This window comes from Cavia porcellus, unplaced genomic scaffold, assembly GCF_034190915.1.
Source record: "Cavia porcellus strain 051 isolate PalLab524CR breed Dunkin Hartley unplaced genomic scaffold, mCavPor4.1 scaffold_25, whole genome shotgun sequence".
NCBI lineage: Eukaryota > Metazoa > Chordata > Mammalia > Rodentia > Caviidae > Cavia > Cavia porcellus.
The window spans coordinates 27,094,219-27,236,032 of record NW_026947508.1 but is presented as its reverse complement, the minus strand read 5'-3'; the positions used below and the strand labels follow the sequence as shown (position 1 = coordinate 27,236,032).

General features: G+C 43.2%; 2 protein-coding genes across 6 annotated transcripts; both read left to right on the top strand.

Moving 5' to 3' along the window:
* Positions 1-39,968: 39,968 nt before the first annotated feature.
* Dlgap3 (DLG associated protein 3) lies at positions 39,969-99,892 on the top strand. 3 transcript variants are annotated; one of them, XM_063236040.1, is made up of 12 exons: positions 39,969-40,112; positions 61,022-61,104; positions 62,553-63,710; positions 67,519-67,724; positions 68,053-68,125; positions 81,542-81,755; positions 82,024-82,337; positions 82,696-82,781; positions 96,428-96,912; positions 97,830-97,921; positions 98,235-98,378; positions 99,033-99,892. In XM_063236040.1, the coding sequence occupies exons 3-12, from the start codon at positions 62,604-62,606 to the stop codon at positions 99,249-99,251; spliced, it is 2,940 nt and encodes a 979-aa protein (XP_063092110.1). In that variant the 5' UTR covers positions 39,969-40,112; positions 61,022-61,104; positions 62,553-62,603; the 3' UTR covers positions 99,252-99,892. The 3 variants fall into 3 exon arrangements, with proteins under 3 accessions (XP_063092110.1, XP_003471523.1, XP_063092111.1); XM_003471475.5 differs by lacking the exon at positions 39,969-40,112 and adding an exon at positions 43,573-43,977; XM_063236041.1 differs by lacking the exons at positions 39,969-40,112; positions 61,022-61,104; positions 62,553-63,710; positions 67,519-67,724; positions 68,053-68,125 and adding an exon at positions 70,336-70,491.
* A 3,939-nt stretch (positions 99,893-103,831) lies between these two features.
* Positions 103,832-107,695, top strand: Smim12 (small integral membrane protein 12). Of its 3 annotated transcripts, none has more exons than XM_063236042.1 (2): positions 103,832-103,996; positions 106,768-107,695. In XM_063236042.1, exon 2 carries the CDS (start codon positions 106,773-106,775, stop codon positions 107,049-107,051), a length of 279 nt encoding a protein of 92 aa, XP_063092112.1. In that variant the 5' UTR covers positions 103,832-103,996; positions 106,768-106,772; the 3' UTR covers positions 107,052-107,695. The 3 variants fall into 3 exon arrangements, with proteins under 3 accessions (XP_063092112.1, XP_005004275.1, XP_005004274.1); XM_005004218.4 differs by lacking the exon at positions 103,832-103,996 and adding an exon at positions 104,003-104,211; XM_005004217.4 differs by lacking the exon at positions 103,832-103,996 and adding an exon at positions 104,006-104,252.
* Positions 107,696-141,814: the final 34,119 nt, after the last annotated feature.

The following is a 141,814-nucleotide window of genomic DNA, read 5'->3' as shown; positions in this document are numbered from 1 at the left end:
CTACCAATGCAGACATGAATGTGCATTTATGAGGCTGCATCAGCCCTGATTTCTTCTTCATAGCTCTTTGCACAATTGTAATCAAGTCATTAATTGGGCAATACAGATTTTTTTGTCTCTTGCCAGAAGGCATTTACAATGATGCACAAAAAAAGTGTCATTCTTGTAGTTCCATAAAAGTTGAACATTGGCAACTCTACTTTCATTTAATTCAACTTAATAAATTCCATGGTTTTCCTTGCTCACTGCAATAACTCCTGTACATGCTAGTGTAAGAGCTCAGAGTATCAAATGCAGGAATGAAATATGAATATCATTCATTTTAGACTGTAACATACTCAGACACCCTGGTCTCTAGTAAAATTTCCTCAAGTATTTATGGGATTTTCCAAGCTTGTGTTACTTCAGTGCATTCCTGACCCAGCCATGCTGATTGCTTTTTTCCACTGTTCCTGGCGATTTGTGACTCTGTCATCACCTCTGCTGTGCCAAGACTCTTGTGCCAAGACTCAGTGGTAACCAAGCTGGAGATCCATGCTGCTATTAGCGGGACTGCAGCTGGCTGGATTCGCTGTCTTCAGCTTCAGTTGATCTGAGACTTTCACAGGGTGCAAAACTGTGCTCATGGCTGTGGCTACCAGTGCTTTTCCCTCTCTTGTGCTTGGACAACTAAGCATTCCAATTCTAGTGAGGAAGGGAACTACTGTCTCATTCCCATGTTACTGGGGGCCCCACAGCAAGATTGCTTGAGTCTCAAGATACTGGAGCTTAGAGGATGTTAGCATTAAGCTGATGTTGTTGAGTCTATGGTGAAGAAGGGTTCATCACTCAGCCACTATGTCTTCGCGCCTACCTTCAGGCCCACTCGCTGAGTTTGTCTTTAGTGATGAATTTGGTAAATTTTTGTTTCCTTGTTGATAAATGACTTACCTTTGGTTTCTTTTTCCTTCTTTAAATATTTGTACATGTTTTAAAAGTAATACATTTTCATGAAAATAAATGTAAAATAAAAAGTGAAGCACCCCCCCCCCCCAGCAACCACTGTTCACAGGTTCCTGTGTATGTCCAGGTGTTTTCTATTCCAGTATAAATTCATGGAGGGTCAATTTTTGTCAAAAGTCTGCAGGTGGGGTAGTTAGAAAAGGCTCTTCCAGCTGGGGATTTAGCTCAGCCACATAAGTGCATGCCTTGCAAGTGCGTGGTCGTGAGTTTGATCCTCGGTACCAAAAAAAAAAAAAAAAAAAAAGAAAAGAAAAGGCTCCTCCACAATTTGCTTTCCTTTTTGCATTTATCTTGCACACCTTTCCACACCAGTACATATAGTTCTACCTCATTCATTTTATAAAATAAAAGATCTATTTTGCTCAATTGACCTTCTGTTGAAAGACATTTGTTTCCATTATTTTACTGTTATAAACTATACTGCAATGAATGTTCGCGTTCACAAACCTTTGCATACTTGTAAATATTACCCCCCCCCCCTTGAGACACCTGTTTTTGAGACAAAGTTTCACTGTGAAGTTCAGGCCGGACTTGAGCTCACTTTGTAGCCCAGGGTGGTGTTGAACTCGCAATGATACTCCTGCCTCAGTTTCCCAAGTGCTGGGGTTACAGGTGTGCGCCAACACACCCAGCCATACTTGTAAATATGTAAAATAAATTCCTAGCAAAGGAATTTTTGTCTTAAAGCATATGGGTGTGTATTTAAATAGTTTAATATTAACCAAATTGCTTCCAGAAAATACTGTGCAAGTTACAAACTTATCAACAGCATGTAATGTTTTATCATGTTTCATTGGCACTGGGTTTTATCACCTGCCTTCTTTTATTTTATTTTACTTTTATTTTGAGCAATTCTCACTAAAGTTTCCAGGCTGGGATTACAAATATGTGCCACCATGAGCTCATGCCTGCTTTCCTGCTTTCTTGAATCTGTATTCCTATTGGTGCTTGTTCATAGGTTAACTATTATTATAACACAGTGGTTATGTGAACACAGTGAATCTATGGCATGCATGCCTCAGTGGGCACTCAGGGCCCTCTCTATAGGCATGCAAGCCAAGTAACTGTGGTGTTTTTTCTAGACTTAAAACCTCAGTACTGAGGCTTAATTGCAGTGTTGACATTTTGTGATAAATAACTGGGTTTTGGGTTGCAGTTTGGGGACTCTGTCTCTAAAAGATTCACTGTCACTGCTATCCCAAATAACTGAGATAATCACTTAGAAAGGGAAACATATTTTGCCTCACAGCTTGTGATTGATTGGCTCTGTTGCTTTTGTGGCTGTGGCTAGGCAGCACATCATGATAGGAACACAGGGTACGAGGAAACCACTCACTTCGTGACCAGGAAGCAAAAGAGAGGAGGGTATAAAGGTCCTATACTCCTCTTGAAGGACATGTGACCTAAATATATTCCACTAGGCCCCACCTCATAAAGATTTCATTGTCTCTTGTGTTAGCTTTTCACTATTATAAAAATCCCTGAGATGATCGACTTGAAAAGGCAAAGGGTTAATTTAGCTTACAGTTTGGGGTTTGAAGTCCATGCATAGGTGGACTTACTGCTTTTGGACCTGTGGCAAAGCAGCATATAATGGCAGGAAATGTGTAGAAGCAAAGCCTTTTGCCTTATGACCAGGTTAAAAGGGAGAGAAGAGACAGGGAGGAAGAAAGAGATACTGACAGATAGACATGGAGTCCTACAATCCCTTTCTAGGCATGCCCTCAGTGATCTAAAACCTTTCTCTAAGCCCTGTGGTTAAAGTATTCACCAACTCTCAGTAGTACCAAGCTGGAGACTGAGCAGTTAGTACATGGGCCTTTGGGAGACATTTCAAATCCAAAGCACACCACCTCCAAATACCATCACAATGAGGATCAAGCCTTTGACACATGGGCATTTGAGGGACATTTAAGATCCAAACTAAACTGGGTGGTATACATGTGTAATCACATTCCTCTGGGAGGCTGAGGCAGGAGAATTAGAAGTCCAAGCTCATCCTGGGAAATTTAATGATTTAGTTGGACTCTATATCAAAATAAAAACAATAAAAAGGCTGGGGATGTAGTTCAGTGTGAAGGCCTGGGGCTCTTTCTCTAGTACCACAGCAGAAGCCGGGGTGGGAGGAAATGAGAGCCCTGAAGCACACCAGTAGACCTACAATTGTTGTTAGTTCTCTATCTTTCCTTGGAAATCAAGCTAACTTGTCCCATGCAGTGCTGACAAGTATCTCAGCCCAAGGCCAGGAGACAGCCCAGGCTCTCAACATCATTAATTCATTTGTTCTGGTGGAATGAATTGTTCAACCCTAGGGGCCATGTAAGGCTGGGTCTTTGAGAAATGACCTGACGTCTGCACCACGGCCTGCTGAATCTCCTGAGACTGCATCTGATTCTGTCCAAATAAAAAATGATTCCCTATGGCCTCATCCATCCCTGCGGTCTTGTACTATCATGCTTTTGATGTTACTTTTCCCCAATAAAATAGTCAGTTTCCTTTGGGAAATGTCCAACTTTGTCTTCCGTGTGTGACCTGGGGAAAAAGAACTTGAGAATCAATTACCGCTGGGAGGTCAGACAGGACGGAATGAGAGACTCTGTCTTCTAAAGTTACTGTGTGTGGGCCTCCTCTCCTCCCTCTGGGTCAGCTCAGGAAAGGAAGCACCTGGGAGGAATATGCAGAGGCAAAGAACGAGGGATGGGAGAGAGAGAGTAGACCACTTTGTACTATCATTCCTTGAGTTCTCTGTCCCCCTACCTTCAAGAATTTGTCCTAAGACCCTCTAGTCGAGAGAGAAGGAGAAGGGAACCAACATTGATCTTTGACTTGATGCTGGATGTCTCTTCTCTCCAGAAACCAGAGGAAAATCATCTGCAACGTGTTTTTAGTATGACCCAGACTCTTTGGCCCTTTTACAGAGCCAGGAACGCCCAATCCTTGGCCCTAACCCACCCAGATGGCATTCTGTGGCTGGGAGGCACAGGCATGGTACAGGGTAGCAGTATGAAAAAAGTGAAACTTCCTTCCTCTATGTGACCCTGCTCTCTCCCTCACCCGTCACAGTCCAAGTTCTTGGACTTGGCCAAGGCTGACCCAGGTCTTTGGCTCCACACATGTCGTCTAGCCCAGGCCCCACGAGCTCCCGTGGCCTCCATGGAAGAAGCCCGTTAGACTCCAGCTCGATTCTTCTCCCGATTATGGGGGTTCTCCCTGTGAGACTCTCCTAGCAGCTAATTCTTTTTTTTTTTTTTTTTTTTTTTTTTTGTCTTTTTCCTTTTTATCGCTACCGGGGATAGAACTCACGACCGCCTGCTTGCAAGGCAGGTGCTTATGCCGCTGAGCTAAATCCTCAGCCTCCTAGCAGCTAATTCTTGGCCCTGACATCTGTCTCCCTGTTTTCTGGCCCCAGAAAGGGAATCGTATTTCCCTCTCTGGGTCCTGCAGGCTAGTGGTTTCAGCTGTCCTTTCCTGATCCTGAAGCCACTTCCTTGGATTATATTCCAGCTTTGGGGACTGTGGACTCCTTTCCAGAAAAATTATTTCTAGGACTGTCCCTAGACTGCCCTTTCTGACATTGGCGTGGTACCTGCCAACTTCCTACCCCTAATAGGAGCTAGTGTCATTAAATCAGGCTTCCTTACTCCCAGGTCTCAGCAGCAGCTGTGTTCTGAAATGCTTGAGCTACTGGGTTCATGTTGGTCCTAGCATTTGTGGGGTCTTCAGCAAAAGTTCAAATGGAGGCCCATATGCTAATGTCTAGATATTTAAAAGTTATAAATTAAACTAACCCATTGTAAATAAAATACATTGCAACTTGCTGCATTAATAAGTATCTTTATAATGACTGTTGTATTGTTTTAATATGTATAAAGCTATGGCTTGTGGAGTGAAAGTCAGCAAATTATTAAAGATGACTAAAAAACATAAAAGATGACTGAATTCAATTTTACATATTATGTTTAAGTATCATATTTAGATTATGTGAGATAAATTTATCACAAAAATAAAATGTTTTAATTTCATCATATATGTTATGCATGTGATTTTAAAAAAACATTTATTTAAGCATATTTGTATTCATATATTTTTAAGTTCTTTTGTCAAAATTTCCAATAAGCTATTATATAAAAAACAGCAAATGATTTTGCTTTATTTAAATCTCTTTAATCAAGATTATACTTCAATCTGCAATAGTAAAAAAAACTTGCTATGGAAAATAGTTTTGAAATTATTTGCTTGTGAATTTTATTCATTGTCATGCAAACATTTCCTCTTGTTCTAATTGCCTTATATTTTATTGAAATCTGACATAGGTTGGATATTTCAGGTGCAGGTTTTCTTTTTCAATTTAGTAAAACTTTTTTTTTTTGTTTTTTTTGAGACAGGGTCTCCCTACAGAGTCCAAACTAGCCTTGAACTCACTATGTAGCCCAGATGAGCCTCTCCCTCAAGGTAGTCCTCCTGCCTCAGTCTCCTGAATGCTGGGATTATAGGCTTGTACCACCACACCCAGCTTAGTAAAACCATTTGTTAATACTTATAAAAAGTATTTCAAATGTTTTAAGATTTTTTAATTTAAAAATGAAACAGTTAAACTAAATCAGCTGTTTGTATAAGTTTTTATTAACATTTTAATAGCAAGCGATAATGCAAATCAAGTAACTGTTAATAATACATATGCAAAATTAATGTTTTTCCCAAAGATCATGATTTGTTTATTTGATTTTTTAATGTTTTCATTTAACTTTTCTAGTGTATCTCAGTTTTTAAATAGGTTCAATTTAATTGATTTAATGGAATCTCGTTGAGATTTCTATATGTTTATCAGTGGTTCTGAAGCCAAACTGGATGCATTTCATCAATATGTTCTATCCAGAAAATATTATGTATGCCCTTTAAGTTACTCCAAATACTGTCATGTGAATTGGCACAGTTGAAGCCATGTGTCTGTTGCCAAAAGGACTACTTTTGAAGTGATGGCCAAAATTCTGGTTTATATATCTTTCTTCATTAATCATATTAGCACTGTGTTTGCAGATCTGCCCTTGGCAGTCTTTTAAGTCATTGCTGACCATAGAAAACTGTTTTTTCAGTTCTTTACTCAGGTCAAACTCATGCTGTGAGATTCTGATTTGTATAGGACATAACACCCTAACACTGTGCTCTGGTTGCAATAACTAGAAAAAGTTAAAAACATAAAAATCGTATTTTTAAGATACTGGAGAGCTGTGGAAGCAACAATGACCAGAAGAATGAGTCGAGCTGACAGTTCCTGCATATATTTTCTCCCAGGCACATTTGCCTCCCCATTCGGTATGTGAACTGAGTATTTACTTTGATCCATGAAGGGGAAAGGAACCAGACAATTTTTTGACAGTTAAATAGGGGCTGCTGTAGAAAGATCTCCAAAAACTGCGAGATTTCACCATAGGACATTTCATGTGTCCTAAGACTGGATGTGGAAGTCTAAGAAGCTTGAACTAAGAGTTGCAAAAAGCAAAATGAAATTCCCCATAACTCTGAGATGCCTGGGGTCCTAAGAATGCCTAGAAAAGTGAGTACTGATGCAAAAGCATAGCTGGTATTCTCTGCAAATTATTTGCTGGTTGGAAGCTGTGAGGGTAAAGAGGAAATAGGAAAAGGACTGACGTGTCAGAACATGCAAAGAGCAGAACTGAATCTGCTGCCAACCTTACAAATTGGGAAGACAGAGAACTAGTAGACTTTCAATCCAAAGCCCAGGAAGACTCAGCCTGGAAGCAGAGATTGAGTGGCAATGGGATGAATCATACTAGACCTGTAACCCAGCTGTGTTTTGGCTCCTTGCTGGTTAGATTGAGGTGATCAGTCCCTCATCCCACCTACTTAACAGAAGAAAGGTAAAACTTTCTCTGGCAGGAAGTACTCATACAGAATCTCTACAGGTCTTCTGCTTACAGGTGTCCATGAGTGTTTTTATTACTTCTGCAAGATCTTTGATTATATACCAGAGGTCAATCCTTCCAAATTAGTTCCTAGCCCAATAGTTACTAGGCACCCAAGAGGCAGGAAAATGTGACTGATAAGCAAGAGAACAGATAGACAATAAAATAAAGAACATAAATGCTCTAGATATTGGATAATAAGACAAGGACTTTAAAAAACTAGAATTAATTATAATGACTAATGTAAATAAGGACTAATGAATAAAAGTGGAGAATTGGAATAATAAAAAGGATTAAAGTGACTTGAAAACTATAGAGAACATAACATTGGCAGCATGTGCTTCTTTTACAGTAGAACAACAGCTAAAAAGCAGATTTCACCACTGTATAATTTCAACTAATTCAAAACCTACATGTTAAGTGCAACAGAATACTTAACCTCTTTCTGGAAGTAAACGAATCAATAAACAAGAGTAATTTATGCTATTTGGTAAATTTTCACCAGCAATATCAGGGCGGAAGGAATCACAGATGTTTTAACATTGAAGGAAACAAAATAAGAATAGACTGCAGTTGGCAGGATGTTGGGAGGATGAATGGTCAAGTGATGTTCTCAGCTGTAGACTGCCAGGAACTCTGTCCCTGGGTATTAGAGGAAATCAGAGAATGGAGGAGTTTACCCTTGAAAATTCAAAAGACAGTAGCAGTTTCATGGGAGAAAAGGTAGGTCACAGGAGGAAATTGTCTTTGTAAAAATGTCAGCTGAGAAAAAATTATATATCAATATGGCTTGAAAATGCAAAGCCTAATATCCAGTTAGTTCTTATTATTTTGCTCAGAATGTCAAGTTTTGCTTGGAAATTAAGCCATGACAAAAGCCTGGAATACAGATGGGGAAAAGCATAGGGTATGGAGTTAGAAAGACCTGGTATAAAATTCCAGCTCCACCATGCTTCAAGACAGACCCTTAGTAAAGTGTCACCTCTCTGTTTGCCCAGTTTTTATTTTCAGGCTATAAAGAGGGCATGAGCATCCCTAATGCATTTCATATACTGCTTGGATATATTCGAGGGTCACTGGGTAGCAGAGATAATCCTTATAGCTGGGGAAATGACTCACATTTGAAGATGAAATGCTTATTATTTTGAAGATTTTTATTTTCAACTGCACCTTCTTTGAGCAGATTTGCTTCTGAAGTGCTCTAGGAATAAAAAGCAGTATGATGGGATATTAAATATGGCATCTAAACACTGGTCACATGCTCAGGACAGACACTGAAATTATACTTCTACTTTTGAATATTGAAATGCAAATCTGGATATGTAAAAATGTATTTACATTTATGTATTTTATTCCCAAGTAAAACAGAGAAGATGGACTTTAACAATAAGCAGGAACTAATTAGCAACCCAAATGTCAGACAGAAGTGGAGACGTTTGCATTTTTGTCCTATAATTTATCTTCTGCATTGTGCATTTTAACGAAAACATGAGGCTGTGCTGAAACAAACATCTTCCTCTGGCCAATTCAGGGGAATGGCCACTCCGCAAAGGCTGCTGTCACAAGAGGAGAGCAGCTCGAACAAACCGAGCGGGGCGGCAGCTTCTCACCCTTCTAAAATGCTCACAGATTTCCATGGCAAATGTAACACGGAATGTTTTAAAATTTTTTTTATTCGAGACAAGGTCTCTCTATGTAGTTCAGGCTGGCCTTAAACTTGCTATGTAGCCCAGGAAGACCTCAAACTCATGGCGACCCTCGTGCTTCAGCCTCCCAGTGCTGGGATTACAGGTATGCACCACTATGCCAGGCTATTAAGTGTGCTTTAAAAGATGGGTCTTTTCTGGTACTACCTCCCAACGACTGTGACTGGCAGGGGCTGCTCAAAGTTGATCCTTCCAAATTAGTTCCTAGCCCATTTTTGTCTAAAATCTGCAGGTATCACTATTTGCCAAGAATACAAAAATTAAAATTGAGTTTCTTTTCTTTTAAAAAATACAAGCAAAGGTATATTCTAGGATGAAAAAAAAAGCAGAATCTGAGATTAGAAATTCATTAGATGGCTCAACAGCTGACTGAACATAGATTACAAAAATAATAAACTTGAAGTCAGGTTGTTAGAAAATTAACAATATAAAGAAAATAAAGAATACATCAAAAAATAAGATGTGAGACAATTATATTGCCCATGTGTTTATAGACATATCAGAAGAACAGAGAAAATGGGGTGACAGGAACATATACTCGAAACTAAATTCCATAAACCTTCATATTAACTCCATGACCTGACCCGACCCCTTCCTTACAGACATGCATAGGTAGAATGTCTGTTTTTCTTGCTGCCCAACAGAAGGATCTTGCAGCACTATTTACATAGCAGTGCTCGAGACGGAACCCAGGAGTGCTCTACCACTGAGCTTTATGACTTTTATTTTGTTTTGTAACAGGCCCTACTATGTAGCACAGGCTGGCCTCAAAATTCAGGGTCTTCTGCCTCAGATTTTTTTTCTTTCTTTCTTTTTTTTTTTTTGAGATAGGGTCTAACTAGGTAGACTGGTCTTGAACTCACTATATAGCCCAGGCTGGCCTCAAAGTCACAGTGATCCTCCTGCCTCAGCCTCCTGAGTGCTGGGATTATAGGAGTACTCTACCATGCCCAGCTCTATCAAAAGCTGGCAAGTTTTATTGATTCTTTTTTTTACTAGTATTTGTTTACTATTTTTTTTTTGATGTGTGCTCTTCATTATTTTCCTTGACTTTGGGTTTCATATGCTTTTTTTCCCTTAAGATGGGTTCTTAGATGACTTTATTCTTTTCTAATATAAGCATTGAAAAGCATACATTCCTTGGTAGATTCCTATACTTGGATGCCTTGTGCTTGCTGATAGCGTTTGTGTGGCTTTCTGTGTCTTGGATGGCCACAGCCTTTGGGCTTGAATGAACCTCACTCTCTCCTGTTTGAGGCAGGGGAGTTGAGCCCAAGTCTTGGCCATATAAAGTGGTAGCAGTTGGAATGACCTGCTGGAATGATGCTGCTGAAGGATTTGTGGCTTGTTATGCTTCGCAAGATGCAGAGCACATGGAGCCTCAAGTAAAGCAAGTTTTTCAGTTTAACAAAATCTGCCTCCTCCAGTGGCTAATACAGAGGTGGGTTTGAACTCAAACTGTCAGGGGCTCAGCGTTAATACTAGGGCTACTACCAACCGTGGAAAAACAAGGGCATCTATCAATGGATTATGTGCTTACCCAGACAAAGGAGTATCTCCTTTTACAGCAGTCAAAATCAGTGGAGCTAACAGTTTACTAGAAGACCAAGCTAAAAATTGAAGTGAATATATGACAGATTTTCAGTTCATATTACTTCATATGTGAGTACAAACTTTTTGTAATAAAATGTCCCAGAGGTAAAAAACAAACAAACAAATGAAAAACCTTCTTCTAGCACTAATTTAGCCACCTGCCTATAAATACTGATACATTGTTACACTTCAGTTCAAAACTTTTTCTAATTTATCTTGGGATATTTTCTTCGATTATTTAGAATTACATTGTTCAATTCCTAGATGTTTGAGGTGTTTCTATGTATCGCTTTGCTGTTTTAATCTGTATTTTAGGTTTTTTTATGGTCAGAGAACATATTTTGTATGATTTAAATCCTATTAAATTTATTGAGATGATTTTATGGTTCAGGGCAGGGCTTACCTTGGTAAACATTCTCTGTGCACTCAAAAGAATGCCCTTTTCCTCCTGTGCTGGAGGAGTGTTTTGTAAATGTCAAGTAGGTCATATTGATTAACAATGTTCAAGTCTTCTATCAATTATTGAGGGAAAATACTGATTTCTATAAATATAATTGAAGTTATATGTCTATTTTTCTTTATTTCCTCTCCGTGTTTGCTTTTTATCTCTTTTATTAGATGCATTAGACTTACTCTGTTCTCTTTTTAAATTGACTTTTTGCTTTATGAAATATAGTCTTTATCCTTGGTAATCATCTTTGTTCTGAGGTCTACTTTGTCAGAAAATAATGTAGACATTTCATTTTATTTTGATTAATGTTTATATGCTGTATCTTTTCATCCTTTTACCTGTAATCTATTTGTAACTTTTTAAAGTAAAAGCCTCTTGTTTGAAGTGTTTTGACTATTTATACTTAACGTAATTATTGCATTTTCTCCTTCCTTCCTTCCTTCCTTCCTTCCTTCCTTCCTTCCTTCCTTTCTTCCTCCCCTTTCTTTCTGTGACAGGAGTCTCACAATGTTACTCAGGCGTTGAACTTGCAACTCTCCTGCCTCAGCCTATTAAATTTCTGCAGTACTAGAGACTGAATCTAGGACTTTGTGTATACTTGGAAGTGCTATACTACATCCACAGCTCTCAGTTCTTTTTTTTTTTCCAGACAGGGTCTTGCTATGCAGTTCAGGTTGGCCTTGAATTCACTAGTAGCCCAGGCAGGCAATCCACCTGCCTCAGCCTCAGAAATGCTGATATTATAAGCATGCTACCTTCTTGGCTCTTACATGCTTGGTTTTAAAGTTATCATCTTTCTGTTTCTTTCCTATTTCTCTCATCTTTGTCTTACCCTCTTTTCTGATTTTCTTCTGGATTAATTAGTTTTAAAATTATTAATCTGTGCTATCTTAATAGCTGTATTGTTTTATTTAGAGGTTAACCTAGGATTTATAATATAAAATTTAACCTATCTCTGGTTACTTCCAAGTAATATTATTCTATTTCACATCTTGTGTAAGACCTTCACAACATATTTCCATGTCTTCTATCCCATCTTTATACCACAGTTGTTATGTGTTTTATTTCTACATGTGTTTAAACTTCCAAAACATCATTTGTCTTTTGCTTTAAACACCAATTATGTTTTTTAATTGTGGCAAAACATACTATTCAACCTTCTAATGATTTCCAAGTGTAAGATACAAATACATCAACTGTGAGCCCACTGTTATACAGTAGGGTCCTAGAACTCCCTCATTCTGGATGAATGAAACTGCTCCTACTGCTGCTCCTCACTTCCGCTCAGCAATTGTTATTTTTTTCTGAGACAGAGTATTGCCATGTGGTTCAAACTGGTCTTGAACTCGCTTTGTAACCCAGGCTGGCTTTGCACTTGCAGCAATCCTCCTGTCTCAGCCTCCCCCTTGCTGGGATTACAGGTGTGCACCACCACGTCTGGCTCATCAATTATGTTTTAAAGATTTTTTTTTTGTCTTTTTCCTTTTTATCGGTACCAGGGATCGAACTCACAACTGCCTGCTTGCAAGGCAGGCGCTTATGCCGCTGAGCTAAATCCCCGGCCCCAAGATATTTTAAATGAACAAAACTTTTCACAAATACTGTCTCTAGTACTTTTAATTTCCTTGTCTAGATCCATATTTCCATCAAGGACCATTTGCTTCTACCTTAAGAATTTCCTGTAATGTTTCTTTAAGTGCAAATTTAGTAACTATGGATTTCACTAAGTAACTAAATCACCCAGGCAGGGTTTAAATTTGCAATCCTCCTGCCTCAGCCTTTCAAATTAATGGTATTATAGGCATATACCACCATCCCTGGCTAAACTTTTAACGTTTTTTTTTAAAGTTTTTTTGTCTTTTTGAGACAAGGTCTCACTATGCAGTTCAGGTTGACCTTGAGATCACTTTGTAGCCCAGGCTGGTCTCAAACTCATAATGGTCTTCTTGCCTCAGCCTCCTGAATGCTGAGATTATAGGTATGTGCCACCATGTCCAGTAAAACTCTTTAATTTTTATAAAAGTGTATAACGGTTCACTAGAAGAATAGATTTAATAATAATTATATATTTATATGTGCTTATATAAAGGATTTATGAGGTAGGCTTACAATAGCAGCCTGTCAATCATCCATAGACACACCAAGAGTTTTACTAATCTGTTAGGTGGTTCTTAGTCAAGTCAACATACCACAATTAATGCTTATGAGCAGTTTTATTGAAGTATAACTTACATATCACAAAAGTATGCATGCTACCTATTAATTGCTAAAAAAAATTGACCTACCTAGCCCTCAACTTTCCTGGCAGTTCTAATGCCATAATTCCAATGGAGAATTAGAAATAATCCCTTGTGTGGTTTCACAGACACCTCCAACTCAATTTGTTCAATTCATTTTTCCTCTTGGTTTTCTTATTTTGGTAACTGGCACCACAATCCACTGTCATCCAACCTAACCTTGGAATGATCTCAGGTGATTCCTTTATTCTCTGAGTTCTGTTTATTTAGGCATATGTGTGAGTGCCCATAATGTTCTGTTTCTTGAGTAGAGTTGGCTATAGGAATGTTCTTAGTTTGTGACATAGTCATTAATTATAACAATAATTATTGTAATATAATATAAGCACTATATAAGCCGTACATATGTATATATAATGCAATTGCAATTTAATAAAATTATTTAAATTTTAAAATTAATTAAAAATTTAATTTGGGCCAGGGATTTAGCTCAGTGATACAAGCACTTGCCTGGCAAGTGCAAGGTCATAAGTTCGATCTCGGTACCAAAGACAAATGAATAAATATAAAAATTTAATTTACTTTAAGAAAGAAAAGTTACCTTTAAACCTACTTCTGGAACAGCTTTTAGGTTGTATATGTGTATGTAACAGAATGCCACGTTTGGGCCTGAACGAGGGTTCAGATTTTTCTGAGAGAATCTACCTCTCTTGGTATTCATTTGCATGTATAGTTTACACAAGGCCCAAAGAACCCCTAAAGAGAAGTCCTGAACTCTTTTCAGACACAGAAAAATATTACTGATAGACTGTTGGTGACCTCAATAAAATCTAATGTCAGGGAAGAAGGCCAGAAGTTACCAAGAAAGAACCCTCTACGAATGGAAGAAGGAGTTGGACATGCGGATCACCTGGAGCAATAGATCCCAAGTAATGGAAAGGATGCTAGTTCCAGGTGCACACCAGAGGGCCGTACTGACACTAATTCTAACCTGGTCCTCTGGTGGCAGGGTTGTACTCTAAGAGACATGGATTATGAGCTTGAGTTGGGAGAGTTAGATCACAGATCTCTAGAACATCTTGGGACTCATCCAACATTGCTATGGCTCCTCTTTCTCTTCCACTGAGCATTCATCAGGAGAGTCCCTTAATTACTTTCACAGAGTAAAGGCATGGATGTTCTGCCATAAATGCAATGCAGTCTCCAAGTTTCATGGCCTTCAGGCTGTAGCAAATTCCAGCTCTACCAGTGTGTAGCCCAACTGAGTTCCTGCTTCACTGATTTCTAGTGGTAGTGGTGATGATAACATCAGCAGAAATGGAATTTCAGCAGGAGTATGACTCTTGTGGAATCATTGGGGCCTGAGGTTATGGAGCCCCTGCGTGGATGTCCATGGCAATCAGAAAAAGAACAATATAACTAACAGCTCATACAATTTTACCCTTGGACCTCTCCAACTGAGCATAACAGAAAAAAGCATTCTTTCCATTTCACACGCAATAACTTTGATCTCAGGCATCAAGCCAAAGCAGTAGCATTCAAGTCCACTAACAATGGCACATGGCAATGATGGGAGTTAACTGCCAGTGTGGAGTAGCCCTTCTATGAATGAATGTGTCCAGAGCCTGCGGATTTCTGACTTGGCCAATCTTGACCTAAGCCCCACCCATATTTCACTTGGTTGCAAAAATTCTGGGTTTTAAGCTATGAACATTTAGTAGTATTAGTGGGTGACAATTATATTCATCATCTGGCAGAGTTTGAAATAAATCATGACATTTTATAAATATTTCTGACATTGAAGGTCTACAATTCAAGAAGTAATGAAGAACAAAGAAAATGGTAAATATATGAGAAAATATAAATAAATATTAGCATGTAAAATAGTAGTAATAAGCTCTCAGGTTTTGAAAGATAGTACTAAGACCGATGACAATTACATATTTGTATCTATATATTCATATCTGTATCTAGCTCCATTGTTGTGTTATGAAGTAAATTTCCAGTTTATCCATTTTTTTTTTTTTTGGTCTTTTTCATTTTTATCGGTACCAGGTATCGAACTCACGACCTCCTGCTTGCAAGGCAGGTGCTTATGCCGCTGAGCTAAATCCCCAGCCCCAGTTTATCCATTTTTTTGATGCTGAAGATTGAACCCAGGGCCTTGCACATTCACCATTCCACGGGCCATATGTCATAGCCCCCTGGCTACTTTTAAATGCTTCTTTTTATCTTTGATTTTTCAGTTTTAATATATTGTAGGTGTGGCTTTGTAATTTTTGTGGTGGAAATGTGTCATGCCCCTGTATCTTGATATCTCCATCTAGTCTGGAAAATCATCAACCATTATCTTTTCACATTTTGCCTCTGCTCCATTCTCTCCCTCTGATTATGAGCTTTTGATTAGATGTACATTAGTCCATCTTATGGTACCCTTTGTATTTCCTAACCATTTCCTTGCAGCTTTTTGTTTTATTTTGTATTTCATTTTCCCCAGAACTTTATTATGAAAATGTCTAAAGATACAGTACTACTTAAAAATTTTATGATAAACTCTCATATACCTATCATCCAAACTCTATTATTATTCTTTCTTATTACATATGTGTTCATATAGTCAGTCCTCTCTCCACTCACAGGTGTTAGTTTTGTTGTTTGTGCAGTGCTGGAGATCAAACCTAGCAAGCACTGTACCATCCAGGCATATGCCCATTCCACAACTATGAGCTGTTTCTGCTTACAGCTTTACCTCTGTATGATGTTTTCTGAGTTTTTTTTCAGTCCTATCTTCCTGTTCAATGATTCTATTAGCACTTGCCTTTGATTGGCTTTTAACCCATTTATTGAGTTTCTAATTTCAGTTTTCATTTCTAGAAATAATTTTTAGTTTCTTTTCCTTTTCTTTGTCTTTTTTTTTCTTTTTGCCATTCTTGAAAAATTCTCATATTTCAAGTTTATTCTTTGTTTTTTTGGTGGTGCTGGGGATTGAACCCAGGACTTTTACAGTGAGATGCAATCCTACTCCTTTTTATTTTGAGATATAGTATTGCTAAATCCCCAGGCAGGACTCAAATTTGCAATCTTCTTGTCTTAACCACCCAAGATGCTGGGATTACAGATGCATAAACCCAAGCTTCAAACTTTCCTTTTTAAAAAAAATGGAGCTGAGATACACAGAGATGGATAAATCATAATCTTTGGTTGATGGTTCACTATCATCACTAGACATGGGCTCCTTGTTTTCTGTGTGAATATGTGTGTATTCCTAAAAGAACATAATGAGTACCCATATAGTAATCTCATCACCCAATATGAGATTCACAGGAGCTATCCATTGACTTTCTTTTTTTTTTTTTTTTTTTTGTCTTTTTCATTTTTATCAGTACCAGGGATCGAACTCACGACCACCTGCTAGCAAGGCAGGTGCTTATGCTGCTGAACTAAATCCCCAACCCCTATCCTTTGACTTTTTCTGCCCTATCCTAGAACTCTGCTTTCTTCTTTCTAAATTTGTTATCATTCATTTTCTTTTTATAGTTTTATCAAATATATATGTGACCTAAATATATCATCCAGTTTCTAACTTTTTTTTTGTACTAGGGATCAAACTCATGACCTCAAACTTTCCAGGTAGGCAGTTACGCTGCTGAGCTACATCCCTAGCCCCTAGTTTCTAACTTTTTGAAAAGATATTATGGTGTATGTAATATTGTGAGATTTTTAAAAACTCAATGTTAAATGTAAGATTTATGCAAATTTTTGCATTCTCTCTATAATATTCTATTATGTACTATTTTATGATTATTTTATCTGTTCTCTTTGTGGCACCTTGGTCATTTCTAGTTTTTTTCCAACTGCAAATAGTCTTACTATAAATATTTTTATACCTGTTCACTAACAAATATGAGCAGGTATTTCTGTTGGGTACATAATCAAGGGTGGAATGCTGGGTGTAGTACACATAGGATTACAGTTAATCAATACACCAGCTACAGGATAGCATCCTATTTGACTGGTTAGGCATCCACTCTGATTAACCAGCACCATGCAGTTTGATTGGTTGTATTTTGAGTATAGCGATCCCTTAGTACTTTTTGTTAATTGGTTCCATGAGGCAGAAGAAGTACTAAAAGTGATGAGTAACAACAAATTCCTTTAGCAAGAAAGAGTAACTAGTCACCTGGCAGCCAACAATGACAAGTTCTAGATATCTCCATGTTGCATGTTGAGTAACAAATGGTGAGCACCAGGACAAAACTTACTGTTGAAATGCACCAGACACCAAATATGACATTTCAACTACCAAGGCATGTCTGTATTAGTCTATAAATGCCAAACTTTACAAGCTAATGTCATTTTGAAAATACTTGTTCTACTTTATATCTCCACCAGAAATGTGGAAGGGATTCTGTTGATTCACATTCTGTCAAACACATGGGATTGTCAGATTTGTAAACATTTTTGCCAATTTAATGGGTTTAATTTTGTATCTCATTCTGGTCTTAATTTGCATTTTTCTGGTTCCTAATAACTTTGAACATGTTTTCTCGTGGGTATTACCCATCTGTGTTTCCTGTAAGAATTTCCTGCTCTTGTACCTTGTTCATATATCATGTGATTTTCTACCTGATCGTTTTAGAAAATTGATTTTAAGAAGTGTGGATCCAGAAATAAACACTCCTTCATGCCAATTCTTGGTCAGTTATATATGTTACAAATACCCCCTCATTTATATGTTTTTATTCTTTTTACATTTTTGTGAATAATAATTCATGACTGTAATATAGTCAGTATACCCATCTTTCCTCGATAGTGCAATTTTTGGTGCTTCTTGTTTAAGAAAACCTCCGAAGGATATTTAACCAAGTATGGTGGTGTGCACTTGTAATTTCAAATATTTGTAGGCTGAGGCCTCCTCAAGCCCAGGATTTTTTTTTTATTTAAGAGGAAAAAGAGAAAAACACAAAACAAAACAAAGCAGTGTAAGGTTACACATAATACAGAACTACAAAAAAAAATAACAGTAAGAAATCACCTGTTAATAGATTACATATTATCATCTTGGAAATAGTTGCTCAAATCACAGTATCAAAGAATACAAAGTAGACATTCAAACAGAGAGACTGCAAACAGCTGTGTTCAATGATCCAAAAACATTAATATAGTCAGCTATTTAACACCCCTAAACATTTTTTTTTTGAGGTCAGTCTGAGTAATGTAAGGATAACTCATTTCTTTGGTAGGAAAAAAAATGATACTTATATTTCCATGATAGATAATTTTATGTATCAACTTCACCAGGCCTCTGGTGAAAAATGTGGTTCAATGTTATTTCTGGATGTGTCTATCAGGATGTTTTTGGATGAGATTAATGTTTGGGTTGTAGATTGAGTAAGACATGGCTTTTTCAGTTGTGTGGGTCTCGTACAGCCCATTGGAGGCTGGATTGAATAAAAGAGCTAAATAAGAAAGTATTCTTTCTCTGCCTGACCACTTTTGAGCTGGGACAATGGTCTTCTCCTGGTTTGGAATCCAGATGTAAATGATACTATTACCTCCCGTGGGTCTCCAGTTTGTCTATTACAGATTGTATGGATTCTCTGTTTTCATAATTGTAGGAGAAAATTACCTATCTATCTGTCTATCTATCTATCTATATCTATCTATCTCTACACATGCACACACAATTGATTTTCTCTGAAAAAACCCACACTAATGTAACTTCTACTAAGAACTTTGCATTTGGCATTTAATTCATTGACCCAACTCAACTGGAACTGAATTGTATATTGTGTGAAGTAGGGATCCAATTAAGTTACATTTCCAAATGGATAAACATTTTTCCTCCTCTTCTACTAATTTGCGATGCCCTCTCTGTCATACATCCAAGTTTCATATTTAAATGTTTTGAGCTTTGAAGTCACTGTATTGACCATTTTGTCTCTAGGAGCCAACATAGATCACATGATCTTGCCACTATATCTTCCTCATAAATTCTGGATGTGATAGGGCAAGTGACATCTCTTCAGTCTTTTTCAAAAGAGTTTAGAATAATTAATGAGGTCTTCTAGTACCTAGTTTGAAGCTTTTAATACCATTTCAAATTAAAAACAACCTGGATCCTTGGAAAAAATGATTATTTTCAGGTGTAGTGCAGAGAATGTGCAAAATAAGTTCAAATATTTTCTTACATTAGAAAGGATGAAAATTACCAAGTATTTCTGGGCTGTTGAATGATCCAGCAGCTGTTTGAAGAGGCTCCCTTTGGCCCCAAAATGGGGAAAATAGAGCATAAGTAAAATTGAAGCCAAGCATTAAGGATGTTTTTGTTCATTACTGTGAGTTTGGCAATCAGCGAGATGGCTTTGGGGCAGCTCCCCCTCTAGCCTGTCCATTGTGTAATATGTCAGGAACTGCATTTGGGAAAACTAATAGGTGACAAAAATAGCCTAAGGAAAAACTGAATTTTGTTCTTGAAATTTTCAGGACTGTCATGCATTTTATGACTAGATGATTAAGGTCAGATGTGCATATACTGGCCCACCCTCTGTGAAAGACACCCACCAGTATGCAGCTACCCATTACCTGCTGTGAGAAGGCACCAACCAGTCTGGGAATACCCATCAGCCTCTCTGCATGGTGGATTTTGTGACAAGAGCCCACCATCTTCTTGCCATGCCAGCTTCTTCAGTACAGTGGCCTTCTTCACTTGTATTTGGGTGTGATTGTGCTGTCCTGTGGTGAGCAGCTGAACTTGGGTCTGGTAACAGAGTAATAGCTTCCATGTATTAAAATATAATCCCTGTACTTGGGAAGGGTGAGACAGGATAATCACTGTGATTCTGAGGCCAGCCTGGACTACACGGTGAATTCAAGGCCAGCCTGAACTACATAGTGAGAATCTGTCTCAAAAAACTACCCCAAACCCCAAAACCAAATATGTTTATTATGATACTAAAAATAGCCCTTATTAACACCTTTTGGAAATGTTATGGAATAAAATTTTTGTTTTATTTTGTTTTTTGAGTTAAAAAAAAAAACTTAACTTGTTGGTCTTGGGTTCCATGCCTGTAATCTCAGTATTTGGGGGACTGTGTCAGAATATTGAGCCAGAATATTGAGCCTGAACAAGTCTGTCTCAAGAAAGGAAGAAGGATGGAAGAATGAAAGAAAGAGAAAAAGAAAGAGGAAGAAAGAAAGAGAGAGAGAGAAAAGGAGAACGATAGATCTCTGGGAGTGTAGTGTGTAGTGGGAGGTCACCACTGAGTTCAGTTCCCAGGACTGGAGGAAAATGACACATGAAGTACATCTTAAATGTTTAGGTTTTCTTTTTCCTTTGAAATGGGGTCTCACTGTGTTGCCCAGGCTTGTTGTCAGGGATTGTGTCATTTTAGGCTCTTGGTCACCCAAAGAGTTGGGCAGGACACACAGAAAGAGAAGTGAAAGTACAGATTTATTAGCAAAGATTAGTGCACTCCTCATGGTGGGAGCAGGTCAGTGAGAAGAATTCACAGCCCCAAAGAGGCCAGATCTCAGAATCTATATCTATATCTATACCTATATCTATATCTATATCTATATCTATATCTATATCTATATCTATATCTACATCTATATCTTTTTTTACAAGGAGGGTGTAGCTCCAGGGATCCACTCCAATCAGAGGCAAATCTCTTTTCTGTTGGAGGGAATAGTTTTTGCTCTTATCTGGAGCTTCATGGAGGTATCATGGTCCCCAAAGCCCATGGGGAGGGGTCACAACCACAACTCAAATTAGGTTACAATTAATTATAATTAATTTGGGGCTGTTTTTGGATGTTGTAGAGATTTTGTGGTCCACATGTTCCCAGGTATGGCCTATTTGCTTTTTTTTTATGTTTTAGAAAGCTGTATTGGGCCACCCTAGAAGCCTATAGTGCATGTGCACCCCATACCTGCCCATCTTTACCATGTATGGTCTAGTTGTTAGAATTTAGAATTGGAGAGCTAACTTCCTCTTTTATCGTCTGGCCCTCAGGCCACCCCCTCAAGGAACTTCTCTGTACCTCCTGCCTCAGGCTGGCCTGAAATTCTTGGGGTCAGCAATCCTCTTACTTTAACCTCCTAAGCAGGGACTATGGACATGTTGTGCTGTGCCTGGTTTATAGGTATTAATATGTACAATCTAAAGTACAATATTAATGTATCAATTGATGAACAATTTACTTTTTTATGTATCTATGTAACAAAAGAAGATATAAACTATGTTTCAAATTTAATGAGGTAGGAGAGTAGGAAATGGCAGGCTGGCTGGAAAAGAGGATATAATCAGTCAAATTAAAAGAGCTGAAATAGGAAGGCTCAAAACAAGACGCAACCTGATGTGAAACAGGCTGAGCAACAGGATGTGACTTTATCAGTCACAGCCAGGATGCATGGGCAGAGCAACTTCTGACAGGATCTGGGAGTATAAAAATGACAGTAGCCACTGACTTTGCTCCCCTGCAATCTTTCTATTCTGCTGTCTTGTCTCTGCACTGGCCCATCCTCTTATGGAACATATCTCTTCTTGCTCTTCTCTTTTCTTCAGTCTTTCCTTTTCTTCCTTTACTTTAAATAAAAATTAGGAAACTGAGCATAGTGGCACATGCTTATAATCCTCCCAGCACTTGGAAGGCTGATGCAAGAGGATCAAAGCCAAACTCAGCTACATATGAATTCAAGACCAGCCTGAACTTCATAGTAAGACGTTACTTCCAGAAAAAAAAACCAAAAAACATTGTGTTTACCTTTTCATTGGTTGTCCCAGCCAATTCTTTGGGCAGCACAGAAAGAACCTGAAACTACCAGATATCACACTGTCTGGCAGCATTAATGTTTGTGTTAATCATCTGGTGAATTTGTTAAACTGCAGATCCTGATTCACTAGGTTTATGATGGGACTTCAGATCCTGCATTTCTAACAAGCTTCAAGTGACACTAATCCTGGCAGTCTGAGGACCACACTTTGTGGGGGGGCCACAGTATAGAATTCCATGTGGTAGCATGTAACAGTAGTTTGTTTTTTCCTTGCTTCATGATTTTTCCATTATATATATATTTCATAATTTATTTACTTATTTTCCTCCTTGATGGACATTTTTGTTATCTCCAGTTTGGCACTTGTTATGGTTTATATCTAGATGTCCCCCCATACCCAACGCCTCATGGGTTCACAGGAGTGCTTTTGGGAGATGATTGGATTATGGAGATTGATACTCATCAGTGGATTAGTCCACTAGGAGCATGACCTGGAAGGGTATAGCTTCCTCTCTCTGCCATTGATATTTTGTGCTCTTGTCATGGTTTATGTCTGTGTTCCCCAGGCCTCATGAGTTTGCATTGTGTATTTGTGATGGTTCATTGTCTAATGCTTGGATTTATAGTGTCAGTGCTCCACCCACATAGGAGTGGAGCCAGGATGTGATGTAATGGCAGGAAGAAGGTGTGTTTTGCTCTTTGCTGGTTCCTGTTTGCTGTTTGCAGCCGCCATGAAAGGTGGCCCAACCATGCCTGCTTGCCTTGGAGCCAACTGAGTGTGGACTGAAACCTCCAAAAACTGTAAGAAATAAACCTTTCCTTTCCCAAGTTGGGCATCAGGTATTTTGTCTCAGCGATGAGCATAAAGTAACTAAGACAGCTCTGTTTCTGGTTGCCATGTCATGAGCTGTTTTTCCTCTGCCATGCTCTTCTCTCATGCTGCCAGCTGACTATCAACTGAAAATTCTACAACTTTGAGCCCAAAGAAACCTTTCTTACTTACAGTTGTGTTAGATACAGTGTCTCAGCAAGAGAGAAGTAACTAAGACAGGGATATTGTGAAATAAGTTGCAATGGACACTGTTGTAGATGCCTTTTGATGGACATATGCATATGCTCTGGGGGAGCATATAGTGAAGAGTTGAACTGCTGAGTCATAGGGTAAGCATGCTGCCCGTCTACCAAAGTGGTTGTCCTGTGACCCTCTTATCAGCAGTGTATCCGAGTTCTAGTTGCATTTCTTTTCTTTTTAATCAACACTTGGTATCACTGATTTTGTTTTCATTGTTGTGTTCTGTTGGATGTGTGGTAGTATCATGCCAAGGTTTTTAATTTAATTTCCTTCATGAGTAAAAATGTTGGACTGGGGATATAGCTCAGCAACATAAGTGCCTGCCTGGCAAGCACAAAGTCCAGAGTTTGTTTCTGCTACCAAAAAACCCACAAACTTTCATGTAATAATGTTGAATGTATTTTTATATTGGCTAAATGGTAATCCTTTTTTGAGAAAACTTATTCAGGGCTATTTGACTATCACAATATTGATTTGTAGATATGACATATAATAATATAAGTTCTTCATTGGCTATGTAATTGCAAATATTTTCTCTCACCCTGTGGTTTTTCATATTCTTAATAATGTCTTTTTATGAATATAATTCTTTAAACAAAATATTATTTGTTAGTTTTTCTTTTACTTTTCATTTTTAATAACACATGCTTGCAGTTCATAATTGTTATTACATTTATCATGGGGAGTTGGTATGTATACATAATACATCTTAATTATTTTTATGTCCCTTTCTCTTCCTCAATATTTTCTTAGATGATTAGCACTATTTGGATTCTGCTTAAGAAATATTGGTTCAATCTAATGCATAAAGGTATTCTATATTTGGGGGGGAAGCTTTAATATTTCACCTTTCACAGTTAGGTCTATGATGTATTTTTAATTGCTTTTTTGTGCTTAAGGTTTTTTTCTTCTACTTTTTAAGGTTGATGTTCATTTTCTTCCTCTGACTCATTGTTTTTAAAATCAAAACCAAAGAGGAATGAATGCTTTTTCCTACTTTTTCTGTATAAGCTGTACATTAAGATAATTGAGGAAGGAAGTTGCTTTTTTTCGATTTTTATTAGTACATGTTTGCATTCCATTCTTCACAGGAAGCTGGTGCATGTTCGTAACGTATCTTAATTCATTTTTCATCCCCTTCTCTTTCCCTCACTCTCTCTCCTTATCTTTAACTTTTGGTGTCTTTCCTGTTGCAAAAGAAATTTATCTTTAGGGAAATGTTCCAGTCAATAACTGAATAGGGAATTATATAGTTTATATACCAACATTTGATTTATAAAAGAGACATTATAAAAAGGGAGACAACCAAATATACCTACTAATAATACCTCCACCATACATGGAGACTTCTTGCCCCCAAAATTGAAGCAGCATCTGATTAAACCTCTAGAACTAAATGCCAATTTACAGAAAATATGGGTGACAGAGAAATATGGCAACACCACAGGCAGGATTCAAACGGTGGAAAATTCTCAAGATAACAAATCTTGTTTCTTCAACAAATAAACTTGCTATTTAAAAAAAATGAGACAGGGAATATATAGGTTAAATAAAACCTTAAGTGACATCAATTGATTACAGTGTGTGAGAATTAGGCAAACATTACTAAGTATTCAAGTACATGTTTGATGAAATTAAGAAATTATTGTTTAATTTATTTAGAGGAAATAATAGTGTGATTATGTTTAACAAAAGTTCATATTATATATATGGATATATAATAAAATATTTATTAAAATATGCCTAGGGCTTGCTTCAAAATAATACAGAGAAAAAAAGTAGAAGATACAGATTAAATTATCCATGAGTTTATAATCATTGAATTACATGAAGATACTATGTTATCTATTTTGTATGTTTGAAATTTTTTAGCTGGGGTACAAGGCTATAATCCTAGCATTTGGGAAGCTGAGGCAGAAGGATCACAGTGAGTTCAAGGCTAGCCTGGGCTATGACATAAAATTCAAGGTCCGCCTGAACAACATAGGGAGATCTTGTCTCAAAAAATTTTTTTCATGGTAAAATTATTTTTAAATGTCTTAGTCATTCTTGGCTCCTTACTTTTCCATATTAGTTTTAGAATCATGTACTTAGAATTACATACTATTTTTATTGAAATTATGTTGGATCCAGGAATCAATGTGGGAAGAATTAATATTATTTTAAAATTACAGTTTGTGTAATCAATGTGAAATACTTCTTCATTTATTAAATCTTTTTAAATGACTTTCAGGCCAGGTATAGTGGTGCACACCTGTAATCCCAGAACTTGAAATTTGAGGCAGGAGGATCACTGTGTGTTTGAGACCAGCTTTGGCTATAAAGTGAGCTCAATGCTCAAGGCCAGCCTCAATTCCATAGCAAAACCCTGTCTTGGAAAGACAAAAAATTTTTAAATGACTTGCAGTATTTATAATTTTATGCATATTTTATTATATTTATTATTATTATATGTTAGATAGCTAACATATCTATTACTCTATTATAAGTGATATACCTTAAAAATTACATACATTTGACAGAAACATTTAGTAAGTTAGAAATAAAATGGACATCCACTACATGATCAAGAGGAGTCTCTAAAAAGTCTAAGAGTCGGGCTGGGGGTTTAGCTCAGTGGCATAAGCACCTGCCTTGCAAGCAGGCGGTCGTGAGTTCGATCCCCGGTACCGATAAAAATGAAAAAGACAAAAAAAAAAAAAAAAAAAAAAGTCTAAGAGTCTTCTTTAGTCATGCTAAAGAAGAACATCAGAAGCATTAAAGCTATGAATATGACAAATATACACATCATCACCACTTGGATTAATCATTGTGCTATAGAATACAGCCAGCACAGTAATACAAGAAAAATAAGCCGAAGGCAGTAAGATTATTTTTATAAATATCCTAAACAGAGTTATATTCTGTGTTTTATGATTTTAATAGTTGAGTTCTTGATGGGTGTGTTTCTGCTATATGTTGCTTTGCCTGGTTGTGTCAGAGTTCTCTAGAGAAACAATCAATATGTAGATATAGATATAGGTATAGATATAGATGTAGATAAAGATATAGATATATAGGAGGGGATTTTATTATGGGAAGTGACTTACACAATTATGGGTGCCAAGAAGTCCCATAAGGTCTGAAGGCTGAAAAATACGGAAAGCTGGAAATGTAATTCAGGCCATATTCAAAGGCCTGAGAATCAGGGAAGCCATTGACTTCACCTGCAGAAGGCTGAAGGCTTGGAAAGTAGCCTCCCCAGCATCTAAGGGCAGTAGAAGACAACATCTCAGCAGAATAAGAAGAGGAAATTGACCTTCCTTGGTCTTTTTTTTTCTTACTGGGCTATCCATGGATTAGATGGCACACACAGACAATGGTGAGGGTTAATATATATTAATCAGCTATCTGGATAACCCTTAACCCAGACAAGTTGAAAACCATAACATTATTCATGGTGCACCGTTTCTGTGGTTGTTTACTGACATTTGGCTGTGAATTTTGTATTTTCTTTGGACCTTCATCTGTAGACATAATTTGAGCCAGTGATGAAAGTGAGTTAAAATTTTACATTTCATCTCACCAGGGACCTGGGTGGAGCACTGTCTTTCTGGGACCATTTTATACTTAATTCTTGGTTTGAGTCTTTTCTAGCTCACTTAGGTACCAGTGAATTTAACTGGATATGGTGTGACTTCTAAATTGTTGGATGCTTTGGAAGTGATTCTTTCTCCTGACACTAATAGCTATTGCCAAGTTTAAAGCAAGCAATTCTCTTGCAGTTTCCTGGATGTAGAGTTGGGCTGATTTTTTTCTATTTTCTTGTATAGTAAGAGTACAGCCCTTGGATTATAAGTTTATGCAGAGAAGTATTTGACCATCTTGGCCAGACTGTAAGTTTTATCTTTATTCTGTAATGCCCAAAGATATCGTGAAAACTGAAATTAAATTTCATCTGTTAGCAAATATCCCTGTGTCAAATATTTATTACTGTGACATTGTAGTATAACATACCATCCCAAAACTTGGTGGCTTGTATTAATAAGCACTTCTTATTGCTCAAGATTCCACAAAGTGGTTTGATGGTTCTTTGCACTCAGCCAGGCTCATTTACCTATTTGTTTGCAATTAGCTGTGGCCAGGTAAATATCTCTTCTGATCTTGGCTGGGCTCTCACACATGTTTGGAGATAGCTGGGTTAGCTAGAATAGTTAGGTGACATGGCTGTCTTTTACTTTGTCATTTATTCCCCAGTGGGTTACCTTAGACTTGGTCTCATAGCAGAAACAGGGGACCAGGGGAAGAGTAGGAATAGGCAAATCTCTTTGGGCCTTGGGTTACAATGGGCATATCATGATATCTAGGCATCATGACATCATGATGTATTAGTCAAAACAAGTGACAAGTCTGCCTACGTTTAGGAGAAAGGAAAATTGAGTTTGTCTCTTGATCAGAGTTACAAAATCATATTGCATAGGACATGGGATCAGGGTGCAAGAAGGTTTTGTCTTTTCTGTCAAAGGCCAAAGCAACTACATTTTGGATTTAAATGACTTGGCCATCTACTCACTACCCATTCCTCTCTATTAATATCCTGAGTGTTGAGAAATGGTGACCATGTACTTTTTCCCAGAACACAGCTGATTCCCAAGATAAGAACCAAGGACTTTCCATTCCAAATGGCACATCCTCTCTCTAATTTACCCACCACCACCACCTGAGTTAGCTTGCTGCAATAGATAGTAAGTCTTTGAATTCAGCCAATGAATATAAAGTGTAGTTGCTTCTCCTGCATTAGTGATAAAAGGGGCAACCTTCCTTTGTCCTGCATACCTGCCATCATTGTTGGGGGTGTTCTTTCATCTATTTGCAAAAGTAAAACTTTGCCCGGTCAAGATTTCTTGATGTCTGAATGCTTTATTATCTGCACTGACAAACTGAGTCTAGAGGGTCACTTCCAACAAGGATGAGGAGGTGAACTGAGAGTTTTTACTCTAAAATCAGGAACAAGACAAGGTTGTCCACTGTCACTACTCCTGTTCAATATAGTGCTGGGAACATTGTCCAAAGGAATTAGATAAGAGAAAGAAATAAAAGGAATAATGATAGGAAAGAAAGAAGTTTAAAAGGAACTACAAAGGTTATTCACAAAAATAATTAAGGAAAACTTCCCAAACATAGGAAAAGGAAATGATATTCCGATATATGAGGCATACAGAACTCCAGCCACCTACAACCAAAACAGAGCTATACCCAGGCATATAATAAAGATCCCAGAAATTCAATATGAGAACAGAATATTAAAAGCTGTTAGAGAGGAGAACATGGCGGACATATAGCAGCAGCTACGGAGGCTCTCTGAAACACCCAGCTTAGAATTCAGGAATGGTGCTGAGTAAGGAATCATAAGCAAGAGGAGATATGCCCCGGGGACCCAAGAACGAACTGGGCTGAGAGAAACCAACTGGGAATGCCATCCTGGTGCTATAACAGGAACAGATAAAGCCTCAGCGTGGAAGCTGGAGCCCGCACCATTGGAAGCCGCGATTTGGGTTTCCCCACTGCCGCAGCTGCATCTGCATCGGCTCAGCAGGGAGAGAGACGCGCGGAAGCTCTGAGAACGGGAATCGGTGAACAGCGTTGAGAGCGGGACGGGCGGGGGGCCATGCATCCACCTCCAGTGAGTGAGGAAAAACTGGGACTCTTCCACGGTCTAGGAGACTCCAACAGAGGACATTCTGGGGCTGGGCAGACTTGCGGGAACAGGGCGCTGCAGTGACTTCAGTCACTTTCAAGCGGGATTGGTGAGCAGTGCCTCGCCCACGTGACGCTGCTGGCTGAGACCCAGTAGGCTAGCACAGCCCAGGTCCCAGCTCCTGAAGGTGACCTGGAGGGGCGGGCCCCGCATAGGCTGCCTGGTCTGCAACTTCCTGGTGCGCTGCGGTGGGTGCGAACACCTAGCCGGCGCAATTCAATCAGACTGTGGCTGACAGGGAAGGAAGCTGGGCCTCCTATATACGCTTGCATATATAAGGAACAAAGAATATGGGAAGAGGCAGCAACAAGAAAGGGTCTTCGGCCCCCAATCCTGAGAAAGAGGCAACAGCAGACACAGCACCAATAGACAAAACGCTATCTCGAGAGCCTTATAGAAAAGTTCAGGAATGAAGTTATCAATGACCTGAAGCTAGACATAAGCAGAATAGTTAGAGAAATGCTAAGCACCACCCAAGAAAAAAACAGATGGTGGAATGGAAGAACAGAAAAAGAGGGGAGAATTGTTTGATGGAGAAAATAGAGAAAGCATAGAATATGTGAAGCAGGTTCAAAGAGATTACCAGGAAACTAAAAAGTCTATCAAAAACTGGCATAACAGCTTGAAAGAAACTAAGGACAGATTATCTGAACTGGAGGGCAGATTTGTAATATGGGAGCGTGAAATGAAAAACTTCTTAAAAATAACAAAGAAACAAACAGCAATAATACAAAGACTAGAAGATGATAAAAGGGTCTATAACTTAAGAATTAAGAACATAAAAGAAAAAGTAGGGACACAAACAAATGAACTACAAAAGCTACTCACAGAAATAATCCAGGAGTTGGGGCTGGGGATTTAGCTCAGTGGCATAAGTACCTGCCTTGCAAGTAGGAGGTCGTGAGTTCGATCCCGGGTACCGATAAAAAAAAAAAAAAAAAAAAAAAAGCAGAAATAATCCAGGATAATTTTCCTAATTTAGCAAAAGGTAAAGATACTCAGATGTATGAGGCACACAGGACCCCAGCTACTTACAACTGAAACAGAACTACATCCAGGCATATAATAATCAAAATTCCAGAAATCCAATATTAATCCAACAGAATATTAAAAGCCATCAGAGACAAGAAACAGATCACTTACAAGGGAACACCCATCAGAATTACAGCAGACTTCTCAGCACAAACCATCAAATCACGAAGAGCGTGGGGGGAAATAATTCAAGCTTTGAAAGATAATAATCTCCAGCCAAGATTGATATATCCTGCACAACTATCCCTGGAAATTGATGGAAAAACAAGGTGCTTCCAGGATAAAGAGGAACTGGGGGAATATGCAACCACCAATTCAACTCTACAGAGAATACTGTAAGATATTCTAAAAAAGGAAAATACGAAGAATCCAGAAGTAGCGGCAGAGAGGCCACAATGAATGGAGCAGAAAACAAAATGAAGAAGACAAATTGACAACTAATGACAGAAAAAGAGCTCAACAGAAAAGAGGCAGAGAAGATTGGATGATAGGAACAGCTATTTTGGAGAAAATGACGTCTTAAGAGGTAATACTGATTTAGTATCATCTTGTTATGAAGTCTCATCATGCTTTTGTTCTTCTGTCTCCATTGGTCTAAACAGGTGGTATCTTATTGGATTTTATTATATATGATAGTATAAGCAAAACCTTTTATAGACAAGGAGATTATACAGAAACCATTGTTCATTTTCTGTTAGTTGATTCTAAATACCCTGTAATACTATCATTCTCTTAAATGGTTTTACATTGTTTTGATATATTTGATGCTACAGTATATGAAGTTATACTCAAAGATTTCAAGGAAAGAGACAATATGGTAACTACTTTTATGTCGGGATAATCTGGTGGTGAAACACTATTTTGCTTAAATGGTTATGTTTTGATCTGTGCTGATTTGCTGTTATGCCCTCTTTTATCTCAATCTCCATTTTATTATTTACTTTTTTTATCCTTTTAATTAAGGGAAAAATAAATTAAAAAATAGCAGGATATATTATAGTAACCCACTTTGACTTTCCATTATCTTGATTTAAAGCCCTGTATTGCTCTCACCATCTTGTTTTGACTGATGTTCCTCTATTCTGTTTTGCTTGATAGTACCAGGTTCAAAAGTTTAGGCAACAGCTGTGAAGATAGTGGGATTCATTATGATGCCCATTCTGGTTGAATATTATCTACTTTTGAAGACCTATAATGTCTCCAATGTTTTGGTTTTGTCGGTTTTGTTCTTTACTGTTTTGTTCAATTTTATTATAACTAATGATATAGGCAATTCTATTGGAGATAGTGGGAGGCATTATGGTAACCATTGTTGATCACCTAGTATTATGCTTTTACATTATCTATTACGTCCACCCTTTTGATTTGACTGACTGTTGTGTTATGTCACATTTGGTTCTACTCTCTTCCAAAAAAGTAGTAAGAACTGTGGGAACAACAAAACCCAAAATGTATAATTGTCATTGTACAAAAGAAAAGAAAAGAAAGTGCTCTAAATGATATAACTGCATGTATATTTAAGTGTATAAGATAGATAATGATATTACTGAGTTTTGTTGGATCACTGAACAGAACTGTTTACAGTCTCACTGTTGGAATGTCCACTTTATAAGCTTTAATTTTGTAACTTGAACAATTATTTCTAAGATGACAAAATGTAATCCATTAACTAGTGATTTCCTACTGTTTATTTTTTTCTGTAAATCTGTATAACTTGTACCCTTTCTCTGCTTTTTTTTCCTTTTTCTCCTTAAATAAAATTTTTAAAAAAGCTGTTAGAGACAAGAAACAGATAACCTATAGAGAAAGGCCCATCAGAATAATGGCAGACTTCTGAACACAAAGCATCAAGTCAAGAAGAGCCTGGAGTGACATATTCCAAGCCCTAAAAGAAAATAATCTCTATCCCAGATTGATATACCCTGACAAACTTTCTCTAGAAATTAATGGAAAAACAAGATGCTTCCAAGACAAAGAGGAACTTGAGAAATTCGCAACCACCAATCCAACTCTACAGAGAATACTGCAGGGCATTCTATATAGAGAGAAAAGTACTAGGATTCCGGGAACAGTGGCAGAGAGATCTCAAAGAATGGAGCAGAAAACAGAATGAAGAAGATAAGCAGACAATTGATGGCAAAAAAAGGGCATAACAGAAATGAGGCAGAGAAGATTTTATTCAAAACTGATATGATTGATAGTATCAAGTCTGAGAGTATAGGCAACTACACTGAAGATGACAAGACTCTATGATACACATTCTGGTTTGATAATTGCCAGTTTTTGAAGTTCTAGACTATATACAAAGTTGTGTTTTTATTAATACTGTTATGTACTGATATATTGAATTATACTATGTCTGATGATATAGCCAATTCTATTGAAGATAACAAGAGACAACATAGGAACCATGGTAGAACTCTTTGTACAACAGTCTTATATGTTTATTTCATTTGATGTATTTATAGCAATATGTTTTATTTTGTCTTGCTTTGTTTTGTTTCTCCCTCTAATATAGACAAGATAGAAATACATGTTAAGACTCATGCATGTGTAGAATCTATAAACATTTTATGAGAACTGATCTTATGACACATGATGAAATGAACAGATTTTTTGAAGAAAAAGAGATACTAAAATACCCAGTGCTGATCCTGGAGTGTCATAATGTGAAACCCAGCAATAGTATTATTCTTTGTTCAGAGTGATATTAGCCTGCTTGGGTTTGTTCAATCTCAACATAATTGAAGATAGGGATAACTGCATGTATGTTTAAGTGTATAGGATTGAAGTTTTTGTTGGATAGTTTAACAGAACTGTTTGCAATCTCACTGTTTAAATTCCCACTTTACATGTTCCATTGTTGCATCTTGAAAAACTATTTGTAAAATGACAATATGTAAATATCAACTAGTGATTTCTTACTGTTTATTTTTTTCTGAACGTATGTATTATTTCTACCTATTTTCTGTTTTGTTTAGTCTTTCTTTAAATAAAATTTAAAAAGAAGTTTAACTATACACATTTTTGAATGACATGATACCTACATAGAAGACCTTCAAAAGTCCACCACAAGACCTTTAGATTTATTTTTGGGGGGAGGGGGTTTGTCCATGTAGGATGATGATGATGGTTGTCATTTTATCACAGATGGATTTTATCAGATTGAGATAAAGACTATCTATTCCAATTTTCTGTAGGCTTTTTCTCCATCTACTGAGATGATCATGTGGGTTTTGTTCTTGGCTCTGTGAATATGTTGTCTTACATCTATTGATTTGACTTTCAGTCTATGAATTTCTCTTCAAGTTAATGTGTTTCTTATATGCCACATATTGATGGATCTTGTCTCTTGATTCACTCTGCCTGTGTCTCTTTTTATTAGTGAATTGAGGCCATCTACATCAATGGTTTTGGCAAACATAATGGTTCATCTCTGCCATGCTCTTTTCCTGCCACTGGCTCCGTACTTTCCTACACCATTCAATTATCTGCACTGCTCAGTGATCCCACTGTACTGCTCTCCTGGAACCTTGGTCATTTTTATCTCTCTCTCTAATACCGTTCAGTACTCTTTGTAGTGTTGGTTTGGTGGTCATGAATTCCTTCAGTTGTTCTTTTTCATAGAAGTATCTTATTTCTCTATTAGTTTTGAAATATAGTTTTGCAGGGTATGTCAACCTGCGTTGGAAGTTGTCTTCTTTCAGGACTTGAGATACTTCACTCCAAGGTTTTCTTGAGTTGATGGTTTTTGTTGAGAAGTCTGTCGTGATTCTGATGTGTTTTCCTTTTTGAATGAACTGTTTCTTTTCTCTAACAGCCTTTAATATTCTGTTCTTTTGCTACATTTCTGGGATGCTGATTATTATATGTCAGAGTATAGATTTATTTTGGTTATGGCTAGTTGGCATTCTAAATGCCTCATTTATCTGTATGTCAGATCCTTTTCCCATACTTGGGAAATTCTCTACTATAACTTCTGTAAATAATCTATGTCATTTGTGGTGACTCCTGCTTTTTCACTGACATCTATCACTCTTAAATTATTTTTGTGTTGTCTTGCAGTGATTGAATTATTATTTCCTGGTTCCCCGTTATTTTAAAGAGATCTTTCAATGTCTGAAAGTCTATCTTCAGTTTCTTTCAAGCAGTTTTGCCAGATTTTTTTTGTCTTTTTCCTTTTTATCGGTACCGGGGATCGAACTCACGACTGCCTGCTTTCAAGGCAAGCGCTTGTGCCACTGAGCTAAACCCCCAGCCCCAGTTTTGCCAGATTTTAATGGACTTTTTAATTTCCTGGATATGTCATTGAGTCTGTTTCATGCATTCAGTTCTTTTCTATATTTCTCACTCAAAGTTTCCCTCATTCTCCTATGCATCACTTTTTAAAAAATCTGTCTTCTAACAAAAAAAAAACTATCTTCTTTAGATATGCTCAGCAACCCTCATATTATGCTTGTCATTTCTTCTTTTACCTGAGATATATTTCTGATCTTATTTTTCTTTTACGGCCTCATAAATTAGTTTCTTTACTTCAGTTGCTATCATCCCAGAAATTTGAGGTGTGTGGCTTCCACTTTCTTCCTTGTCTATGTCTTCTGGCCTTGTTCTATTTGGGCTGCAGGTCAGAGCTTCCCATTTGCTCCTTTGTTTGGCATTTTCCTGGGTTCCTCCAGATGAGCAGGTTGTGGGGCCTCAGGCACTTCTCACATTTATTACCCAGCCGCAGTGTAGGGTGATGGACCAGACACCTGCATTTCTCCTAACCCAGCTTCCCAGGGAGGTGGTAGGGTGTGGGTGGCCTTCCCCAGACAGTCATGGCTTCTCCAAGGTGTCGCTGGCTGGTTCTCTCAGCCCATGCTGGCTACAAGTTCCTGAAGGTGATGGTGGCTGGCAGGCTTGTAGGGATGGGACTGGCTGCTTTTTTCCTGGCCCGCACTGGCTACCTGTCGGAGAGTCTTGATGGTGGCCTGTGTGTGCATGGAGACTGGGTTGGCTGCTTCTCACAGCTTGTTCTGGCCACCTGTGGGAGAATCCCAGTGGCAGCCTGCCTGAATATAGGGGCTGCGCTGGCTTCTTCCCTTATCGCTTTCTAGAATGTTGTTGAGAACATTTTGGAGTGCTGGTTCCATGGTCATGAATTTTTTCAAGTGTTCTTTATCAAGCAAGTATCTTATTTCTCCATCAATTTTGAAAGATAGTGTTGCAGGGTATATCAATCTGGGTTGAAGGTTATGTGTTTTTTTTTAGGGCTTGAAATATTTCACTCCAAGCTCTCTTTGACTTAAGCGTTTGTGTTGAGACATCTGCTGTAATTCTGATGGGCTTTCTTTTACAAGAGATTTGGTTCTTTTCTCTAACAGCTTTTAATATTCTGTTGTGTTCAATTTTTGAAATTGAATTACATGTCTTGGGGTAGTTTTCTTTTTCTTTTTTTATCATGGCCAGTTGGAGTTTTAGATGTCTCATTTATCTCTATGTTGATTGTTTTTCCATGCTTGGAAAGTTTTCTGCCATTACTTCTGTGAATAGCTTTTTTATGTCATTTGCAGTGTGTCATGCTTTTTCATTGACTCCTATCGATCTTCTTTGCAATGTCTAGTACTTGTTGGACTGACTTTTCATGGTCCCTTGCTATTTTTTAATACATCTTTCTTTTCATAATTGCTAGTGAAATTCTGTCTTCCAGATCTGATATTCTGTCCTCACATTGATTCATTATGTTGCATATACTGTCAATCTCTTAATCTCTTGGATATCTGATTGAATCTGTTTCATGGGTCCATTTCTTTCCTATTTTGGGCATTCATGGTTTCCATCATTTTCCTAAGCTCCTCCTTTTCTTTATCTGTATCTTCTCTAGACTTACTAATCATGCCCTTCATTATATTCATCATCTCTGAAATTATCTGAAAAATTATTTCAGCTTGATTTTTCCCCTAGAGCCTCATTCATTTGCTTTATTGCTTCGGAATGTCCAGGTGGATGGCTTTTGAATTGTTTCATCTCATTGCTCCCTGGGTTTGTCTTTGGTGAGCTGGAAGTCTGGGGTTGCATCTTGCTTCTGTGTCTTCTTGTTTTCTAATTTTTAAAAGTTTAATACCTGGGTAGATGTTAATAAATTGTTTATGGTAGATATCTTTATTGTGACATCATTGAAAATCATTAGGATATGACTATTTCTCAGAGGTGTCTTCCACGTGGTTTTTGACTTTTGAGTATGTTGCAAGATCCCACCTCTTCAATATTTTGGGGATGAGAACTTGCTGCCTATTTGGCATATCTTTTGTTACTTTGGCACTGGCTTGTTGTTCATGACCTTAAGGAAATCTCAGTATTGGCAAACAAGGAAGAATTACTAACTAGAACAATTATGTCACCGGGGCTAAAGTAGCACAATCAGTAGTAACAATAACATCAAATACACACAAGAAAATACAAACTGTGGCAATTATTAATTTTCCACCTTTAACCATATGAACAGGAGTTGTAGTTATATAATCAATCTAAAACAAACCAGAAAATTGTGAATAGTAAATATCCCCTCAACATGGCAATTTTACCCTCAGCAGAGAAAATTTTAAAGGGGTTAGGGGATAAAACAGAAATAGAAGAAGAGAAGGTGATTATAAGCACGGTTGGAGGACAAAGGAAGATTATGTAGGCTTTGAGAAGCGGTAGAGGTGACAGGTGGGGAAGAAGGAAGAAACAGAAACAAGAACAGAACAAAATAAATTTTAAAACTAGAAACAATGTTTTCACTCATAGAAAAACAAGGACAATCAAGAAAAAATAGAAAAATTAAAATAATTAAAAAGAAAAGAAAACAAGCAAAGGAGGAAAAAAGGGCTGTGGCCCTGCTGGCTGGGGAGCCCAGGAAGGAGGCCTCCACCACCATGAGACAGTGGTGCACAGGCTGGGAGAGAAGGAACCGCTCTTCCTTAAGCATCCTGCTGATTTAGAGGGACACAGGCTGAGATGACAACAACTGAAGTAAAGAAACAACCTAACGCTTGTATTGGTTGATTGACTTTGTAGGTCTAAAGCTGGTAGTCTGAACAAGTATTCAGAGGATAACAGTGTGCAATGTAGTAACTATTATGGATTTCCTACTGTCTTATCAAGGCTTTGTTTTGTTTCATTTTATTGTTTTTTATTCCCTTTAAGATAAAAAACCCCAAAACTGTATAATGATACAGTTAAAATGTGTGAATTGTATGGCATATGACTTATATCACAATAAAGTTGAAAAAAAAATGTCCACTTCAGTGTATGTCTCTGCTGTCACCGGTTGATAGAAGGGGCAGACAGAGCCAACATCCATTTTGATTGATCAGAACAAACTAGCAGTAGAATTATGGTGGTGGTGGATAATCCCAGCAAATCTGAGCCCGTAGTTCCACTGAAGTTTAGGCTGCTTCTGGTTTCTGGCTATAAGGCTGGGACCCAAACTCCTTCAGCCACAACACTATGAGTGACTCCTGCTGGCTGGAACTTGGTTGTACTTCACCCTGACAATTGGGGCCTCTAGGTGGAGCCAACCTGCAGCTGCTCTGAGTTCTGACTTCTGTTGGCCCCTTCCCCAAAAGTCTGCTGACCAATCGTCCTTTCCTGGACACATCTGGTGTTTGAACTCAAATTGCTCATCAGCCACTGCAGTCTGCAGTAACCACTGCTCTGTTCCAATGGTATGTTTCTCCACGGAGGCCTTGGAGGGAGGTGATAAGTGCTGCTTTCACCTGGAGCTGTCCCACACTGCAAGCCAGGACTCAGGGAGAAAGGGGCACTTGCCACCTTCCTCCTCTGCGTGTGGTCCCCTTTCTTTGCTCTTCCTGTGGACTTAAATTCTTGCTTCAGATTCTTGCTGGGTTCTTTGGACCTACTTTATTCTGCCTTTTTCCTCACATCGCTCTATTGCAATGTCTGGACTCCAAATATTAGAAAGGCTGTTTCTCTGATGCTCACCATTCTGCCATCTTCCTGGAAGTTTCTCTGCCTTCACTTATATTTGGACTGGAGAGATTTTTAATTTTTTTTTTTTTACCAGCATATTAATACATTTAAGTTTTTTTTTTTTTTAAAAAAAAACCTTATCTATCATTTTCAGTAATTTATCACATTTTCAGTGGAAAGATCAACCAAGCACCTAGTCTGAAATAGTACTTGACTGACAACTTTGATGAGTCTGTCTTTGCACATATGTGACTACCTGAATTTCTCTCTCAATCTTTGAGACTCTTTTCATAATGTCTCTCTTCACTCAGGTAGAGCTGGCTCTTGCCTCCGGACTCCCAATTTAGTCTGTGTTCACCTCCATTAAAGTGTGGAATTCCTAACAGAGCAAGTATTATAATTTAGAATGCAGGACTTCTGCTCAAAGATTAAAAACTTTAAGAAAATGACCGCAGAACATTAACACAAAGTAAGGTTCTTCTGAATGTGGCTCTATGTAGAACTGCATAGGACAAATTCCCACAAGGTTGACATGGATGATAATTATTGGCTCACTTCCTCATTGACTTTATTAACCACTGGATGGGCATTCTCTCTAAGGTAAGCCCATTTGATTAATCATTAATATCTGGAGGCTAGTAAGGTGTCCAGTAAAATCAGTAAGTGGTTGTTGAATGAACAAATGAAAGTACAACTTTTAAGATACAATTTTTTGACGACAGTTTTAAGAAAAAAGTAGAAAAAATACTGAAATGTCCTCATTCTTTGTAATATGCTTTCCAGTTTCAGTATGGTTTACAAAGTACACATCTTAAAACTGACGAAGCGTGATGGTGCCTTTTAGCATCCGACATGATGCCTGGAAAGTGAAATGTTTCTTTCAATTCTAAGGAGTGTTCCTGGGACCAACTTTCTGTCTTATTTTCTCTGACATCTGTTCTTGGCTGAATGAACCCTGGACTGAGAATTGTCTGCAACCTCAGCACATGATGGAAGGACAATGCGCTGGTCTTTTAGGCAGGAGGATGGCTGACCAGTCTGCTAAAACCTCCACTAGATTTCTCAGTTCCGTTGGTAGAAGGGCTCTCCAAGTCCTTCACGTCATTTATGTAATGTGGCATCTTTAGAAACATCTCTCTAGGGAAAGGGAGACGGTTTGGCCCCCAGCTCTTTTGGGACTGGGGCTCCTTTCTGTGCCTGTTTGCCCACTGATAAAGGAAAGAGAGTCAGTGGCCCCAAAAGGATATGGAGAGAAAGGAGTTGTTAGGGAGCACTGAGTCAGAACAACTCCAAGATCTGTCCTCAGAGCAGTGAACAGTGCTCCACGCCTCTCAAACCCACACCCACACCTCGCCACCTCGAGTTCTCAATAGCACACGAGCTGGAGCAATGAACAGAGCGTTAAGGATGCACACTACCCGGCACCCCAACTTTTAGCGCCTGAAGCGGCGTGCCCTCACCCGCGCCCTGGACAGTCCGGGTCTCAGCCAGCCCCTCCCCCACAGCTTCGGCCCCTCCCCCTGCGGCTTCCCCCTCGCGTCCCCTCCCCCCCATTACAGCATCGCTGTGGGCGCCAAGACGGATTCAAGCCAGGGACTGCTGCAGTCAGTTCTCCGCCTCTCGCGGCTCCTGCAGCCTGTGCCCTGGCTCTGCAGCCTCGGCTGCGCTCCGGACAGTCCCCTTTCCCTCCCCCACCCCGCCCCCGCCATGGCACAGCCCCTGGCGCGGGGCCCAGAGGTGGGCGGGCACAGTGGGCGCGGGTGGGGGCCCCCGCAAAGACGGCAGGTAGAGCGGAGTTCTCCTGGCACACGGGGACGCCGCCGCTGTGCGGACGGTGGGTGGGAGACGCCTGTCCGAGCCTCTGAAGCTGGGCTAGGCGCCCCACCCGGGCAGGGGTGGGGCAGAAAGGGGGGCCCTGGCTCCCGGCACGAGCCGAGGTCGGGGTGCAGACCCAGAACACCGAAGGAGCGTCTCCCCAGGGAACGTGACATTCAGGCTGTGACTGTGCCTCGGTGGGGCGTCAGCCCTTGTCCGCGAGGCTGTGTGGCCGCGTCCCCATCCGCCCGTGCCCGGGCAAAGGTGCCCGCGTTCAGGTCGACGCTACGCCGTGACACGCTGTGTCCCGCGTCCCGGGTGCGGGGCGCGCACCGCCCGGCGGCCCCGGCGAGGAGACCCCGTTCGCGCCCCTAAGCCGGCCTCCCCGGCGCCGTCGCTAGCGAGGCGGGCGCTCCTTGGGGACCCCGCGGCCGCCCGCCCGCCTGCCCGCCCGCCCGCGACCTGGGCCTCGGGTCCCGCGCGGGGGCGGGAGCGCCGTCCTCCCTCCCGGCTGGGCCCGGCGGCCGCCCTGCGCGGGGGCGGGGCGGGGGCGGGGGCGGAGCGCGCGGGCGGGATCCCCCCGCCTCCCTTCCTGGTCCCCGGGAAATCCAGCCTCCGTGGCTTGGCCGCCTCCCGCGCCCGCTGCCGCTCGGCGCTCGCTCGGGGCTCCTCCGCCGGCGCGGCCCCTCCGCCGGGGGCTCCGCAGTGCCGGTCCCGGCCCCGCGCCGCCCGCCGCCCGCCTCCGCCGCCGCAGCGCCCCCTGCCCGGGCTGCCGGCACCATGTAACCCGGCCGGAGCCCGAGCCGGGCCAGGTAAGCGGCCGCCGGGGGTGGGGACCGGGCCGCGCTCGCCGCGCCTTCCGCAGCGCCCCCAGCCCCTGCCCGCCGGCCGCCCGCCCGGCGCCGCCCACACCCGGGCTCGGGCGCAGCGGCCGCGGCCCTCGAGGGGGAGGGGCGGGCCTCCGCCGCCGCCGGGGCCCCCGCCCGGCCTGGAGGCCCGCCTGCCGACCCGACCCGACTGGAGGTGCGGGCGGAGCGGGACCACGCGGACCGCCGGCCAGGGCCGCGGGAGGCCGGCCCGCCCGCCCCCGCCCAGCCCGTGCCGGCTGGAGGCTTCGGTCTGGCAGGGAGTAGCCGGCTGGTTGTGGGGAGAAGTCGTGATGTTGGGGAGACCCAGAGAGAACTTTCCTTTGTCGGTGTGTGTGTGTGTATCACGGTGTGTCTCTGATGAGTGAGTGTGTCACCGTGTGGGTTTGTGGGTGATTGTGTGTGCCGCTGAGTGTGTGTCACTGTGGTGGGTGAGTGCGCTTGCCGTGATTGTGGAGTGTTACTGTACATGTATCTGCTGTGCACATGTGTGTGAGCTCACTGTGTGTGGCGTATGTTTCTGCGAGTGTGTATGAATGGATGTGTGTGTGCCTCTGTGACTGTGTCTCTGCGAGTAGGTCCAGGTTTCTGTGCCCAGTGTGACTGAATGTGTGTGTTGGCCGTGTGAGAACGATCTGAGCAGGATTCACTCTAAATCACCCACAATTGGGTTCCATCCCCCCAATTCCTGATGGGACTTGGGACAGAGAGATCAGACTTTTCAGAGGTCAGCTCATCCCCTCTCCCCAGGGATTCCTTAGAGGACTCAGACCAGAGCTTCCTATTACTTCCTATCTTCGTGTCCACCTTCACCCTCTGTGAGACTGCTGGTTAAGTCCTTCTTGCAGGCTGGACCCCTGCTGCTGGGGAACCTGCAGTGAGAGGGAAACTTACGCCTCCGTGTGCTGTTTCTCCTTCCTGAGACCTGGGAGCTCGTGTCAGGTCGGTAATGCTTCATTGAGGGCCGGTTAGAACCAGGCGCTGAGGAGGTCTGGTGGAAGTGTCTGCCCTCTTGTTAGTCATCAGAGCAGGTGGCTCTCCGAGTCCAAGCCCCAGATTTCCAAGTTGTGGGCCTTCGGTTCAGCCCATGTCTCAAGGTGGGTCTGTACTAGGAAGTAACAAGAACACAACAGTACTCCTATGTCAGTCCAGGACTTTTGAAAATGCTTCCCTCTCAACTCATTTCTCCAACAGTCTTGAGAAACAGGCAGGGCAGTTATCAGGTTAACCCATATGAAACTGCCAATATTGAACCTTTTTTTTTTCCCTACAAGAGCAGCCATTTCAGCATGGTTCAACCTAATATGATGGCAATTTACATATAAGGCTGTTGAGGTTTGAGCGATGAATTGCATTTCATATAATCACACATTACTAGTCAGTGTTACAGAAAGACTCAACCCAGGGCTACTGGTGACCCACGGAACTGGGCTTGGCCAAGGTTAGCTAGTAGTACTCTGTGGTGTGCTCTCTCTGACACTAGGGCACTGCCCTCTGTCTCTGCCCAGCATTCCCTGAATTCTGGGGCCACTTTCTGCACCCAGCTGCCAGTGCCTAAGGGGGGGGGGAGAAAAGGGAGGGGAGAGAGAGGCTTCGTGAGTTGCCAGTGAATCAGGGTCTAAAAAGGGAGCTGGGAGGGCTAGGGTGGCAGGTGTTTCTAAAAGGAATACAAACATAGGATGAACAGCCTCAGATACAGCCCCCCCGCCCCCGCCCCACTGATCTGACAGGCAGTGCCCACTGCATTTGTGCCAGGAGGCTCATGTCAAAGGAGTGAGCTTGTATGTAGCTATAAAATGATGACAGGAGAGGAACCTTAAAAGTGACTTGGTGCAACCTCTTAACTACAAATTGGAGACTGAAGCCTAAAGAGAAGGAGGAGACCTGCCGAAGGTCACGCGAGAAACTTGTGGGTTCCTAAGGTAGTCTTAGCCTAGGAACTCTCCAGCTCTCCATGTTGCTTTCTATTCCTGAATTCCCTGCCCCGCTCAGAACTGAGCATGAAGGAGTTAGGGAGAAGAAATGAAAAGTCCGTGTACCTAAGGCTGTAATTCCTTCAAACCTGAGACTTTCTTCGATGAGGGGAAGTGACAGGTATTTCTGGGGCTGGGGGTTCTAGCCGTACCCACCACACAGGTGGGCCACAGGTTTGTCTAACTTCCACTGGTGAGAGGCTGAAGCTGCCCAACTCCCAGACTATCTTCTGTGTCAGTGCCTGCTTTCAGAGGTTGCTTGGCACCTAACATGTCAGCCAGCTGATGTTGGAGCTTGAGCTCCAGTTTCTGGTTCATTTTGCCTCTAGCTGGGCTGAAAATCCCGTACCTTTTGGGGTTTATGATGAGTAGAGAAACTTCTGAGGCTTGTCTGGTTTAGGCAGGGTTTATAATTACCCCAAGCCCTTTTTGATTCAATCTTTCAGGAGTTTAGAGAAAATGATAAACATGATTGTCCCTATTTTACAGGTGAATAGACTTGAAAGTCAGGAGAGGGTCTTCTGTTTGGTTGGTTTTTTTAAGGTTGTTGGAATGAAGGAGTGAAGGGAGCAAATGACAGCAGAAGCTTCTGTCTAGAGTGGCTTCTAAAGACCCTTCTGGTGTCTTAGCATCCCACATTCAGAAAACCTTCCCAGATTTTGATTTCATTCCCACTTGGTGGAATCTAAGCTTTGTCTCCCTGTGGGGTGGTGGAAGAACAGCTGTGTACCCTCACTATGCAAGCAGCATGTCTCAATTCCCTCTTTATCCACCCCCCTCCAGTCTGAAGGCTGCTGGCTCAGCGGGCCTCCTGCCGTCTGGGGAGTCTGGGTTTGAGCCGGGGTGAGGTGGTGGCACCATCGTTATGGTAACGAGCTGCCAGCTCATCATTGCTAATAACTTGTCAGGCCCCTGGGCTCACTGCAGCATCCCTTCTCACCAGCCCTTCTTCCCATGTCACAGACAGAAAAAGTGAGGCTGTGAGGGAGGGACTGAGAGGGAAGGAGTCCGGGAGGTGGATGGTCTTCTCCCTGGAGCCTCTCCTGGAGAGCAAGGGAAGAGGATGGAGATTGCTTACACATATGGTTACATAGGTTTGTGTTGATTGTGTGATTATATGATTACACCTAGAACACGCTCATGTAAATTTGTACGTGTTCACACTAACTGACATGTTCATATGCTTTTATACAGCAACCCACAAGCATGCATACTTCCAAACATCAGAACATGCTTTTGCATGAATACTGCCTCTACCATCTGCGCATAAGGCACCCAAGAAAAATCTGGGTTTGTGGGGGTGTCCAGGTATGTGGGTGGGGATCTGATCTTTTTCTGATGCAGCTTCAAAGTGTCTTGTTAACAAAGGGACAGAATGGTCCCAGAGTTCCTTCTTCTTCCTTTCAGTCAAGAGCTTAGAGTGGGAGTGGCCTGTGGAGGGTGTGAGGGTCCCATGCTTGCAGCTTCCAAAGGCCTCTCTGCCTCTGTGCCCTTTGAGCTCAGGTAGCCCCTGCCTCCTTCACTCTGTTCTCTCATCCTCTCCTCTTCCTGTGTGTAAATATTAAAGAGCTGAGCCTGCAGGGCTGATGTAGACATGGGGAGAGAATGAAATTAAAAAGGATTCCCTCGCCCCCATCCCGACACCCCCGCCCTGCAGTCCCCCTGCTCCTGCCTCCTCCCCTCTCCCCTCCCCTCACTCAGTGCTTCCACATGTCTCTCCTCCCCCCAGTCCAGATGGGAGCTGGCTCCTTCAGAAAGGGGGCTCTGAACGGGGTGTGGGGAGTCACCTCTCTCTGCCTCCCCCCAGCACATCTGCCTACAGGGCTGGGAGCCCCCACGTGAGTATTTCTTTTATTTCGGGGCTGGTGGTTAAGGAGGAGAGTGTTTTAAAAAACCAGCTGTGAGTGGCGTTGAGAGGCTCAAGGCTGAAAGGAAGTGGGTGGGGTCGTATCTGTTGGCTCCCTCAGTGAAGCTCTGAGTCTGGGTTTCTTTTTTTGTTGGGACATACAGGGAAGGGAGGGGGGGTCTCAAGTGCCCCCCATGGATGGGAGTGAATGGTGGAAAAGTATGGGAAGAGGGGGCTTCTGTTCTAAAGAGGATGTGTGGTGAGGTAAGCCTGCTGCTTCCTGGCATCCTGGGTTTCTAGCCACTGGGCCAGTGTGGCTGGGAGCTGTCCTGAGTGCTGACCAGTACGCGGAGTTTGCTCCTTGGAGCTGTCCCGAGTGCTGAACGGGGCTGTATTCTGGATGATGATGAAAAGGCAACTGGGCAGTGTTTAGGGCTCACTAGGAAAATTCTCCCAGATGACCCACTTTCTAGAAGCGTAGTCACTGTGAGTTTAGGCCTTACAGTTACTGGTGGTATTTGTAAAGGGTTGTCCCCTTCCCTTGTTTCAACTCATCCTCTTTCCAAAACTGTCCTACTGTTAGTCTGGGGGTAGGAATGGTTGATGAAATTATGGCCGTGAGTTCTCTTCTACTGGGGTCATTTTTAGTGCCATACCAGCCTTCATATTACTGGGTCCTATAAGTTCAGCCTCATGGTGGTCCTGGGTTGCTAGAGCTTGGGTCTTGGTGGTTAGGGAGTGGATACAGATTAGGAGTTCAGGACAATCTAATTGTTTGGTGTCTCTGCTTACCATACTTTGATATTCAGGACAGGGACACCAAATTATTCTGCAAGCCTGTCTTGTGCTGTGAGAAGCGTTTAGGAGAGACTTGTTGGGGATGAAGATTTCTAAGCAAAGGATTCAGGGAGTGGGTGGAGTTGTTCAGTGCCATGGAGAAGAGAAGGAGGAGGCTACTGGAGACAGGGCAGTAGGAAAGGAGGAAGATCTGGGGGAGTTGAAATTACAAAGTAAGGAATGAGGTCTGGTTTCAGCCCTTAGTTGCCCTGGATATCGCTTCCCCATTAACCTATCTGTGGTTTATGTCATCTCAACTGTATGGGTTCTTATGTTCTGTCTTTGTAACCATGAGGGGAATAGAGCAGGGAGTTATTTCCAGGCCCCTTCCTTGTCATCCCAGGAGGATGAGAACCAAATGTCAGGACATGCAGATGAGAGTGTGGGGGAACAACAGCAGGAGAGGTTGATAGAAGCTCACCTCTCATCCCCAAGAGCACAATCAAATATTCAAATGGGATCCTTCTTAAGGACAGAGGAAGGATTTCCACATGATGCTGGGCAGAAGTGGGGTGTGGCAAGGAGTTCAAGACAAGGGGGTGATATCTAGAGACCTCAGATTGAACCAATTCCTCCCTTTTCAGATAAGACTTCTAGTTAATAAGGAGCCCTTCACCCATCATGTTTTTGATGTAACTCATCAAAATGCTTCCTCCTTTTTCTAGCTGCTTGAGAGGAGCTGAGTTTTCCTATGCTGTGGGTGCCGGGAGGTGGTGGGTGTGGGTGTGGGTGCCTGTTTGGGGAGGGGAAGTGTTTGTGCTCCACTCAGCTCCCTTGGTTACATAACAGCTTTGATAAGACTTTACTTTTGAGCTACTGCTACTGCCTGAAGCAGTCACCCCTCCACCCCCACATAGAATGCTAGATGTCCACCCCCTTTTTCCTGGCCCCTTAGAGAGTCCTGCTATTCATGATCTAGTGTTCCAGCAGCTGCTTCCCTGCCAGGAGGTGTCTGCAGCTTGCTTCGCTGTTCCCTGACCAGCTACTGTTTTTTTTTTTTTTTTAATACTTGCTTCTTTTATTGTTTTGGGCCCAGGTCAGCCTCTTTACATTTTTGACCTCCTGGTTTACCCTCTCCCTGAGCAGGGACCTCAAGCTGCATGAAATGGTTCACTGGAGATCGTGAAGCTATCCTCTAAGGAAGTGGAGGGGTATCTCCTGAGGTTTTAGAACTGGAGCTAGTTTTCTGAATGCTCTTCCTTTGCTTCAGTATCTGTTTTGGAGTTTGAGAGTGGTGGTAGATATCCTGAAGTACTGGGAAAGAAGAATCTGCCTTGGTATTTCCTCCTTTAGTTCCCTTTTTAGGATTAAAGGGCTATATGTGGAGGGACTACCTTTTAGATGGGAAAAGATGCACCAGCTTTATTATTATTCCCACTCAAGTTGTCAGAGCAAATACTGGTTTCTTTTGGTGTGGGACAAAGCAATTTTGGCACTCTTTTTTAAAGTGACTTTCTTTTTTTTAGAGAGTGAGAATGAGATGTGTCCAGGAGTGGGATATGTTCTATTGATAACAGAAACAGCTTTCCAAATGGAGACTTGTAAGTTTGCAAATGGAAACTGTTTTCTGGAAAGAACCACAGGCATCAGAGTGGATCAAATTCAAGATAGTTAGAAAACATCTTTTGGACTGCTCCAAGTTCATTGTTATCTCTCTTCAGTTACTGCCCCCCAAAATAAAAAAGAACAAAAAGACATATTCCGATTTATGTATGTGTAAGAGATTTGCAAGTGGAAACTTGTGATGTTCCTTCCTTGGAGAGATTATGGACTTCTGGTTTTGTGAACAGAGTAGAAGCCACTAAATATTTCTGTGAGTGTCTGACTACATATGTGGGCATTTATATGTGTGAGTATTCTGCATGTATGTGTATAAACACACTTACATGTGTAAGTGTGGGCACATATATACATGTATTGATGTATGATTTTGTGTGCATCCATGTTTATGTATGATTATGAAGGTGATCAAACCACACTGTGTGTGTAGTTCATGTGGTGCACTCTCCTACTGATCAGTATATGTAGGTGTAAGCATGAACATGACCATTCATGTGGGCCCACATATAGTACACATACATGGATTACCAACTTGTATCCGTATGTACATAAATTGAGTCATGCACGAGAATAAATTGTGTACATGTCTTATGAGAGAAATAAACAGGTGACAGATTAAGACAGAGAATTTCTTATTTCCTTTTTTTTTTTTGATGGTAGTGGCACTGGGGATTGAAGAGGGACAACTTTGAGCATTAGTGTTAATCCAAAAGTTAGTTTCCAGCTAGGTTGAACTTGATCTACTCTGATGCCCATGACTTTTCTCCAAAAAGCAGCTTCCCTGAGATCTTTCAAATTCTCATGTTCTTGGGGGAGCCAACTTATTACCAGTCCTATGAAGGAAGTTTGCAGAGGAGAAACGTATTTAGACTTAGAGGATAACTGAGTAAGGAATGTAGGCCCAGTGCTCTTGAGATGCTGTGGTATTCAAGGGCATACGGGAGAAAGAACATGGAAAGAGAAACACTGATATTACTACAGAAGTTTTAAGAATCAAGAACAAGCCTGACTTAAGGGAGGGAAGGGACAAAGAATACCATTTTAGAAAGGCCCGAGTGATCCATAAGTCTCACGCATATATTAGATATGAGGCCATACATGTGTACATATATATGGGTGCATTACTTGTCATTAATGCAGTTCACATATACCAACATAGGTGTACTTTATAACATGCACATATGTAAACAAATGTACAGGAGTCTATGTAGCAACATGGGAATTTGTCAACATGTACATACATTAATGCATATGTACATGTGGACAGAATATACAGAAATATGTGGGCATATGTGAATACTAATCTGATTGCAACTCATGGCCATATACCTGTGTCCCTCACTCAGCTTGGTTAACAACAGCTTACAAACAGTCCCTTCCCTACACATGTGCCTCACTCGTTGTACTCATTCGTTCAGCAGTGTTTATCATATCCTGGCGCTATCCCATAGGCTACACTAGACACCAGGCGTGGTTCTGGACCTCAAGTAACTTACACCTGGAGATGAGGGTCCAAGACCTGGGGACACATAAGGAGGGTGTGAAGGCACATAAATGTCCATAAGATAATGGAGACCTAAAGGGGGTGAAGTTGTTCTAGAGTGGGAAAGGGCAAGTTTGGTAAAGGAGCCATAGAAGGGGAGACCTTCAAGCTAAGGCTTAAAAGTGGTGCAGGTGTTTGTTAGGTGGGCAACTGGAGGAAAGGAGCTGTGTGTCCCACGTGCTCTCCCTACTTCTTCCCCTGGGACCTTCCTACATGCACTCTTCCTCCGGAAGCAGCAAGAGTGAGATGAGGTTGTGCCTTTTCAGTAGCCTTCCATCTCGCTCAGAGTAAAATCCAAAGCACTTAAGAACATGAGCCTGAGCAGTGAGTGCTGGGTGTAAATCAGTCACCAGCTAACTCCCAGATCCTGTGCAGGCTTCCTTTCTGTTCCATAAAGGTGTTGTGCATGCTTCCACCTTGAGGCTGTTTAGCATTTGCTTTTCCTTTCAGCTGCAAATACTCTTCCCCCAGGTTTCCACGTAGCTCACTCCCTGTCTTTATTCAAGAGTCTTTTTTTGGAGAGGCCTCGACAGCAGTCCAATTTAAATAGCCATTTGCCATTCTACCCCCTCACCCCTGTGTGTGTGTGTGTGTGTGTGTGTGTGTGTGTGTGTGGGTGGTATGTATATACCAGAGACTGAACTCATGATCTTGCATTTGCCGCACAGGTGCTTGTGCCTCTGAGCTAAATCCCTGGCCCTGTATATATTTTAAGTCTCAGCACTTGCCATTACATTGTCTCATACGTTGGTTTATCATCCCATTTTCCCCACTAGAATATAAATGTCAGATAATGGGAGCTTCATATGCCTCTGTCATTGCTGTATCTACTGTGTCCAGAACTGGATCTGGCTTGCAGTAGACTCTCCATGTGTATATGTTGAATGAACACATTATCTTAAATGGGTCATATTGGCAGAACAAGATACGAGGCAAGGAGACCAGTGAGAAACTGTTGTGATAGCTTCGATGAGAAATTAGAAGAAGGGTGACTTGATGTAGAACATTGGCAGAGGAGTTGGAGAAAAGGAGATGCAAAGTGCAGATGTGTGCATGTGCATACACACGTGTGCACCTGTGTATTTCAGTCAGCTGTGGATGTTGTCTTAGTAGGGGAAGACTAAGGAGGAAAGTTCCAGTGTCTATATCTGTATATGTATATGTGATCACAAACACCCCATAATAAACTGGACATCCTCCAGCAAACCCTGGCTGTCATTCTCCTTCTCTTTGGATGTTGTCACCACCATCCCACATATACCCACCTCTGCCAGCCAGGCTGCAGTGGGCTCCTAAGCCAGGTCTCTCTGGTTCCATACCCTCAGGGATGCAGAGTTCCTGCCTTAGGGGAACAGGGCTAAGGAGTAAGCAAGATCCTGAACAACAGCGGCCCCTTAGGAAGTGAGCGTCCCAGACAGAGTTAGAGACACACAGAGAGGCCTCACCAGGAGGACTCTCAAACTCAGAGCCAGATTCTCAAGGCATGCCCTAGACTTCCTGAAGCTAGATGTAGTGTCCTCCCTGTTCCACTCGGGGTTCTCTCTCGGTGGGGTGAGTCCCTTAACCAGGGATGACTTTGGAAGTCATCCCCCTGGCCCACCTCCGCAGGTTCTTAGCGAAGTCAGGGCCAGTTTCTAAGGACAGTCTGGGGGTTGATGGCAGGGGCGGAGTTTCTCTTCAGGTCTCAGCTTTGGTTATTTTCCTCTCTCCCTAGAGACTATGAGGCAATTGAGCTTGTGTTGCAGAATGAGGAACTAAGCTTAGACTTCGTGCAGGACCAATTGGCTGCCTGCATAAGGGGAATAAAGCAGAGTTTGTGGGCAAAGCTAGAAGCCGGGCTGTTGAGAAAAAAAAAAAAAAAAAAAAAAAAAAAAAAAAAAAAAAAGAAGTGGGAGTGGTGAGATTTCCCTGTCAGCCTGCATACGGCTCCCTGACCTCCTCCAGACCTCCAGACCTGGGGCTGGGTATCTTCCACCCAGAGAGCCCAGAGCTAGTGCCCTTCCCAGATTCTGGGGTGTAGAAGCCCTTCTGTGGCTTTCCTCTATTGCTGGGGACAGGGGCTGGGGTGCCACAACTGCTCCTCTCCCACCTGGGCTGTGAGCTTGGGGGTTGGGCCGAAACAGCCGCCAGAGCCGCCCACCTGCCCGCGGTGTCATGGCAACGACTCTGCCCACGTGGACGGAGAGGAAAGGGAGGAGAAGAAGGAGAGGAAGCATCTCCACCGGCAGGATGGGAGGGGGCTTTACTGGGTCCTTAGTTGCGGCCTGCATCTTCTAGCTTGACCTTAGCTGTAGTGCCCTTCGCTTCAGACCTTCAGGGCAGGGTGGGGCTGGCATTTCATCCCTGGTATCAGAGTGTGTGTGTCCTTGGTTGTCCTGAGTAAAGATGACCTTGGCCTCCTGCACTGTGGAGCCCTGGCTAGGGTCCTGGGAGACATGGGGCCTTGGCATGTGCAGCCTTCTTCCTCTCTCCCCACACTGCAAGTCGGGGATGTGCCTGGGGCTGAGGGGATGAGAGCCCGACCTACTTCTCCATTTTCTCACTATCTTTCAAAAGGAAAATGACCCACTTTTCAGCCAATCGGACTGGGGCCTGTTCCCAGGCTGATTCCCTGAGCCCCCCTGCCCAGGCCTCTGCCCATCCTCAGCCTCTTTGCCACGTGCTGCGTCCCCTTGCTAAGGGAAGCAGGTGCACCAGTGTGGCCGTGTCCTTCCTTGCCATTTGCACCGGCTCAGGGGGTAGTCGGTTCTGGGTGGAGCAGGGGTGCGCCAAGGTCTGACTGTCCCTTCAGCAGGTGTTTGGGGCAGATGTCATGGACTGCCTCAGTCCTGGGCACTTAGAGTGTCCTCTGTGCCAGCCCCTTACACTACCAGGATGCGTCTCCCATCCCTTGGAGTTACAGGAAGGTATCCGGGGTGGCAGGAGAACTGTGCCCCTCCTCTTACCTTGTTTTAGTGGACTGGCGGTGGCTTGTCTTCCCAAGCTGGTCCGTGAGGAAAAGGAAAATTATGTCTGGCTGCATGCTTCTCAGAGTTCCTCTGAGAGACCCCTTCTAGAGGATTTTGTCTAAGCGTCTCTTCCCAAGCCCCTCCCCACCTTGGATATTGGTCTGGGCCTCAGAGCCCCTTCCCTCCCTCAGCTATATTGGCCAGGGCTGGCTTGGGGGGGTGATTAGGGATTTAATTATTTAGTTTCTCCAGCTCAGTAGATTAATTCCATCCATCACAGGCAGGCCGAGCCTTCATCCCCCTCTCTGGGCTGCCTGGCCAACCCCAGAGGGAGCAAACAGCATCACTCACCTGGGCCCAGTATTGGATCTGGGAACAATGGATAAAGTTCTTGTTGGGGGAGGATTTGGTGCATGACACTGAGCAGATGTGGGTGCCTCAGAGCTGTGAAATAAACACATATACTCATACGTGGATAAGTGTGTGGGCGTACCTGTTAGGTTTGCATCCATGCAGCTTCTGTGCATATAAACATTCATGTCTTTTGGATGAAAATGCAAATATGTATGAACCTTTGCAGGAACAAGTGTGTGTGTATCTGTGTACCTTATGCATGAAGATGAATGCTGTGTAAGATACGTGGATGACTGCATGGCTGTACAATTTACCTCCAGATGAACACATGGTAAATTATGAATGAGCAGTCCTGGGGACATGTATGGCCATGTGTGAGGGAGGGGTGGCAGGATGGAACTTTTCTGAGGCTGAGTGCTGAGTCAGATCCACTGGGGTGTCTACCTGCTGGCCTCATCAGACCCATTTGATCAGAGATGTGCTACTTGATGTGTTCTAGTCTACCTAGGCTTGATCTCCTGGTAGTTGAGAGTGTCAGACCCGTATTCAAATCCTTGTTCTATCACTTATGTGGAAGAACCCAACTGGATACTTCTATTGACATTCTAAGTCTCAGTTTCCTAATCTGAAAAATGGGACTAATGATGGTACCTATAGGACAGCTGTGAGGATGACACAAGGAGATACTTCAAAAGCATTTAACACAGTGCATGTGGAGTTGTGGGCATTCAAAGAGCTGAATCTTAGATTTCAGAGTTGGAAGGTATCAGGGATTGTCCATTCTGTGTTTGAATCCCAGTTCTGTTTGCACACCTCCTGAGTTGGACATTTTAGTTCTGCAGCAAAACCACATCACTTTGGCCCAGCTCTGCCTGCTATGAAATTCTGGCCTAGTTGCAGGGAGTCATTTCTCCCCTCCTTTCCCATTTCTCCCCTTCTCCTTATGTGTTGGGTGTGGGGTACTAGTTCTTGATGGCTCATTTGTTGACCCTGAACTCATTGAGCATTTACTGTATGCTATTTCTGTCCAAACAGTGGTAGATCATGTAAATGCTGGCTTTCTAGGAGCTCACAGCCAGCAGACAGTTACTTACCTGCTGTGTCCTGGGATTGATGAGGAGGGCACTCTTAGGGAAGGCTTCATGGAAGACAGTACACAACAGGTTTGGGGTTCACAGGGCAGACCTTCTATACAGAGGGGCATTATAGTCTGTGCGGCCTTTTCTTTCTGCACACTCTTCCTCAGGGTCCTGGGCTCTGTACTCTCTCTGCTCCTTCTAGGCCCAGAAATTCAGAGAGGAGAGCTGTGGCTTAGACTTCCCTGCGGCTGGATCAGGGTCAACATCAGGCAGAGCAGAGGGGTAAGCAATGCTACCGCATGAGCCTGCAGTCAGCCACAAAGGGGCTGTAAGGTGGCCTATGGGGTCCAGTGCTCTGCTTTCCTTCCCTGTGAAAGAGGCCCAGAAATAGGGGAAGGGCCCTCGTACCAGAAGTCCCTATCCCCCGCTCACAGAAACATACAGAACAATGTGCTAATCCTGCAGGCAGCTTTAAGCTCTGAACTCCACAGACCAGATTCTTAGGCTGGAAGTAGGAAAGGCCATGGGCCTGACCTGAATGAACAGCTCCTTTCCAATGGATTCCTGTCATAGATTGAGTCTCTCACTTGTTATTCCCAGGCCCTGGCAGGCTCAGGTCTGGTGGTTCCTGGAAGCTAGGGCAGCACTAGCCCATAGCACATACAGATGAAAGAGGGTACCAGGATGCTAAAATCAGGAGAAGCCAGTATATGGAAACAAATGTCCCAACTATCTGGGATAGATCACCTTTGTTACTCATTGTCATAACCGGAGGAGGTAGTTATCATCCTGTTTTACAGATGAGAAAATTGAGGCTCAGATAGAAAAACACAAGTTGTTCTTGGTGATGGAGATAGCATTGTTTCTCTGGTACCGAGCTATGACGTTGCTGGATTTTCCCTCCCATATGCCTGGAGTTGGAAGAGAGACTACCAGTCCTGGCTACAGAAGCTCCTTTAGGCCCCTGGGAATCAGGGGCCTTTAATTTTCTCAGATGCCACCATCTTTGGCTGCCAGGGCTGCTCAGCTGTCTTTTGCATGCTTAAGATGTGGGAGGTTTTCAAAAGGATCCCAGGCAAACAAATTCCTAGATGCATGAAACCAGTGAGTTTTCAAAGTACCATTTTCTAATTCAGACTCATCAGGGATGGCCACAGCCTCCACCCAAAGCTGTTTGAGAAACCCTATCTAAGGCCCTGTGTCTAGTTCTCATGCATTAAAATGGTTTCTCTCTCATTATCAATAACTAATCCTCAACACTATGTGGATATTTTGTGTGCATTACCTTAATCCTCATGACATCACATCAAGAAAGGGACTATTCTTAACCCTATTTAAATATGGGGAAACTGAACTGGAGAGAGATAAAGGGACTTCCGTAAGGTCCATGTTTAATAACTCAGGCCCGGGATGTGCACCCAAACAGTTTGGTTCAGGACCCAGGGCCCATGGTCTCTTACCCGTCTGGCCATTCACTCTAACTAAAGTCAGGCCAGGACCTCATAGGAATCCTGGCCAGGATCTCATAGGAATCCTGGCCAGAATCTCATAGGAATCCTGTTCCTGGGATTACTTCCTGTTATGAGGGTCCTGGAGACTTTCAGGAAGGGGACCGTGGATGTAACTGGGCAGCACAGCCTGGGAATTGGTTCAGTTGGCAGAGATGGATGACATAGCTAAAAATGGATTGGAAACAGTTGGTCATGAGAAATGGGACCAATCAGGATGAATTGTGTCTCAAGCCCTTTTGGAAGATGTGGAAAAGGAAGTTCATCCTTTGTTTCTGGGGCCTCTCAGCAGCATAGTCCCAGCTGAAGGAGGATCTGGGGCCCAGCAATTTTGAGTAAAGAGACCTCCTGGGACTGGGCCGTTGACCCCATGCCTCGCTCCCACAGCTCAGCCTGGGGTTCCTCCTCATAGCCTCATTTTTTCCCTGCAGTCTTGGGAGAACCCTTTCTTTACTTCTTATTCTTCCCCTCTACCTTCCTTGTGCAGAATGACACATCTAGGGGAGAACCTAGGCAAACAAGATAGCAAGGCTGGGTTTGGAGTCAGGATTTCCAATATCAATCCTCTAGAGCTCTCCAAAGCCTTTTGAGGGAAAGGCTATTGTGCACAGAAGAGTGGGTGAGGCAGGAAAGAAAGATGTTCATTTATGCAAGAGATATTTTCTGAGCACCTGTTAGTGTGTTCTCCTAAATGCTCAGAATACTGCTACAGCATGAGCAGGTATAGTCCCTGCCCTTCCTGGAGCTGACATGCTACCATGGGAAGATACACTAAAATGTGTAATGGATGAAGAAAACAATTTCAAGGAGCAGTAAGTGCTATTAGAGCAATGAAACAAGGTGATGTAGAGAAAACCTGGGAGATGAAGCTTGACTTTAGTTAGAGTGAATGGCCAGGGAAGGCCTTCTGCGCCCCAGAAGATGAGATAGAGGAAGCCATGGGAATATCTGGGGCAGAGTGTTCCAGTAGAGAGAACATCAAGTGCAAAGCCCCCTGAGGTGGGATTTTCAAAGAGATTATAGGTATTGTGGGTTATTCACAGGCTGAGCACTGTCCAGTGGGTCAGGACGTGCGTTTAGACTCAGATCTGCCTAAATACCTTGACTGTTTTGGAACAATAAACCCATTTGCTGTAAAATTCCTGTCCTAAGAACAGCTGTTTAAATAAGGTAATGAAGGTGAATAAATAAGATCACCCTCTTCCCTTCCATTCTGTTCTCCTTTTGTCCTCCATTTTCTGGGGCAGTGTATAGGAGAAAGAGAATTTTTCTTGAAGTCCTGAGGGCTAACACTGGGCACAAGGCATGCTATGACTTCAGCCACGGGACTGGGTTGAGGGAAGCCAGGGAACAGGGGACCAGCTCAGCTACAGAAATGCTGCCAGAGGCATCTGAGTACATTGTTCAAGGGCAGGAGACATGAAGCGTTGGAGCAGGACTGTAGATGAATGATAGGGAATGTGAGCGGCAGGTGGGAGGCTCTGTGTTAGGACTCCCAGGGACTAGCCCATAAAGCTCCTGCTACCCAACCTGCGGTCAGGTGAGGATATATAGGAGGCTAGCCAGTGAAACTGAGATGAAGTCCTAGCTGTATTGGTTGGGTCATCACGGAAAGAGAGTAGATAGACAAACCTGAAGCTTGGGTGTCCTTGGGTACCTGCAGTTCCTCCCTGGACATGGAGGAATCCAGCCTTATAGCAGCAAACAATGCTGAATCTCACTTGCCATAACTTCTGATATACTGCAACTGGTCTGGGGGTGACTTTATGAACTCCATATGAGGAGACTGGAGGAGGCTGACACCCAGCAATGGAGTACCCTTCTGCTGCTGTCCGGACCACCCTGTCCAGGATACAGCTGTCCCAGAAGCTTCTTGAGGAAAGAGTAAATCATCTAATGTTCGATTTTTGAAATCTTCATCTTTGAGCTGGGCATGGTGGTACATGCCTATAATCTCAGCTCTTGGGAGACTGGGGCAGGATAATTGTTGGGAGTTCAAGACTAGCCTGGGTTATAAAGTAAGCTCAAGGCCAGTCTGAATTGCATAGCGAGACCCTGTCTCAAGAAAAGACCAAAACAAAACAAAACAAAAACAAAAAAGCAAGAAAGCAATCTTCATCTTTGTCCATGGCATTACAGTTTGTGTCAACTTCTGAAACACTGGTCTTCGGCAAGCACATCTGGATCTCTGGGTCGCCAGATGTGGACAGTCTTAAGAGTGACTTGTCTTTTCCCCCAGCAGAGTATCATTAACCTTAAATGGGTTGTCTCAGAGAGAGTAGGTGACCTACTTAAGGTCACACTGTAAACCAATGAAGGAGGTAATAAAACACCAAATAATGATAGCTACTTTTATTATTTACCATGTGCTAGTAAAGTGCTAAGGGGTTTATATACTTTGCTTTATTAACCATCACATCATTAGTACCTTTATGATGGGTTTCATATTATCCCCACTTTGCAGATGAGAGAATAAGAGAGGTGAATCACCTGGCTAAGTACACACAACTAATAAGTGAGTGGAAAGGGATTTGAACTAAGAGAGTCTGATGGCAGAGTCCACACCAATAACTGCTTTGATGCTGGGAGTTCGTGAGTCACTGAGGTCTCAAGAAAGGAAAATCAACTGATTTGGTTGGGCAGGGCCCTGGGGTAGAAGAAGAGAAAACATTCTCTTTCCTCTGCAGACCTTTTCCTTCTTCCATTTTCCATTCTTTTTCTGGAAGGTAATTGCTTGGGTGACAACCTCCTGGCGAATTACACAGCTGGTTTCCCAGTGAGATTTGTAACAACAGCCCCACCAGCCTGGCAGCCCCTAGCAAGTTCCGGTTTAAGAAACTAATTGCTGGATTGTGTAGTTGGTGCTAAATTGGATAATTTCTTGGTGACGGCATCTGTGCCACTTCTTCTATTCCCAGATAGATTTAAGATATATCAGAGAAGAATTTGTCACTCATGGCACGCTCCCAGCCAGCCACAGGCAGTTGCAGAAGTGGCTGCTCTCTTGGCCCAGAGCATCACCATTTGGGCATCTCTCTATGTCCTGGGATAGTGGAGAGATGACTTGATGCTGTAAAATGGGGAAGAGGACTGTAGCACCCAGCATTGTCATGGGGCTTCAGGGAGTTTCCTTTATTCTGTGCTTTCCTAACCTTGGAGTTGGTATACACTCATGTTTACTGCCCAAACAAAAAGGCCAAACTATGCTCTGGCTAGTTATGGAGTATGTGGTACAAATGAGGTCTTTTTATTTATTTGCTTTAAAACAACAGGTTTACTTTTATTACTGTGTTTCTTTAGAATGAAATTTAAGAATTTGACTCCTGAAGGCTAACAACACAGCCAGAACAGAAGCTAAGGCTTGGGAGTCACTGGGTTTGGTTTTTTCCTTTGCCAGTAGCTCTCAGTGTGATCTTGTGGAAGTTGGTTAGCCTGTGGAAGCCTCAGTTTCTTTTAATTGGGAGCAGGGATAGTGGAATACTTGGAACTTGGAATAGTTTTGGGAATTAAGTAAAATATCATAAGTGAAAGGATTTAGTTTTTTTGTAGACTCATCTTCATTCAACAAACACCTGCTACATGCCAAGCATTGTGTTAGGAGCTGGGGAGAATGTAGTGAATAAAATGGATTAAATTCCCGAGTAGAACTTACATTCTAGTGGGAGAGACAGGCAATCTCCTAATCACAGGAACTTAAAATGGTAACAATGTAAGAGCCAGATCCATGGTGCCTTGAGAGCAAACAGCAGGGAGATCTGACCTAGTCAGAGAGGCCAGAGAAAGCTTCCCTGAGGAAGCAACAACTGGGCTGAGATCTAAAAGGTATGCAGGAGTTAGCAAGGCAGAGGTGGGCGAGAAAAGCTTTCTGGACAGGGGAAATAGGCTCCATGATGTGAAGGACCAGGGAACTGAACAAAGCTTGGCTTGGCTGAAGCCGAGAGAGCGAGGGGAGCGTGTGGCGAGAGGAGGTTGGAAAAGGAGGAAGGGCTAGATTCTGCAGGCTGGTTGGATGCTTTATCCAAAGGATACCAGTAAGCCAAGGAAACATTTTAAGTAGAGAAGAGACATGACCAAATTCACGTTTCCAGATGATCATTTGGATGGAAGCAGGGTAGGAGCTGAAGCAGGAAGACCACTCAGGAGACTTGCAGACGCATAGGCAGACGGTGGTGTTCAGAGGTGTAGCTGGATTGGTTAGCAGTGCTTTCTGCTGCAAATACAGAAAACCTGGCCAACAGCAATTTAAAATAGAGAGTGTATTCCTTATCACAGATAAACCTGGAGAAAGGCAACTGCTTGTTTTGGTTCTGTGACTTGATGGTGGCAGGACTAACATCTCTACACTTCTCAAGGCCTTTCTCTCATGGTGGCCAAATAACTATCCTAGCTCTGACCATCAAGATTTCATTCCAACCCAAAAGAAGAGGAGGGAGGATGGCACCAGCGAGCCCCACCCGTTTTGTCACAAAGACAGAATCTTTCCCAGAAGACCGCATAATATTTTCATGCATATTTCATTCACCAAAACTGAATCATGTGACTCCTAGTTATAAGGAAGAAGGGAAGCTGGATATGATGGGGCATGCCTGTAATCCCAGCATTTGGGAGGCTGAGGCAAGAGGATCACCAAGAGTTCAAGGTCAGCATGGGCTGACCTCAGCATACTGAGACCCTGACTATAAATAAATAAAAGCTGGGAAAGGGACAAAGGAGGCCAAAAAATGAGTTTTAGGGAGTCAGCCAACAGTGACTGGTGGGTATGGAAAGAAGTGGCACGTCTATTTTTAGGAAGCAAAATCCATAGGAGTTGATGATAGATTGAATTATGAGTCCCTTTCTCATTTGTTTTTCCTTCTCATTGATTATGTTAAGAAATGGGAACAGAGGGTGGAGGAACATGATCACAAATCATGATATATAGGAAGAAACCGGTAATTAATTTTTAAATCATTTCTTTGGGAAATCCACAAAATGTATAGACCCTTACTCCAATAATTTGGATTTAATAATATTGTTTATTATTTGAACTTATAGAAAGTTTGAAAATCTAAAGTAAAGACTTCATGTGAGAAATTACAGAATTTTTAAAGGTGATTTCATATATGTTGTGCATTTGATATTCCTTAAAGGGCTGGATATGGGTGGGCAAATGTCATTGGACTTGATGAAGATGTCATTAGATTTCTCTGGTCTTGGGGCTGTGCTTTTTCCAGTAGACTCTGTTGCCCTACAGGACATGGAGAGGGGAGTCACAAGGGTCTGTTTGGCAAGGAAGAATTACGAGGGCCCATCTCTGAGGCTAGAACCAGGGGAGTATGGATTGATATTATAGAGACTGAGGTTTGATAAGATCTTGATGACAACTCAGTGGATTGGTGGCAGCACCTTTGTGAAGCTGAGATCATTCACCAGTGGCAAGTGCAATGTGCAGCTTGATAGAACCACAAACATAGAAACAGAATGGCATGTGACTCTGCTGAAGTGGCCTTTGGTGCTATGAGTCCCAGCCACTAGTCCCTGCCTAGATCAGGAAGAGGAGCATGCCATAGATGAAGGAGTAGACTGTCAAAACTGCTGTCTGAGGCAGGGAGATTCTTCCAAGCATTTTTCCAAGCTTGCAAAAGCTTAATCAGAAGTCTCTTCTGCTATCCTAGAAAAGGGCAGTGGAGTAGAAGAACTGTCATGGAGCTAGGCAGTTGACAGCTGTGAGGTCACCCAGTCTCCAGTCCAGTGCCTAGTGTGGGCTGGCAGTTGAACATGTGTTACCTTCTCTTTTATGGAAGATTCCTAGGAGATTCCACAATTTTCTTCATTGTCTCACACCCCTCAGACTCAGGAAGTTCTTCCTGATGTCTGACTGTTTCTTTTCCACTACTATTAATCATGCTCCCAAAGCTAGCGCTTCTTCCTGACAACCCTGTGTCTAATAATGGGATCATTAGTCTTCCAGTCACGGCTGTTGAAAATTTCAGAGTCGTCTTCCTTTTTGACTCTCTCTGCCCTTCCCTATTTTTGCTAAATCCTAATTGTCTTCTGGAACTTTCCCAGCCCACCTCTCAGAACTGCTTATTTGCATACCTCTTTTGCTTTGTGCCTGCTAATTCCTCCAATGGGAATGGACCTCTCTCATGTCTTTGTCTGCAGAACACAGTCATTTTTTACTACTAATGAAATACCTTCTTCTCTGGGAAGTCTGCCTTGATTTCTCTCCCCTGAATCTGGTTTGCCCTCATTGAAACTAGCCTAATACTTTGGTGCTTTTCTCCAACACAGTTATTTACTTAACTACCCAGTGAACGGTTTTTTGTTTTTGTCTTTTGTCTTTTTGAGACTGGGTCTCACTATGCAGTTCAGGCTGGCCTTGAACTCACTTCATAGCCCAGGCTGACCTTGAACATCCAACGATCCTCCTGCCTGAGCCTACTGAATGCTGGGATTACAGGCATGCACCACCATGCAGGGCCCCAGTGAATATTTATTAAAGATCCAGGCAGCCACTGGCCAAAGCCTTGGAATAGGTGCTGGAGATCTAGAGATAAATAAGACTTGGTTTCTACTGTGCAGAATGTTTTACTCCATATTGTAGTTGGGGGGAGACTGAAACAATTTCAGTGAAATATGATAGATGCTTTCATGGGGGTACCCAGGATGTTATAAAAGCCCAATAGAGAGGCATAACCCAGAATAAGAGTACAGAAAGTCCTGAAGGGAAGGTGAGGCTTAATATGAGTGTTAGCAAGGGGAAAAATTTGAGGGTAGATGAGCAGTTTCTAGGAAGGAACAGCTTGTGCAAAAATACAAGGACCTCAAATAACTGTCAAGTGAGAGGTTATTTTCCTGTTAGACTATAGACCCTTTGAGGACAGGGGCCACCCTTAAATTACCTCATGCTAGCTGCTCAACAAATGTTTGTGGAATGCAACCACATTTAAGGACGATGAAAATGCTGTGGCTCAGCACAACGGACAGATCACGCAGACACCTGCAGTTGGAGGTTGTCCAACCTGTGATCTCATTTGCATATATTTGCATAATGAAACCAACTTCATTTCCCCCGGGGACCTGAAAGCTCTGCATCATGGGGGATCAAATCAGTCTTGGTGTGGGGGACTGGGGAAGAAAATTGTCAGGGCCAGAGACCAGTCCTGAGGGTTCTAGGAAAATGTTTTCCTCTTGCTGACCACTTCCTTTTTTTGTTTCCTGCCAGGAGCCAGTGGTCCTGAGCCTTCTGAAGTTAGGATTCTACCTGGTGGTGGGGATCCTGACATCAAGGATGGGACATCCCAGATGGTGAGTGGTAGGAAAGCCTAGGAAATGACGATTCGGTTCAGGTTCTCAAATCTGAGTAACGGGTTGAAACTAGATTCAGAGTGACTCACCCACTTATTGGCTTTGTGACCCCACCATTTTGAACTCCATTTTCTCATGGTAAGTGTGGATAATACCTACACTACAGGATTTCAGTGGGAGTAGGTATGTTAGGTATGCACAGAACCTGGTGTATAGCAAATGCATGGGAAAGAGTAGGAGACAAGCTATGAGCAGGGTCTGGAAGAAGCTTCACATGGGGTAGGTGTGGAGAGGCCATACGAGAAGGAAGGGAGACTGAGTCTCAGAGGTTCTGCTGTCTGGACTCTTTGAGGCCGTCAGCCCTTCTCCTATTCAGCAGATGGCCCAGGAGCTGGTCTGAGATGAGAGAGGGCTCCGTCTGCCAGCTCCGCTGTCCCTGTCCTTCCTGCTGTCACCCCCTCCTGCTGTAGCTCCTGTCCTGGCAGCTCCTGGAACAGTGATTGGAGGCAGCTCTTGCTGAGAGCTGACCTCTCTGTCCTGTAGCCTTGGCAAGCCTGGGATGGGGGCAGGGGCACTGGTTCCAGAGCTGCTTCTCCATCGTCTTGCTGTTTACCGGCCCACTGTTCCTGGGAGGAGGAACTCCTGGTTTCCAGGCCCAGTTTGGGACTCAGATGTTGCCTTGTATTGTATGACCAATAGTCCTCCTCTGTGGCTTTTCTTACTCCATGATTCCACTCCAGTGGGAAGGGGCTGTAAAAGGGGGTATAAAAGCAAAAGGGAAATTTCATTGGGGGGGGAATATCTGGAACCCAGAAAAGGAAAGAAAAGGAGATAATTCAGATTTTCCTTCTTATCTCTGTCCTGAAGGGAGAGAGAAAGAGCATGCAGCCGGATGGAAAGAACAGGGTGTAGAAAGAATGAGAAAATGTTTTCTGCAGAATGGTGCTGGTTATCTAGATTTGGGCCCAGGCTTTTCTTCAGTCACAGTGTGGGGAGTGGTGACCCTGAGGCTTGGCACCAGCAGCAGAGGGGAGGTGTTGGGACAGAGGTATGGCTGTGGATCAGTTGGCCTAAACCTAGCTTGTTAAAAGCTAGTTCACCTAATGAATAGTTTCTTTGAATATTTTGGGTCTGTTTGGGTCTCCTTTTGTTTTTTATAATCAAAGGATATTTAAAAACCCATTTCACCGAGAGCATTTCCTCTTCTGAATAAGTATTTATCAAATTTGCAGCATTTGACGAATGATGAGATTATCCCCTGCCTTGGCGCCTTTGTCTATTATGACTGTTTTAAGGACTTTTTAGCCCATTTGTGGAAAGATAGTACAATTAATCACAATAAATTGATGTGCATTTAAAGGCATACAAGAATGCCCATTGAAAGATGATTTTAGGTGAAGTGGCCTATTGCTCAGCCCAAATCCCTTTTTTTTTTCCTGTTTTCCTAGGAGGTTCCTGGGGCCTGGCCCCCAACACTATGAAGAGCCTTTGCTGAGGCCATGAGGGGTTACCATGGCGACCGAGGCAGCCATCCCCGCCCAGCCCGCTTTGCTGACCAACAGCATATGGACGTGGGCCCAGCTGCCAGGGCCCCATACCTGCTGGGCTCCAGGGAGGCCTTCTCCACCGAGCCCCGCTTCTGTGCCCCAAGAGCTGGCCTGGGACACCTTTCTCCGGAAGGGCCCCTGAGCCTGAGTGAGGGGCCGTCTGTAGGCCCTGAGGGAGGACCAGGGACGGCTGGGGCTGGGGGGGGTAGCAGCACCTTCCCCAGGATGTACCCTGGCCAGGGCCCCTTTGACACCTGTGAAGACTGTGTGGGCCACCCACCGGGTAAAGGAGCCCCTCGCCTGCCTCCCACACTTTTGGATCAGTTTGAAAAACAGTTGCCCATTCAACAAGATGGCTTCCACACATTACCTTACCAGCGAGGTCCAGCGGGGGGTGGGCCCGGGCCAGGGCCGGGGTCCGGCGCTGCCTCTGAGGCCCGCAGTGAAAGCCCCAGCCGCATCCGGCATCTGGTTCACTCTGTGCAGAAGCTCTTTGCCAAGTCCCACTCTCTGGAGGCGCCTGGGAAGCGGGACTATAATGGGCCTAAAGCTGAGGGAAGAGGTGGCTCTGGGAGTGACAGCTACCCTGGTCCAGGCTCTGGAGGACCTCACACCTCCCACCACCACCATCACCACCACCATCACCACCACCACCAGTCCCGGCACAGCAAGAGGAGCAAGAGCAAGGACCGCAAGGGGGATGGGCGGCACCAGACCAAGGCCACAGGCTGGTGGAGCTCAGATGACAATTTGGACAGTGATAGCGGTTTCCTGGCGGGTGGGCGCCCCCCTGGGGAGCCTGGTGGTCCCTTCTGCCTGGAGGCTCCAGATGGTTCCTACCGGGACTTGAGCTTCAAGGGGCGTTCAGGAGGATCGGAAGGTCGCTGCCTTGCCTGTACTGGCATGTCCATGTCGCTGGATGGACAGTCGGTCAAGCGAAGTGCCTGGCATACCATGATGGTCAGTCAGGGCCGGGATGGATACCCAGGGGCTGGGCCAAGCAAGGGGCTCCTGGGCCCGGAGGCCAAGGCTAAAGCCAGGACTTATCATTATCTGCAGGTGAGACTTTCTTGGGGGATGGGGAGGGGTGGACAGGGTCTTCAACCCTTGCTAAGCTTGTCATCCAGAAGACAGTGGAAAGGGTTGAATGGCAGCCAGCTGTTCCTGTGATGGAGGGCTTGTTCTGTCTTACTGTGTCACTCTGAATCCCTTTGAGGCCTCAGTTTCCCTATTTGCACAACAAAGGGACCCCTCTATTCTAACAATGTACATCCATTCCAGGAAGACTTCTCCATGACCTACTGTTTTGGACAAACTGTGCTGACCTCCATCTTAATGAGGCTGAAGGCAGAATGAGGTTGAGGGAGGCAGTGGACAGCATAGGGTTGCTCTTGGGACATTGCTGGCCTTGAGTGTGGAGGTCGGCAATCAGAAAGCAAATCTGCCCCGAAGCATTCTCCAGACCTCTTTTCTGCTCAAATCTGGGTGGTTGTGTTGTTTGAATATAAAGGTCAGATTCCAGAATATTCCTCTTCTGGGCTGCCTGTGGTAGTACATCCATGAGGCTGTGGAGGAGCCTTGGGAGCTTGCCTCATGGGTCTTTCTAGGCTGGGGACATGCTGAAGTCTTGAGCCCTGCAACAGCTCCAGGAAGGGCTTCCTGGGAGAGGATGGTGCCAGGATAGCTGATGTGTGCTCTTTCCATCCTGTCATACCATTGATGTGGCCTCTGCTGGTGAGGTGAGGAACTCTTACTCCTCTTTTGGAGCCTTTTGCCCAGCCTCATCCAGCCCATACTGTTTCCTTGAGCTCTCCTATAATTTTAAGAGGAAAAGCCCATACAAATACCAGAGATCCAACAGGTTTAGGGTTATATTCCAAACTTGCATTTTGTGAGAGCTCACAGTTTAAAGGGAACAAACAAGGAAGGAGGCGGAATACAAGGTAATAGAAGAGAACCATTAGGACACATCACAGAGGAAGCCCCTCACCCACCTACTGGTGGTGTCCAGGGGTAGCTTGGAACAGCTTTTAGGAGACATGGATCCTGAGCTGAATCTCGGGGGAGGAATTGGAGTTAGTTTAGTGCAGATTAAAGATGTCCTAAGAAGAGACTACAGCATATTCAAGTGAACCTGTATTTGTCTTTTGGGTGTCATTGTTCTTCCAATAAGTCATTCACATGTTAAGGCTCTTCTGGAGGAATCATGAAAGTCCAAGGTAGCACAAAGGGCCTTAGTGAAAGCAGGAAGGACTTCTGGGAGTCAGGACTTGTGCACTGGCTTTGGACTGGCCCCTCCCTCAGTAGGACAGTGCTCTAAACTGAGAATTAACTAAGCGCTTGCCATCCCTGGAGATTTGCCACCATTTGGCTCCTCCTTGCTGCTTCTCCAGGGCTGCCCGGACTTCCCTGGGGGCTTCCTTTTTAACATGCACCTCACAGTGTCCTGCAGAGGAGCGAAGAGCTCTGCAGTGGCTATGAAGTGGGAGCCCTGCGGTGTGGCAGAGCATGCCCTGTCTGTCCGCTACGCTGGCGTGCCTGCTGCTCCTGTCTGTCGAGTATGGAGAGAATTATGATCCTTAGGGCCTGGGGTTCTTGGGCATCTTGGGACTGGGAAGTCTGAGCCCATTTTGGGCAGAACCAGGGGGATGCAGGAACTTTTCCACACAATGTGGTGTTCCCTTAGCACAAAAACAGAGGAGGCTGGTCTCATGAGACTAAATATCTTTGTTGGGCTCCCAATTTCTTTGTCTGTTGTCTGTTCTCCCAATTTCTTTGTCACACTGTTCTCTCTCAGCCCTCCCTCAAACCTCCTTGGATTCCCTCTCTGCACTCGGAGCCCATGTTCCCTTATGGAGCACGGTCTCATTCCTGTGCTCCCATCATTTGATGGAGCCCTGGCCCCTTTGTCCTGTTCCTCTTTGAGGACTCCTTCCTGGGGCCTCATCCCATCCCTGATTCCCCTTCCTCACACTGATTCCTATCCCTTTAGTGACCTTACTCCTCCCTTGAACCCCTACTTCCTCTGAGTCCTGCACCTGTCAGAGCCTCATCTTTGTCCTGTTCTTTACAAGTATTTTTAAATGTTCACTGCCCTGCCAGCTCTCTCCACATCAGATCCCTTCACCAGGGCTCAGTCCGTCTCCTCAAAGCCCCTCCATCCCACACCTGTTCACATGTTTAAAGGCTGTCTCTACTGGCTCTGTTATCCTGACATCTTGATTGTCATCCCAAATCACTTTTATCCTAATAAAAAAATCTTTCTTTATGCCTCCTTTCGTCTCTTCCTATTCTAGTTCTTAGAGCATAGACTTTCCTTTGTCACTTTATTCCATTGTCCCCCTCACCACACTCTGTCCTCTGAAGTGGCCAGGCAGTGGTCATCTATGGTCTATGGAGAGCTAACCCTGAAAGATACTTTTCATGTCTATACTAATAGTGAACATTTATTGCCAGGTATAGGTACATGCCTGTAATCTCAGCACTTGGGAGGCTGACATAGTGAGCTTAAGGCCAGTCTCAACTATGTAGTGAGATCTTGTCTCAAAAAAAAAAAAAAATCACTGAGCACTTTGTATGTCCTGGCATTTTCTGTTGGGTTATCTTTCCCACCCACTTTCTGTTGTAGGCATAATTACCTTTACAATTCACATGCAAGGAAACATACTTAGAGGCTAATCCAGTTTGCTCATTTACTTAGGTAGCAAGGATAGGCCCAGAATTTTCACATTAGTCTAACTCCTGAGCCTGAGTTACTAACCTCTGAACACACTGTGGCATTTGACATAATCGACTCCTTTTATTCTTGAAATGTCTCCTGTTTCTGTGACATGGCATTCTCCTGACTTCCCTCCTACCCCTCTGCCCACTCCTTCTCAGGTGACTTCACAGGTTCTTTTTCCTTTCTCTCCAGTGTCTTTTTAAATGACAATGTCTCCTCTGCTTTCCTTCCCTTCTTTCCCCTGGCTGTCTCCTTCATTCCTGGGTATCCAGCTGCCACCCATGACTTCCATGTCTGCCTCCAGCCCTCATCTCCCCACTGAGCCCCACAACTAAATATCCAACCAGCTGCTCGACAGTTCTATGCTGAATTTGAGGTGCTGAATACTGACACTTATCACCTGCCCTCAAATCTATTTCTCTAGGTTCTCTGGCTCACTGAGCGACAGAACGGCCTCCTAGGCCCTTAGCCCTCAGCCTGGATCCTCAGCCCCTTTTCCCCACAGCTAATCAGGCTGCTTAACATCTCTCCTCTCCATTTCCTTCTCTTCCCCTTTCATTGTTATTGTCTTAATTTAGGCCCCATCTTTTTTTGCCTGGATCATAGCGTTAGGCTCCTAATTGATTTGCCTCCTGCCACTGTACCTTGTGGGGCTCCTGGCCCTCTACCATTGAACCTCTGTCAGGGCTCTTGAGGGCTCCCCTGAACTCAAATCTGAGTCCTCTGTGCATAACGCCCTCTGTGGTTCCTTGCTGTGTGAGTGGGGTGGGCTAGAGCAGAGGCTGGGGGATGTAAGCTAGTTAGAAGGAGGGGTGAAAAGTGACTGATGTCAGGTGATGCCTTATAGTGGGGGCAGGATTGACACAGGTTACTTGGCCTGTAATCCTCAACCTGAGCCCCACACCCGACACCTGGCATGTCACACCCCTACACCCCTAGATGGGCCTGTTAAGCAGCAGAAGGTCCCTAGAGCATAATGCAGCATCTCTCTTAAAGGAGGGGAACAGTCTGTGGCCTCTCTTCCCTTTTCTCCTCTGAATGCTCTTGGTGTGGTCTGCCCCAGGAGGGCAGAGCGCCCCCTATTGGAGACTGGCCTCTTGATTGATCGCAGACATGTCGGAGAGACAGAGGCCTTTGTCTCTGCAGGTGCCGCAAGATGACTGGGGGGGCTACCCTACGGGTGGCAAGGATGGGGAGATCCCCTGTCGAAGAATGCGGAGCGGCAGCTACATCAAAGCCATGGGGGATGAGGAGAGTGGAGACTCAGATGGCAGCCCCAAGACATCTCCCAAAGCAGCCGCCCGGCGCTTCGCCTCCCGCCGCTCCTCCAGTGTGGACACGGCCCGGATCAAGTAAGTACAGGGAGGACCAGATGGGTGCCAAGAAGCTGATGCTGGGGCCCTGCAGGTGGTGTTTGAAGAATGAGTTCCAGTGGGAGTAGCCCTGCTTAGGGTTTTACTGGAGAATTCCCTCTTCCCCAAATAAATAGGGACATCCCTGATCATAGTACCTGTTTGAGTAGTTCTTTGGAGGAGTGTCTTTACTTATAGAATCTCCTGGAAGGTTCCTCTAGGAACTTTTGGAGAATAAAACCTAGTCAGAGGTGCTAATGCTGTCAATCTGCCTCCACCACCTCCTGGTCCAGCTGGATTCTGACTTGGGTATTTTGACCTTTTGCAGCTGCTGTGTCCCGCCCCGGATCCACCCCCGGAGCTCCATCCCTGGCTACAGCCGTTCCTTCACCACTGGCCAGGTAGGGAGAGGCCTAGCACATGGGATAGAATTGCAGAAGGGGGTATTCTGTTCCATGCTCAGCCTGTGCCTTTAAATTGGAGGGTCTGTTCATGGAGAGAGCTCAGGCCTGGTTCTGGGGAAATCTGCTTTGGAACTGCTGGAGTGTCTCAGAGGACCTCAGCCTTGGGTTGCACAAAGCGTACTCAAAATGATGGGCTAGTAAGAGAGGTCAACACTAGTTCTCTGAGGTTCCCCATGCTTTACTGTTCTTAGCTGACTCCTAGGCAAACGTAGGGTAGGTTTACATAGACTAGGCAGAGGCCAAGCTGCATTTTCTGAGACGATTTTGGGCCTGGGTTCTGCGCTTACCTATTGCTTGGGACCACCAGCAAGATACCATACTTTTGAACACCTCTCTTTTCTCATCTTTAAGATGACAATAGTAGTGATAGTTTTTCTCCCAGGGGGTTGGTGAGAGTTCAGAAAAAAACTGTATTTAAACTCAAGACATCTGACCCAAAATTGATATTTTAGAAATGTGAGTTCCATAGCTAAGTATAGGCTTTCCTCTTAATTAAACATAGGCAACAGCAGTTTAGTAATTAAATGCAGGAGATGGGTTGGAATTCCAACTTCAGTATTTATCAGCTGAGTGACCTGGGGCAAGTTACTTGACTTTTTTGAGCCCCGCTGTCCCTATTTAAAAATAGGCATCAGAATAGTGTTCTTGGCACAGAGCCACCACTCAATAAAGGTTAGCTATTTTTACTGTTTGCTGGGGGAAAAAGCAATGCAAAAAGCCATGCAAAAGACTGTCCACATTGGCGCTCATTGTTCCCCACAGCAGTCTCTCTGTATTCCTTTGTTACATTTCCTATATCAGGGAATCTGATTGGCACAGCTATCTTTTCACATCAGACCAGCCTGTGTTGCTAAAACCACTAGTTACTGCTCAGTCCTCTTGTTACTTGACCCATCAGCAACATCTAACAGTTACTGACTCTCCTTCCTGAACTACTTTTCTCAGTTGGCTTTGAGGACAACACCACACCCTTCACCCTCCCCTAGATTCTCCTTCTGGCTGCTTGTTTTCATCTGTGTCTTGATGCCTCCTGACTCCCCAGGATTTCAACAGGAGTTTTCCAGTGCTCAGTCCGTGAACTGCTCTCTGCACCCACTCCTTAGGTGTCTCATCCAGGCTCATGGCTTTGAATATTGCCGAGATCCTAGTGACTCCTGGATGTGTCACTCCAGCCTAAATCTTCCCTTGCATGTCCGGTGTGTAAGCACACAGTGTATCAAAATCTCTCTTAAATGTCCAGTAGACATCTCAGATTTATGACAGCCAAACTAAACTACTGATGACCTCCCTGGCTCCCCAGATTGTTTTTTTCACTGTCTTCTCTTTTTAATAATGGCAACTTTATTCTTCCAGGAGCTCTGGCCTGAAGTTGGTATTCCTTTTTTTTTTTTCCCCTCCTTAATTTTGGTGCTGGGTGTTGGACTCAGGTCCTTGCATCTGCTAAGAACACTCTCTACCACTGAACTACACTCGCAACCCATGAAGTCAGTTTCTTTTATTTCTCACATCTTGTATCTGATCCTTCAGCAAATCCTGTTAGTTTCACCTTCCAAATATACCCAACATCTAAGTCCCCTTACTACCTCTGATGCACATCACATGTCCTGTTGTCTCAGCTACTGCATTACCTAGTGGTTGGTCTCCTGATGGGCCCTGGCTCTACTTCATTCTCTGTCAGTATAGCCAGCATGATCATTTAAAAATGTATTTATTTGCTCTTCTCTTCTAGTCAAAAACCTTCATTTTGCTTAGGGTGAGCATCAGGATTTTGCTATGATTTATAAAGCTTTTAATGATTTAGCTGGAGCTACCTGTGAGTCCTTCTAACCCTGTTCCTCCCCCTCCAGCCGCAGGAGATGCTTGTGGCCCCTTAGACACCATAGGTGGGCTCTAGTCTTGGGGGCCTTTGCATTTGCCACTGCCCCTGCCTAGAGGCCTCTTTCCCGGACACTCCCATGGATCACTTTCTGCCTTCTCTCAGGTCTTTTCCCAAATGTTCTCAGATTTTAATTTAACCCCCACCCCCCGACACATTTCTTATTCCTCTTCCTCCTCCTCCTTTTCGTTTCTCCTCCTCCCACTTCATATTATCTAACATCACATACACTTGACATATTTCTCCTAGAGGAATGGCTTAGAATCCCTGCTTTTCAGAAGAGGAAAGAGGTTTAAAGTACTAGAGATGTCACCCTGTTATCTCTAGTAATGGTTTTTCTAATAAGTCTATTTTTTTTTGTTAAGTATTTTCCTAGAACATCTTTTTCTACCTTTGACTTTAAAGCTTTTTGTCTGCTATGTTTCAGGTATGTCTTTGCTAGTAGCTTATAGCTAGATTTGACTTTATATTCATTTAATAATTCCTTGAGAGTTTAGTACATTTATATTTACTGTGATTGCTGATAAGCTTGGATTCATTTTGATTATCTAATTTTGTGGTATGTGTCCTCTCCTGTGGGTGATGGTTTTCTATTTTGCTGCAGCCTTTTGGATTGACGTTTTCTTTATTCTTCTCGCCAAATCCCACACTGGATTAGCAGTTATATATTCTATTTTATTCTTCATAGTTCCCATAGTTTTAATGTGCATACTTGACTCAGCAGTCTGAAGCTCACAATTTTTCTGTCTTCCCCTGAGCCATATAAAAACCTTTGGACATTTTAATTTAATGATAACTCCCCCTCTCTAATTATTATTTTTAAGTGTAAAAAAATTATTTTGGGGCTGAGGCCAGTAGCTCAGTAATAGTGTGTTGCCTAGCTTGCACAAGACCCTGGTTTCCATCCTCAGCACCCATGCAGAATTCAGGATGATAGAAATATAATATTAAGGTGTTGGCTAGGGTGCTGTTTCCCACTTACTGATTTGTATTTTCATATTGTTATTTGAAGGGAAGAGCACTTTAAAAAGTTTTTGTGTGTATGTGGTGCTGGGACTCAAGCCTAGAACATCATGTGTGCTAGACAAGTGCTCTACCACTGAGCTACATCCCTGTCCCCTAACCACATTAAATTTTATCAAGAATAATTCATAAAATTTGCTATTTTTGATTGTGATGTTTTTGATGAAAAATTTAAGAAATCTTTGCTAAATCTGAGATCACAAAATTTACACCAAAGTTTCTATGCTTTTGTTTAGGTAAATGATCATTTTTGAGCTTTTTGTAATTTGAATTAGGAGTCCAATTTTATCTTTTGCATTTGAATAACAATTTTGCCAGTAACATGTGTTAAAAAGACTTTTCTTTTCTCACTGAAATTTTCGGTCCCTTTTTCAAAGTCAATTTACTGTAAATTTATGTGTTTATTTATGAAGCTTCAAATCTATTCCTTTGGTATAAATGAGTATATCCTTATGCAATTACCACCTGCTTTGATTAGTGTAGCTTTGTAATAAGAATTTCAGTAAGTTTAAATAATAGGCTTTTGTTACCTTTTAAAAGGGTTGTTTTGTGTTTCCTTTGCATATAAATATGAATTTTGGGGGAGCTTCAAATATAATTGGGAATTTAAAGGAACGGCATTGAATTTGTAGATCAATTTATGGGTATTGTGTTCCTGACAATATTAAATATTATTGCCTTGGACATTGGTTTTCCTTTCCTCCCCCTCCTTCTTTCCCTCCAATTTTCTCTGCCTCCTTCCCCTCCTGTCTTCTCTTCCTTTTTTCCTTCCTCCCTTTTTGCACTACTAAGGGTTGAATCCGAGGCCTTTGTACCAAGATATATCCCAAGACCTGTTTACTTTTTATTTTAAGACAAGGTCTTGTTAAGTCATTGAGTTGCCTGCTTCAGTTCAAACTTGTAATTCTCCTGCCTCAGCTACTCCAGAGTGCTGAATTGCAGGTGTGCACCTCCATGCCTCGCTTTAGTTCTTTCTTTGATCTCTTTCGTCACTTAAAACATTTTTGAACTTTATTAGAAATTGGCAAATTATAGACATGTAGTATATAAAGTGATGTTATATGTGAACATAATGAAATTAAACTGTTAACATACTCATCACTTAAATATTTAAGTGATGTTAGGATATTTTAATTTTTTTTTTTTTGGGTACTGGTGGTTGAACTCACAACCCTGTGCTTGCCAGGCAGACGCTTACGCTGCTGAGCTAAATCCCCAGCCCTGGAATATTTTAATTTTGATGCCTCTTTCCTTCTTTTACGTATTGTTGCCCAGTATTTTATATATAATAGATCTTATATAAAGTCTTTTTGAGACAGGGTGTCACTATGTAGTTCAGGCTGGCCTTGAACTCATTTTGTAGCCCAGGCTGATCTTGAACTTGCGGTGATTCTTCTGCCTCAGCCTTCGAAGTACTGGGATTATAGGTGTGTACCATCATACCTGGCTATTGCCCAGTATTTTAGTTTCCTATTTATCTCCTGGATTCCTCTTTATTAATTTCATTACTATTTATTATTTTTACTTGATTAATGCTTGTATCTTTACCTTTGCATTCCTTCTTATTCCTTCCTCTTAAAGTATTTTCTTAAATTTTTCAATAAGTATTTATTAGTAGCAAGCTCTAACAAAAATATATTTTACCCTAATTATTTCATATGTCTTAGCTTATTAGGGGAATTCCAAGTCAACATTTATCTTCTCTCAGTATTTTAAAGATATTTCACTGTTGTTTGTTTTCTATTGTTGCTATTAAGAGGTCTGCTATTAACAGAAATGTCCTTGTAGCTAATTTCATTTCTCTTTGGTTGCTGTGAAAAATCTTAGTTTGATTTTGTTGTTCTACAGTTTCACTATATCTTTGTGTGTATACTCCTTAAATCTAAGGATTTAAAACTTAACTCTGGTTACCGTTTGTGTAGTACATCTTTTTCCTACTCTTTTACTTTCAATCCATTTACATTTTGAATCTAAGCTATGCTTCTTGTAGACAGCATACGGTCAAGTCTTGCTTTTTTATAAAACCCAATCAGTTTCTGCCTTTTGAATGGGAGTTTTTTGTCCATTCACATTTAATGTGATTTTTGATATGTTTGGATTGTCCCATCATCTTTTTTCTATTCCTCCTTTAGTGTTCTCTTTTGTATTAACTATTTTTAGTATGTAATTTAAATTCATTAATTGTTTTACTATATTATTGAGTTATTTTATAAGTGGTTGTATCAGGTATTACAGTGTATCTTAAGATGTAATAATATAATTAGTTATGATAAAATATAGGAGCATTGTTCCAATACATCTTTCTCTCTCCTTTCTTTGTGATATTATTGTCATTAAATCATGTCTAGTAATTCCAATACCCTGGAAGGCTGAAGTAAGATAATCACAAGTTCAAACCCAGCCTGGGCAACTTAGACTGTAACAAAATTTAAAAAATAAAAAGAACTGGGTGTTTAGCTCAGCATGAAATCCCTGAGTTCAATTCCTAGTAACACACACACCATCACTGTTATTATCATCCATCTGTAGATCTGTTTCTTTATGTTACAAAACCAACAATTGTTATAAGCCAACCAATGACATTGAATAAGTGTTTTATATAACTTTATCTTTCAAAAAAGTTAAGAGAGTGAGAAACCTATTTACTAGAGCCTTTTATATATTTGCTCACATATTTCCCATTTTTGGTGCTCTTCATTTCTTATATATTTGATTCACTACTATCAAATGTTACTTTTAGCTAGAAGGACTTTCACTAGTATTTCTTATAAGATAGATCTGGTAACAAATTATTTAGTCTGTATTTATCTGGAAACATCTCTATTTTTAATTCATTTTTGAAGGATAATTTGATGAGTGTAGAATTTCTGGTATAGTTTTATTTTCAACATTTGTTTTTTAGTTTGTTTTTGCAGTGTGGTGTGGTGTGGTGTGGTGCTGAGGGTAGCCTAAGGCCTTGTATGTGGTAGGCAAATGTTCTATTACTGCACTACATCCCCAGGCCTTTTAGTGCTTTGATTATACCATTCTGCTGCCTCGTGTTTATTGGTTCTGATGAAAAGCCAGAAGTTTCCCTATATGTGATGAATTTTCTGTTGCTGCTATTAAACTTTTCTCTGTCTTCAACTTTCAACATTTTTATTACAATGTCTTGATATGGATCACTTACTGTTTAGTTTGTATCTTTTTTTTTTTTTTTTTGGTACCAGGGATCGAACTCACGGCCTTGTGCTTGCCTAGCAGGCTCTGGTGCTGCTGAGCTAAATCCCTGGTCCCCTCTTACTGTTTAGATTTAAGTTCATTGAACTGCTTGAACTATAGATTAATTTTTAAAAACAAATTTGAAAAGTTTTTAGATATTTTGTATATATTTTTCTCTTCCCACTCTTTCTTCTAATATTTTTATATTTTCTCTTTCCCCTTTTCTTCTTCTCAGCTCCCATTACATGTATATTGGTTTGCTTGATGTTGTCCAATTAATCTCTGAAGCTCTCTTCATTCTATGCAATCTCTCTCTCCATTCTGCAGGCTGGGTATTTATAATGATCCATCTTCAGGTTTACTGATTATTTCTTATATTCAGCCCATCTACTGAATTTTCCATTTCAGTTATTGTACTTTTCAGTTCTAAAATTTTTATTTGTACATTTTTGTTAAAAAAAAGAATTTCCCTTTGTTAAGATTTGTATTCATTATGCCATTGTTGTCATCCTTGCCTTTAAAACTTCAAACATGGTTTATTTAGTATTTTAAAAATATATTTATAATAGCTATTTTCTAATCTTTGTGATAAATCCAGTATTTTTGGATATTTATACCTTTTTATTTATTAACATGACTTTTAATTTTTTTGTTGAATACTGAACATATTAGCATATTAGCTATATAGTAGCAACTCTAGATTCATATTTGTCCTTCTTGGGAATTTTTATGGCTTTGTTCTTTAATCCCTGGACAAAATCTGTGAAATTTTTCTTCCTTAAAACATGTAACCTTTAATGTTTCCTCTCAGTTTTTTTTTTTTCTTTTCTTTTAAAATCATGTTTCCTAGGGGCTGGGGATTTAGCTCCGCGGCATAAGTGCCTGCCTTGCAAGCAGGCAGTCCTGAGTTTGATCCCTGGTACCAATAAAAAGGAAAAAGGCCAAAAAAAAAATCATGTTTCCTAGAGGTTATCTTTATATCCATAGAGCTTAGTGCTCGGCCAAAGATTGGTTAGAAGTTGTTCTCATAATTGGAAGTGGTGGTGCACACCTATAATTGCAGCATTCTCGGAGACTGAGGTAGGAGAATAAACATTCAAACTCAGCATGGTTTTTAGGCAATTTAGCAACTTCACAAGCCCCTGTATGAAAACTTGAAACATTTTTAAAAAAGAGGCTAGGGATGTGTGCCTAACAATTTCAAGCCAGTAAGACTTCCTGATTCGTCTGGTGGTTCTAGAGGAAATTTTTAGGTCTTTTCAGGCTTTCCGTGGCTTTTACTCATCATTAGACTTTCTTGTGTTTTCTCTTCATATATATGCAGGCAACACTGGCTAGAGATACATGGGTAGTTCGGGGCCTCTTTGTTTTCTGCTGTGCACTCATTCGCCTCACTTAATCCAAAGTATGTGAGAAGTTAAAAGCCCCAGTTGTTGTCTCATCCTTTTGAATTCTTAAATAACTAGCTACAGTTTACTACACACTACACGCAGTGCTGCAGCTTCACCTGGCAGTGCTGCTAGCCTTCCCTGTTCTGGTCACTGTAACTGACAATGCTCCAAGGAGCAGGGAGAGGAAGGCAGCTGGCCTTCAAAGCTTGCACAACTCTGGTGAGCCGCTGCACCTAGGAGAGCTGGGGACCTTGGAGGTGTGAGCAGCCTCAGCCAGACAGCCATAGAATCATGCACCCCAAATCATCATCTTCATGATAAACGTTTTATGTATGTGCCTTGATAAATGGTTGTTTTTGAAAGTTTTGTCCAGCTTTATAGTTGGCTTATGTGATCTGATTTGATGTCTAAAATCATGACAAAGTTGGAAAATTCTCTGTCATTATCTCTTTAAATTGTGCTTCTCCTATAGTCTAGTCTCTCCATCTGTTAGCAGCTTCTTCATTCTTTCCTCCATGTATTTTAAACTCACCTTCATGATTTTCATCTCTGCTCCCTGTGATGCCTGCTAAGCATGTTCCTCAGGCATATCTTCCAGTTTACTGTTTTTTTCTTCCGTCATGTCTCATTTATCCTTAACTAATTGTTTTTAATTTTATTGATTTTTCTAAAAATCTGATTTGATTTGTTTTCAAATGTTTGGTCTCTGTTTTCCTCTCCTTATATTTTCAATTTCTCTTTTAGGTTTTAGGACTTTTAAGTATAGTTTAAAACTGGATAAAATGGTGTGTGTCTATAATCTAGTTACTGAGGAGGCTGAAAGCAGAAGGATCACTTGAGCTTAGGAGTCTGAGGTCAGCCTTGGGCAACATAGTGAAGCCTTGTTTTTATGTTTTTAATAGTATTATATGTACTTTAAAAGTGATCTTGTGATAGCTGCTTTTGTTGGCAGTTCTTTAGGTCCTCACTGGCTGTTGGCCAGTGTTCACTGATGTCAGGCACTTACCTGTAGTCTCTGAAGTGATATCCCACTATATCTGTTATGCTACTCTCTAGAAATGGGCCAGTAAGTCTAGTTCGTGATCCAGAGGAAGATGTACTTTCCAGAGGTAGACACCATGAGGGGTGAGGTCAGAGATGGCTGCTGCATGGACACTGTTAGCTTGTCTTCAGTGGAGCTTCATCTGTAAGAGGCCTGAGCTGCTTGAGTTAGGCATGGTCCCTCACAAAACGTTTTGCTGATACTTTGCTAGAATATTCCTGGTCTGGGAATACATTATGTTAATATTTAATCTAGGTCATGTGAGCTCTTACAGACACACAGTCCTGGTGTGTGAGAGAACTGGCTATGAGTCCAGATGCTCAGGGGATTTGCCCCCTCTGCAACCTGGTCTACAAACTGTCTCCCTTGTCATTGGCCTCTGGTGACGATTGTTTTTTTCTCTTCATTTTCATCAGAGATTTTTTTCTTCCCTAGCTTTATGAAAGTTCTCATTTCCTGCTTCTCATTTGGAATTTGTGTGGGCCCAAAGCCTTACTCCTGCGCCCCAGTGGGTGTTAAAACCTCAGCCTTTTGGTTACTGAGACCAGCAACCCTTCCCCCACCTCCGCCTCCACTGGGCTGTTGCAGCGTTGCCTCACACAGTTCATATTCTGATTTTCCAGACTCCTCTTTGCTTTTGTCCCCTGGGGACTTAGCTTGCTTTCTTGTGAGCTCAGCTATGCATATAAAATGATGTTGGTTATATTCTGTCCAGTGTTTGGAATGGTTTGAAATGGGAGGCTTTTCCAAAGGTTATCTAAACTAAATAACATATGTAAAGTGTACAGGATGTTGTGGGGCTCCCAGGTGGACCCATCAACTCTTGCAGACAATTTCTGATTAGATACCAAGTATTTTCTTCTCATATTCCACATGCTTGGAAATGACTGCTGATTCTGAATGGAGAAAGGCTGAGGAGTTCATTTCGCCAGGGAATTCTTTGATTTTTTTTTTTTAATATTAGTACATGTTTGCAGTACATAATGTTTACTTTCCTTGTAGGGAGTTGGTACATGTATATAACACAGCTTAATTCCTTTTTAATTCCTTTTCCCTTCCTCCTCTCCCACTCCCTCCATCTCTTGGTCCCATTCCTATTTGAGAAATGTTTATCTCTCCACTTCTTATTATCTAGCTTTTATTTTGCTCTTTATTTGTATTTTGGGTTTCTCATATAAGAGAAACCATGAGATGTTTAAGCTTGTGTGCCTGTTTTATTTCATTTAACATTATAGTCTCAAGGTGCATCTATTATCCTGATTGTCTTTATGGCAGTATGGTACTCCAGTATGTATGAATACTGCCTTTTGTTTATCCATTCATGTATTGGTGGACATATTGGCTGCTTCCAAGATTTAATATTATGAATTGTGCTGCTGTAAACGTGAGTATGCATATATCACTATAAAATTATATCTTTAACTTTTTTTGGAAAATACTTAGAGAGGGAATAACTTGGTAAAATGAAATTTCTAAATTTAGTTTTTTTGAGGCATTATGTGGTTGTGCTAGTTAACATTTTCAACAATAACGTACAAGGGTTCATTTTTCCCTGCAGCCTTTCTAGCATCCATTATTTGACTTTTGATCATGGCCATTCTTTTTGGGGTAAGGTGAGATCTAAGTGTTTTAATTTGCATTTCTTTAATGGCCAGCAATGTTGGGCATTTCCATGTATTTATTGGTCATTTATACTTCTTCTGTGAAGTATCATTTCACTTGCCTGCTTTTTGACTGGGTCTTTTATTTTATCAGGTCTAATTTTTTTGGTTCTTTATATGTTCTAGATATTAGTCCTCTGATTCTTTGACTTTACTGTCCTGCGAGTGGGAGTTGGGGAAGCAAGGTGGAGATAGGAGTATTCACAGCCTAGTGTTACTGTTTGATAATCACTATGTAGTACAGATAACTCAGTTGCAGTATTCCACTGAGAGACTACACGAATCTCTGCTTTCTTTGGATCTGTCCCTTGTTGGAATCCTAGAATCTCCTCTTGGCCAGTCGAGCTGGAATGCGTATAGGGAGACACTCCCTCTCTCCCTCTCTCGCTGACTGCCTTGGATAGAGTTGGTTGTGGACATGGCCCATGCATGGGATTTTAATATAACCCTTGGGATAGAGAAACTTGTCATCCAGCATGGGATTGGCACTATGATTAAAGAACCTCTTGCTACTTATAGTGATGTTTGCTGAGCACATACGCTATACCAGATAGTATGTCCAATAGTTTGCACCTAAAAGAGGGCTGGAGCTAACTACAGAGTGAGATTTCTTCTATTCTTGATGTCCAAACTTGAGGCCAAAGTCTCTTGGTTAGGGTTAGACCTGTTACCCCAGCTGTTTGGAGAGCTGAAACAAGAGGATCCCAAATTCAAAGACAGTCTGAACAATTTAGTGAGACTGGCTCAAATAAAAATATTTAAAGGGCTGGGGATTGTAGCTTAGTACTCTTGAGTTCACTCCATATTTAATACCCCACCCCGCAAATCACCCTGAGAGGTTGAGGTAAGAGAATCATAACTTCAAGCTTAACCTGAGCACTTTTGCAGCTTAGGCAGACCTTGTCTCAAATTAAAAAAAAAAAATCAGAGGGTGGGAATGCAGCAGAGTACAAAGGCCCTGGGTTCAATCCCCAGTATTTAGAAGGAAAGAAAAGAAACTGCAGAAAGATGTACAGAAAGTTCTGTTAAATTACTGGACCTTATCCTGGGGATTTAACTCAGTGGTGTAGTGCCTACCTGACAAGCACGGGATTGTGAGTTCGATCCCTGGTACCAAAAAAAAAAACAAAGTTCAAATTATTGGACCTGCCAGATGTGGTGGCACACACCTATAATTCCCAGCACTCAGAAGACTGAGGCAGGAGGATCGCTGCAAGTCTAAGGCCAGACTGGGCTACATAGTGAGTTCAGGGCCAGCCTGAACTACAGAGCAAGACCTTTTCTCAAAAAACCAAAAATAAATAAATAAATAATTGTCCCCACAGTAGAACCACTGAGTCTCCCCTGTATTTAGCAGATTTGGCTCTGAGCTTCCAACCAGCCAAAGCAAAACAGAAGGCCCAAGTTAATGTAGGCTTCCAAAGCTCCCCAGGAGAGTCTGATGCTCAGTTAGCCTTACAAGGGAGCAGGAAACGTGACATTTCATTTCAGTTTTACCACTTACCTGTTGGACATCCTTGGGCAAGTCATCTGCCCCCTCTCAGTCTTAGTTTGCCTATTGCTATGTAGAATGGGATGATTCCTGTGCTGTTTGAGGTAGAATCCAGTTAGATCATGTGCTTTGGGTGCTGAGTTATGGAAACATTGAGTTGTGCTTTACACATGGATCAAACTGTTCTTTTGAGCGTCCTTTGGCTATTTGTAAATATGTGGCCATGCATCTTTCCTGGGAGCAATTAGGAGATAGAGTCATGGATACTTGCTGTCACACTCACCACTGAATGGTGCTGGGAACCTCATCTATGATGCCATCCAAAGGCTTCCATGTCATCATCTACGGTGGGATTTCTTCGGGGGCCCAGTGACAGAAATGGTTGTAGGTTTCATGAGCACCTGTCTTGTGTTTACCAGGTAGATTCTGAGACCTTCATATGCCACTGAGGGCTCACTGTGTGCCAGTAACTGCATTACATGCCTTATGTGGTTTGTTGAGTCCTTTCAGTAGTCTTGTGAAAGTGGCACCATTATTAATCCCATCTGACAGATCATCAAACTTTAACTTTTCTGGGCACACTTTTAGCAGAGCTGGCATTTGGATCTAGAAGAGTCTCACTGCATGGCCCATGCAGGTAACCTTAGGTTGGCTGGAAGCTCAGAGTTACACACGTTCCCAGTGAGAGCAGCACACTGGACCTGGCCACCTGTGTCCTGGACTAGAGCTTCCTTTACCCCCACCTTTTCCTTCCTTCCTTCTTTCCTTTCTTTCTTTCTTTCTTTCTTTCTTTCTTTCTTTCTTTCTTTCTTTCTTTCTTTCTTTCTTTCTTTGTTTCGTCTGTTGTCTGTTTTCTCACATACCATAAATATGCACCCTGTGACATATTTAGTCTCAGTGTGGTGATGTACAGCATGGTTCGTGAACAAAAGTTTTGGAATTTCTCCCCCTTTTTTTAATGCCATGGATTCTATACCACAAAATATCAAACAAAAACACAACAACAAAAAACCTGAAACAATAAGAACTCCCTCCAGGGCAGCTGAGCTTTCTCCAGAGACACTGAGGACATGGAAGGAACCAGTGGGCCATGCCAGGCCTATCAGCCAGTGACCACAAGGCAGGGAAAGGCTTAGGAAACTTGCAGGTTAATTTGGCTCCATCTTTTGTCCATTCATTAGCCATCCTGCCCCTTGATGCATGTATCTCTGCAATTGTGTAATGTATCAGATTATAAATAATAAAAGGTGTCCACCCCTGAAGCCCCTACCCTAAGCCTGGCAGGAGGGTGGATGCTAGGTTCCTGGTCCTCTCTGTCAGGATCAAATGAGAGAAAGGTGAGGGACTAGGGCTGGTCAGGGAGGAAAACCTGTGTTTTCCCTATTTTCTGCTTCCCTATCTTCACACGCGTTTGTGGGAAAAGGTGAGTATTTAGAGGAAAGACCAAGTAGCAGCAAGGTGACCCCAAAGGAGGCCTTGGAAGCAGCATAGGACAGAGGGGCTCTCATCTTTCATTGTAGAAAATGAGGGTTCCTTTAACGTAAATGCAGAGGAGCCACGCAGACATATAGCCACTGCAGACCTATGTATAGTGCCGAGCAGAGTGCCTCAGCAACCTCACCCCATCTCAGATCCTCTGTAACCGTCCTCCTGGCCCCTTCCCCCAGCTCAGTGAGGAGCTGAACCAGCAGCTGGAGGCCGTGTGTGGGTCCGTGTTTGGGGAGCTTGAGTCTCAGGCCGTGGACGCCCTGGACCTGCCTGGCTGTTTCCGCATGCGGAGCCACAGCTACCTCCGGGCCATCCAGGCTGGCTGCTCTCAAGATGATGACTGCCTACCCCTCCTTGCTGCCCCTGCCTCTGTCTCAGGGAGGCCCGGCTCCTGTGAGTACCTTTTGTGCCCCTGCTTGGCCCTTGGGTGGAGAGTACCCTGGGTTTCAGTTCTGGCCCGCACCATCATTGCTCTATGTGACCTTGTTCATATCACTTTCCTTTCTGGGCCAGATGATAGGGTGATCCTTGGCCCTCATAGCAGCAAGTCGAGTACATGTGGCTACTGTGTCTGGTGGGTGTGCCAGGTGATGGGTATGTCGGAAGGGTGCTTTCAGGGATGAGTCCTCATAGGCTGCTTCCCTACCTTCACTGCCTGTAGCCTTCAACTTCAGAAAGGCCCCGCCCCCCATCCCACCGGGAAGCCAGGCCCCACCCCGCATCTCCATCACTGCCCAGAGCAGCACTGACTCGGCACATGAGAGCTTCACTGCAGCTGAGGGTCCAGCCAGACGCTGCAGCTCGGCTGATGGACTGGACGGGCCCGCCATGGGCGCACGCACCCTCGATTTGGCACCGGTGCCACCCCGGGCCAGCCCTAAACCCCCCACTCTCATCATCAAGACCATCCCTGGCAGGGAAGAGCTGCGGAGCCTGGCACGGCAGCGGAAGTGGCGACCGTCTATTGGGGTGCAGGTATGGATTGGGGTGCAGGTATGGGAGGAGGAGATGCCAAGGGTCTGGGCTCTGGTGGAGTGAGTTAAGCAATTCAAAGGGGCCTTTTGTTTGGCTTGACCTGCGCTGCACATCATAGGTACTTGGTTACTGACAAGGTAGCCAAGTTCAGCCCTTGTCCGTTGTTTTATCCTTGTTCCTGGAGAATGCAGAACAGTGCCCAGCAATGGTTATGTTACTCTCTCATCTTGTTCAGGAAGATTTTCTTTGCCAGGTTTGCCAGTGGCTTGGGGCTCAGCCATTTCTGGCTATTCTTCCTGGACTGCACTTGTGTCCCCTGGCTGGCCCCTGCCACTGACCCCTTCCACTTTGCCTCCAGGTGGAGACTATCTCAGACTCTGACACTGAGAACAGGAGCAGGAGAGAGTTCCACTCCATTGGTGTACAGGTGGAAGAGGACAAGAGGTAGGTCACAGTGGGGGGCTTTCAGGCTCCCCTGGGGAAGCAGGGTAGTAAGGGCCCACTAATGTCTTCGCTGGCCCTCTCCCTGTGCATGCATGCCCTCTTCCTGATGTTCAGCCCACACATTTTTATTGGGGAGGAGTCAGGCAGAGGTTGACCACGGAGATGTCACCATCTACAGTGAGTTTTCATTGTCCCCTGCCTATCTCTCGTGCTCATTGACAGACAGAAGATGGATGGTGGTTAGGGAAGGAGAGGTAGGGAAAGGTAATACATAGGTGACGAAAAGGCCTCTAACAATTGTCCTTTACAGGGGATAACAGCATTCTGCGAGTCCCTCGTTACATCCTGCAGAGTACAAGTATATAAGCTCAAAAAGAAACAGATAAACAGAAAGATTGCCTCTCACAGGCCCCTGGCAGATATAACACTCCTCCTCACTTGGCTCACATAGGCATTTAACCAGTCGGGGGTACCTATTATATACCCGAGTTGCTGGTGTACCTGAGATAGAATTACCAGCAGCCACAAGCCTGGCATTAGGTGGCCTCAGAAACACTGCTTCCTTAACTTCCAGCTGAAGAATTAGCATTTTGAGCTCTGGAGGGAATGCTGGAAAGATTCTTCTCTGTTCTTGTGTACCTCTGGGGAGACATCTTCTTTAATGCCAGGTAGCAGTGCCACAGTGGCCTATCCACCCTCTGGGCTGCAATGCTACCAGGCCAGTGGCCCCAACTTTGATGTCTAGGGACTTTCTGGGGCAGACCATGGTCATCTGAGTTGTTCAGGCCATACTACTATTGGAGTCAAACTGGTGCAACAGTAACAGTCATCTAAGCTTCCCCAGCTTCCATTGTTGAGCCTTGTGACTGTCCCAAAACTATCCCAGCCATTCTAGGAACTGTCTTATATGTGTGTCAGATCAAATCTTTTGGGGGTTCTTGTGTAAGTCACCATTTTTCTCCATTCCTGCTCCAACTCCTTCAAATTCCACATGCTGCTGATCCAGTAAATGTCTCCATAGAGGGTGAAATGGTGCCCTTGTTGCCCCATTACTCCTAAAGCTTCTGTCATTACAGAAGATTATAAAAAGTGGCACTCTGTGACAAACTCAATTTGCAAATCGGTAACTTGAGTTCTTGGTAGCATTCTGCAGAAGTGGGTGCACCTTCCCTGGCTCGATGGTGCTTGTGGGTCATAAACCAAGCCTGAGTGTCCTCACAGACTCCTTTGGGAGGCTTTGGGCCCCTCATCCAGATAGATCCTTAGGAGTTTCATCTGTTCCTCCTGGCAAGCCTAAATCCTGGAAAGAGTGCGGCAGGCACGGCCATTTCTTTACTGATTGATTCAGTAAATACTTAAGTGTTCGTTGTATGGCAGCTCTGGTATACTGTGTTAAGTGCTTGGAAGACATGACTCTTGCTCTCACAGAAGTTATGGTCTAGAAGGAAATTGAGGTAATAAATAACTTGCAAGTAAAAATAGGGTTACATTTTATGGTAACATATGTAAGGGGGTATTACTGCATATCATGGTGAGAATATGAAGACAAGGAGATAAAAAGGCTTTATTTGAATTAAGCAGTGGTGTTTAAGCTGATGCTTGAGAACATTCAAGTGATGATTGGAAGGGTTTTCTAGGGAGAGACAATGGCATATGTAGAGACAGGGGCAGGAAAAACTGAAGGCAGATTCGTGCAGCTTGTGTGGAGTGGGGTGAGGGAGTGGTGAGAGTGAATTAGAGAATTCCAGAGGCCAGGTCATGCCAAGCATCAGCATGATAAAGAACTGGAATCTAATTATAAGTAATGAGTAGCTATTAAAAGGTTAAAGAAAGAGTATGACATGCTCTAATTTATGTTTACAAAAGATCACTAGCTCTGAATGTAGAATGAATTTGAGAGAAGTAATAGTGGAAATGAAAAGGCCAATAAGGATGATTTTTCATGATCCAGGAGAAAGGCAATGGTGTTTCCCACTGTGGTGACTGTATGATTGGGGTCTTTCTTTCCTAGTGTATTTTATAATTGGATACAGCTGGGATATGGGGCCACTATTAAATTTTGTATATTGATATTTTATTGAGCAATCTTGCTGCTCTCTCTTCAGGTCTCATGTTATCTGAAAATCATGATGGGTTTTCTATATAATCAGTTATTTTTTTGCAAATAGAGTATTTCTTCTTTTCTTTTTACTTCTGATATTAGGGGCTTAATCCAGTCCCCAGGTGAGCTACATTCCCTAGATCTTTTTATTTTTATTTATTTATTTATTTATTTATTTATTTATTTATTTATTTTGAGACAGAGTCTCACTAAGTGCACAAGCTGGCCTTGAGCTTGTGATTTACCTGTTTTAATCTTCCAAATAGCTGGGATTATAGGCTAGGATATTGCTTTTTACTTATATTCTTAAATGCATTTATCTTACAATACTTTGAATAGTACTTCCAATTCATTGTTGAGTGGTAGCATGTTTATTTCTTTCTTGATTTTAGAAAATATACTTCTCTAAACCAGGCGTGGTGGCACATGCCTGTAATCTCAGCACTCGGGAGCTTGAGACAGGAGGTTTGTTGCAAGTTCAAGGCCAGGCTGGGCTACAAAGTGAGCTCAAAGTCAGCCTGAACTGCATAGTGAGACCCTGTCACACACACACAAAAAAAGATAAACTCCTCAAAATGATGTTTGTGATAAATTATATCATGTTAAGGAATTCCCTTCCATTCATAGTTGACTTTTATTTTGTTTGTTTTTTTGTGGTGCTGAGGATTGAACTCAGGACCTTGCACATGCTAGGCAAGTACTCTACCAGTGAGCTACATCCCAGCCCATTTTCATATTTTTAAATAGAAAATGTGAGTGGAATTTTGTTGAACACTTTTCCACAGTCTATCAAGATGCTCATAGATTTCCTACTCGCATGTACAATGTGGTGCATTATACGAATAAAATTTCTGTATTGGAGCATTCTTTCAGTCCTGGAATAAATTGCTTGATTCTATTATCAGATTGGATTAAATTTGACCAACAGGCCACAATAATATCTTACACAAGCGTATTTATTTCTCATTAAATATATGAATATTTGGCTAGCCTGGATAGGGAGGTGCAGTGTGAGAACCCCGGCTCTTTCTCTTTTGCTGCTGTCCCAGTTTTTGTGTATCACCTTACAGTCTATCCATGTAACTGAAGTTCAGGCTCTACCTGTAGTGTCTGCATTCTGAACAATGAGAAAGAGGAAGTGAAAAGAAGGGATGTATTTCTTCCTTTTTAAAAGACTTCTTCAAAGTATACAAAATACTTACACATATATCACAGTGGCTATAACCACATTACTTGTTGGCATCTAGCTGCAAGGGAGGCTGTGGAGTGTGTGGTCTTGTAGTTGGAAGCAATGTGCAAGATACAGAGTACATAGATAAAAATTAGGGTTCTTATAGCTAGAGACAAAGACAAGGATGGATATATGAAGCGTTAGCAATTTTTATCAGAGTTTTGCTATATTATTTTTGCATGCATTGCCAGATTTTTGAATACATAACAGCCTATTAAACATTAACTTTCAGTATTTCTTTTTTCTTTTCCTTCTTTCCTGTCTTCTTTCCTTCCTTGATTCTTTCCTTTCAGTAAAACCCAGGGCCTTCACACAGATCTACATAATGACCCTGCTTTTTTAAAATTTTGAGACAGGTTCTCACTAAATTGATCAGGCTAGCTTTCAATTTGTAATTCTCCTGACTCTGGCTCCCAAAGTAGCTTAGATTACAGGCATGTGCTATTCATCCAACTCATTTTTCTCATTTGTCTAACACGTGCTTTTAGGTATAAATTCTCTTTTAACTATAGTGCTTTAGCTGCATCTCAGAAGTTTTAAGATTTCATATTTTTAATTGTTTAATTTAAAATAGTCTGATTTTCTTTTTAACCTATAACTTGTTTTTAAAAATTTTTGGTAGGTTTTTTTAAAGTTCCCAAATATAATTATTTTCTTTTATTTTGGAGGCTGCCTTTTTTTTATGGGTATTTGAATTTGTTACATGTGGTCACAGTATGTATTCCTTAGACTAGTTGAGGCTTTTTTCTATCATTTTTGTTATTTATATTGTATATCATACATATGATCAGATGTAGAATTTATATCCTTTTTCTTCTTTGTATGTTTAATCTACCAGTTGTGAGAGAGGTGTTTTAAAAACATCTCACTGTAGCTGGGGATTTAGCTCAGCGGCATAAGCGCCTGCCTTGCAAGCAGGCAGTCGTGAGTTTGATCCCTGGTACCAATAAAAAAGAAAAAGACAAAAAAAAAAGTCTCACTGTGATTTTGGATGTGATTTTCCCTGATAACTTTATTTTTTCTTGAGTTTGGTAGTGCACTGTTTATAACCATTCAAGCTTATAGTTATTGTGTCTTCTCAGTGAATTAGTTCTTTTATCAAGAAATAGGCTGCTTTTTATACTTTTACTGTCCTACCCTCTTGTGTTTAAGAAGTATTGCTTGTGGCTGGAAATGTAGCTCAGTGGCAGAGTGCCTGCTGCCTAGCGTGTGGGAGCTCCTGAGTTCATTCCTCAGTGCCAACCAGCCACCTACCCCACCTAACAAAAAAAAAGAAAAGAAAAGGAGAGATAGGTGTGTTGCTTTTAAACAATGTGTAGCTAGGATTTGGTAGACATAAGTCCAGTTATATATTTTAATACTAATTTATTTTGAGTTATTGCTATAATTTCTGTAAGACATTTAATAGTTTTTCTTGCTTTTATCTTCTGTAATTTTTTTCTGTCTTCTGCTGAACTGATCAGATTTGCTTTATTTTTCCTTTTTTCTCCATTGATTTGGAAGTTTACATTTCTTAAATAATGACTTCTCTTACAAATGTGACAAATACACTTAATTTTGCATTTTTCTAAAAATACCTAAAATTAGTATTTTTATCCCTCTTAAGTATACTTTGATTTTCTTCTTAGCTTCCTCCTCCCGTCTTCCACATTATATTTATTGAGTACTTTGATTATACCTCTTTAAAGGCTCAGCTAAATCAGTTGTTGTTATAGCTATTATGGTTTAATAATGTAGATTTGCAAACATATTTGAACAGTTTGCATGTTCGCTGCTGTTTGTTACTGCCCACTCCTTCCACATGGGCTCAGTTTCCATCATACTGCAGTACTGCTTCAGCTTGGGACCAGCTTTAAGGTTAACTTCTCAGCTTGAAGTTTCTGGGTTTCCCTGGTAGTACACACTTGAACCCCACACCTACACACAATACTGACTTAATGTTCTGATTTCCCAGCATCCTACTTGCAGGCCACATTCCTGAATCACTGGCACGTGTTTTTCTAGTTCCAGTGTGTAAACAAAACAGACCCTTCTTGGCTGCAGGCTTTATGCACTGTCTCCTTCCAGCTCCTGGTGATGCTTAGGCAGGGAGAGGTCACTCCTCTCACTTGGTATTCCCGTCCAGCCTCTAGCATATGTCTGGCTGAAATTCCTGGGGCTCCCTTGGCTTAGATGCCCTCTCACTACTTAGATTTTGATCTTCCTTTTTGCGTCTGATACCTGAAAGTGACTCTTTCCTAGTTTCAAGATTGGAGTTGTAGCAAAACCACTTTTTGGTTTTATTTTATCCATCTTTTCTGTGCATTTGAGGTGTGGGTGGGAGCTTACAAAGTTGGTTTGACCTACTACATTGATCATTTGTCTCCATTAGGCTGATAGCAGCAGATGCGTGGAAAAGAGTCTGAGGTGACAAGCATTTTGGAATATGGGGCAGGGCTGGGGAGGGCAGGGACAGGCAGAGAACGTGGTCTTCCTTGCACTCATGGAAGTGCTTGGGAAGGTCTTGATGCGGTGGGCTGAGGAGGAGAGCTGTTGTTGAGCAAGGGTCTGAAGCACTGGATTGCCTGGCACAGGTGATCACACTGGGAATTCAGAGGGAGTGACAGGTGGGGAGAGGAGAATCTGGCCCAGCTCTCTGGCCAGGTTCCCTCACTTGTCTGCTGAAGGCATTCTTAGTTATACACCTGCAGTCCTTGCTGTCCCTTCTGTCCCTGGCTTTAAGACTGACTCACCACACACCATGCCCCAACTGGTACATAAAAGCAAGCCATGAATTCTAGCAGCCTTGCTAGGCAAACATCCAGGACTTGTACCCCGACCCAGTGCCACTCATTTTCTTGTAACTTGGTCTTTACTCCTGTCTTACTTGTTTGTACTTTGGTTTTAAAAATTACTGGACAAAGACTAAGGCAGAAGGGTTGCAAGTTTGAGCTCAGCTCGGGCAACTTAGTAAGACCCTGTTTCCAAATTAAAAATTTAAAAAAGGGAGGGCTGGGGATTTAGCTCAGCGGCATAAGCGCCTGCCTGGCAAGCGTGAAGTAGTGAGTTCGATCCCTGGTACCAAAAAAAAAAAAAAAGTGAGTAAAATTTTAAAAAGGGAAGGGATAGGGATGTAGCTCAATGTGAACACCCTGGGTTCTATAGCAGGTACCAAATAATAATAATAATTAGTAATAATGATGATAATGTAACAATAACAACAACAACAATAATAATAATATAGCTGGGTAGTACTCAGGAGGCTGAGGAAGTAAGATTGCTTGCTCAAGGCCAGCCTGGGTAGTTTAGTGAGATTCTGCCTCAAAATAGAAGAAAAAAGCTAAAAGTATAGTTCCATGGTAGAGAACCTGGCATGTACGAGACCCTGGGGTTGATCTCTAGTAGTGAAAAAAAAATTGCTGGACAGGAAAGGCATGTTATTTTTGCCTTTCAGGTTGTTCCCTGCTGACCTTTTGGGTGGAGTTCAGACTTCTGGCTGCTTATATCTGGGAGTTATCCATAGATCCTTGTAGCTGTCCGCCGGTGATGACTCGGCTTAGAAATGCACAGGGTTGTGAGCTGCATCAATTCTGTCTGCACTGCGCCTCTTCCCCAGCTTCATTTGCCCACAGATGCCTATTTTCTGTCAAGTGCAGTACTGGGTATTGACAGAGATGAGCACACACAGACACAAGTCCTGGCTTTGAAAGCTTCATACCACATTAATCTAAGAATTGCATAGATAATGTAGAATTAGAGCCCGGGCTATAACTCCTTGTTAGAACACTTCCTAGCACATTGGAGGCCCTGGGTTCAATCCCTAGCACTTCCTCCTTCCCTGAGTAGACTTACAGCTGTGACAAGTACCACAAGGGAGAGGTGTCTGTACCATAAGGGTGTATACTGGAGGTTTTGACCCAGACGGAGAGGTCACTTTCATGGGAAAGTGGCATTTGGATAGACACCTGAGGAGGAACAAAAACCAACTAATTGAAAATAGGAGATAAATATATTCTAGGAAGTGAGAGCAGCATGTGTTAAGGCCTTGTAGTAAGGAAGAACCTACTTAAGAAACAGTGACCAGCCCTGCCTCCAGGTACCCTTACCACACCTGTGTCCTTAGACCAGCACCCTCTGGGCTATAATAAGACATCTAGTGTCCTTGCTGAATATGAGAAAGAGGTCCTAGAAAAGGTGATTACTTTTTACTCCAGTTATCTCTGAACATGGTGATCTCTTGTATCTTCCAACTCTAGATCCATCCCATTAATCCCTTTTTAAAAATTCCAGATCTACCAAAAACAAAACCACTACCAACAAACCCACCAAAACCATCAAGAAACACTAGAATGTCTGGTTAAATTTGATTATTAAGTCAGGCATGGTGGCATTTACCTATAACCCCAGGACTTGGGAGTCTGAAGTAGGAGGATCGCTGTGAGTTTAAGGCTAACCTGTTGTACTTAGTGAGCCCAAGACCAACCTGAATTACATAGTAAGACCTTGTATTAAAAGCTCAAAAAAGAGCCGGGTGTGCCTGTAATCCCAGCACTCGGGAGGCTGAGGCAGGAGGATCATTGTGAGTTCGAGACCAGCCTAGGCTACAAAGTGAGCTCAAAGCCAACCTGAACTGCACAGTGTGACCTTGTCTCAAAAAGACAAAAAAAAGTCAAAAAAGAAAAATTTTGATTATCAGATAAACAAATAAATTATAGTATCAGTATGTCCCATGCAATATTTGTAATATACTTATGCATAAAATAATCTTATTTATCTGAAATTTAATTGAGAGCCCTGTACTTTTCTGAAAATCCTATTTATACCACTTGTGTACATTCAAGGGTATCTGGAAAACTAGGAAGCCTCTCTACCCCTCCCTTAGCATTATGGCCATTTTGACTTTAGGACTTTGGGAAGGCACATGCCTAGAGAAGGAGCCCTTTGAGCCTTGGGCAGGAATCTTCCATTTTCTGAAATTGTGTCCTAACAGCAGTCCTATAAAGGTCTAGTAGCTGAGTGAGCGTAGACCCTGGGTACAGCCACTGCCTCTGCTCCTCAGCCTCTGGCTCCAGGGTGGCTCCTAACTGATGCTCAGGACTCCTCTGAATCTGCACCCAGCATCCCACTTCCCTTGCTGTCACAGTCCTGGGCTGGGATGATGGGCTCAGGACCTCTGCCTGATTGTCTTAGGTACTTTCATAGAGAGGAGCTTTGACAGCAGTGGGTACATTGCTGTGCCTGGCTCAAATGTCACTGCCTCCTCCTCCTCCTCCCCCTGCCAGCCTGCTGCTGATACTCCTAGCCAAACCTCTTGACAATTTGTCGATATTGAGCATTTCTTGGACACTGTGTCCCTTGGGATGATCCGGTTTCTTTCCAGAGGCTTTTATGTTATCCCCAAGAGAGACACCAAAGGAACTTCTCCCCACAGTAACCAGGATAGCAACTTCCACAATCATCAAGATTGCAGTCCTTGTCAGGCTGGCAGCACTGGAGGGGAGGATCGTTTGCAGCCAGCTTAAAAGGCTTGGAAATAGTATATTGTGAATGCATTGTTATGTGTTAGTGATAATTCCCAATGGTTGCTATCCTGTGTTTACAGCTGTTGGTCAAGTGCACAGCAGCTACTGCCAAATCCAGAATGAAATAGGAACACAGGCCCTGTACTTTACTGCCCTGAAAATTCATCTGTTATAGTTAGGATTAGAGTTGACTGTGAGTTACAGAAAACCCCCAAATGACAGTGAGTTAAACATGACTGAAGTTTATTTCCGTCTTACTTAGAAGTCCAGAGGGCTGGTAGGTGTTCTACAGGGTCAGGACCCAGGGTCTTTCTATCTTATTACTTCTCTACCTTTGACCCTGTCTGCAATATCATGTTCTAAAATGGCTACTCGAGGTCCAGCCCTTGTGTCTTTGTTCTGGTTATTAGGTAGGCGGAAGGGACGAAGTAGGACACATTCTTCCTTTCAATAATACTTTTTTTTTTAAGATGCTAGAACTCACACTGAGGGTCTTGTATATGTCAGACGAACACTGTACTCACTGAGCCACAATCCCAAGCCAACAAAATCTTTTCATGAACACTTTCTAGAAGTCATCACTTCTGCTATGGGCTGGAACTTAGCCACATGGCTATACCTATTTGTAAGAGAGACTGGAAAAAGCATCTTTGTCCAAAGTGGCCACGTGTCCAGCCTAAAATTATGGGATTCTGTTACTAAGGAAGAAAGGGAGAATGGATGTTGAGGGATAATTAGTGGTCTCTACATCCTTCCTTCCAGCCAACCAACCAATCAGCCACCTAGCCAACATTTATGTTTGAGGAAATGCCCCATTTAGTGAGAGACAGATATGCAAATAACTCACCACAATACAATGTGAAATAGAGGATAAAAGAGGTTTTGTTCAGAGTGCTATGGGAGAACAGATGGAAATGATCAACAGCAATCACAATAATTAATAACTACAATGCCCTAGCTAGGTTCTCAGAGCTGCATTTGGACTATTGTGTTTGCCCAGCTTCCTTTCTTCACAGTGAGAGCCACCAACTTTCCTCCTTCTCCACAATAGCTAACACAATGGGCAGGCAGGTGCTGTCCCAAGTTCTGTACATACATTATCTCCCGAGCTATTATTCTCACTTATAGAGAATGAAACAAAGCACAAGCCACAGAGCTGGATTTTGAGCACAGGCAGTCTGGTGCTGCTGTCTCCCCTAAAATGGCTTGTTCTCGTTCCTCCCCCCAACCTCCGCAAGTCTCTAACACATCCCCTCTGCAGCCACTCACTGTAATGAAGGAGGTCATCTGGTAGGATCCTGGTCCGCTTCCAGATCAGCTCTCCACTTGCTTGCATCTTTCCCTGCCTCCTCCACCAGCCCTGTATCAGTGACTGGGCATCTGTCTTCCTAAGTGGCTGAAGAAGTGGCCTCTGAGCTAATTTGATCACTTTTTCATCTTAGAAAGTCACTTAACCTCCCTAGGCATCATGTCTCCTCTGTAAGTAGGGATGATTCTGACACTTTTATCATGGGGCTGGTCATGAGGACTGAGCATGTTTATTTATGTAAAGTGCTGTGCTTAGCACATACTAAGAACTCAGAAAACCTTCCTTTGTACTCCTTTTATACTTGGCTCCTTTGGCTATTACTTCTCTTTTCTCTGTCTTCAATTGATTTTTCTTTATAGGTTGTACTAATTTCCTGTTCCTGCATATACCTGGATAATCCAGGATCCTCAGCTTTATCATATCTTACAGTCCCTGTGGCATGAAAGGCAATAGCTTTACACAGTCCAGGGACTAGGACATGGATAATGGCTGGGTGCCATTATCCTGCCACCCCTTTAGGCTTGTTTCCCTCAGGATGTGGCATGTAAGAACCATCCTAAACAAAATACCCCTCTTGTAACAGACGTTGTCTTGCTCTTTTTTGTGTCTCTGCAAGTTCTTTGAAGGAGTTGTGTGCCTGGTGCCCCCTACTTCTTGCTAGCCAGGTGCAGTCTGCATCTGTCCCCACTTGACACCGAGCCTGCTCCCCGACTGCCAAATCAATGGACAACTTTCACTCTTGAGTGGCTTCATTTTCTGTGTTGGCTGCTTGTTTCTTCTTGAGACTTTTCTTCTCCCATTCAGCTTGTAGAGTCTTCATGTCTTCTTCCTTAACCTCTCTGCCCCTGCCTCTCCTCTGTGGGCTATACTGTCTCTCACTGCCTGTGAAATGTCCATGTTCCCCAGGACTTTGGATCTTCAATCCATTGCTTTTTTGGGTGGGGTGGGGTGGGGAGATCTTGTCCTACACTGCTAGTTTCAAATGCCACTCATACAAGGATGACTGGCTCCCACTTGTGCCGTGTGAGACACTGGCCTCTGTCTGGGAGTGTTGGTAAGGACTGTGCTTCCACTAATCTCTTAAGCTTCTCAGCTCCTTCGGGTTTCCCTGAAGCACTCACAGTGAGAGAGCTTGTTGAGGTAGACTTGAAAGCTATGAAGCCTGGGACACTTCGTGCTTCTGTTCCACACTGTGACTCCTAGCAAGATGGAGCATGATTCTCTTAGGACTTACAAGACAAGGTGAGAGGCAGGAAATGCAGTTGTGCCCAGTGACAAATCCATGTTCAAAGAAGCAGCGGGGATGGTGGCTCTTTAGGAGTGCATTTATTGGGGCAAATCCTACCTTTACTTCTGTGGTTTGCAACTGATGAAGCTCTCATGGAGTCACAGGCTAACTGAAGCTCTAGGGCACAAAAATGCTTGTGGAGAGCCAGGGTGCATCTTGATGATATAGGTAGATGGACGAGACTCTTGCCAGAAAGAGATAGCAGTTTAACCAAATGACAAGACTACTTCTGGATGCAAGAAGACTGCTGAGGGATTATGCAGCTGAGAAAGTCATAGGAGCCATGGCAGAAGAGAGGTTTGAGTGAGGAATAGGCAGGGAGGAGAAGGAAGGCCATTTCAAGCAAGGGAATAGGATGTGCAAAGGCTTAGAATCAGAGTCACATGTAATCTGTTTGGGGGATTAGCAGAATATGGGAGAGATAAAGTTAAAGATGAAGACTGAATCCAGAGTATCAGACCACCAGTAAATGCTGGCACAGGAAGTTTGAACTTTATCTTGCTGGCAGTGGGGACTTGTGGGAAGATTTTGAGCAGGGGAATGACTTGGCAGAGTTCAGCTTTGGGAACACTGTTCCAATCTTGGGTAGGAGAGGATTGTTGGTCCTCAGATCTTAAAACATATAAGGTATAATTTTGGAGAGAGAAAATACCTTGACGATTACTGATCAATTCCTATAATTTTATATGTGCATTTTAAGATACATATATGTGTATGTACTTACATGTAATATGTAATCATATATTTTAAATAGATACATATTAGCTGGCCTAATGGAGGACTTCCCAAAGGCATATAGTGACAAAACCAGCACTACAGCTCAGGTCTCCCTCCTGGTCCAGTGCTTTTCCTCTGCATATATTGAGTAAATGCACAAGTGTTTGAAAGGAGGCCAGTCCAATAGTCAAGGCAAATGATGATGCCAATCTGATCAAGGCAGACTCCAAGGTGAAGACCTTGCAGGAGGCAACGAAGACATATTTTCTCTCCATACAGAGGTGGGGGTGGGGACATAGGGCTCTGTGGAGACTGCACATGAGTGCATCTCTCTTTCCTGGGTCCTGCAGCATCCTTCTGGGCCTGGTTTCTATGGCAACAGGCTCCCAGCACGCAGCCCGCCAGCTGGAGGGAAGCAGGCAGGCAGTGAGGAGAGAAGGCCTGGGCGGCATGAGGCAGGCTAAAGTTGTAGGGTTGGGAGAGTCTCCTGGAAAGCTGGCCAGGGTCCTGGAGCTAGCTAGACAAGCTTTTCTCTTTTATCACTAGGCAGAGGTGAAGAAAATTTAGGACCCGTGGGCCTTTGGATTCCTAGGCCTTGAAACTCGTAGTGTGCTCCACTCCTCATACCGTCCGACTCTCACTTCTTTAAGTGCCTCTTAGGGAGCCAATAACTTCTTCATAGAAAAGAGCCCCTACTCTGGACTCTGGGGGAAAAAATAACAAGGGCAGTTGACTTTCTCTTTTGCATAGGATTTGCATATTATTAATTCAAAGAAGAAATCTCCAGGCTCTGTGTCATTCCTGCCAACAACTTAATTCAGCTCCACTGGCACTGGCATGCTGTGTCTGGCCAGGCTCTGGGCTGTGCTGTCAGGGTCCCTAGGGGAAAAGTCCTCCCAGCTGCAGGCCCATTCCATCCGTAGCCACTCCCAGCATCTCTTGCTGTGATGTTCTAACAGCTGATATGGTACAGAGTGTTTGACAGTGGAATCCAGCAGCTCTGAGTCCAAATCCTGGCTCTGCTTCTTTGTAGCTGGATGAGCACGGGCCTTTCTGGGCCTTTAGTGTCCTTATTTCTCTGTAAGGCTGACATAGTGTAAACTAACACAGACATACCATTTAATAGAATACCAAAAACACTTCTGCATTCATCAGTATGGAGCTGCCACCACCCCGGACCTTCCCAGGGTCCCTTTGGTCTGCCCCTTAGTCAGATTCAGCAGGGGTAGCTTTGATACTTTGGTCAGTGTAGGCTTTGACAGTTGTCTACCATCATCTGACCTGGCCATGGAGCAGTGTTTGTCAGATATTTTTACCGTCATCCTCATCTGTTGTTGGTACAATGGGTAGATTAATAGGTGAACCTCAGTTGCAAGTGTGTGAATTAATGGCTCTTCCTTTGTGGCCCTTCTTTTCCTCATCTCCTTCCCTTTTTGTCTGGGGTGGGAGTGAGGGCTGGAATGAGACTGGGCAGAAGGGACAAGTGCCTGTTTCCACAGGCGGGCGAGATTCAAGCGCTCCAACAGCGTGACGGCTGGTGTGCAGGCAGACCTGGAGCTTGAAGGCCTGGCTGGCTTGGCTACAGTGGCCACAGAAGACAAGGCCCTGCAGTTTGGACGCTCCTTCCAGAGGCACGCCTCTGAGCCCCAGCCCGGGCCCCGGGCCCCCACCTACTCAGTCTTCCGTACGGTCCACACGCAGGGCCAGTGGGCCTACCGAGAGGGCTACCCACTGCCGTATGAGCCGCCGGCCACCGATGGGTCGCCAGGCCCTGCCCCCACTCCCACCCCTGGGCCTGGGTCTGGCCGCCGAGACTCCTGGATGGAGCGTGGTTCGCGTAGCCTCCCTGACTCAGGCCGCACATCCCCCTGCCCACGAGATGGCGAGTGGTTCATCAAGATGCTGCGGGCAGAGGTGGAGAAGCTGGAGCACTGGTGCCAGCAGATGGAGCGCGAGGCGGAGGACTATGAGTTGCCAGAGGAGAGTGAGTTGGCAGGCATGGGGTGTGGGCTTCCGTGGGCTTGGGATGGTGTCCGGTGGTGGGGCTCCAGTGGAGCATGACTGGCATGACTCAGCCTTTGCCAGTCCTTCCATATGGGAGCTTACGGACTCCACACTGGTACTAGGGTGTACCCAGAGCTCTTGGGAAGAACAGCTTCAGAGGCCCCAGCTAGGACTGGGGGCATGAACTGGGTAAAAGACTGGATCTTCTAGGAGATGACTACCAGTCCAAATTACCAGGACCAAGGGGACAGGGGGAACTATTCATATGTGGACTAGTATAAGGATCTAGTCTGAAACAGGTGGTAAGACCAGACAAGGCAGGGGAGGGGCAGTTCAAGTCAGATCCTTTTTGATGCAGGTGATAAGGCTCAGCAAAGTGGACATGACCCTGGAATGAAGGAGGGCATGGCCCTTTTCCATCAGTCTAGTCTGGAAGAAATCCTTATGGCAGAATCCCCAGGTTGATGGAATGATGACTAGGTCATGTTCATGAAATTACTTAGTAATTTTTGGTGAGCCAAGGAGGTATGCCCTGATGAATGACACAGTTCAGCCAATGGATGGTCTTTGAGCTGATGCCCTGGCCAGGGATGTAGGGCTAGGCTGGGGCTGGTTTCCATCTGTGCTAACTTGGGAGGCAGGAAGGACACAGGAAGATAAGTGGTCAGTGAATGTAGTAAGTGCTCATGAAGCAAGGGACATCAGAATATTCTGTCCTGGTGAGATGGGACAGAGTTGCATGTCAGGAACTTTAGGGTGAGGTAGAGAAGGGACTGGAGGAGACAGATGCATAAATAATGCAAATAACCAAGAGGTGAAAGTCATCAGGGTGGACTTTCTGGAGGCTGGGGAAGAAGACGTCTTGTTCTTCTCCTTGAATTGCCTTCTTCTCTCCAGTCCTGGAGAAGATCCGAAGTGCAGTGGGCAGCACACAACTTCTCCTGTCCCAGAAGGTCCAGCAGTTCTTCCGGCTGTGTCAGCAAAGCATGGTGAGTCCCACAGGAGTAGAGCCTACTGAGTGTATGCACCTGGCAGGTGCCCCAGTGTGGCTGGGGGGCAAGGGGGGGGGGCAGGTTTTTGATCTTTCAGGAGTCATTTTGAGTGTTGTGCTTGGAGGTGGGGCCAGGTGTTTGTGCTGCCTGAGAGTGAGAGGGCCACTCTCTTTTCTGTCTCCTGTCTTCTAGCCCCACCTCATTCTCCCAGGTTAGGCTTCTTGATGATGAGATCAGATAGGGCTTTTGTGGTTCTGGCTGGGGTCAGACCTCCTTGATAGGGTGCTCCTCATGTCTCCCATTGCTGCAGGACCCCACTGCGTTCCCCGTGCCAACCTTCCAGGACCTGGCGGGTTTCTGGGACCTCCTGCAGCTGTCCATTGAGGATGTAACCCTCAAGTTCTTGGAGCTACAGCAACTCAAGGCCAACAGCTGGAAACTCCTGGAGCCTAAGGTGTGTATGTGTGTGTGTGTGTGGGGGGGGTCTCTTGAGGCCTAGGGGCCACACTCTGGAAAATGCCCTTCCACAGGGAATGTGTTGGGGGCAGAGGTGTGCAGGGGAAGAGACCTGTGTTCAGCAGGGAATAGATGATCATCCTTTTCTGGAATGATCACACTGCTTCCTGGTCTCCATGCATCTCACTACCTAAGCTTCCAGAACTTCCAGAACTTTAGCCAGCTGCAATTTGAAGGAGTAGAGCTAGACTTTCTAGAAGGTCACCTTCAGCTCAGGCTTGGGCACAGAGGGCACAGCCTTGAGCATGCCTCATCTTTTGGCTCACTAGACTTGTCTGTGATGGGTCTCAGAGGCTTGCTGGTGATCCTGTCCCCCTTGCCTGGACTCGATTGGCAGAACGAGAAGGAGACTGGTCTCCAAACTGCACGCTGATGCAAGTAGTTAAGAACGGCTCCACCAGGGGGCGAGCGAATCCATCATGTTTTAAAGATGCAGGGTTTTGACCTTGGGACTTAGGTTGTGCGATCCATGCTTTCCGTTCGCAGCCACCTGATTCCCATTCCCCTGGGAAGCTGGGGCCTGAACCAATCCCGGATGCTGGGGGTGGTCCCGGCTCTGGGGCTCACGGCCGCGCTTTCGCTCTCCCAACAGGAGGAGAAGAAGGTCCCTCCGCCGATACCAAAGAAGCCCTCGCGGGGCCGGGGCGTGCCGGTGAAGGAGCGCTCCCTGGACTCCGTGGACCGGCAGCGGCAGGAAGCGCGCAAGCGGCTCCTGGCGGCTAAGCGCGCTGCCTCCTTCCGCCACAGCTCGGCCACCGAGAGCGCCGACAGCATCGAGATCTACATCCCCGAGGCCCAGACCAGGCTGTGACCCGCCCGGCCCGCCCAGCCCGGCCCGGGCCCGCGGTTTTCTACCCGTACTGTACACCCAGCGTCGAGGTCACTGTGAACGCGGGCAGCCCCATGCGCCCGCCCCGCCGGCACCGCACGCCCTGGCCCCTCCTGCCCGTCACACTCTCGTGGGTTTTTTACCTTCCCGACCCCACGCGAAGGCGCCCAGGTTGGGCCGGGGGCCGTGCCTCTCCACCCCGTGCCCCACACCTGGAAGCCCATCTTCCTGGTCCGACGCTTTGTTCTCACTTTCTCTCCATGGGCACCATCTCTGCCATTATTCTCCTCCATGGGCCAGGCCGGGCCAGGTCCCCCATCTGGGCTCTGCGTCCCCCCAACCCCGCGGGGCTGGGCTTCGTGGGGGATCAAGCTTCGTGGCTTTTTATGAAGACTACCCAACCCCGCCTAGGAGCCTCCTCCACCCTCCCAGGGCTCCACCCTCAACCCTCTGCCCACAGGGCCCAGGGACCACAGTGGCTGGACCAACCCAGGACCAGGGCGCCTGGGCCTCTCCCTGTCCCAGTGGCTGGGGAGGGGAGATGGGGGTTTCCCCTCACCACCCCTGTGGCTGTTCCCACATCCCCTTGAGTATACCAGGAAAAATAAAACCGCAGAACTGCACTCGAGCCACCTGCTCTCTCCAGAAGAGGCTACCTCCACCCACAGGGTGCTGAGAAGGGGCCACCTCTGCCTGGTGTGGGGTGGGGGTACAGAGAAAGGGCCTGGAGACTGCCCTCTTGTTTTGGGGCACAGGGGTTGTCTGAGCTCTTCCTGCTGATGGGCCAGCTTGGAGAAAGGGGATCCAGCCACCATAAGGATCTAGACCTTCCTGGAGGCCTAGAGGAGGCTTTCCTGGAGAAGGGCATTGACCTCTTCACTCCCCATGGTTCAGCCTGGTTCCCTATCTGCCCCTAAGTCCTCCTAGGGTTTCCCCAGAGAGGGAAACAGTAGGACTTAGTGCCTGGTGCGCAGCATGTGCTGGATAAACAGGGAATGTGGTTATTATTAGGTATTGAGAAATATGATTTCTTTCCCCGAGGGCACATTGTTCCTTCTGCTCCAGTCATTCCCAAACAACAGCAGAAAACTTCAGAGGAATGCTGTCACTTTTGATGCCTCCTGTGTGTGGACTTCTTTGGGAAAAGGAGGTAGAACAGAACTTGCTGGGGAAGCCAACCCAAACCTAGTGGTGATGGCTAACGTTATTGAATGCTTAACATGTTTCAGAAAATGGAGGAGTGCTTTATGTGCATGCAGCGCATCCTTATGCCAAGCAAGAAAGCTGAAGCTCAGGGAAGGTTAAGCAACCTGTCCAAGGTCACAAAGCTAGTAGTGGAGCTAGGTCTAAGCCAAATCATGGCTTTTCAGTTCTAAAACCTCCCCAGCCCCAAAAGGAGAGCCTCCTCCAGAAATCCCCCTTTCTAGTCCCTTGGGGTTGATGCCTCACTCTGGCCAGGAGCAAGAAGCCTTCCAGGGGGTCAGTTGCTCTTTGGGACCACGCTGGACCAGCTCATTCTTCCCATTCATTTACCCAGAAAACATTTATTACTGAGGCTACCACTGAGATAGCCCTAAATTATGTAGTTTCTATCCTTTTGGAGCTTATGGTTTTATGGGGGAAACTGACAAATAAACATTGCAGTTAAACATACAAGCCATGAGTGTCAGAAGTCACTAGGTCTTTGTCACAAAAGGAGCACTTGGGACTGGGAAAAATGTCCCAAGATCAAGGAGCAGTGGTGCAAAGACCAGGAGAAGAAAAGCCACTGGGAGTATGGGGACTTGATCACGTCAACTTCCAGTCCTGGTGGGGAGATTGGGTCTGAAGCTTGGGTAGAGTCATGGCAAGGGTCTGAACTGGAGTGGTGTAAACATTTCTTACAGGCTGGCTTGGCAGCTGCTTCTGGAAAGCAAAATATTGTGTACGTATACACTCATGAGCTCACAGCAAGGGCTCCTATGTAGTTTGAATTCCCAAAAGCAAATCAGCTTGGAGCTGATCCCATAAAGATTCCTGGGCCTGGTCCAAGCCGTTAGCGAATAAACTCTGTGCTGAATGAGTTTCTAACAAGTGCTTCAGGTGATTCTGATGCGCAGCCAGGTTTGGGAATGGAGTGGATGGTAGTGGCTTCCTCTAGTAATGCTCACTGGTCTGTTTCCCATGGACTTGCCAAGTGAGGCCTGGGCCACTTTAGTTCGCTGAGATTTCCTCATCTCTAAAATTGGCACATGAATGAGTTTTAAACTAGATAATACTTAGAGCAATCCCACGAAGAAACTGAGGCTCGGAGAAGTTAAGCTACTTACCCAAATGTCACAGTGAAAAACGTGGTTGAGACTAAGTTTAGTCTTCTATAGCATACAGTTCTTAAATCTTTCTCAGAAACTGGGCTGGGTTTCTTGGAGTCATAAGGTAGGTGCAAATTACAGAGGAATGATCAGCACCTGTAACCACTACAAGCATGATGTTTAAAATCTCTCTTGACTGTTCTGATTGTGTGTGTGTGTGTGTGTGTGTGTGTGTGTGTGTGCACGTAGGTATCTAGTCCTTGTGGTCTGAGTGTGGCCTTAGCCAGGCACATGAACAGAAAGTTATGGAAGGCCCACTATCCCAGAGGGCCTGCAGATATAGGAGGAAGGGTCCTCTAGCAATCAGAGTGTCTTAAGTCTATTCTGTGCTACTATGATAGAATACCTCAGACTAGGTAGTTGCCTCACAGCTGTGCCTGCTGGGAAGTCCAAAATCAAGATACCTAAAAACAGGGCTTGGTGACCTATAGTTCCAGCTTCTTGGGAGGGTGGGCAGGAGGGTCATTTGAGGTGACAGACTAGGACAGTTATGTGAAGTTCATGGAGTTATAGACAGAAGGACCCATGAGAGGGTCAAACTAGAGATTTCATGGTTTTATTTAAATTTCTGAAAGACCTTTTGGTCAGAAGAATGGAAACGGACTGGAGGGGGCAATGGGAAGACAGGAAAACCATCACGAGAAGTGCTAAAGTGGTCCAGGTAAGAGAAAATGATGCTGACCTTGGGAAACATTTAGGCATAGATTCCACAAGGTAGATCTGGGGAACTATGCAGAAAGAAAGCCTTGAAGATATCATTCACGGTTTTGGTTTAATGAATAACCAAAAATGGACATAGAACATTGCAGAAGGAGGAATGAATTTAGGGAATACTTAACATGTCAGTAACCATTTACTGAACATTTATTGAGGTGTCAAGTACTTTGTCAAGCACTATATACACATGAAGATGATTTAATACAACAATTCTAGAGGTGAATCCTATTGTCTTTCAAAACAGCGTAAGTAGCTTTTCTGGGATCAGCAGAGTCAGAAGTTGAAGCCATGAACATCTGGTTTCCAGGTCTGGACTTGAGTCCTACTCAGGTCTGCTTGAGGGAACTACTTAGTACTCAAGAAGCAGCTCAAGGGCTGGTTCCTCTAGGGAGCCTTCTCATTTTTCCTGGCTGGGCGTCACATTTCTTACACTAAGGTGATGTGTTGTAGATGTATCTGCTTACTCTTCAGTGACAGAACTGAGGACAGGAATGGTCCCAGCCATGTTTACATCCCCAATTAGCACACGTTGATTGTCTGGCTGAATGCTAGGCATTCTATTCTTGTTTCCTCTCTACATATTCAATGTACAAGCAAATCAGTTCTGCTAAAAATAGTCTCCTACATATGTCTTCATGCTGTTTTCTCTTCATCTTTGCTAGCAAGCTTAACTTTGAGTTCTTTGCAATAATAGAGGAAGGGTCTGTAACCTGATAATGTGACCTAGAACACGTCCTATGAAGGTGACCCATGAGCTTGAAAAAAACAAGCTATTTTGGTAAAGAAAGGTGGGAAGACTACTCTGGGTAGATGCAAAAGGTAAATCAAGGCACAGACATTAAGTCTGGAATGTGGATGAGGGTAGGGAGAAATTAGTTATGTGTTACCGAAGATGAGGAAATATGTCAGGCTGAGATCAGGAGAATGAGGCTAACAAGGGAGGGCCAGGTGGGGTATTAAGGAGACTGAGCGCTGGGGCCTTTTTGGTACTTGGTAAAATAGACTGTGGAAGCACAGAGTAGGGAGTGAATACTTATATTTCAGAGCTCATATAAAACAGATTTTACTATAGTTCAATTATCAGTAGACTTGCAATAGCTATCATCTATTTCTGCGCCTGCCGTGTGCCTAGCACAGTACTTTACGTACATGATCTCATCTAATCCTCAAAATATCCCTGCTACATGAATGTTATTGTCTCTACACAGAACAAGGGCGGCTCAGATAGATTAATAGCGTTCTCAAGGTGACACAAGTAGAAAGTTAGCTAGGCTCCAAAAAGGTTTTAAAGCACTAGATTACACGCGGCTAAGGAAAGCTTCTTCTAGGGATCATATCTTATGTTTCTGAGTATCCTACTTAGGTTTTACGAGACGCCTAATAAGTGTCAGTTAAATAAGTGAATAGATGATTTTTCATTTTCTTCGAGAAACGCGCGTGGCGACATCGCTGGAGAACCTCCTAGACGCCAGGGGGCGCTGCACAACTTCAGGCCCGCAGGCCTGGTTGCGGACGTCTAGCTTCCTCTCATCCCTTGACCGGAGCTCGGCGGTTCCCTGCGCTCCGAGGAAGCGCGGCCGCTGGGAGCGGAGACTTCCGCGCTCCCGGTTGGCGGGCGGAGAGCTGAGGCGGGGCCGAGGAGTGCAGGCTGGGCCGCAGGTGAGCGTGGGTCGGGAGCGCCGTTCCCTGCCCTGGAGGGGCTGTCGGGGCCGCCTGTCTTTGGCGACGGTTTCCGGCAGTAACTTCTGAGTTAGGAGAGGAGGGACAGAGTGCCCGCTGCGTCCCGAGCCGGGCCGGGCAGTGTCCTTGCCTCCCGGCGCTCCGTTGCCCGACTGGTCTCCTGTGGCCACTTCGTCTAGGCCGCGGGCACCTGAGTGAGTGCGGGTGTGGCTGAGGCTGAGTATGGTGGGATGAGGTAAGGGGACTGGACGCCCGGCGGCCGAGGGAGGGCAGCGGATTGAACCCTGACCTTGCGCTCCTCTCTCGGAATTGGGCTCCAGTGACAGTCGGGGTAGATCCTCCCACTTTCCCAGGCCCCCTATTCCTTTTAGGAAATCTCGAATTTGATAGCGAGGCTTCCAGTCCGAAGGACAGGTTTCCCTGCTGCCCAGTTGCCTACTACTGGACGATTTAGCAGGCTCCCTCCATGCCAGGCTGGAAACAGGCGTCACAGAGTTTGCAATACACTTTTGCCTCCTTCATTTTTATAATTCTGGGAATGACTTAGTGGAGTTCTAGCTTCTCGTAATCAGCAAAGGCATCTGCTGGTGGATGACTGCTGTGGTTTTACACTAGTGAGTTACTTGAGTTGTCATTCATTCGTTCAATAGACTTTTTTAGCAGTCTGTGCCAGAAAGGGTGGGAGAAGGCGGGGCGTGGTGACACACCCCTGTAATCCCGGGTTTGAGGCCAGTTTGGGCTACAGAGTTCAAGGCCAATCTGAACTGGTAGTGAGACCCGGTCTCAGACCACAAACCAACCAACCAACCAGAAAGGGTGGGAGGGGCAGGGAGCTGGTTAGGATGAAGTGGGCTCAGTAGACTTGAGCCTTCTTTTGGCACTTTATGATGTATTGAGAAATGCAGACAAGTAAAATAATCCAGCACAGTGCCTGACTTTGAGAAAATGATAATATGTTTTGAATATCAGTGTTAAATAAATAAATGCTTATTTGAAAATGAATATAAGCCAGGGACCCTAGTTGTGGACTGATGTTTAATATGTTTTAAGACAGAAAATTATATGGAGAGTTGCTGTTTAGGAAAGAGACAAATACCTTAAAAGGCAGGGAATAAAACAGGAATTCTTCAGGAGTGCCTTTTACTGTCTACATCTTAGAATTTCACAGATCTCTCAGTATAATCTCTCAGAATTTTTATGAAAGTGGAAGCTCTTCTAGGTAGTAAGATGCTAAGCTAGTGGGAGGAAATATACACGAGGTTCTTTCTTAAGTCCAGAATTTGGACAGAAGCCACGTATCTATCTGCAGTGTACAGGCTTTGGAGAGGTCTGGGCCTAAAATCAGTGAGTCTGTTGCTTTTAGTAATCTTGGGCAAGTTAACATTGTCTTTGTGGCCATATACAAAAATTTGCCGTAGTAATTTGTATATCATGTAGGTGTTGTCAGGGTCAGATGATAACTAATGTGAAAACTGTGTAGGCCTGATGCTAAGACAAAGCATTAGGAATAGGACAGGGGAGACTTGAAGCTCCTGCAGTTTTTCTTCCTTCACCTTTAGGATAGTCCATTATCGGCTTAGGTCCACAGAACACTTGAATTCTTCCAAAGAGAATTGGAACCTCTTAGGGCAGACATGAGGATGAAAAAAGTGTATAAAGTATGTGTAAAGTACTTAGCCTAAGGCATAGCATGTATTAAGTGCTCAGTAAATGGTAGCTATCATGATGACTGTGAATGGTCTTTGATAATTGTTAATAATGATAATAATCATTTGTGACTAAAGAACCGTTAGAGTGGCCCAGTTTCTGTGTTTTTACATTACTTTGTTCTGCTTTATTTCAGAAGACAGTTTCACTCTCTCACATCCTACCATGGCTTGTATAGTGGTTTTTATAGAGAATGTCCAATTTTCAAGTCCAGGGACCCTAGAATGTCCAGAGTATATCTAATGGTTTGTCTTAAGTTTAGGAGTTTACTATGCAAATGTAAGGATATAGGTTTGGTTAAAGATAGTATATTTTATAAGTGGTTTGACTAACAGATTTATAACTATAGGTTACTCCTATACATTGTTAGAAAAGCCAAGTGAAGAATAGAATAAAATCTTTATTTTAGATCCAGAAAAGTGGGCAACCCACTTGGGACCTCTCTCTCAGACAGAAGCTTTCTTTCTCTCAATAAAATATATTCTGCTTTTAAAAAAAAAAAAATCCAGAAAAGGTAAGCCATAGATTATGTGTGAGTTGTTTAAATACACTCCTTATACTTGAGGAAAAGAAATTACTTATTATTGAAGAACCAGGAGATTTACAGTGGGATCGTATGTGGTTCCTGGCTATACTTATGGAGAAATTTTGTGGAACAGGGAAGGGCTTCTTTTCCCTTTCTGAAATGTTGGCAGACTGGAAAGGGAGAGCCAGAGGTCAACAACCTCTATTGGGAAAGGCTCAGAGGTCCCTTTGTGGGGAACACTGCCATATATGGGGACACAATTGTCAAAAGATAATAGTACGTAAAATAGAGATTCTTCTACCTCTGTTAACAATTAAGTCTTCCAGCATTTCCTAGGTTATTTCAGGGACGCAGCTAGTGAATAAAAGAGTACCCTCTTGTACTGATCTGCACAGGGTGACTACTCACTGAGTTGTGCCAGGCTGCCTGTTAAGTGGAGTGCCTTGTGGGTTGTCACATTTTTGGTAGAGGAGCGAGTGATTGTTTCTCCCTAATGCTGTCTTGTGCTCCTCTGCAGATGTCATGTGGCCTGTCCTTTGGACCGTGGTGCGTACCTATGCTCCTTATGTCACATTTCCTGTGGCCTTCGTGGTTGGGGCTGTGGGCTACCACTTGGAATGGTTCATCAGGGGAAAGGATCCCCAGCCTGTGGAAGAAGAGAAGAGCATCTCAGAGCGTCGGGAAGATCGTAAGCTGGATGAACTGCTAGGCAAGGATCACACCCAGGTGCTTAGCCTTAAGGACAAGCTGGAATTTGCCCCTAAATCTGTCCTGAACAGAAACCGCCCAGAGAAGAATTAATGGAAGACTCAAGACCTTATGGTCAACAGGGCTGGGACTGGTCCTGCTGTGATGTCAACTCAGCCCCAGAACATACATCTGATTTGCTTTGCTGCTTATTCTGGTCCCTTCTGCACCCCTCGGCCTCATGTATACTGGCTGCTCCTTAATAGCCAGGGAGACACAAGGAGCAGCTGAGGGCCAGCCAAGAGGAGGGCTAAATCTGTAGCATGGGGTCCACAACTGCTCAGGCTTCCACGCTTCCTCTGATGTACTGCCCAGAGGAGTGCTGTGGACGGACATTGGCTTTCAGTATGCTGGAGAGGTGGTTTGGCCTCAAGTAGGAATGGCTGGGATTTGGGTGTTCCTGTTAGGAGGGTGCACACATGTCTAGTTCCAGTTTGCACTGGAAGAATTCAGAAATCTACCTGGTTCCCTTGACTAGTTTGCCCTATCCTTGGTGTTCATTTTTTCTGAAGTCCTTTTGTTAGCTCAGGAATGGGAATCTCTGGGAAAGGAAAGCATTTTTCCCTTGTCAGTTGCACAGGTTGTTCATGGGGCAGGGAGGGACATGTGCCTGGTGAATTTGCCTGAAAACAGTCACCATCTTCCACCCCTCATCACTGTGTAGTGAAAACCTTGATTAAAGTGGCATCTGAGAACCATTTTGATCGAACCTTGTCTTCTAGATAGTATTTGGGGTAGGACAGCAATTAAGGACTCCGGGACCTGGAAACTTCAATTTTATGAGTGATTGTTGTGCATTCTGGAGGCTCTGGTTCCCAAGAGCCTTCCACTGTCACGGTAAGAGGCAGTAGCTCTTCTGAAGTCTAAAGCTCACAGGTGCACCACCCCGCTTTTCTCCATAATAAAGGTAATATAGGGATTAGAACAAGGTAACCACACTCCCAGCACTGTAATACAACCACTGTGAGAGTTTCGTTATCTTTTCACTACTTTTCTGTGTAGTGTTTTTTTTTTTTTGGTACTAGGGGTTGAACTCACCATGTGCTTGCCAGGCAGGCACTTATGCCACTGAGCTAAATCTCCAACTTCTGTGTAATTTTTAAAGGTAATTATGCCAGGAATATAGCTCAGTGGCACAGCCCCTGCCTGGTAAGTGCAAAGTCCTGATTTTGATTCCTGATACCAAAGGAAAATTAAATTAATTAATATAGGTAGTTATATCACTATATTTTAAATTTTATGTTGCTTTTTCACATTTCTTAAAATAATTTTTCATGTTATCACATGGTCATAATTGTTTTTAATATGTATCTTCTGTAGAATATAGCAAAAATTGAGTTTTAGGTTTCCTTATTGCTGGATATTTGAATTGTTTCTGTTTGTTCCCAAGCTTAAGTACCTCAAGGATTATCGTACATAAGGCTTCTGGAAGAGTGACATGGAACAGTTTTAAGAGGCCATACATACTTGCAGGTGTCTTTCTGAAAGGGTTGGAAGAGTTAATGCTAATTGAGATGTTGCTGGCAAGGGAAGGACAGTGAGCCGAGGGCTGGAAGAGGGAGAAGAGTGTGCTGCCTCATGAAGCAGCCTGGGTTTAGCTAAGTGCAAGGGAAGCACCCACTTTGATCACTGCACAGCGGTGGGAGGCGTTTGCTGTGGCTCCTACCTCAGAATCTCTCTTCCCTGGGGTCTGGTGGCCTTAATGGGGGAGGGGAGAATTCCTGCACAGGTGGAGGTGCCAGCTGTGGAGTGGGCAGTGCTAGAAGAAGAATGCTTCAGTGGTGGCCTGAGGAAAAGATTATGTCCAGTGTCGCTGTGGCCTAGTGAAGAAATTAAGCTGAGTTACTATTGTCCCTTGTGGACTCAATCTGATGAGAGTTGTGCAGGACTGCTACCCAAGGAAGGTGAGATTTCTGGTTCAAAAGGATTGCTAAACTCAAGTTTCTGATTACAGGTTCTGGCCGGTGGCGTTCTGCAGTACCAGGCCAGTGCTGCCACCCTGTGGTGGTCCTGATCATTACTAGGCCTGGGATTGCTTCCATGGGCTAAATCAGAAATAGCAAATCTTTATTCTTCAAGGGATGACAAATGTGCAAAGCGCAGCACTGCCAAGAGGGGGCGGTAGCGATTCAGCTTCCAATTTGTGGGGCATGCTGGGTGGCACTAGTCTTCCCTTAAGAATGCTGAAAGTTCAGTGGAGTTTTAATTATTTTTTTATCTGTGAAACAGGTTAAAAAATGTTGGCTGTTCATTAAAAAAAATCTAAGCATGCTAACATACTTGGGTTACTTTGAACCAGTGGTGGCCAATTTACAGTCCTCAAAAATATCCCTCTTATGCCAGGGTGGTGGTCGTGATGCAACTCAGTGGTAAAAGACTTGTCTAGTGTGTGAGCGATGTCCTGGGTTTGACCCCCCCCCACTTTGACAACAAAAAATATCCCTTTCCTAATGACATCTGAAAGTGACATTTTTTTTTCCTAACAACTTCTCACAGGATTGACTTTCATTGAAAACTCTTTTGGGTGTCCTACACACGTAGTTTTGTGTCAACCTAAGCAAAATATTTGAGGATGGAAAGCCATAGGAACAATACTCAAAAGACTTTTCCCACAGACATTTTTAGACTTGCAGATATTTTAGTGTGCCTCCTACCAATGTCTGGTTGAAGAAACCCTATCTTTGGAAACCCAAGTTGCTCTGTTCTTCCAGTCTCACTTTATGCCCCTGTTTTAAATAATTTCATTTCCTAAGGCATGTCCTGGCTGAATTTCTGGCTCTAGCAAGTCTATTAATATTCTCTGCTCAGTCTTCCTTTCCCATGAGCTAGAGGAGATCCGCAGCTGCCGTAGTAACTGTAAGATAGTGCACACACGTCCCTGTGCACAGTGACTTTAAGTAGCAGGACTTAAGTGACTGGGCAAACAGAGGTCAGGGTTGCTGGAAGGAACCAGAGCGCGGACTGGTTTTGTTCCATGCTTGCTAACTCACCTTGGAGTTATGTGACCCTCTTTTAAACCAGCCCAGCAGTCACAGTTCACTGAAACACATCAGTAAGTAAGTGTACTTGACTCTTGCCCTCCAACCCAAGGTCTTTTCCTAGCCTCGTGATGGTGGTGCCTTTGGAGCAGGGTTATCCTGTCTGAGCGCAGCAGGAATCACTTCTCTTCACTTAGTGGCTCAGTGTCTGGTGCTTTTCCATTCTCTCTAGACCCTTTCCTGTGCTGTAATAGCGCAAGTCAGCTGGGTAGCTGCCAGGACAAACCTGCCAGGGAGCCCTTTGACTCGTTAGCTTCCCAGTGCCCTGGCAGATCAGATGGTTGGCTGCGTGAAATAGCGTGGAATTTGCCTCACTGGAGTCTGGGTTGTGAGCCATTTTGCTAGAATTAAAAAGCTAAATCTTGCCTGGCTTGTCTTCTGCCACTTTGGGATGGGTCTCTGTGTACTCATAGGGTGCTAAGTCAGGGCCATGGTATATAGTAAAAATCAGGTGGCTTTTGGCAATTGGCAGACTTGAGTTATGAATACTGTGTCAGACTAAGTGACGGTGGTCAAATCACTGAGGCTTTTATAGCCTCAATGTCCTCATCTACAGAATAGGGGTAAGAATTTTTGCTGGATTATCACAAGGGCAAGATAATGTATGTGAAATGGTTAACATAATCCATGGCAACCAGTAGGTGCTCAGTAAACACTAGCTGTTTTAATTTTGTTGCAGGAAAAGCTAACATTTCCTACAGTAGTTCATGTATCATTGTGATCCTGGGTAATGGGCCCTGTCCGAAAGGACCCATCCCAAAGGAGAAGAGAAAAATCTCGGCTGAGTGACAACAAGTGCCCTTACAGGTCTCTCTGAGGGCATTTTAGGAGTATGTTACAGAAAGGTTTGTCTTGCTAATGACAAAGCTGGGTAGAGATTGCAGGCTTCAGATCTGGGTTACTGTGTAGTATTCCAGCAATGCAGCCTGCAAACTCAGAGGTGAGAAGTGGGGAGGAGAGTTTTCCAGAATACCTAACAGATCAAGAATCAGGAACAGAGGTGGATGACAGAAGCAAGAAAATTTGGTATTTGGGCTATGTTTTCATCTCCCTTGGCCTTTGTTTTCCCCACCTGCAAAATGGGGATGTTAACATGTCCCCAGCCAATGGTGTGGCAAGAGTGAGAAGCAGTTACAAGTGCTTTGACGACATGCAAGCACTGGCCATGACGACCCAGGAAAACCTTCCTTTTATCTAAGTGGGATGGCAGCCAGTCTGAACAATGAAATAAAAATAAATCGCTCTTTGCTTCCTTTGCTGTACACAGTCTTTTAAAAGTATTTGCTAAATGGAAGTCTTTGGGGGAATCAGCTTGAAGAATAAAGAATAGTAATTGGTGTATCAGTTTTCATCATGTTCCAGCAATGCCTCTCGTGTACTTGCGGAAGGTTTATTCTTTTTAAATTAAATTTGTTAACATTGTATATCTATTTGTCAGATCCTTTTTACATAATACAAAGGTAAAGCCAGGCTTTTAAGAACTGCCAAACAGGCCCTCCAAATTGTTGAATTTTAAAAAACCTTTAGCGTTCCAGCAAGAGCAGCTTGTCTGCCTAGACCAGTCCAAAGGCGTTTGCTTCATGCCCTGTCTCACTGCCCCTGCTCCCTCATGTCCAAGTTCAGCTCCACTGTCCATTCCTGTTTGCTTCTGAGCCTGAGCTGCCAATGAAGCTGGAGCAATTCGCATAGCCACGGTGTCTGGCACTCTGCATTTGTGGTTCCGCATGCAACATGGTCTACAGCACCTCACGGTGATTTTTTAAAAACGGGGATCCTTGAGCCCCTAACACTATTCCTGTTCCTTTAGCTTTGTTGCTGTTTATTTGTTGCTCCCACTACAATACCCATGCTGTTTTGGCTAAAAGCCTTAGTAATGGCAAATCTGGTATCCTCGTTTTAGTCTGGTCACGTTCTAGCTCTTTGCAGCACTTCACATTCTCTTCTTGGGCCTCTCCCTCAACATCACCTCCCCTTAGTGTCCTTTTCCAGCTTGCTTTTGCCATGGTTCCCTCCTGCTCTAAGTATGAGTGTTCACCAAACTTCATTCTTGCCTCTGATTGGATGTCTTGTTGGGCAGACTTGACCTCACCTGTGGATCAACACTGTTATCTACCTTGATGACTTCCAGACGTGTATCTTCTGAATTTGCCCCTAAATGCTGAAATAGCCATGATCTGCAACAGTGTATGATACATCTCTGCCTAGATTTGCCATATGGCGTGATGGTTAAAGCAGTGACCTGGGTGTGAAACCTAACTTTAATTGTATGACTGAGAAGTTCTTTTGAACTCTCCAAGCATCATCTGTAAAATGAGACTATGGTAATTCTGCCTGCCTCCCAGAGCTGTGAAGACGGAGAATATTTAAATGTCGCCCAGCACGAGGTCTGACGGAAGCTATCTCCTCCATCTTGCTGCTCGTGTCATTTCAGGTCTTCTTCCCGCAGCCGTCATGGATTCTGTCACCACCTCCACCCACCTACTTTTGCATCTGGAGTCCATCTGACTCCCTCACTTTCAGCTCTCATCATCTCTTACCTAGAGTCATGGTCTCTTCCTTAAAATTGTTTTCTTTTTTGCAAGCGTTTCCTTTCTACAACACACACACTTGATGAAGCTTCAAAGTTCCTTCTTGCTCCCCTTACCTACAGAAGAAAGCTGCAGCCTTTTGCCCACCCTGCAGGATCTTTCACCATTTTGCCCAGTCCACCTCCTTAGCTTTATCTCCCATCAGTCCCTGAGAAATAACCTAGTTTTTGCCATTTTATGAATGTGTTATGCTCATTCAAGCCTTAGTGCTTCCATGCTTGCTATGTGTCCTTAAGTTCTCACCTCCTTGGCTACCTGGTGAACTCTGACTTATACCATAAAATTTAGCATGTGGATTCACATCTGACTTCTCCAAGCAGAGATCATCATTCCCTGACTGCTTCTTTAGCCCTGTGTTCCTTCTCCTGAAGTGTTTGTTACCAAGCAGTGTGATGGGGTACATCTGTGTTCTGTAAACTTGAGTTTTTTGAAAGCAAGGACCAAGTCTTAGCCCTCTGCCCCTTTGCATAGTGCCTTGCACATGGTTGTTGTCAGTAAATGCTGAATGAATAAAGAGGCCCTTGCATGTGGTGGGGCTGGGTGTGGAGACACGCCTCTTTGAAGAACAGGGAGCAGGGCTATCAGAGTTATGCTTTGAGGTGCCTAGCAACCCAATGCTAATGGCAGCAGTGTTTTGCTTTGCCTTCCCAAAGGCCAATAATGAACTAAATCAAGAAATTACTGGCCTAATTCCCCCAAGAGATGTGGGGCTTAGGCAGAGGCTGCATTTCTCCACTGGGCAGGACCTGGACCAGCATAGCCGGTGATGAATTTGACCCTGATGACTCTGTAAAGGGGAACAATGTCCTCAGGAAAGCATTCAGGAAGCCCTTCGTGTAGCAGTGATCAAAGCTCTGCAGTGGCTCAGCAGGGTGTGTAGGAAGGCTCCAAGGAATTTAGCAAGGCTGGGGTTGAGCCCAGAAAGCCACTTAATGCACTACCAGGTGGTATGCTCATCAGTCTCAGCAGAGCCCTGCGCAACCTTCTGGATAAAGGAGACCTGGGCAGGCACGGAAACGCCTGTCCAGAGCCTGCAGAGCCATCCTGGAGAGTCTCTGTTTTGTTTGATTTTTCTCTTGGCACTTTCCTTCCAGCCTAGGGGCTGGAAGAGTAGGGCAGGTTGGTGGGTGAGGCCTGAAAGAATTACACACAGGAAGGGCAGACTCTGGTCTCTCCACTTCATCAAGAAGCCAAGAGGCTGGAGATGCAGACCAGTGGTAGAGCCTGTGTGAGGTCCTGGTTTTGATACCTAGTACAAAACAAAATCAACAAACAAAAACCTAAAAAAGAACAAAAAACCAATCCGATGTGAAGCTTCTTGTTTTTCATGAAACTTGTTTTAGGTACTTGCCCCTCATCTCTGAGAAGTTCAAACAGAAAAAGGAAGAGCACTGACTCTCTGGGCTCACAGGGATCTGAGGCTCGGAGCGGGAAATGGCTCACCCAAGATAACTTTAGCAGGGTTCTTGGCCCAACAGTTCCACTGCCCATGCCCCCTCCCTCTCCCAGCTCGCCTCCTGTCATCGCACCATGCCAAGGTCAGCCTCTGGCCTGCAGAGCGGTTAAGGTGACGATGAGGGAAACCTTTGAGTGCCTGCTGCCGTCGGACGCTGTCATAGCCCCTGTGATGGTGGGTCCCCTGACTGAGCCCTGTTGCTGGCTGCAGCCTGCTTTTCCTGCCCCTTCCCCTTTCATTTCCCAGTGCACTGACCAAAGATTAGCACTTTGGTAACTCTGGCCCTTTGATTTTCTCTGCTCTGTTTTCCCCACGTGCAGGAGGGTGAGAGGTTACAGTCTTCCCACAGATGGGAGTTCTGTTTGTTTATCATTTGGTCAGTTGATTGCAAGGGGGACTGTACAGCTGTTGTTGTCCTAAAGCACTGTCCTTGGTCACTTCTAGCTTTGCTCACAAATACCAGGGCCTGGGCGCGGTGGGGGCTCAAATCTTAGTCTTCCCACAAACCCCTCCAAGAAACTCTGCTCTGGAGTTAGACTGTGTTTGAAGCACAGCACTGCCACTCACAGCTGTGTGTCCTTTCTCAAGTCATTTCACCTCTCAGTGACTCAGCAATCCAATGGGGCTAATATATTATCTTACAAGGCTGATGTGAAGACTAAAACACACCAGGGCCTTTGGAACCTGGTCTCACGCACAGTTATCACTTAAGAAAAGTTATTTATTATGAGCAGTAGAATTTCCCCCATTCCACCCATGTAGTCATATTTTAAGATCTGGTCTCTCTCTAGGCTCTTAAGGGTGTGTTGGAGCATAGAGGGGAAACTGAGGCCTACAGTATGGCTGTGGCAGAGAGCTAGGGAATGGGAAGGTACCCTAATCTTCTGCACTACCCTCACCAGGGAGGTGAGCTTGCCAGGGAGGTGAGCAGCATTCACCACTTCCCTGTCCCCTGCTTTACTTCCTCCCCACCCCACTTCTGCCCTGCCTCCTATTCGCAGCAACCCCCAGCTCCAACCGGGTCTCCAGCACCCACACACCCTGCCTTGGGCTCAACTGATTGGCCTGCAGGCAGATGCAGCTTTCTAGAGGATCCACAGAAGCTGAGGAGCTGAGCTGAGGGACTGGCTGAGCTGAAGGGCCCTGCCTGGGTTATGTCAGCTCCTGGAACATTATCTCAATGTGAAGTTCAGCTGAGAATGTGTAAAGCGGAAGACCTTGACCCTTCCTCATGATCCCCAAGAAAAGGCAGGGATGTCATAACAAAACACCTCCTAAATGGCACAAACAGCAGAAATTTTTTTTTTATTATTTTGAAGGTAGTAAAATACAACAAAGCAAGACAGAATAAAGCCAATTGAGAATGCAGTAAAATTGGTACAGAACTTCACAGCAGGTTACCAGGCTAACAGTAATAGGTACCAGAGTATATCTTGTTATCTTCACAATAGTTGTCCCTTCAATCAGGTATAGCAAAATCAATCCAAATACAGAACATTATAAACTCTATCAAAACAGAATATTGAATAGATCAATACAATTAATCAAAATAAAGCAAAAACAGTGCTAATATTTGCTTTCAAAGAGAGGGTAGAAGGAAATCCCCCATACTTGCTATATTGCATGTGGTCATCCTCCTGAGAGATGCTCAGACCTCTGGCTCCCATTTGCTAATAGGCAGGGAGGGATGCGTGATTACCAGCCTGTGTACGGTAGGCTCATGGCTGCCTACCAGGGAGGCGCATGGGTTTTTTTGTTGCCCAGTGTCCTAAGTTCCAACATGGTGCGGGTCTCAGGAGATGCTGGCTAGCTGGTTCTCTCCCTGGGTCGCCTGCCACTCGCATGAGCCGAGGCTGCTTACCAGGGAGGTGAGCAGGTTCCTTTGTTGCCCAGCACCCTAAGACTTTTTTTTTTGGGTACTGGGAATTGAACTCACAACTTCACGTTTGCCAAGCAGGCACTCATGCTGCTGAACTAAACCCCCAGACCAACAGCAGAAATTTATTTTCTCATAGTTCTGGAGGCTGGAAGTTTAAAATTGAGATGCAGCACAGTTGGCTTCTTCTAAGTCTTCCTCCTTGACTTCTCCAGATGACAGCCACTTTGTTTCCTTTTCGTGTTCATGTCTGTCTCTCTGTGCCAGGGCACCCTTGATGTCTCTTTGTGTCCAAATTTTTTCTTTGAAGATAGCAGTCAGATTCCATTAAGATATACTTAAATTTTTACCTCCATCCCTATTTTAAGAGCCTGTCTCCAAAAAACAGTTACACCGTGAGGTACTGTGGGGACCAGGACTTCAACACAGAAGTTTTGGGGGTACACATTCAGTCCACATTCAGTTCACAACAGGACGAAAGATAGTAATAGCATGGAAGGGGCGTCTCCAGTGAAACCTCTGTGGAGAGGCAGCAGCCAGAGCCCTGGATGTGGGGGTGTAGGTGTATGCTCACCCCCTGACCACATGCTTGGCCCTGGGGGAGCCCCATGTTGTTTGCTTGTCCTCTCCCCAAGAGGCTCGGAGTGGGAGCTAAATGTCAGGCTGAAAGGCTCTATGAGATTATCCCTGTGACCTTTGGGGTGCAGGGAAAGTCAGCAGGCCCCAGTCACAGTCCTGTCTGTCCTTCCTGTGCCTTATCACAGTTTGATGGCCTCCTGCCTCCAGCCTTTGTCCTCGTCCTCCTGCAGGAATGTTAACTTTGAAGGAGGTAGCCCGGCCACTTTGGTTTTAGCTGAGCTCTGCAGTTCTCCTGTATCCTACAGATAGGGAGGGGCAGAAACAGCACACAGGATCTAAACATCACTGGTGTTATTTTTCCCAGGAGTTTTACTTGCTTGATTGGGTTGGTTTAGGCTGGCATTCTAATGAAGACTTTCTCCCTAAGCACATGTGTTTTATAATAACAGCTGAGACTAGGGTATAAAGTGGCTCAGAAGTGTGCCGGAAGTCAGGATTGGTCACTGATGACAAGTGCCTTCCCCTGGAGCCCATCTCCCCATCATTTTTTTATGCAGCCCCATTAGGTGGGGCAGGGGTCACTCAGGGTTCTGATGGGGCATTATCCTGTCCACCTCTCTGTCTCCATGTGGGATCATCAGCCCTGGTCTCAGGTGGCTTCCTGTCCTCCAGTGCCTGAGAGCAGGCAGGGTGGACACTTTAGGCCTGGCCCAATGCCTCTGCCTAGTCAGAGTCATGAGTCCCAGGAACGCAGAGGTTTCCTGCTTCTTGGAAAAGGGCTAGAGGACAATCTTCTTCCTGTGGGCCTTCCAAGGCCTTCGCCTTGGGAAGCTGAGGCAGATACATTCTGAAAAAGGAGGATGAAAACTGCTCACTGAGCTCATTGAGTGTGGGGCTGGATATTCATCTCAAGAGCCCTGCACACTAGGGTTTGTTTTTTCCATTTTTACAGTTGAGTAAACTGAGGCTCAGAGACTAAGTAACTGCAAATCACATAACAGGTGCTGGGAAGAAGGCCTGGGGCTGCTGGCCCTGGATCTCTTTTCTGCTCCTGTGAAGCTGGCTGTCCTTCCTTCGGCCCTTGCCTTTCTTCCTCTTGGGCAGCAGAGGGTGGAGGGTGGGAAAGTCGGCCTGCTTTCCTCCTCTTTCCTTCCACCTCTGGAGACCTCTTTGTTCACTGAGTTCCTGCACTCTAAGGCTGGGGGCTCCTGACTGATGGAGACGGCTCTCAGGTCTGCAGTGGCTGGGAGGGACTGAATGGGTCGTCACCTCTTGACCTGTCTCCCCCTGCCCCACTAACCCTTCAAACACACGGAGCCGCAATGGCCTGAGACCGATTCAGTGCCTGCTGTATTGAAAGTGGAGAACAATATTCCCAGAGACAGGTTGCAGGTAGGACTGGGAGCCATTGCCTGCCTCGCTCCAGGGGTGTTTTTCCAGTCTCAGGAACTTTCAATGCCTGGGATGTGGCTTGGGAGTCTAGTTGCAGGTATGGGAAAGGGACAAATGGTACGCTCTGCATTCCTCTCTACCTAAAGCTGTCTCCCAGTGCCAAGCAGGGATATGGGGACTATGGGCCACCTCTTTTTAGACTGTGGCTGGTATGGCTCTGTCTCTCATTAGTTCTGTGACTTTGGGTCAGGTGCCTTAACCTCTCTGTGTCCTCATCTTCAATATGGGGATTTACTATGTCTGTTACCAAGTAATTGAGAGGTGAGCTTTTGGAGTAGTGACTGGCTCCACAGAAGACATCAGCTCCCTGCTCGGCTCCAGCTTTATTGTTAGCTGGTGGATGATTTTGATCTTTGACCAGCTTCTGCTCAGAGGCCAGGTGCAGCAGGGAATCACTGGGGAAGCCTTTTCCCAAGCTTGGCTGGAGCCTGGAGACAAAGGAGGCCTCCCTGCTTCCCTGCTTCCCTAAGTTCTTTTTTTTTTTTCAACATGGAGGAAGCTGAAGGAACTGTGATTATCCACTCTGGGAAGATAAAATTAAAGGGTGATTTAACAAGCACGGGTAAGCCCAGCGAAGGTTATCATTCAGAGCAGAGTGACCAGCAGATACCAGGAAATGTTTCTATTGTGTAGCAGAGGTATGTGAGTAGCTATGAGAAAGACTTTCCCAGCAGTAGAGGGCCTAATCCTGGAAAGACAAGCAGTAGGTGGGTGTCACTGAGGAAGACTGTGAACTCTTTAAAAATAGGTCATTCTGTTCTAACTGGACGTGGGTGGGGTTTGACTAAGAAGTAGGACTGGTCTGAGGCCAGCAAGTCATTCTCACTTGAATCAGATGTCAGGTGAGAATAGTGGCATCCTCAGGGGACAGAGCTGAATCCTGTGGGCATGCCTGAGCCAGGGGGTACACAGGGAAACCATGTCTTTGCCCCTGCCCCCACTTGCTTGGCTGTATTTTTGGAGACAGCACAGGAAGTAGACCTTCACAATGTCAGGATACAGGAAGCTATCTGAGTATTGAAGGCCACTTCCTGTGAGCTGGTCATTCACATACATTTGTCACCGGCTATCAAGCCGTTTGGGTCTTGCCATTGTCTGGAGGGGCTGCGAAAGCCTGGGTGCCGCCAGCAGAGGCTCTTGGACACAGAATGCACTATTGTACTGAGCTGGCAGTACCCCATGGGGTGGAGAGGAAAATGGTGGGTAAGGAAAGGGGCGCCTGCCTCTCATTGTCAAGGATTGCACAATGGGGCTGGGGGCTGGGGTCTCTTTTGCTCGTGGGAGCCTGAACTTCTAGAAGAAGGGACGGCTGCATGGGAATCTGACTTTAGGCATGGCCCCAGATGGGGCTGAAAAGCAGCCCAGTACTTTAGTAGCATTGGTAGGGTTCATGAGCACGGATGGGCTTTCTAGGTTTCTTCCAGAAGCCAGTGTGATGTAGAATGGGCTTGAAGTTGGAAAGGCCTAGATTTCAAAGTCATCTTCCACTACTATTAACTTTGTGGCTTGGGCAAGTTGCCTCACCTCTCTGAGCTTCAGTTTCACGATATAAAATGAGGGTAGCCGTAGGAATGACTAGTTCCAGGAATGGCTATCACTTGCAATCCATGGAAGATTTTAGCTTGGTATCTGGCACACACTAGATATCCAAGAAATGTTAGTTCCTCCTCCACCCTCATCTTCCTTTCTAGCTCGATTCTGACCCCACTGTCTGTCTGGTCTTCCAGTGAGTGAGTGATTAAAGCAGTATGCACAGGATATGAAGAGGTCTTTTAATGTCAGCTCAAACAAAGCATCACTCTGCTGTCCTTTATGCCAAGAGTATCAAATCAACCATTAATTATCTGCATAAATGGACAGCACAGTAGCAGATAATTTTTCTTTGGCCATGTGCTTTTGGCCTTATGTGTGAATCTGGGTGTGTTTGATTTCACCTCAGGCCAAACAGTATGGTGCAACAGAGCAGCCCTGGCTCTGGGAGGGTGAGCCAGAGAACTGTCTGGTGGCCCAAGGCTCTGCCCTGCTGCACTCTGTAGCCAGGCAGTGCTGGATGTAGCCACAAATAGAGGCCATGCATTTGAAGTCAGACCTTTGAATTCAAGTCTTAACTACAGTATTAACCATAATGATGTGGCTGCCAAGTTATTTAACTGACCTGAGTCTTAGTCGCTTCCTGACAAGGTGGCACCTTGTAAGTATTCACTGTTTTTACTTTGCAGGGTTTCTATGCAGATGAAATAAGGGAATGCATGTGTCCATCATCTGGATGTTTTCCTTCCTTTTTTCCACTTCCCCTATTTTCTCTGTCTCTGCACCCCTACTCAGAACACACCCCCCTCCTAAACGAAACTGAAACGAAAATGAAACCTGTCACGCCAATTAAAATGAAAAAATCCAGCTCCTCATTGGCTGCTTTTCAAGTGCTTAGCAGGCACATGTGGCTTGTTGCTATGATATTGGGCAGCAGAGACAGAAGATTCTTGTCTGTAGAATGTCCTGTTACATAGTACTCAACCAGAGGCTGCAACCATGGAATCTAATATGTAGGAGGAAATAAACCAGTGGGCCCAAAGGGGCTGGGCAGCTGAGAGCCGGGTCAGTAGCACCAGTGGGCGCTTAATATCTGCAAGGCTTCATGTTGCTGTGCTGGCCCATTGATGGGTTCATCTAGAACAGCCTTGGTCTAACACTCGGCTGGGACTGCTGAGAAAGCCAAACTGTTGGCCTGTGTGCCAGAAACAAGTCCTCTCCAGGCCTTTCTGAGTGTGCCGTGGGTGCCATGGTCCCCTGGCAGGACTTCTTGGTCTGGGGGAACCACAATAACCATGACACTCTTTACCCTAAAGCCTATGTTTCACAGTCTTCTCTCTGTCTCTTGTTCTTTGCACAGAAACCATAGATATTGAGCCAGGCATGGTGCATACACCTGTAGTTCCAGCTACTCCGGAGGCTGAGGTAGGAGGACTGTAAGTCTGAGGCCAGCCTAGGCAACTGAGTGAGACCCTCAAAATTAAATTTTAATGGTCAGACCTCAGTATCTCATCTGCTTGACTGTTGCCAGTCAATCCACAGACTCTGTGATGTCACCTCTCTCCACCTCCTTCAAAGCTTTGAGGATTTGATGCCTCCCCTGCACTGCCCATCTGAACCCTTCCCAACCTACACAATGTGTTCTTTTCACTGCTTTTATAAAATGTTACTTTTGTCAGGGCTTTAGCTCTGTGGCCTAAGTGCCTGCCTAGCAGCTGCAAGGTTGTGAGTTCAATCTCCACTACCAAAAATAAATAAATAAAATGTTACTTTTAACCTTAAAAAATTGAGATTCAAAAAAAATTAAATTTAAAAAAAATTATAAAGGGCTAAGGATAGCTCAGTGGTATAGTATTTTCCTAGTGTGTGTAAGGCCCTGAGTTCAACCCCCAGCACTGCTAAAAGACAGATAAGGAGGAAGGGAAACCATAGACATCCACATGGCCCTCCCCTGCCAGGAGTCAGTGACTCACTCATTGTTCCTGCATCTGACAGTCTCTCCCTTCTCACACTTTGGCTGCGGGTGCTAATCCCACCACCCTTTGAGAGGGCACCAGCCAGTCCTGGCCCTGGAACTCAGCAGCTCACTGGACTCTGGAGCTAGACTTTGTCACCTGGCATGCATGAGTTCTGGTGCACATGAGTTCTGGGCAGGGTAGCATGGCTGATGGGCATAGCAGAGGAAAAAAAGTTCATGGCAGTCAGAAGACAGCAAAGCAAGCAAGATACAAGCGCAGCTCTTTATATCCCTTATATACTCAGGGCAGGTAGCACTCACACCCTTAATCCTAGTGCCCTTGAGCTTCACACTGTATGATGAATCAATTCCAATGTCACATACTTTCAATCCAGTCACCTCTGAAAAAGCCCCACCCATGACCACATGAGGTGTGTTTTGGGGGGTACATTTAAACATGCGCTATAACGACACTGACACCAATTATCCCCCACTTGGGAGTGATCAGGTCATCAGGCTCTTGCCCAGAGTGGGTTCAGCTCTCATTGCATCTTTCACAGTTGGGGACCCCGAGACAAAGAAAAGAGCAGCTGATGCAGGGCCACACTGAGGGGCCCAAGTAGGGGCCATACATCCATCTTCTGTTGGTCTGAGGTCTCCCTGTCTTTTCTTCTATTCAAGTTGGAGCCACCCTCTTCCTCTTTGGCACAAAACAAACTGTTCCTGTGTCCCCCTCTGACCTCTTCTCCTCCTGCCCACATGAAGGTGTGGTTAGAGAGGAGGTCCCAGACTTTAGAAGCTTTCTAAAGATACTTAACAACTGCTCTTGCCACCCACTCATGTCCCTAGCTCACTGGACTGCCAGCTGAGGGTGGCGATATCCTGGGAGGGGTCTCAGTTCCAGAAACAAACAGTGCTGCTGCCCATGTCATTGTTGGGAGAAACCCAAGGGACAGCCCAACTGGGGACAGCCCCGCCAGGGGTGCTTTTCTTTCCCTAGTGTTACCATTCATTGTCTTCCCTATCCTGGGAGGATGCGAAAGGGCATGTGAGGGCTGGAAGGTCGTAGCAATTGACCAAATTCGATTTACACTTGTTTAGGCAGAAGGAAGATCTAATAGTCCTCAGAGCATTATAAACACAAAAGTCCCAGTTCGCACTTTCTGCCTCTCACCTGTATCCTGTTGTCTGAGGTGGTGCTAATCTTTTTTTTTTTTTTTTTTGGTACTGGGAATTGAATTGATTACTCTGTGCTTGCTGCTTAGGCACTGTGTCACTGAGCTATATCCCTGGCCTCTAAATCGCTTACTGCAGATGTTTCTTCTACATTGAGGAAGACAAGGCCCCGAATATCTCCCAAGCTGTAGGTGCTGCCGGAGTGGTGTGATGGACTAACTAATGGGCAACTTGTTACACCCAGCTGAGCTCAATCAGCATGGCTCTGGGTGTGGAAGGCCCACCTGAGGACTGTTGCCAACAGCATAAAAGGAAAGCTGGAGGGGAGGATAGTTTGCTGCTGATTTTCCTGGAGAAGCTTGTCATGCTGGTTTTCCTGAATGAACCCAGTTGTTCTCACGTTGGAGCAGCTCTCTGTTGCTGAGGCTGGCTGCAGTTCTCTTCCATGGAGCTCTAGTCCTTACCTTGAGCATTGCTTCCTGGCTGCAGTGCAGATCTCTCAGCCCTTCGTCCTGTTGATGCAGACTTTCTAGCTTCTACCACTGACCTTTAGGCCTTCTCAGTGCAAATCCTGGATACAGACGTGCATGAGACATTGTCATGGGTTCCAGGTCTTCAGCTAGACTAGTGCAGGACATTGCTGTGTGATCCAGGCCCTCAGCTTGGTTTCTTTGGGTCTCTAGTGCCTGGCTAGATCTCTTGCTCTCTTCTTCATTTGACTTTTTGGGTGAATATTATAAAATAATCCTACAAATTATGTGTTCTGTATTAAATCTATTCCCTTTTTATTTTAAAGAGAAAAACTCCAGAAAAATCAAGAGGCAAACAAAAACAACAAAAGCAAAATGACAACAAACAATGACAACATAGGATTTCAAAACAAGATGACAGGAATTTAACAATGGTTGTTATATTGCATGTTGTTATCCTCAAAGTAATTTATCAGGCTATCAGATACAGGCATGCAAGATTGATCAAACATAATTTCTTTTTGAACAGTTTCTTTCCCTTTTACTATATCTATTGTAAATTTGGATCTTATGTACTCTTTCAGTTTCTTATATTAGTGAGACAATATGATGTTTACACATGCAAGTCTGATTTCACTTATGAATATGGTTTCTATTTGCATACATTTACCTATAAAAGCCTCGAGTTTAACATTCTTTATGGCTGAGTAGTATTCTATTATATAAAAATACTACATCTTTTTAATCCATTCCTGAGTTGATGAGCATTTGGGTTGTTTCCAAGATGTAGCTGTTACAAATTGTGCTGCTGTAAACAAGGGTGCACATATATTGAGGTAGGCTGAGAGTTCATGAACAAAAACCAAACTGCACAGAAAGTACTTCAAAGAATCAACAACTGGGATCTCGTCTTATTAAAAAGTTTTTGCACATCAAAAGAAATCACCAACAGAGTGAAAAGAAAACCCACAAATTGGGAAAAGATTTTTTTTCCAACTCTCTCTCTGATAAAGGACTTTTATCTGGAACATACAAAGAATTGAAAACCATCCAGCCCCCCCAATTTAAAGACCCAATTAAAAAATGGGTATTTGAGATGAATGCACAATTCTCAGATGAAGAAATACAAATGACAAATAAATATATGAAAAAATGTTCGACCTCATTGGTCATTCAAGAAATGCAAATTAAAACAATACTGAGATAACCTCTCACCCCAGAAAGAATGACTAACATCAAGAAATTAACAAATAACAAATGCTGGTGGGTCTGTGGGGAAAAAGGAACCCTTCTCCATTGTTGGTGGGAGTGTAGACTGATATAACCACTGTGGAAATCAGTATGGCAATTCCTCAAGAAACTGGATTTAGAGGTTCCATTTCACCCAACTTTCCCCTTTTGAGTATTTTCCTAGAAGAACTGAAAAAAGAAATCTATTCCTTTGTAAACTTTGATTACAAGTGGGCTGGATTTAATCCAAAATCCCCTGATAAGGTACCTGGGCCAGGTACCTGTCCCCAGGTTAATAAAGTCTGGGATAAGTATTAGATAAGAACATGGTGACTTCTGCAATGGCCTGTGGATGGAGTCACAGCTCCCTGAGAAAGGACATGCTTTCTTAGATGACATTACAAGTGAGAACAGGTGTGACCATGTGGGACAGGTGTACAACGCTGGATCTCTGCTATAGTGATTTTTAGAAGAGCAATGTCCTTCCAGATGGAGCTGAGGGAAGGATGGCTATGAGGATCCCTAGGATCTGGGCCTGGAAATGAGCACTAAGGGAGGCCCAGGGAGGTGGGTGTACTGGACAGAATGCAGCTGTAAAGTCATAGAGACTTGAGGCATTGAACTGGATCTGCCATTGCCACAAGAGACTTAGCCTCTCTGAGTCTGATGCTTTTGTCTAAAAATATACAACCTCACCAACCTGTGGATACAGGTGTAGTCCCATTGGCCTCACGTCCCATCTTTTCTATCATCACTCACCTCTGTAAGACCCCAGATATCTACTGATTCAGAGCTGTGATTCTCTCACATGTTTGTTGTCTGCTGTTTCATAATTGAACCCAACTTGCAGGAGTACGGGGCCTTTAAAGATTCCTCACTCAATATCCAGTGCTGTCCCAGGGACCTCAGATCTGCAGGCAGCCTGGGTATCTTCCACCAGGTTTCTGTCAGTCCTTTCTACACAGAGCCACTTGAAATTCCATGAAAAAGTGGAGAGAAGATTCTTCTCATTAAAGCCAGGTCATACTTCATCACTGGGCTCAAAGCAGTTTGGCCTGTGAACTTTGTCTTAGAAAATACCCAGGAAAGAAAACTGCATTGGCAGAGATGCTTCCTCTCTTCCTAAGTTTCTTTTGTTAACTTACAATTATTAGTACCTGTCTGCAGTCCCTAACGAGTACATCCATGGTGAAGAGTTGGTAAATTTTAACTCTTTGTACATCCAATCCCCTCTCTTCTCTCTTGGCTGTATTTCCCCCCCCATCATTCCGCCCTGTTCCCTTCATCTATATTTTTTCCTATTACCTATCTTTTATTTTGCTCCCTCTTTATATTTTGGATTTTTAATATAAGAGAAATCACTCAATATTTAAACTTCTGTGTCTTATTTATTTAACTTTATATAGTCTCCAGGTACATCGAAGTGTCTGTTCATTTCAGCTGTCCATTTCTTGACTGGATCTTTTATTTTGGGGGAGGCTAATATTTTGAGTTCTTTGTATACTGTAGATATTAATCTTCTACCTGCAGAATAGCTGGCAAACATTTTTCCCATTTTGTAGGCTGTCTGTTCACCCTGTTAGTTGTTTCCTTAGTTGTGAAGAAGCTTTTTAATTTGACATGGATGATCACATTTGTTGATTCTTGGTGTTATCTCTTGGGCAATTGAGGTTCTGTTCAGAATGTCCTAGTCTATGTCTTCGAGGGTTTTATCTATTTTATCTTCTACCAGATTAAGTGTTCAGTTTTCATATTTAGATCTCTGGATCAATTATGATTTTAGTTTAGTACATGATGGGCCAGATTCAATTATCTGCAGGTGGACAGCCAGTTTTCCCACACCATTTGTTAAAGAGGCTATCATGTCTCCAGCATAAGTGTTTTGGCCCCTTTGTCAAAGATCAGGGAGCAGAATGTGCTTAGAATTCTTTCTGTATCCTCTATTCTGTTCCACTGATATACATCTTTTTTTTTTCCAGTTACATGCTATTTTTAATATAACTTTAAGTTTTTTTTTTTTTTTTTGTACCAGAGATCGAACTCAGAACTTTGCACTTGCCAGGCAGGGGCTTATGCCACTAAGCTAAATCCCCAGCCCTCATATAACTTTAATATAACTTTGTGGCATGACTTGAAGCTCGGAATTGTAATTCCTCCTTCCTCGTTCTAGCCCAGGATTGCTTTTGCCATTCTAGGCCATTCTTTTGCTTCCATATGAATTTTAGGATAGTTTTCTCTAGTTCTGTGAGGAATGCTATTTGGTATTTTGATTGGGATTGAATTAAACCTGTACATCAGTTTAGAAGTATGGCTGCTTTGACTACACTGGTTTTATCTATCCAGAAACAGGTGATATCTTTCCATTTTTGACATCCTCTTCAATCTTATTTACTTATTTTTTTCCTTCAGAGTACTGTAGTTTTCATTGTAGAGCTTCCTTGGGTAAGTTAGTTCTTTTTTTTTTCCTTTGAGGTTTCTGTGTGTGCGGGAGGGGCAAACAATAACAACTTTTATTATGTGCAGTTTTATGTTTTTGGTTTTTCTGATGTCAACTTTTCCTGTTGCTTTTATCACTAAAGTTTCTTTATGAAGTAAGCGGCTGCTACGATTTTTCTTTGAAGATCAAATGTATAGTGCGTAGACAACACCAAGACATGGCATCTACGAAATCCCTGCTTCCCTTCTTTTTCATTTCCCGTAAAAAGAAGGGTCTCGGACAGTCTCAGAGGCCAGAATTCCAACCACAGGTTATCAGCGAGGATCTGCTAAAATCAGAGGCTCCTCCCTTCAACCCAGCTCGCCCAGGGTTGCTTTTCTCTAGTTCTCCATTAGACATGGCAACAGGCCCGCCCAAGAGAGTGGCCCAGAAAAAGACCAAAGGTTAAAAATCATCTGAAAGGTTGGGGACTTAGCTCAATGGCATAAGCACCTGCCTGGTAAGTGTGAGGTCATGAGTTCGATCCCTAGTAGAAAAAAAGAAAAGAAAATCATCTCAAAACAAAGACTAAAGGTCAGTTGGGTAGGTTAAGTCTTAGATACACAGTGTTTTTTTTCTCGATGCTATTGTGATAGGTATTGTTTCCCTAATTTCCTTCTTGGTGAGTTTGTTTTGGTGTACAGGAACATTACAAATTTGTGTGTGTTGATTTTGTATTCTGCTCCATTGCTAAGTTTTGGTTATTTATTCTAGGAGTCTTTTGGTGAGATCACGCCATTTGCAAATAATGGCAAATTGACTTCTTCCTTTCCTGTACATATTCTTTCTGTTTCTTTCTCTTCCCTGACGGCTCTGGCTAATGTTTTGAGAACTATGTTGAACAGGAATAGTGATAGTGTACATCCTTGTCCATAGAGAGAAACTTTTATGTTTTCTCACTTAATACAATGTTGGCTGTTGGTTCATCTCAGATGACTTCTATCAGTCATTGAATGATTTTCCTGTTGCTGACTCCCTCCCCCTCTGCTGCTTTTGCTAACCTGCTTGCCCTGCCTGGTGTATTCATTCTGTTAGATATTTTTGGCATTGTTGGCTTCATTGACTCTTTCTAGGATGTCTTTGAGAACTTTTTGCAGGGCTGACTTGGTGGTCATGAATTTCTTGAGATGCTCCTTGTTCATGGAAATACTTTATTTCTCCAATAATTTTGAAATAACATTTTACAGAATATGTAAGTCTGAGTTGGAAGTTGTTACCTTTCAGGACTTGAAATACTCACTCCAAGCTCTTCTGGTCCTAAAGGATTGTGTTGAGAAGTTTGCTGTAATTCTAATAAGTTTACCTTTATAAATGCTTGTTGTTTTTCTCAAACAAGTTTTAAGAGTCTGTCTTGTGTTGAACTTTTGGTATTTTGACTGATGTGATCTCTTTTGATTGTGGCCATGTGGGGTTCTACACGTGTTACTTACCTGTATACTGAATTCTTTCCCTAGATTTGGAGAGTTTTCTGTTACTATTTCTTTTTTTCTTTTTTTTTTTTTTTTTTGGTACCGGAGATGAACACATGACCACAAGCTTGCAAGAGAGGTGCTTATGCTGCTGAGCGAAATTGCTGGTTCTGCTACTATTTCTATAAACAAGTTTTTTATGTCCTTTGTACTGTCTTATTTTTTCACTTCTTCCATTAATCTTCTTCCCGTTCTCTAATAGCCGTTGGATCCAGTTTTCATGTTCTTTTGTTGTTTTAAAGGTATTTCTGAGTAAGTGGTCTTTGAAAGCATCCCAATCTTTTAATTCTGATATCCTGTCCTCACACTGGACACTTCTGCCCACACATTCAATATAATTTTTAATCTCCTTTATTTCTGTTTGAAACTTTTTTATGGAGTCTAGTTCTTTGCTAAATTGGTCAGTTATGTTTTCGTATCTTTTTTTTAATAATTTTTTTTTGTCTTTTTCTTTTTTATTGGTACCAGGGATCGAACTCATGACTGCCTGCTTGCAAGGCAGGCCCTTATGCCACTGAGCTAAATCCCCAGCCCCTATCATTTTGTTTAAATCAGCTAACTTTTTATCAGTGTCTTATGGGAGTTCTCTGATCATTTTGTTTATTACCTCCATCATCTGGTTAATTATATTTTTTGATAGCCTGCTAGGCACCTCATTGAGCTTTTTTTGAATCATCTGTGTTATCCTTTTGAATAATTTGTCTGTGTGGCTTCTGCTTTCTTCCTCTTGAATGCCCCATGAATTGGCTTTGGGTGAGTTGGGGTTTTGTGAGGCATTTTGTTGCCTTGTCTTCTTGTGTTTCTGCTGTTTTTTGTTTGCTTATTTTGTTTTGCACGACTTTTTTTTGCTGGTATGGAGATCTGTTTGGTTAGTCTGCTTTTCAGTGAGGTACTCAGAGCATGGTTATTTAAATAGAGTTCTTCACTATGTCCCAAGATCTGGATCACCTCTATTATTTTGAGAGGAAGGATGCAGTGTAATTGGCCCAGAACCTGGTTCTCCAGGAATGGACCATGATGTTGTTAATATCACAAAGGTAACCTGGATATTGGCATATATGGAAAATCTGTTAATAGCAACAATTATATGACCCAGGCAATATTGGATAACTCAGCAATCGTAATACAATAAAAAAAGACTCTGGATATTGACATACTATAAGAATTAATAATGTACTACCCTTAACCTTAGAAAATAAACCTACAATTACAGGATAAACCCTAAGACAAACCAAATATTGACATTCAACAAATATCTAGTAAATATGATAACTATACTTCTACTAATAGAATTTAACAGTAGTAACACACAGTTAACTATCTAAAGATTTTTAAAGCATTAAGTTTATGCTATTAAAGATATTGGGGTTGAGAATGGGAGAATGCAAAAATAAAATTTGAAGAGTAAACAATGGGAGCTCTCTGTGGCTGCTGGGTTTCAGGACCAAGTTTCCAGAATGGTGAGTTTCTCCTCCCTGGGGCCCTTCCAGAGTGAAGCTGACCTTCTTTTATCTCTGGACCATATTCTAAAAAACTGGTCTAAATTTAATGCTGAAACTCTCAAAGAATAAATGTAAAAGTTTTAGTCCAAGTTTACCTTCCTTGTAGCCCTAAAGCAGAACTGGAGATTAACTATTCTTACTTCCTGCTCCCCTCAAGAATGATGATGACTAATTTTTTTTTCCTGGTAACTGAGATTGAACTCATGACCTTGCACTTGCCAGGCAAGCACTTGTGCCACTAAGCTAAATCGCCAGTCTGATGCTGACTGATTTTTATAGCACAGCTAAATTTCATTAATGGGACAAACTATTCCTAGGGGACCTTACAAGTTTAATAATCATTTTTAACAGGTATTAGAATAGACACAGCCACAGTCCCTAGCATATTGCCTCTCTTGTTATGATTTCTCTGGAACAGCTTTCCAGGCCAGCCTCTATTCTTGGAGATAAAGTAACTGAGGGTCTAAGGAAAGAGGTCTATAGCTAAGTCTGGTCCAAGAATCACAGGCAAAATGGGAGAAAAAAATTGTCATGGGTAGACACCTGCAGCAGGGCAGATTGGGGCCTGTTATGGATTAAGAACTGGTGGTCAACCTAATGCCAGCTGGATTACATCAGTATGGCACTGAGCGAAGATGCTCCACCTGAGGAAAGTTGCCAGGATAAATAGGTGGAGAAGAAGGGAGGTGTGGAGGGTTGAGGCGTTAAGGAGGCATTGTGGGCTCTCCTACCAGTTGATGTCTGAGCTGTTGGTTCTCCTGGAGAAGCTCTGGTCCTCACATCGAGCATTGCTTCCTGGCTCTGGAGGGGAAGACATGTGCTGCCTGGTCTCCAGGATGAACTTGTCACGCTGCTTCCTGGCACATACCCGACTGTGCTTGTCGTCGGAGGAGCTCGGGGCCTCTGTGTCGCTGAGGACGGCTGTGGTGCCTTTCAGGATAGCCCTGGTCTTTGTTGCGAGTGTGACTTCTCGGCTCCAGCGTAGAACCCTCAGTCCCACTAGCACAGCTCCTTCATCCTGCTGGCATAGACTTTCTGACTTCCACCGCTGACCCTTGGGTCTTCCTGGCACGGATCCGTAAAAGAGACTGGCGTGAGTCCTTCTTGTGGGCTCTGGGCCCCCAGTTGGACTCCTGGGAGGCATTGTCCTGAGCTCTGGGTTTTTATCTGGACTCATGTGGGAGATGTGCTGTGGGATTTAGGCTCTTGACTAAATAATCAATGTCTTTGGTGTTGCGGATAGATTTCCTGCATTTTCCTGTGTTAACTCCCCGTGATCATTATAAAAATAATATAAATACCATGTCCTAATCCTAGTTGTTCTCTGTGTACAACCCCTGACTACAACAGGGCCTTGGTAGATCTTTCCACTGTTTGGAATACATACTTAGCTCTAAGGAGAGCCACCTAGTCTCTTCTACCCCTAGACCTCACCTGGGAATAGTTAAAATACCTTTAACAGTCTGTCCCTGTAGAGGGAGCTGTTATATGTGGCTATCAAAACAGTAGTTTTGGCTACTAGCTATGACTATCAAAGAACTGTGGCTATCAAAGCAATAATGAGAATCCTGGGTATTCCATCAGATAAACTGGCAGCTGAGAGCCCATCTTAAAAACTGTCTTTGCTTTCATAGGTATAAAAGGCTTTTTTGTTCCTTCTGATACTTATTACAAGAGATCTCTGTTAATTGACCTAGCCGAAATTCTAAACAGTCTATTTATAGTTAAAATTTAAAAACTGTAAAAGGGTTATTGTAATTCAACTTGGCCAAATGTATCTGAGTGTATCCAGGTCTGTTAACAGTTGTCTTATGTGTGCCTGTGTGTCTGTCTGTTCAATTTGTGGCTGGTTATAGCATCTACAACTATTTTGCTCAAACTCAGTAATTTTTTCTTCTCATTGCCTCTTTGGAGTTTTAAAATATTTATGTCTACAATTTAAGTTGGCTTGTAGGTACATACTGAAACAGTTTTGCCCTAGAATAAATTACTGTACGGTTATGACAGTGGTCTAACATGGCAGAAGACGAAAGCAGAATGCTTACCACTTCCTGCTTCTTCCTCAGCCTTAATTGCAAGTCCCCTTCCTGTTTGTGCGCAAGAAAATCCCGATCAGCTCCTAGTGTGTCAGCAATGCCCGCCCTAAGCACTACCCCCGCTCAAAGGTTGCATATGTCCCACACCCCCATATTCCTGTCGAAGAAGACAGCATAGCACGTCGGTTGTGTGCTCCTTCCCACGTCCTCATCTCAATAAACCTGTTCTTTTAGTACTTTTGGTTCTCTATTGCACCAGAAAACTCTCACATATCATTAAAGACATGCTTCCTCCCAGGTTGATGGCTGATCAAAATGATATCAAGACTGGCTTCATGAGTGCAATGCATATTGTCTGTGTATAATAACTTGGGAGTCTTTCATAGGTCAAGAATAATGTGTTAATTGTTATGATCTGGTTTCATAGGTCATTTGAAAAATTTGTCAAGATGGGAACTCTTTAGGCTTCGGGGAAACTGTGGAATGGGATTCTTGTTGATAAATAAGGGAGCAACTGCCTGGAAACATTTATTCTAGTCTTTGTTCACTAATGGGGCCCTAATAATTTCCATAGCCTTATGGGAGATACACCCCAATAAACATTGCTAAACATATTATGAAATGTTTATGTTGATCATTATCAAAAAGCTAAATTTCTGTGGGTAAAACAATACGATTTTATTAAAAGATGCTCTCGAACTGAGGATACAGCTCAGCAGCACAGTGCCTGCCTGGCAAGCATAAGGTTGTGAGTTCAATTCCCAGTACCAAAAAAAAAAAAAAAAAATTCTTGTTACAAAAAACTAAGAGACAAAGATTTTCATATAGATGTGACACTCATTATTGCTAATTTTTTTTGTCTTTTTGAGACAATGTTTTACTATGCAGTTCAGGTGGGCCTTGAACTCATTTTGTAGCCCAGGCCAGCCTTGAATTCACTAAAATCCTCCTACTTCAGCCTCCAAAGTGCTAGGATTACAGGCACGAATTATCATGCCTAGTTTATTGCTAATTTCGTGGTGTATTAAATGTATTCATGCCTTCTGAGAGTAAAGATCTTATAAAATGTAAAGCTAGGATTTTTTATGGTGATAACTTTTTCTTTTAGACTCAGATGTCTTTCTCTTGTGCTCCAACTACTTGTAATAGGAGATGTATGTCAAGTCAGCATGAGGACACCAGTCAAATGATAGTTTTTAAAAATTTTATATAGATGATATGGTAGTGCACACATATAATCTCAGCCACTGGGAGACTGAGGCAGGAGGATCACTGTGAGTTCAAGATTAGCTTAGGCTACATGGTAAGTTCAAGGCCAGCCTGAACTTCATAGTGAGATCCTGTCTCAAAAAGAACAAAAACAAAAACTCCAACCAACCAAACAAACAAAAACCCCAAAGGGGTGAGAAGAAAATGAAAAAAATAAAGAGGAGATGATATTTAAAAATTTATATGATGTATGTTATATCTGTGTCGTGAGAGAGATGCTCAGGCACCAAGCAGTCTAAATGATGTCACACACTAAAAATTAAAGGCCAGACGTTATAAACTTCTAAGATATATTCATGGCATCTCCTTAGATGGCGTCCTATTGAAGGATAACAAATTAGGCAAGAGTTTCTTTGTGTTATTTAATGTCTTGTGGTTAGATGGAGATCTTTGACTAAAAAAGCCATTTTATACTAAGGTGGGCATTAAGTGTGTTGCAAAGATGATGTTATTATGATTGTCATTTCTGAAATACTATGTACAGCTTTTTATCTCAAGTTTTTTTCTGTAAAACTATATAAGTGTTAGGGGCTGGGGATTTAGCTCAGTGGCATAAGCACCTGCCTGGCAAGTGTGAGGTGGTGAGTTCAATCCCTGATACCACAAAAAAACAAAAAAACAAAAAACCCCAACTATATAAGTGTTGTCTGTTAACATTCTGCAGAGATTCAACTACTAAAACAACCATGATTGGTAAGAAATTCAGCCCTCTGGCTATACTTTATATTTCAAAGTGCTTGATATTCATATGAGATTTTAATAGTTAAGCTCAATACAACACTGATGTAATTGATTATTCCTTCAGGGTATTCAGCAACTGACATTTGGAGACTAAAACTAGAGAGATATTTTGGGGTAAGAACACAACCAATATTTTGACCCTGGCCTCCAAGGTCAGTGAGGACCCAGGACATAAAAGAACATTTTCTATAGGATCCTACAACTTTGGTGAGTCACCCAACCTCCCGAGTAGAGAGACTGCTGGACACCAGAGACAGGAATCAACAAATGTACAGTGTGCCAAAAAAGGGTCACCAAAGAGCGAAAAGTCTCCCATCGTTTCATAGAAAGCAACATGGTCAAGCAAAACACTGACTCATCCTGGCCACTGACACTGACAGAGGAGCTGAGAGACACTACATAGTTCCAAAAGTAATGTCTAAGGAGACTTAACTAACTTTGATAAAAAGAGGTTAATTTTTATTAACACAAGTCTGTCTCATTTTAACTTGTTCTTAAACTCCCAGCAGAAAACTATAACCAAAATATGTATGGAAAATATCATAGTAATAAAAGCTACATATAAAAACCATTTGCTCCTGTGTATGGTGGCACACAGCTGTAATCCCAGTGCTCAGAAGGCTGAGGCAGGAGGATCATTGGGCATTCAAGGCCAGCCAGGGCTACATTAGCAAGTTCAAGGCCAACCTGCACTACATAGTGAGACCCTGTCTCACAAAGGGTAGGGATGGGGATTCCAATCATTGCTGACCCCTTCTGACAGTATCCAGTTACACTGGTAACCAGCACTGTTATGGCACATTAAGGAAAGACTAGGGGCTGGGGATTTAGCTCAGCGGCATAAGCACCTGCCTTGCAAGCAGGCGGTCGTGAGTTCGATCCCTAGTACCGATAAAAAGTTAAAAAAAAAAAAAAAAGCAAACATTAAGGAAAGACTGCTAAAGAATCTATGAAATATCAGCAAACGTCTTTAAATCCCTTATCTAAGATTGTCCTTCAAAACCACTGAACTCTCCATCTTCTTATAGCTAAAATGGAGGGACCTACACAAAAATATCAGACTTACAGATAAACTCTATTAAAAGTCAGCTGGTTACAACTGCTATTCCAGTCCCTTAAGAGAGTTTCTGGACATGGCTCTTTCCCCAACCCGCCTTTCCATTCTAGTGCTCATGCTTTAATTATACATGGTTTAATATTTGTCACTGCTTAGAGAACTCCAAACTCCATGTGATCATGCAGATGGAACCAGTGACAAATATATAGACGTACTGGGATCTACTAGATTGACCTTGTAAAGGGAGGGAGTAGAAAACTGCTAAACTGCTACATGAATTCTATCCAAGGCTCATTAGACTAATCTCTCTGGAGAAAGCCCCCGACTGTGGTTTCCCCTACTCCAACTGTCTTGGTTACTTTTCTCTCATTGCTGGGACCAAATACCTACACGCAAAATTAGGGAAGGGAAGGGAAGGTTTGTTTAGTTCACAATTTTTGGAGGTTTCAGTCCATATTCAGCTGGTTGCAAAGCAGGGTGGCATGGCTAAGGGGCAACGTGATGGCTGTGGCAGAAACCACAAATGACCAGAATAAAAGGACAAAAGGGAAAAGGAAAAGCACACTTCCTTCCCTTATTGAACTCAAACTGCCAATCCCAGCACCAGACAATGAACCAATCACAAATGCTAGATTCAGCTGCCTCCATGACTACATGAGCCTTTGGGGAATACCCAGACACAAACCATAACACCAACCCTTCTCAGCTCAAAGCAGCTATGTGAAAACTACACCTCTTCTCCCCTAACTGCAGTGAGGGATATCTCTTCAGAGTGGGAATATTATAGGCAGTCAGACAAGGCTAGCCAGTGCCAAAGATAGGAATGCATTGAGACTGTGGAGGCTCATCTAAAGAAGATTAAAGTCATGATGGCCAGGTCTGCATGCTTCCCTAAGGGATAAATGAAAATTTGTATAATCCCTTTGAGATTTCCTATTATTTTATTAGGGATGGGCCATCCTCTCCTTCCCACTAAGACTAAGACTAAAAATAAGACTAAACCTAAAATCACTAAACCTAAAACTAAGGCCACTAAGACTAAATCTACTAAGACTCAAAACAAAGCCATAGATTATCAACCAAATTTAATAATGCCATTCACATCCTTTGCTACCATTGGATCAATATTACCCAAGTGATTATTCTCGTGATTATAATTTTGACCCATGTTGTATCTGCCTCGTTGTTGTGCCCAATTCAGCTTTCTTTGAGAAGTGGGCTTATTGGCAACCCATTTGGAACCTCTCCTGTCTCTCAGGAGCTAATCTTATTCCCCATTCCTTTCCTCTAATAAATTTTCCTACTCTTTAAAAAAAAGTCACAATGGCCAGATTTACATACTTTCATAAGGAAGCTTGAAGTTATTCCTATTATTCTTTTGCAATTTTATATAAATAAACCATTAAGGGCTGGAGATTTAGCTCAGTGGCATAAGTGCCTGCCTTGCAAGCATGCAGTCATGAGTTCGATCCCTGGTACTAAAATAAATAAATAAATAAACCATTATCTTACTAGAGGTGAGCAATCCTCTGCCACTAAGACTAAAATTAAACACAAGACTAAGGGGCTAAGGATTTAGCTCAGTGGCACAAGCATCTGCTTGGAAAGCAAGAGGTTGTAAATTCTATCTCCAGTACCAAAGAAAAACAAAAACAAAAACAAAAAACCCAGACCAAACCAACCAACAAACAAAAAACAAGATTAGGACTATAGATTGATGGTATGCCCTTGCTCCTATTGAATCAATAGGAGCTAAGTGACTATACTCTTTTTTTGAGACAAAATTTTGCTATACTTTTTAGGCTAGCCTTGAACTCACTTTGTAGCCCAGGCTGGCCTCAAACTCACAGTGATCTTCCTCCTGCCTCAGTTGGGATTATGTGGGTATGCCAACATGCCTGCCTGAGTGCCTATGTTTATAATCTTATCAGTTGATTATAACATGGGTAACCATGTTGTATCTACTACTTGTGACTTTGCTCTATAAAATTTTCTCAAGAGAGGTAGGCTCAGTGGCATGCCATCTGGGGCCTCTCCTGTGTCTGAGAAGCTGCTGCTATTCCCCAGTAAATTTTCTTACTCTTAAAAAGAATAAATGAACTTCTGGGAGAACATGGCGGATAGACAACAGCAGCTATGGAGGCTCTCTGAGGTAGCCAGCTTAGATTCCAGGAATGGTGTGGTGTGGGGAGTCCTAAGCAAGGGGAGATATACCCTGCTGACCAAGGAATGAACTAAGCTGAGAGAAACCAACTAGAAATGCAATTCTGGTGCTACAACTGGAACAGCTAAAGTCTCAGTGCTGAAGCTAGAACCTGTGCCTCTGGAAACCGTGGCTTGAATTTCCTGCTGTCACTGCTGCATCTAAATCAGCACAGCAGGGATAGAGATGTGAAAGCTCTGAGAGTGGAAATTGGCAAACCAAATTGAGAGCAGAGCTGGTGGGGAGCCCTGCATCGACCTACAGTGAATGAGAGGAACAGGGACCCTTCCATAGAGTAGGAGGCTCCAACAGAGGACATTCTAGGACTGAGCAAACTAGCAGGAACAGGATGCTGCAGTGACTTCAGTCACATATTCCCCTCTCAAGTGGGATTGGTGGGGAGCACTTGACCTGGGTGACACCGTGACTAAGACCCAGTAGGCTAGCCCAAACCAGGTCCCTGCATGTGGCAGTACACCCTAATGCAGTGAAGCCTTCAGCAGGTTGACTGACCTGGAGGGGCGGGTCCAGCATAGGCTGCCCAGGACTGTGTCTCCCTAGTACACTGCAATGGGTGGGAACACCTGGCCAGCACAATTCAAACAAACTGTAACCGAAAAAGAGAAAAAAAAAATTGGGCCTCCTACATTCGCTTGTATGGAAGGAACAAAAAGTATGGGAAGAGAAAACAACAAGAAAGGGTACTTAGTCCCCAATCCTGAGAACACTGATCCAGGAAAGGTAAATGCAAAGGAGAATGAGGACAGAAAACATGCAATATCAGGCACAGCACCAATAGACATAAAGCGATATCTCTGGGACCTCATAAATGAGTTCAAAAGTGAAGTATTTAACCAAGTAAAGCAAGATATAAGTAGAGTAGTTAAACAAATGCCAAACACCTCCCAAGAAAAAACATATGGTGAAATGGAAGAACAGAAAAAAGGGGAGAATTGTTTGATGGAGAAAATAGAGAAAATGTAAAATACATGAAGCAGGGTCAAAGAGATTATCAGGAAACTAAAAACTCTATTGCCAGCTAGCATAACAGTTGAAAGAAACTAAGGATAGATGATCTGAACAGGAGGACAGGTTTGTAATGTGGGAGCATGAAAGTAGAAACTTCATAAAAATAACAAGGAAACAAGCAGTAACAATACAAAGGCTAGAAGACAATAAGAGGGTCTATAACTTAAGAATTAAGAATGTAAAGGAAGAAGCAGGGATACAAACAAATGAACTGCAAAGGCTATTCACAGAAATAATCAAGGAGAACATCCCTAATATGGGAAAAGGTAAAGAAACTCAGATCTATGAGGCATACAGGACCCCAGCCACCTACAACCCAAACAGAACTACACCCAGGCATATAATAATCAAAATTCCAGAAATCCAATATAAGAACAGAATATTAAAAATTGTCAGAGACAAGAAACAGATCACTTACAAGGGAACACCCATCAGAATTACAGCAGACTTCTCAGCACAAACCATCAAATCACGAAGAGCGTGGGGCGAAATAATTCAAGCTTTGAAAGACAATAACCTCCAGCCAAGATTGATATAACCTGCACAACTGTCCCTAGAAATTAATGGAGAAACAAGGTGCTTCCAGGATAAGGAGGAACTAGGGGAATTTGCAACCACCAATTCAACTCTACAGAGATTACTGCAGGACATTCTAAAAGAGAAAAATACCAAGATTCCAGAAACAGTGGCAGAGAGGCCACAATGAATGGAGCAGAAAGCAAAATGAAGAAGACAAACAGACAACTAATGACAGAAAAAGAGCTCAACAGAAATGAGGCAGAGAAGGTTGGATGGTATGAACAGCTATTTTGGAGAAAACAAGACATCATAATAGCTAGTGCCAATTTAATATCATCTTGTTTTGAAGTCCCATCAAGATTTTGTTCTTCTGTCTCCATGAGTCTTAACATGTTGTATCTTATTAGATTTTAGTATATGTGATAATATAAACAAAAACTTTTATAGACAAAGAGATAATACAGAAACTATTGTTCATTTTCTGTTAGTTGGTTCTAAATACCCTGTAATACTATCATTCTCTTGAATGGTTTTACATTGTCTTGATATGTTTGATGCTACAGTATACAAAGTTATACTCAAAGATTTCAAGGAAAGAGACGCTATGGTAACTACTTATATGTTGGGATATCTTGTGGTGAAACACTATTTTGCTTAAATGGCTATGTTCTGACCTGTGCTGTTTTGTTGTTATGTCCTCTTTTATCTCAATCTCCTTTTTTATTATTTTTTTATTTTTATCTTTTTAAGGGAAATATAAATAAAAAAATAGAAGGATATATTATAGTAACCCACTTTGATTTCCTATTAACTTGATTTGAAACCCTGTATTGCTCTCACCATCTTGTTTTGACTGATTTTACTCTATTCTGTTTTGCTTGATAGTACCAAGTTTGAGAGTATAGGCAACAACTGTGAAGACAGTAAGATTCACTATAATGCCCATTCTGGTTTGACCATTATCTTCTTTTGAAGTCCTGTAATGTCTCCAATGTTTTGGTTCTATTGGTTTTATTCTTTACTGTTTTGTTCAATTTTATTATAACTCATGATATAGGTAATTCTTTTTAAGATATCAAGAGGCATTATGATAACCATTGTTGATCACCTGGTATTCTGTTTTTACATTATGTACTATGTCCATCCATTTGATTTGACTGACTCTGTTTTTTTATGTCACATTTGGTTTTATTCTTTTCAAAAAAGGTAATAAGAACTATGGGAGTAATAAAACCCAAAATGTATAATTGTCATTGTAAAAAAGAGAGGAAAAGAAAGTGCTCTAAAGGATATAACTGCATGTATATTTAAGAAAGTGCTCTAAAGGATATAAGATAGATAACCATATTACTGAGTTTTTGTTGGATCATTGGACAGAACTGTTTGCAGTCTCACTGTTTGAATGTCCGCTTTATATGCTTTAATTTTGTAACTTGAACAACTATTTCTAAGATGACAATATGTAATCTATTAACTAGTGATTTCCTACTGTTTATTTTTTTTAAATTCTGTATAACTTGTACCCTTTTTATGTTTTCTTTTCTTTTTCTCCTTAAATAAATTTTAAAAAAATGAAAAAAACCATAACCAAAACCAAACAAAACAGAAAGGATATTTGAAAACAATTTTAAAGGAAATAAAAGATAATATAGGATAAAGAAAAGAATAAATGAACTGAATTTAAATGAGAAAAAGAAAAAAGAAGAATTAACCAATGGGAGATGAGAAGGAAAAGAGTAAAGTGAGACAAAGGTTCCTGTGATGGAGTAGAAGGATATTTATAGAATTAGATAAAGGTAACAAAAAAAAAAAAACCCAATGAGAAACAGAAGATAAAGGAAAAAAGAGAAAATAGAAATAATATAGAAAGTAATAAATAGAAAAATTTAAAGTAGAAAAGGAAAAAGTGAGCCAAAGTGATAAGAAAAATAATAAAGAAAAGAACAATAAAGAAAAAATTTTCCCCTGTATTTTTTTTTATTTTAAAGAGAATAAAACAATAAAAATCAATCAAAACAAACCAGTGTAAAAGACATAGGACTTCAAAACATTACAAAATCAACAATAGTGGACTGGGAGTTTAGCTCAGTGGTGTAAGCACCTGCTTGGCAAGTGTGTAGTCATGAGTTTGATCCCCAGTACCAAAGAAAAACAAAACAAAAAAATCAACAATAGTTATCATAAAGCCTTTTGATGTCTTCAAAATAGCTGCAGATTACTTGGGATATAGTGAAAATCAAACACAACAGAATAAAATAGAAACAATAAAAACAAGACAATGAATGCACTAAAGAACAAGCCAATAGTAAATCCAAAGTGGCTACCATAATATATCTTGCTATCTTTGAAATAGCTGCTCCTACCATTGGATTTGACATAATAAACAAAACAAAAGAGGATAAAACCCAACCCAACAAAACAATGGAAACGATATAGGACTTCCAAAACAAGACCATAGGGAATCAACAATGGCTGCAATCCTTCAGACGATCCCCCTTAGATGTCTCTGCACACCGTTATCTTCTGAGCCTACGATCAGACCACTAGCCTTAGACCTGCAATGTTAGTGAAACAGCAAAGCACCACAGGCATCCAATTGCATTTCACCTCCATAGCTATCATTGCAGCCTGTGTTTCTCCAGAAAAGTGGGGGAGTGTGGTGGGGGTAGGCAGTTGATACTTGTTTGCCAGCCCACATGCCAGAAGGGACTGTCTGTCTGTTCATGTCCAGAGGCGGCCCATGCATGGTGCTGGTTCCTAGACAGAGTTTGTTTGTGGATGCAGCTTGTTTTCTCTACCTTTGGGAGTCATGGAGATGTTGCTTGGGGCTGTTTGGATATGCCTGAGAGGAGCTGTCTTCCTCAGGCAAATATTCCAGGCTCTGAGAGCCAGGCCTAACTGTTCCTGAGTCCCTCCTCTTGTTTCCTGGGAAAAGCCTTCAGCGAAAGTTCTGCCTGAATCATTACATCATCAGCAAAAGTTGAGACCAGTTCATTGACCCAAGAAGGGTGCACACAGAGGTGGTGTCCTTGGGGGCCAGGCAGGATACGGTCAACTGGAAACCACTCCAGAAAAACTGAATCAGGTGGTTTCCCAGAGGAGTTGGCTTCTGACCTCCCTAGGGCTCTCAGTGGTGCCTTTAGCCCTAAGACCTAATAGAGAGG

Coding starts and splice junctions, on each gene's coding strand:
- Dlgap3 (XM_063236040.1), top strand. CDS start 62,604: ATGAGGGGTTACCATGGCGACCGAGGCAGCCATCCCCGCCCAGCCCGC. Junction 81,756..82,023: donor CTCAGGGAGGCCCGGCTCCT/GTGAGTACCTTT, acceptor CACTGCCTGTAG/CCTTCAACTTCAGAAAGGCC. Junction 82,782..96,427: donor CAGGTGGAAGAGGACAAGAG/GTAGGTCACAGT, acceptor CTGTTTCCACAG/GCGGGCGAGATTCAAGCGCT.
- Smim12 (XM_063236042.1), top strand. CDS start 106,773: ATGTGGCCTGTCCTTTGGACCGTGGTGCGTACCTATGCTCCTTATGTC.